At 45.6% G+C, this 101,478-nt stretch overlaps 1 protein-coding gene across 1 annotated transcript; it reads right to left on the reverse strand.

The window, feature by feature from the left end:
• Window positions 1-2,741: 2,741 nt before the first annotated feature.
• On the reverse strand, window positions 2,742-75,530 carry RIPOR2 (RHO family interacting cell polarization regulator 2). The gene is given in 24 exon segments (XM_054816540.1): window positions 2,742-4,329; window positions 4,331-4,365; window positions 5,811-5,901; window positions 7,877-7,960; window positions 9,444-9,646; window positions 10,698-10,856; window positions 11,868-12,029; window positions 12,966-13,101; window positions 14,573-14,741; window positions 16,592-16,776; window positions 19,423-20,115; window positions 22,173-22,302; window positions 23,340-23,488; window positions 25,325-25,450; window positions 26,830-26,873; window positions 31,218-31,281; window positions 32,258-32,407; window positions 35,163-35,216; window positions 35,647-35,670; window positions 35,878-35,956; window positions 36,607-36,762; window positions 37,869-37,995; window positions 72,081-72,355; window positions 75,305-75,530. Coding segments are annotated over 23 exon segments (3,384 nt in total). The 5' UTR covers window positions 72,142-72,355; window positions 75,305-75,530; the 3' UTR covers window positions 2,742-4,026.
• Between the last annotated feature and the right edge of the window lie 25,948 nt (window positions 75,531-101,478).

Consider the following 101,478-nt stretch of genomic DNA (forward strand, 5'->3'; position numbering starts at 1 on the left):
AGACAATGCGTGGAGGAGAAGCTGGGTGACTGAAATCACTCGCTGTTTGGCATTGTATTGCTTATGTAAGGGCCTGCAGCATTGTCATGTGTTGCAGTTTGTGTTGCAGCCTGTGCGTAAGTAACGAAGCTGGTCGTTGACTTTTGCAAGGAAGCACGTTGTGTATTCATTTACTTTTCCTTAAGGGCCATCTCGGGTTGTTTGCAGAACTGGATTTGAGTAGAAGGTTTGCAAATCTGCGAAGGTCGCATGTTTCCAGTGTTCTTGAGACTGAATTGCATTGTTATCATCAACAATTTCTTCACAGGAAATGTTTATTGTGCATTGTTAATTTCTCTTTCCATTCTTGTAATAACATGAAGTAGTTCACAAATGATAATGGTGTTCTGAGAAACTTTAATTTGCCGTGGCTTTGTCAATCTGCCAACAACTGCCTGTAATGAAATGTGATCGGCTCTGTTCAAGGTCAAACCCTGGGGTATGACGACACCTTTGTCGTACTTTTGGGGCACCACAGCCATTTCAAGGGGGGTGCTGTGGATCCTATCATCAGGAAAATTCCATTGCCCATCAGCAAAGCAGGGGTCCACGCTTAAGACAAAGTCTGGCAGTCCTATTGACTCCTAATTCTGAATGCTTAAAGACAGCAGTAATCAGTATAGAGCAGACTGCAGCATAGAGTAAAGCTATAGTAGATAGCTTTTTCTGAAGGTACGCCGGGTACAGGGGAGTCTTACCGATAGCAGCGTGAAACTCTGGGCAGCCTAACGTGCTGCTGCTGTAGCTAGAGCAGTATAGAGGCACTACAGGTTTATTTCTACCCGGCAGAACTCGGAGAGACGTTAATAGCATGGCAGGAGTAGTGAAAACCACCGTAGTTCACAAAAAGCACAAAACCACCAGGAAAGCCCTTTCCCGAGCGCAGTTCTCCTGCAGAGCTCCCTATCTCTTCAGTCTCCACTGCTGCCAAGTTATTTTGGTACAGGAACTTTTTCCTAATGTACTTTTCTGGGGTGGCCCAAACCTTTAAATTTGTCAACCTGCTGCAGCCTTAAGAAAGAGGTTTTATAATTATTGCCTGCTGGTTCCTTTGCTAGTCAGTAAGCGTCCATCACTCACCTCTATGCATCTGTTTTTTCCTGATCCACAAAGGAGAGCTTGCATTAATGTGGTAGGAAAGGTTGTCAGCTCTGCGAGCATAAAAATGTGTAAGTTATGAGACAAATATATGGTTTGTTCCTTTTTATTTGCCTTCTGGTTTTGGGAGCTTTAAGGTTTGTTGACTTTTTCAAAGGTTTGTTACTTACAGAATTTTGTTTGGTTTCGTTCTTAAGAGTGTGATTTTTTCATATGTGGTCACGAATCATGTTAGGACATGACTCTATTTTTGTAAAAGAGTGCTCAAAGTGAAATTTGGCCTCTATACATCTATATGCCCGGTTCAAGCTTGCCAGTCTCTGATACCACAACAGGAAGTAAATCTGGTCTAACCATTCCCACTAAAATTCCTGTGGATCTCCTCACTGACTTTACTGAGAGCAGGATTTGTTCCTTTCTTGTTTGTATGAGCTGTATACGTTAATGGTTATAATGGTGTAGGAGATCAACTTTAGGTTAGTAAACTTCTCAAAGGGTGGATTTAAACTACAATGAGATGAGAGTAGGTATAGGTAGATATAGGCTGCATGCGACATGGTGCCTGTATATGCGAGCAGCCCTGTGTTCTCCGCTCGATAGGCAGTTCTGCATTCCCCGGGTCTATGCCATAAGCCTGAATGTTTTTAAGAGGAAAAAGAGTGTCTCCTGTCTGAGCCAAGTCATTCTTCACAAAGGGGAAGAAGTAATCAGCAAAAGTTTGGTAACAGCCCTGGAGCTTCTGCAGCGTATTTTCTGCTAGTCCTTGTGGAGCTTTTCCCGAGAAGTATCTTGAATGATACGCAAAGCTGGTTTGCTCTGAACGTAAACTAGGAGTAGCTAGAAACGTAGGGTACTAGTGCTTGCCTGAAAGTAAACTCATCTCACCGGTTCCTAAGCAACATTTCAGCATGTAGCACCCACAACCAGATGACTCCATAGCTTTTGCTTTAACAGAATCGTGTTCCACACTGTGATACGCAAACTACAAGCAAGCGTTTCACAGATGGTATGTATTACAGGTAGGAGCTTTTGACAGATACGGCAATATAAGAATATTCTCATCTTCTTTTGAATAGTGTATCAGCCTCTTGCTGATGCTGTGGGATGGGAGCAAGGGCCTGCATAGACATACTGGAGCAATCGCATAAGGAACACCCTCCCCTTGCTTCCAAAAGAGCATTTTAGTTTAAAACTGGCTTTTTAAAAATTGTCTTTGGCTCTCCTCACAGAGGTACAACTAAGACCAGTCGTTTTCACTATAGTTTCATCCCTTCTCTACTTTTCCTACTTGTTGTGCATATTAAAACACAAGCAAGTATTGCACCATTTCTCCCACTGCACAAGAAGTTGCAGTTCTCTGTCTGCCCTCAGGCAGTAGTCCTTGCTATGTGTATTGTCTCCTTGCTCTAATTTAGATGTTTGTGTAAGATCTTAAAGTAATGTTCTTCTAAGTCTTAACAAGGTTGATGTAGTACTAAAAACAAATTATTTCTATGCTGTAAGAAATCCGAGCAGGTGACTTCCATGATGTTTGAAGGTTGTATGAGCCACCTGCTGATAGAAAGAGAGATTATACATATGGACCGATGTGCTTAGTAATTAAAAAATAATCTTTATTATAACTTAAATGTGATAGGAAATATGGTAAGTACAAATGCCACAAAACTAAAAGCAACCAAAAAAAATAATAAAAAAAAGAAGCAGAAGTCAGTACAAAAGGACACCTTGGAAGAATTCAGCTGATGGAATAGGCATGGTATAAAAACCATAATGTGGTGGCTTCACCTTCTGCAAAAAGAGTCTATATCCCTCAGTAAACAAGTGAGCATTTTGAACTGTACAAAATGTACTTTTTTAATGAAAGGAAGAATATATATATTTATAAATATACAGATATGTACATTGTTGTAACATTCACAGTAACAACCCCAAAACAACATGACCCCTGCCTGTCCATGTCTTTGGCGCAGGAGGCTTCCTTTTGATGTGAATTGTTTGCAATCTTTTCTATGTAGTCAATGCAAATTTGGATACTTTAATTGACATCTAAAAAGCATTTCATGCATAATGAACACAGTACAGGAACACTCTTCTGTTAAATTCTATTCACCTCCCCTGTTAACTTAAGGCTCGTAATCAACAGCTTGGAGCACTCACTGTCTTTCATCCTTGCAGTGAGGGGGGAACGCATTCACTCCACCCTCTATTACTGCCTCCCAGGTCCACTTTAGTTTGTTCTAGTTCTTTATATTGAAATCACTCTATAGAAGCTATGATCCACTAATTAGAGTGCAAGAAATCCAATCCTGCCTGCAACTTAGAGGACCAAATGGCTTTGGGGACTCATGCAATTAGCTGTATTCACTCCTTCTTCTCGAAATAAATAAATGCACATTACCTTTTCATTTACTTTTTGGAAACCTACATGATTGTTTGATTTCCCCCTCACAAATCTCTGGATTAATGATGGTTTGTTGCTGGAGGGCAAGAGAAAGGAAATAAAAGACCAGTGGAGGCATTTAGAATGAGTCACCGAAGTGACACCTCCCAGGGTTTTACATCATGCTGTTTCTGGAGGCAAAAAATCTTGAAGAAACTTGCTCTATATTTCATTACTGAGACAAAACTGGGAAAGCCGAGTGGTGTTCCCTGCTGCTGGAGACTTTGCATGGCAGCAAATGCTCAGCTGGGGGTTGAAGAGAAAGCTTCTTTGCAGTCCTGCTCAGGTGGCCTCCTACTTGTCCTTGTTAGATACAGTATCACATGTCTCAAGCTTTCACGACAACTTCAAGGAAGTAAATGCAATACTTGGTAAAACATATGAAGATGCCAAATTCTAAAACCTCACAGAAGTTTGTTGAGGTTGAATAACTGCAACTACATTATTTGTTACAAATCAAAGTATTGTTCCTCAGCATCCGACTGTTCCATCATGAGCTGCAAAGAGGCGCCGATAGGAACTCTTGAGCTGGATTTTAGATTTTGCTTTTCCTTAAGAAGTCTGTAAATTGCTACATTTTGGGACATTCTCATAGAATTCTTCAGAAGTCTTCCTTCTGCTCCCCTCCCTGAAGTGCAGCTCCATCCTACTTTAATGACCGTTAAATGTAGGCAGGTTCTTTTCCACCTAAAAAGCTGTCGCAGCTTCAGTTCCACGGCGGCTTCCAACTTTAACAAATTCCCGGGGAAATTTGTCCAGCTGTTCGTATGCCAGTCTCCCATCTTCACCTGAGTACAAAATGTTAAAGCATAATAATGTGTTATATCACTGCCCTACAACATTAAAAATGCTGGATTCTCTGCTCTTTGAAAGTACTGATCTGCCAGTAACTTCTTTCCCTTCTTAAAATTTCTTATGTTGTTGAAGGCAAATTCAGAAATTACTTGGAAAAATTAAGCATGCTGTGAATGTTCACCTTTTTTTTTTAATTTTCTCTTGTAATTTGCTGGTTTTATCTGGAGCAAAACAGAAGCAGACATGGCTTGTATGATTAGATGACAGTATCTGTACACTTGTCTTAATGACCTATGGTGCTTGTCGAGGTCTCGGCTGCAGCTGTGATACACTCGAGGCAGATGAAGTTTATCCACTTCTACTTTGGACAATAGAAAGTTTACCCACTTCTTACCTCCTGGCATTTTAAAGATGTGAGTCTAGCCACATCTTTACTTACATACCGCTGAAAAAGAGGAAGCAGTATGTTTGCTGAATTTAACTATTTGTGTCTCTGAAACCCTTTTCTCTTAGGTAGTCATCTATACGCACCTGAGTATACCTAGTGTGTTGAATTGACCATTAGGAATCAAAAGGTTCTCTGTATGTCATCTAGAAGAGTGGCAGTGCAATCTCCCGGAGTTTACAAAATTGTCCCTGGGCTAATTGTTTTATAACCTGAGCAGTAACACGTCCAGCAGCAGAGTGAATTCCTGCTGAACTGGTGAATGAAAGAGTATGTTTGAAGAATTTGCCTAACTACAATTACAGATGAACGCATACTCATAGAGTAGAAATTTGTGCTTAGCCTAAAGGCCAGGTAAATACAATTTTTCTGTGTCACTGAATTATTGGGACCCTGAAACTGTGCAGCCACACTTGCAGTCACTCACTGCTAGGCAGCCGGATTACAGGTTAATGAACAGGGTATCTGTTGTCTCAAGGACAAACGAAGGTCAATACAAGGTGCCTGAGGCACCATGTGAAGGAGGACTTGCAGGCTAGGATCTGTCCAAATAAGCATGTAAAGATAATTCAGGTCCAGAACACTTGGCAGTGCTAATGGCACTTGAAGTGTGATAGTAGCACTACAAGGGTGATCAGAGGGGATCCCCAAGAGGAGGGTGTAAGATATGCAGCAGGCAGTGTGCCAGTCCTGCCTCCTCAAGGCTCCTTGGTCTTCAGAGTCATTATGAATTATTTTTGTTTGTCATTTTCTCCTTTGCTATCTTCCCTTTTCTACTTCCCCCTCCAGACTCATGCAATTTCATTTCTCTTTGGTCCATTTTCATCATTTTCAAAACGAATGATTTCTAAGAACATGTATTTTCTAATGTGTTTGAGTCTCTAGGTATAAAGTTTTGTTTCAGTTGAGTCTCACGTTTGTATAACTCAGGTGAATAACATGCTGCTCTGTTAAAAAAGAAAATGAAATACTGCTCTAAAATGGGCAACTCACCAAATGAGAGCAGGGTTTCAGACGCCACTTTTCTGATTTCTTCATTGTCAGACTGGCAGAGTGTGACCAGCATTTTAATGCTCTCAGCAGCCTGGGAAGTGCAAAAAGAACCGCATTAGCACCGCACAGGGCACTGTGGTTTTATTTCACAACCTTGCATGGAAATTGTGACCGCGTCCTCTGTGTTGCCCTTCCTGCTCCAAAGAGAGGGCCTTGGTGGGGACACGGGGAAGGGGCTTTCCCTGAGGGGGAGCATCTAAGAGGAGGCATATTCTCTGCTGTCAGTATGGACCCTTTCTGATTTCCCTACCCAATGTGCTACATGCATAAGTCTGGCCGACCAGCTATGTCTGCCTCTTCTGACTGTAGGCTGGGTGATGGGCCATGGGACAAGGCCACAAATGTGCCAAGGCACGGACGGGTACGGCAGGGAGAAGGACAGGAGACAGGCGGCAAGGGAACGAGTTTCACCATAGCATGTCCAACCGGCACCCAACATGTCCACACTTCTGCCTCGCCTCTCCTATTTTGGGAAGAAAGCAAGGAATAATCCCATTCTGCTCTGCTACAAAAACATTGGGCCTGAGCTGTCACAGTGTCTCTGGCAGGCTATTTAACACAACAAGAAGAGAGGAAGGAAAGGAAGGGCAGGTCGTGCACCAGCATGCAACATGGAAGAAGCTCTGAGCCACAGAGTCAGGATTTGTATGAGCCCAGTCGATCTGAAGGGCACAGAGGTCTGGTCTACGACGCTCTGAATCAGGGCTTAGCTACCACAGCCATTAAATCTCAGCACCCCATTTTGAACTTGGTCGCTTGTGCTTGACTCAGGGCAGCCTGCACTGGCTGCCTACTGGTGACTACAGCTCAAACACTGACGTGAGTGATGGGGCCACAGCAACACAGATGCAGAGCGGGGCCTGGTGTGGCCGATGTGGTTTGATGTGGATGAGACTGACATTGGGTTAGCTCATCCACAGTCACCTATCAGTTGGAGCATTCCCATCCTTGAAATAATATCTGCCAGAAAGGCTTCAGCATTTTATTTGAAGATCCCAAATGATGGAGGTCCGTTCCCTCAGTAGTTTTTTTTCCCAGCAATTGCCATTCTTACTGTTCAAGATGCATCGGAGCCACGCTGCTCAAATTAAATGTGTCTAGCATCGGTTCCCACCACTGGTTCCTAGTCTGCCTTTTCCTGAGAGATCAAAACCCCCACTGTGCCCTGCATGCAGCAGAGGTGTAGTGTCCCTCACCGCTGCCCCTCAGAGACTCCTGCCAGCATCTCAGTCAGGGAAAAACAGTTTTTCTGTATTTAAACAATATTGGATTATATTGGATGGTATCAGTTCTGGTTGGGATTGTTACATACTAAAGCTGTCTTCTCCAAGGGATAGTTCTGAGGGAGAAATAGTCTGTCTGCAGTGGGTCTGTCTGATGGAATATGGTTTTTTGGCCCGGTGTCCTGTCTGTACCAGTCAGGCTCAGGCGGCTGCTGTTCCCCATGGCTCTGTACAGCCAAAACAAAAGCAGCATTTTTCCTTCCTGTCATGGGAGTGCAGAAATGGTACCAGACACTAGCTGAAGCTGTACCAACCAGATGTACCAGCTGTTTGTCCGTATGGTTTGTACTTGCTGCTTACAGCCGCTCTGCGTGCTGTCACAAAATGAGCCGGGACCTGTCTCTACCTTTCTCTTCTCCCACTGCAACCCACGTGCATTACAGCTAGTGTTATCCTGGGAGAGGATGACTTTTTCCTCTCTCAGTCAGTACTCTGCAGATGAATAGTTTTTTCTCTGTGATGTGGAAGTAAGTCTCCTAAAAGCAATATGAGAGGGAGGAAAAGATAAATTTCTTCATCGTCGCAGAGCCTGGCTTTTTTTGAAATGAAGCTTCTAAAATGTTCCCAAACAGCACGGTATCTGTAAAAGGATGCAGTGCAGCAATGCAAAACAAAAGCGCTGCTGCTGCTGCTATTGCAATTCCTATTTTGTCATTTGTACCTTTCAGATGTCCTTTCTTAAAAGTAAAGCCAAGTGCCACAACTGAATTTCTTGTCTCTTACCTTGAGGTATCTTAGAGCCAAGCAAGCTGCTTTCTGCAGCTGGAGGTTGGGCTGGGTTAGTGCTTCACAGTAATAAATCAAGGCCTGAAAACAGATAAAGAAGAGTAGCAATGAAAATGTCTGTGCCTGTGTGGAGCAGAAGGGTGAGCATGGAGGCATTGCTACTCTACTAAAGAGAGAGGGAGCGCAGCCCACCTCCCTGACAGCGAAGGCGTGGGACAGAGAGGCACAGCCCCAGCCACAGTTAATGTGGTGGGATAATTCCCTACCACAGATCCAGCCCAGGCCACTAGTTACAGCTCGGTGGGAGTCTGTAGTCTCATAGCCTGAGCTTTTGGTGAGGAAAAGTTGATGTTAAAGTGAGAAGCACAATCTGGCACCCTATGGGCCTTTCTGCATAAATCGCCAAAGAGCTTTAAATGGGCCTCGGAGTCTAAATAGCTCAAGGGTTGACCCTTGAGATGGTCTCTCTAATGTAGCAATAGTAAGGAACAGGCTCGGATGGACCCCGGGGGACTGCAAATAACTATTACAAGGTTAGCATGAGCTGCTAGACCGGTTTACTGCTTGGTCCTAGAAATTAGTAGCTATTGCTGAGCAAACAAAACCAGCGTGAGCAGCAAATCTCAGTGGCAGTTTGCTGCGCAATGAACTCCTTGCAGCGTAAGGCTGCATATTGCCCTTATGCAAGGCACCTTGTGGTCCTTCCTGCAGGCAGTGAACTAGGTATCAGCTACATATACCTTTTCCAGGAGAAGGTTATGTTTTCCCTGAGATCCAGGGGGAAGGATGGTATGAGATACTAAGAGGCTGCAAAAATGGAAGATGAAGCAAGAGGGCAAACAAAGAGGGGACTGGATCGACAAAGAACAGCAAAGAGTGAGCTCCTTTTTCTCCTCCCTCTGCCTCCCTTCCACCACTCTTCCAACTGCATTTTCTTTCATTCCCTCTTGACAGGGAACAAGAAAGATAGTAGGGAAGGGTCTGCCATGAAAGGGTAGAAGCCAACCCCTAATTTCTTTTTATTCCTCTTCGCCCTCCTCTAATTCCTCTGTTGAATCTGGCCCTGCTTGTTGCCTTTGGTATCTGTGATTGACTCAAATCTTAGATCTCACAGCTAGGCTGTGTTCGTCCAAGGCAGTTCATCCCCTCCAGAAATGCTGGGAGGTCCCACAGATGCCAGCCTCTTTTGGGAAAAAAATAAAAACCTCAGACCCATGTCTTTGCATGTTGATGATGCTGGGGACTGTCGTCTTGAAGCCTTGGACTGAACCCAAGTCTGAAATGCTGAAGTGTGGAAGATAGCTGGAGAGCACAGCACTCAGTAAGTATTTTTAGAGTTTTGGTTAGTACCTGTTTAGTGTAATGACAGGTAGAAGCAGACTGGCATAACAACAGAAAGAGACTTGCATATTTGCAGAAATATTAGACAGGAAATCCCTCCGCATCAGTTTAAATCAAGATTGGAGCAATTATTTTATATGCATAGACATTTGAGACACACAGGCAGAAAAAATGTCATGATGATACAGGTCTCTTAAGTGATAGGTGATTTTCTGCCACTTACCTTCTCCCTGAAGTGCCTGTTTTCTGCGGTAGCTGTCAGAAGTGATGCCACAGTCTCACTGACTTCATTTTTATTTTCATTGAGAAGTAAAGCCAAAGCTCTCAAAACTTCTTGCTGTGGTGGGAGGTTATTGGCGTTTATTTTGGCCACATTTTGCTGCAGTTTTCCATCTTTCACTGACTGCAGCACCTGAACCACAGAGGCTAGAAGTGCAAGAGGAACATCCTTGTTACTTATTGTATCCCCTCAATATTTCAGATTGCTCCTTTCCCTGCTAGCAATACTCATTTTTTACTATACACAAAGGACATGAAAAACCCCCATCTGAGAAATTGCTATGGATCCATATTGTGGTGTGTCTGCATGGGGAATTGTCTGCTTTAAGTTGGGCCAGTTTCTCAGATGTTCTACCAAAGGAGGAGATGAATAGATGGGCTGGGTGGGACACTGTGACACTTACGCCTACCCAGAGTTAAGGGCCTACCTATCAAAACTTCACTTTCTTCTGGAAAATGTAAATCCTCCCTATAACAAGTGAAATCCAATACTGTCAGTGTATTGCCTTCCAGGGCATCTTTGTGAGAGGTTTTCCTAGGCAGACTGATGTCTTTCACCAAGAGCCAGGGCTAGTGTGTTTCAGAGGTGGGCTGAAATGCCTTCTTTCCAGGTTTTTGAGCAAAAGCTCCCCAGTTTGCCCAAATAAAAATGAAAACTAGGCAAGGTTCCTCAAACTCCTTTTCAAATAGAGAAGAAGAAAACTTGGGTTGCCAAGGACTGCAATCTAGCACGCTCTGTGGAGTGTCTGTTTCTCTCTCTAGCTTGTTGGCAGAGCCTGCCAGCCACTGAGGTGCTATGATCCCTTGGCTCATGAGAAGAGCTCAGTGCTTCAGAAGATCTCTCCGTAAAGGGTGGTAAAAGACTGGAATGTCATCCAAGCTGTGGGCACAGAAAACTTCCCAGACCTTGGGCCCAGCCCACCACCATCAGCCATTTCCTAAAAACTAACTCTTTCAACATATTTTTTTCCCCATTTGAATATGGAAATAGAAACATCTGAGGGTCTATCTGCATTGGCTCCTTTCCCTTGATAGGTACAACTGTTCAGGTGCATTGAGACTCAGCATTCAAGGCACTTCTTTGTCTCATTTCCCCCCTTCTTTTGTAAAACCAGCCTCAGGGCTGAACTGTTTTGTGCTGAGCTCAGAAAGACATCGATGTACTCTCCCATTAGCCACCAGAATTTATATACCCTACCTTCTTTTGCGAGCTGCAGCAAATAGCTTCCAAGGTCATTAACACTGTGGCTGGCAAAATAGTTGTAATACTGAAAGACGGTGATGATCTCGGAGGACATGCTGGAGTAGAGGACGGGCTCCGTCCGGTCCAGGATCTGAGACACCAGGATCCTGAAGACTGCAGGAAGCCACAGACAAAGGGACGTGTTAGTGAGAGCAAAAGCTGCTGGCAAAATGCTGCAGTCCACTTCAAAGTCAGAAAGAAAGAACCGTATTTGCAAAGCCAGATACTTCCCAATGTTTCCAACCTCAGCTGTGGTTAGGTTAGAAGCTAGACTGTCTACCTCTCATCACCAAAGGGTATCTTCGTAAGGGTGAACCTCTGCCAGTCTACAGATGGCTAGTGCAGCTTTCTACCTGATCAATACAGCTTCCTTTCTACCCAAATGATATCCTGAATCGCTAAACACATATCCACATGCACTGCCAGTTACATTTCCGCTATGCCACTGAAGTAGGGGAGATGCACACAGAGGCAGGATTTGGCTTTGCTTGTTTTTGTGTTCCTGTGTGAGCATGTGGCATGCAGAAAGCTAGTCTGAGGCACTGTCTTTGAGAGCTGTAGCATGGAGCAGGAAGAAAAACACTGCCCTGGGTAGGCATCTGCAGTGCAGGTGCCCACACCTGAGCAAGTCACCCTACATGCCCGTAATGTCCCAGGGAGAGCTAGTCAGTATAGCTGGAGTTTGAGATGTGGTACATCCCACTCCAAACAGGAGCCTATGTTCAGATTGACTCACTTGAGTATGTATGAATTTCATCCCAGTGCACCGTGATGGGGCATGGACATTATACAAACACATAAAATTAAGTGAGAGGACTCCTACTTCACTGAATCACTTATAAACCTGTATTTGGGAATAGACTTACTTTCCGATTAGCTCATAAACCATAAACCAGTATTTTCTTTTCTGCTGACCTCGCCTTTTTCTCCTATGCTGACCTGATTATTTTGGGCCAAAACTGTTTCAAGAGTTGCAGTATTAATTTTCAAATGAGATCTTGGAGCCATGGCCAAACAGACCTCCAAGGGGTTGGAAAACAAAGCAACGAAGGTTGAGTAAAGCCCAGTACACAACTGTTCTCCATTTTGATGACCAACACCATTTTTTTTTGCCGCAGTTGGTACCTGTTTCTGCAAGTCCTGGGCACTCCTCATTCACAGTGGTGGCAAAATTGATATCCAGCTGCTTCATCATCTTGTCTGCAGATGTGTGATACACTCCTGAAGGGCCAGTACACTTTGTCCAGAATGCCAGCAGCGACAGCTTCTTGTGGAACTCTGGAATTGCTGGTGGAGAAGACAAAATGAGTGACGAAACAAAGCCATGCTGGAAACATTGACTTCCAGAAGACAAAAGATGGTAGGAGTGGAGGAAATCTCACCCCAGCCCACTGATGGACAGTAACTGTTTGGTGGGTTGCCCTGTGCCACTACCTTCGTAGAGTGTGATCATGTGCTAACCCCAAGTTTGTAATGTGTTTTTTCCATTTCCCATGGTAGGATGTGAGAAAATTTGCTCCTGATCCAGTTGTGGGCACTGATGTCTCATCCTTTTAAATACCATGAAATACTAGGGGAATACCACAAATTGTCTGCACAAGACTGATCCCTGTCCTAGCACTGCTCTGTGGCCTTGGGTAAGTCACTCAATTTTGCCTCAGTTTTCTGATAAACAAAGTAAATGCACCATGGTGTATTTACCTATCCTACCAGAGTGTTCACAAGGGTGAATAACTAAGTGTTTGTCAAACTCTTTCAAGGTATTAAAATAGATGCAACAGCAAGAAAAATAACTAAATAATTCTCCATAGAGATGACTAAAACCAAAATGGATAAAATGTTCAAGAAGTTGTATTATGCCTCTGATAGTATAAGGCAGATCCTGCCCTTCCTCAGGAAAGAGAGGTGGAGGAAGAATTTGGCTTTTCAGAGGTGTCAGCATCCCCACTCCACCACAGCAATGATCTCTGTCCATCTTCTGCACATCAAGAAGGATAAGAAGTCCCTTCTCTTCTCACCTGCTTATTTCTGGACACCAGCACTGAAGATAGAAGGCCCCTGACCTGCTGTGGTGACTGCTACATCTGCTGGTAACTGTGAGTTGGCCCTTACTATGGTGGCATCTCCTGCAGTGATGGCGAGCTCTGCACAGTGATTATTTCAGCAGGCACGCATGCTCAAGCAAACCCTTTTCAGAAGGAAACCCCCTGATTTGTCTCTTACCATCAGTAAGGGAGGTGATGTTTCCCAAGTTCTCAGTGCTGATCTCTGCAATATTCTCCATCACAACAATCTGCCTGGATAGCTTATCCAGAAGGTCTCTTGCCACGAATGGTGTTTTACTGGAGAACACAATTTGCTGGTGAAGACAAATGGGAAAAACAGGAAAAGGAGTCATTGAACGAAAATAAAACCACAGAAGAAAGCAAAAAACTCCGAAACACCTGGCACCTGAAGAAATGCAATGGCAAATTCATTGTCTGGAATCATGGAATCTCCTTAACTTCCAAAGCTTTTTGTCTCTGGGGTATTTTATGGTCCTGGTCGATATGCATTGTTGCTTATATCTTTAACATCTACATCCAGATCCAGACACTTGAGTATCCAAGCATCCATTTGCATAAGTAATTTGTGATTTACACATTCTGCAAAGCTAAAGGAATTCATCATCACAAGCCTTAAAGCCAGAAGAGAATATTAGCCTGACTTTCACATATCATAGGCTCTGGACTTTCAGGACATACCTGCCTGGAGGTAGACCACAGGTCATTCTTTCTCCACTCTGTTTCAGCTCTGATCAACTACTCAGGTGCCTTTATTAATTTGATACTTTTTCCTTGCTAATGCTCCCTGCTGCTGACATCTGTATTTTCTTCAGCAGTCCACATAAACATTGTTCACATCAAATCTGCTCCGTGTGCGGACATAGTTCGAGCTCACCTCCCCCAGGTGCATATTTACTGTCTACTCTTGTATTTAAACCACAAACCTCCCTTTTTCTCATACTTGTGAGTCAGCAGAGTGCCCAGCTCAGCACTAAGGGTGCTGGAATCAGGCTTGCTCTCTATTGCTTCAGTGGACCTTTGGGAAAATGAAGCTAATTGTATCTAAGATGGAAGAGTCAAATAATTGTAAAGAGGTAGTTGCAGTATGTTTTGATTCACAGGAAACCCCTGATGACCTCACTTGCTGGAGTGGCTTGCTGCAGGTTTAAAATCACATTTGCTGTGCTTGGGCTCTGAAAAAAACCCAACTCTAAAAGATTGTGCTAGTTAATTGTGAGCACGAGCAGACAATTTTGATGTCCCGGGGCGCTGTCATGTGCTGCCTTCACTGTGTGTATTGCAGATGATCTCTCTACCTCACACACAGAAATTATTTTCTGCTCTTGAACATCGCAGCCCTGTCTGGGGCTCAGTTAAACAGTGGGGCCATGGGCTCCTGTTTTACCTCTGAAGACATGGGCTGCCTTAACAGGGGACCGATCTCATTGAGGACCTCCTGACGAAGCCAGTGGAGGTTTGTAACCCAGAGGAGGGGCTGCCCCTGTCATCTGCCGTGCTGCTCACCAGTCCTGCTGGGTGGCACCTGCAAAGTGCCCCGTAGTTTGCTCGTCAGGTCTGCTCCGAGACAGGCCAGGACGGAAACAATGGAGGCTTGTCCAGTGTCACCTTCACCCCAGCATGGCAGCTGTCCCAGCCCTGCGCTCCCAACTGCCTCCCATGAGCAGCACTGACCTTGCCAGCCTGCTCGTACCCCACGTTGCGGGCACACTGCTGCCTGCAGGGAAGATTTTAAAATATACGCCCTAAACGAGCTGGGCCTGGTACCTGAATGAGCTGCGTGCAATACTGGAAGTGCTTAACTATGGTTATATCGAGGCTGTCGTTCCCCGTGGTCAGGGGCAGAGGGCTGCCGGCCACACTGGTGCCCACACCCGTGTCCTCGGTGAGAGCTTCGCTCAGGTGGCCTCTGGCTTCTGGGTGCTCCGTCCTGTAACTGGGGAGGGATGAGGGAAGGGACGTCAGTGCAGGGCCGACCGCCGCCATGGCAGACACACACACACACACACACACACACACACGTGCGCTCACTCAGGGTGATGAGCAACGAGCACGGCAAAAGAGCTGAAAGCAGCCAGAAACTTTACGATGAACACATCATATCACAAAGGAGCAGTGCTGCCCTGGCCGGGCACGGACAGCTGTCTGTCCCCTGACTGGTTTGCCTCGGGAGATGTGACGCCCTCACCAGCAAGCCTTTTTAATCCCCAGTTACTGGCGCTTGGTGGTGACAGTTTTCTTCCATCTCTTGGTGAATCATCTCCCCAGTCACTCTGGATCAAACACCATAACAATTTGTGCCATCCCAAGCACCGAGCTGCTAAGAACTGCTCTGCGCTTTTGATGTCCTCTCAGTACCAAATTTAATGCTCATTGCAGAAGGAAAAGAAAACCACTGCTGGAGTAAGAGACATGATGTTTTCATATGCTGTTTTAGGCACAATATGTACATCTCACTTTGCCAATTGTTTCTGTAAGAGCGTAAAGCTAGTCTCACTGTGTTTTAAATCATTATTTCCAACATTGTCTTGTACAAACGGTCCTTCCTGCGTTTAAATGCAAAGCCCAGGGTCAGTCCCCGGATGGCAAGTGTATTTGGCTGCAAGTTCAGAAGGTTCAACACTTGCAGTCTTTACACTGAGTTACACAATCACACATCTGAAAATGGAAGCGGGAATCTACAATGTCCAGGGATGAGCCAGAGGGGAAAAAAGGGAATTTTTAACTTCTACTTTAACGTAAAAGATTTTAGTTGATTTCTGAGTTAGCTTATAACTAACTTAATTTTTGCTGCTAAGGTAAATTGATGCTAAAGTGCCTGGTTAAAGCCAGATCCTTAAATCAATGCAGACTGAACTGAGGTCAGAGTGCCAGTTTAGCAAGCAACGCATTTTTCCAAACTTTTCTTCTCACCAAATTTTATTCTGGAAAGAGGATATGGAGTGATATTATGGGAACTGAATGATCGTCGCTTGTTTGTTTCAAAATTGTTTCAAACAAGCCACGATAAGCTGCGAGAAGTACAGCTCCCTGGTTGGAAAGCGCGGGGTCCTAGGGAACCATGTTCTTTTCTTTTTTCCCAGCTCTAGTGCCACTTATGTGCCTGCTGGGCATCATGTTGGCTCTGGGGATGCAAACATGCTTTTAGGATGTAATGATTGAAACACAGCATCTTAAGGTCACACGACAATGGCAGACCACAGCACGAACATCACAGCCTTTTTTTTTTTTTTGGCTTTTTTTTTTTTTTCTTCTCTTTTTTCTCAGAAAGACCAAAAGTGATGAAAGAAGGGCAGGTAACACGCAGGGCCATGAACAGAGTACCAGTCATCACTCTTACATTCCAAAGGAAACCTACACCATGCTGCTTAAATCTGGCCCTGTGTTACTGTTACTGACAAGCTTAATCCACTGCAAAGACTCATTCGGCTAGAGAGAAAAGACAAAGGGAGGGGGGAAAAACCACAGAGGAATTAGTAATTACATCCGAGGAAAGCCAGGTCCAAACCTATGTCAAGGAAGAGGCTCTGCCAATATTGATATCAGCTTAATTTAAGTTACCCTTCTCCTTTGGAGGACAGATTGCGTATATTTGAACAGGAAAAAAATGATTCTGGAAGCTAAAGATTTTGTAAGCAGCAGCCACGGGGAACCCTCTGACCCTATAAACTCAGCAAGGATTAGTCAGTCTTCCTTGAATAACGTGTGCACCGGGATCCCCTGTCAGCAACAAAAGCTAGGGTATCAGTTCGGCGTAAGCGTAGCTGGCAGTTACTACAAACTTACCTATTCTTCTCAATCTCAGTATCTGAAAATACTGAGTCTGCACCTCCTCCACCATTACAAACCTCCACACCACCACCATCCTCATCATCAAAGTCAGAGGTGTTCAGGAAATCAAAGCTTTCTAAAGCACTTTCAACTGTTAGACTTAAACTGGAGGACCTGCTTCGGCTTACTGCTGGCTTGCACTGCAAAGGCAGAACAAACCAATGAAAACCCCAGATATAAGCTACTACTGAAAGAAAAGAAAAAAAAAAGCATAAAGCTTAAAACTTTCAAATTCTTCATTTTATTTTTAAAAGTTCATTTTATTGGGTGTTTCATTTCAAACCTTCATATTCATAGCACATACAAGCAAAGCCTGAGAACTGGAAAACACTTCCCTTCCTCCTCCCCTCCCCATCTCACCCCTTCTCTTTCCCAAAAGAAAACCCTCAAAGGCAAAATTTGGTGTGTTTTATAGAAACAAGAAGTACATATTGAATCCAAGTGACGCAGCTTTCGGCGTCTTCCAAAAGGAGATATGGCAATTAACGCACTGGAAGTTCAAAGGGGAAGGCACTTTCAATAACCACTGTTCTTAGCTACGGAAGCCAAGTTATATGTACCCAATGGCACTATCAGATTTATTCCAGATGTAACTCCAACAGAGCTTAGCCAGAGATGAATTTGGTGCCATATCTGCGGATTTATAATGGGGTGAGAGGACTTTTGTGGCCTTTGAAGCCACACGGCTTATCAAGGAAAAGCCAATCATGTGTTGTATTCCTAGCTGACAGAGAAAGGCAGTACTGTAACTCAGGAATTAACAGCGCTAGAGAGAGGGGAAGCCATCCCATCTCCCTGCTGGGAAGAAATGTGACAGAAGCCTTGCTGTTGCTGTAGAAAGTATCAAAGGCCTTGGTCCCATGTGGAGATTCATCAAGACGTGCCCACAGAGTTGCTTCCAGGGTCACTTTGCAGGATCAGATGTAACTCGAGGAATCACCTCTGCCAGTTTGTGCAATGACTTCACCACCTTTAGCACTATGTGATTATTTGATCAGAAACAGCCAGGAGCCACAGGTGCCATTCCGCAAGCCATATCTTCCAGGCCCAGGCAGAAGCCAGGACTTTGTCTCAGCTTGTAGAACGAAATGCATTGGGCTCTGAGTTCAGACTCAGCACCAGCTCCTCTAGAGCCAAGGAGGCTTGGACTTTTGTTTCCAATTTGTTTGCACACAATATTAAGGTTATAATGGTCATCCGTTAGCACTTAATGATGCTTGACACCTTAAGCTGACCATACAGTCATTAGCTGATCAACCACCGTTCCCAACACCTCTGTGACACAGCTGGGTGCTGTATCCCGCTTCCTCTGCAGCACCAATGGGTTTAACTACCATTTCTTTCAGGACTGGTAGTGCAGCTTCTTCAGGCAAAAGCAAGAGCAACGTGTGGGCTTCTCCTCTTCTCTGCCCATCTGATATGGCCAAGAAAGATTTCTTCACCTGCAGCTGGATTCCAGCTCAACCTTTTTTGCACGGGGAGCCCAGTACGGCTGCTGGTGATGCTGAGTGTTGGTCTGTGAGCTGATCAATAGGCAGCACGCAGACATAAAGCAGATCTGAAAAAGGCGTCCTTCTCCTGTGTGCAGGAATCCTGTCTGCACACGTCTGTCCTCTCTCTTCCCTCCCATCCCATGTCTGTCCCTTTGTAACTTCTGATAAAAGCAGTGTAAATCAAGTCTCCATCGTGCCTCTGCTGTTTGCATAGTTGACCTCTTTGTACAAGCTGCAGAGCAGCCACTAAGTTAAAAACTAATAGTAATGGTAGCTTTGCCTGCTCGAACCTCCTTGGGAAATAGCGCAAGAAACAGGGGCTGCAGGCTGTCAAAAAAGCACTGAATTTGGGAAAGTACCATGCAGCTGCAAACACCAACGGAAACAAAGACGTTAACAAAATTTCTTTGTAAAAAGATAATGCTGAAGGACAAATGCTTCCCTCCTTCCTCCTCAGCTGTGTTTTTTAAATGATGAGGCTTAAATGACTAGCACACCAGCTTGCATATGAATATGAAGCACTTGAAATGATTATTTCCCATATAATACTCTTTGCACAGTAATGCGTCATGAGTTATTATTCACGGGGGAGATACAAGTCACAGTGATCGGCAGTAAACATATTAACAACACACATGCAGAACCCTTCTATTCTTCCTAATTTTCAACATGTTCTGTCCATCCTGGTGTAATGACAGGATGCCTTTCATTTTAAAAATGGGTGGGGAAAAAGGAAAAGGCTTGGAAAAAGCCTTGGTGATGTGGGGACGGCAGCCTTCAGTGAGACTTGTGCTTTCAAATCCCTTTGGCAATTTAGGAAATTCAGGCTACAAGGCCTGATCTTCAGCTGGTGTAGTTTTACACAGCCTTATTGAGTTCAGAGGTAGTATCCTCAAATACACCCACCAAGGATGTGACCCATAAGATTTTAAGGGCAGATGGCTGGCTGTAATCTGATCTCCAGCATGGCACAAGCAACAGGTTCACTAGTGGTTTCTTCAGAGAAGGCTTTAATTTAATGACCTCTCTGCCATTGCACCTTTTTCTCTCTCCCGCACGTTTCGAGTAGATTAAAAGATTCATTGCTTGAGGATACAAGGCTATGGTAAATACATTGCAGTAAATTTTAAAAATGCAACACTGTGAAAGGATGCTCCAAGCAGGAGCAAATCTACTGCTACTGAGGAATTTTACTGATCTCCAAAAACTCTACTTTGATGTCTGCGAGGAAGGGGACTTGATTCTACCCGCTCAGATTTTCTTTAGGGTAGTATTTTCCGAAAACGTACTCACTTTTAGGATGTCATCCAGATGCATTACTTCTTGGTCCAGGTCCTGAAACTCTTTATACTGCTCTTTATGGGGCTCAAGAGCTAAGAGAAGCCCTTGCAAGGCTTCTTCAATGCTTCCATCAAGATAAGACTTATATCCTTCTGACTCCCCACTAATCGATCCCTCACACGGCAGCCTCTCTGGGGTCATGGGTGTGTCTGCTGACGTAAGCCTTTTTACCAGCTGCTTTGTGATGTTGCCCTCATAGGTATCCAGCTCCACAGGCTTGAGCTCTGAACCTTCATCCGTGTCCTGCAGGAGAGACACCGGGACGCTTGTCTCTATAAAGACACAATCACTCCCAGCGTCGGAGGTTTTTTGGCAAACTTCAGGAGCTGCCCTTGGGGGGACCTTGTTCTCAGCCACTGCTCCCTCTCCCTGGAATGATGGCAGGTCCTTCGTCTCAGCGACAGAGTCTCTGCGGGAGTCACTGCTGCTACAGTCCAGGCTTGAGCTCTTGGAGGACTTGAGAGCTCGGTGTTGGGTGGGGGTCGCAGTGATGTCAGGGCTGGAGCTGACGTGAGCAGAAGAGGATTCTGCTGCATTGGCAGGGGACATGCGGTCTTCATAAGGCAAGTCGCCAAAAGTGAAAGAAAGAGGTCGCTTCTCGGTGGTTGCTGTTCCATTTTCAAAGACATCATCTGGCAAATTCGACTGAAAAGATAATAGAGAAAGAGAGAAAATGTTTTTCATGTAGCACTGGAAAAAGGAAAAAAAATACAGTATGTGCCCAGGAAAGAAAAAATGCAAGGAAAAAGATTAAAGAAGTATTCAAGACTCGAGAGGTGGGGAAAATATTTCAAATCCTGTTTCTCTTTCATCTGGCATGGCTCCTGATATCAGCAGGAAAACTGCTGGAAAACTTGGGCTCAGCATCTCTCTGGTAAGCAGAGAGCTCTAGAAAGCGAGTCCCAGAACAGAGACCCAAATTCTGCTCGTCCTACCAGATTCCCTCAGACAGCATTTCCACTGCACTGCTCTGGTTCCTGCAGCAGATCTCTTTTTAATGGGATTGTACTTAAGCCACTTTGGCTGCATTTTTATACCCATTATAGATTTCTGTTGCATTTATTTTCTGTCTTCTCAAATAGAAATCCCTAAAATTTAACACAGTGTGCTCCAAAAGTTTCTCTAGTGTCATGGCATTTCAATGGTGATATTACTATGCTATTTCTTTTCTGTTGAAAGTATGTTCTGCATGTGGCATGGATATCTCTAATAATTGTACAACATGAGTTACACAGGAGTCCTGTTCAACATGAGTTTCTGCCGGAATGAAACAGAAAAATTTGTGGTGATGGTGTATTGACCAGGACATCGACCATTTAGGAAGCAAAACCAGCATAGACAGACCCAAAAATGATCACAGCATATGCATATGTTCATCTCTCTGACTGACCTATAGGGAAAAATCAGTATAGGAGTCGCAACCTGCCTATCTGATCTACAAATCTTGCTTTGTTATGTGACCAGCTCACAAAAATGTACAGCACAGATGAAAGGCAACTACCATTTTGCTGACAATTTGCTGGAAAGAATTGTAGGCATTCATGTGTTGGTAAGGTGCACAAGATTAAAGTGTCCAAAACTTGCATCTTTTTTTCCCCAGTACTATTAGCAGCTTTTTTCCCTAATCATAACTATACTGAAAGGCTCATTTCTTCTTTCCCCTGACATGCGTATGCTTTTAGCATCTGAAAGTCATGTTACTAGGCAAATGTATAACATCAGTCAGTGTAGCAAGCCATTTTTAAGAATACCATGTTGGCTTGTATTCCTGCCCTGCTCTCCGCCCACAGATAGTTGGCTTCTGATCATTATCCCTGTAGAAACCAAGAGGAACTTTGATTTAATGCGAGCAGCATGGGCTCTCAGAGTCATGTTCTCCCCTCTAATCAGTCAGCAAAATGAGTGAGTTGCAACAGACAGCAACACATGCAGCATGCATGGGAGTGGAGATGCCACACAGGGACTGAAAAAATCCTTCACCAAACAAAAACCAGGACTCACATATAGCTCTAGCCCTGCTTTTGGGCTTAGCCTGAGCGATGGCAGGTCACTAAAAGAGCGACTGCGACGAAGCTTGTCAAAGAAAGTGTCTTGCAGAGCATCTAAGATTGTCAACTTTGGCCTGTCTTGCAGGGGATGCAGCCATTTCTTCAACAGTTAAAGCAAACAGGGTGTGAGGAAGTGCAAGTCAAAGGAATGCTTTGTAGCAGAGTTCTAAATTACAGGCATGGGATGCAGCACTTGTAAAATTCATATCTGTACAGATGGCATATTCAGCTTAATTCACAGTCCTGATTAAGCATTCAGAATTTGATTCATGCAAAAATGTAACAGCACCCTGTGAATACCTTCGGTACAGGGACAAATTTGACCATGGGATGCATTAAAAATACTAGTGCTATAATGGTTGTTACTGTTACAAAATGAACATTTTTAAATTTAAAGATTATTCAAGTATTATAGCAGTCAGGCATGAAGAATAGGTATGCAATAATTGGCATACATTGTTTCAAAGATGCCACGACCACAGTCACATTTTAGGATTAGCAGCTAGGAATGCACTTGCTCTATAAGTATTTGTAAGGGTAACCTGCTGGAACTGGGGAAAAAAGGCCTAGACGTGTAAAGCAACGAAGCGTTTGCAGTGTTTGAACTGCTCTAGGGCTTTTCATTATATAAACATGAAGCCAAACAGAGCTTACAAAGAATGAGTGGTCCTTGAAGGTTGGCGTTTCTGGAGTGCCTTGGCTGTACATGGACATTCTCCTCTGGAGAGCAGATGCCTTGCTCACGTTTCCTGTGGATGGGGTCAAGTCTTCAACATCGAAGGGGCTACAGACACACAGGCAGGAAAAAAAAACTTTGTTAGACTGAGTGAGAAGGAATTTCAGGTCCACGGGAAAGATTTTTGAAAAGGTGGTTTATTAGCATATCAGACCCCAGAGGTAGCAAGTTTTTTAACAGAAGTGTTTAAAAGAAAATGTTGTTAATTAGACAGCAGGCTCAGAAGGGTGGTTTTCAGTTCTGATAAAAGTGTTCTACTCTCGGAAATCATTTACGTAGTGTAGTTTGACGTTTTTCTTCTCACATGACAAGTATTCTTGGATTTGAGTTGCCAAGTGTCACACATACTAATGAGAAAGGTGCTCCACTATTGATAGAGCTGTTGCATTATAAAAGAAACCAGTAGCTGTTATTGCTGGCTTCGTGTTTGTTGCATTACAAGAAACAGCATACGTGACTGCAGAAGTTAAATGCATCAATGCTTCTTCAGAAATTACATTTATCCACTTCATTAAAATGCAGTGAGAATTGGGTTGGAATCCTACCACCATCAGCTTACCTATGCTGACCAATGCAGACAGACAATGCTAGGAGATTCCCCACCACCCTCATGGTGTATGAAGCCCTGAAAAGCTAGCTTTTAAAGATGGGCCAACTTCTGAACTTGGCTAGCATAAATCCAGGGCAACTCTACTGAACTTTATGCTAATATTAACAAAAATTAATGAATATATAAGGACTCACTTATGTTCCTTTCTTGAGCTTGGGGAAGAACTATACACATCAGTCAATTCTATGATCTCTCATCACTATATTTCATGTGTCTTGTAATGTCAGTACTCACCACGCCTATTGGAACAGCTGAAATAGGCACAACTAAGAAACTAGGCACAACCTCATTTGCCACAAGTAATATAGGAGTACTCTGGCTGACCATGAAGTATTTCTCATCTCCCAACCTTGGGCCACAATTCCTTCCCCCATCTGCCTCAGCAGGGAGCAAAAAGAAAAGAAGGGAGCACATGGACCTTTTCTCTTTGGTTGACTTTTTACAACTGCGTGAGCAACCAACCAGCTCTACTTACTACCAGGTGATTTCAAGGTTCAGCTTTATTGTGCCGAGGTCGTTAATGTCCACTGCAACCACCTGAGGCCGAGCTGCAAATAGGTCTTTTGTCTCACAGGTAACACTTCCCACAAGGATGTGTGTCGCAAGTCCTTTAACTTCAGTGACCTGTAAGAGACAACAACATGATATCTAGGACCACATAAGACATTGCAATCCTTAATTACATGGCAATGGTTTTGATTTTCTGGCCTGGACCCCTTCCTAAAAGGCTTCTAAAATATGACTATACTTGTGACATCTTCATAACTTACAGGAAAATTCAGATTTATTATTTTTTAATAAATGCATAGGTGCATATGATCATGCTTCTGTGTTTTCTTTATGCTTTTATGGGTGTCAGAGAGAGAACAACCACACTGGCTCAGACCAAGTGGCTATCAGACCAAGTGGCTATCAGACCTTGTATTTGGTCTTTTGCAGTGACCATAAGCAGAGCCCAAGGGAAAAGTAGGAACAGAGAGAGCATATTGGATATTTTCTTGTCTAATATTCTCTCAGCAATTAACAATTTTCATGTCAGGCAATCTCCTGATGTAGATGGCCTAGTTAGTAATTCCCAAGGGAGCCCTATTCTATGTATTTGTCTCCTGTAACTCTGGGGAAACGATGGGATGGAGCAGTGATGGAAAGACTCCAGTTTAGGAGGAAAAGTCACTGCTGATTGATAGCAGTTGTAAAAATTGTTCTTTCCCTGGGGGACAGGGCATGGAGTCAGAGGAGCTTTCATTAAGAAATTTTGGGAACTGCTATGCTCTAGGAAGCTGCCAAAAAGTCAGAGTGGTTTTCCTACGCACCCCCATCTCACCATGAGCAGAAACCTCACAGCATTGCTACCTCACAGTGCAGCACTGCAGTTCTGCACAGGGTGGTGAGACTGGACCTCAGGACGGTTCTTGCTTATGCCCAGCTGGCCTTTGTGTGTGTTCAGATGAGAACCCTGTGTATTTCTCCAGATCAGAAGATGCTGCTCTGTTATCTGAGCAGTACTGAAAAACTCATTAGTAGTGGGATTTTTTGGTTTGGGGTTTTTCACTGCTGTTGTTTTCCTGAATACTGTTAGCAAACATGTTTCTAGTGTTCCCTTGTGTCCTGGTTTTGGCTGGGATAGAGTTAATTTTCTTCCTAGTAGCTGGTATAGTGCTGTGGTTTGGATTTAGGATGAGAATAATGTTGATAACACACTGATGTGTTTAGTTGTTGCTAAGTACTGCTTAAACTAAATCAAGGACTTTCCAGCTTCCCATGCTCTGCCAGTGAGGAGGTGCATAAGAAGCCAGGAGAGAACACAGCCAGGACAGCTGACCCAAACTGGCCAAAGGTATGTTCTGTACCATATGACGTCATGCTCAGTATATAAACTGGGAGAGTTGGCTGGGGGGTGGTGATCACTGCTCGGGAATGGGCTGGGCATATCGGTCAGTGGGTGGTGAGCAATTGCATTGTGCATCTCTTGTTTTGTATGTTATTAGTATTATTTTCTCTTCCTTAGCTGTCCTATTAAACGGTTTTTATCTCAACCCACTAATTTTACCTTTCTTTCCTGATTCTCTCCCCCATCCCACTGAGGCAGGGAGGGAAGTGAGCGAGCAGCTGCGTGGGATTTGGCTGCCTGCTGGGAGAAACCATGACACCTTGCTTTGGTGCGAATAATTCGAGCTGCTGGAGAACAATGTGAGGCAATGTGTTAGTATGGCTATGACACCAGTCTGGGCAGAGTTAGGACAACCTCTCCTACAGGACTCCCAAACTGATTACAGTCTTGTAGCAGCTACATTGGCAATACTATAGCACTTCATTCTAGTAGGTGTGTTGGAAATACTAATGATGACTCATTTCCATAGAGTTTTATGATCTGCTGTTGCATTTCTGCCCATGGTGCACGAGAAGGCAGCCTCCTGACTCCTGCCTTACTTGCAGGCAAAGGAGTTTTAGCACACGTACCTTAATGGAGATCAGTCCAACAATGAGAGGGAGGAAAACCATTTCTTCTCCATCCCAGCTTTGCTTGCCATTCACTTCTATTTTGCCTTTCAGTTTCCATCGCTGGCGACCATAACGCATGAAAATCTGAAAAAGAAAAATCCTCTTATTTTCTTGAGAAATCTGTTTTCTTGATGCACAAATATCAGAATTGGGGAAAGGGCCTGAAGTAGGTTGGAAGAGTTAGTGGTGTAGGTGTTGCCCTTCTGCTTCCCATTGAGCCAGAAGGAAAAGGTCTATCCTGCAGGATCTCTGCCTCTCAGCTCTCGTAATCTCTCATTTTGGTAAGGCACCCCTCACCCCCAGCTTTCACCTTCAAATAACTAGATGATTGATATCAAAGAAGCTGCAGGAGTTTTAACTCTATTTACAGGGACAGTAGCGGGGGTAGGGGGGAGAAGGGGAAGATTTGGGAGGGCAGAATGAAAGCCCCCATGACCTTTCCTAACACCTACAGCTTGCTGGATCTGCTGCCTTCGCAGGCAGGGCAGAGGGTAGGTGAGCTTTTGGCCATCCCCCATCAGAGACCTCCCCAGTTGCAAGACTGGCTGGCTGGTGATGGAAATGAATGAGACCCACAGTGCAGTCACACAATTTGAAGCAGTAAGAGCAGCAAGCCCATTTTGGGCTGCGGGACCAGCTGGGAGAGACCTGCACCAACTAACCGGCCCCGCAGAGGAAGCACACACTGCTTGCAGGTGTGAGAGCGGCAGAAGAGATTTGTTACAGGGAAAGAGACCGGGAACAAATGAATCGATGATCATGACAGCCGGGAAGTACAAGCTGGGGGGATCTGTTATCGAGCCGCTGCAAATTTCTTGCAGGGTTAGCTCTGTTCTGGATTGAGCTGGAGCCTTTATTTTAATCCATCTCCAATTAACCCACTCTTGATGTTCACTGGCACACTTCAGTGACTGGAGATCCTGACACAGCCTCACAGCAGGTAACATCTGGGTCTCAAGAAATGGTTATTCTGCATCTTTCTGCTATTGTGCCTTATGATGAAGTAAAATCTAAACATTCAGTAAAGGATGCTTGCAAGGACTTGTTCAATTTGCTCTGCGTGCATGGGATGGGGCATATGCTTTTTTCCAGAGGAATTAGAAATGTTTATCATGAATAGGACAGTGAGAAGCATGCCCTCATTCTGGGAGACACTTAAAAAATAAGGGGGGTTTGTTTCTGGTTTTTTTTTTTTTAATTATGATTTAAATTATTAAAATAATAATAAAAAAAAGCTTGTAGTTCTTCAAATAGTTATCATACAGTGGTCTGAATATAATTTTCAGGTTTTCTGACATATGCCCTGACATAGGCAGATATAAAGAGAACTGCGAGGTTTTTCAGAGCATATACAGGAAAAATGATAGCTATTTCTTGGGGTGCTTTATTCACTGCAATGTAGAAATCTGCCTTCTTTTGGATTCTTTTGCTATTAAACAAACCATAAAACAATCCAGACGTACCTCGTATTGATCTCCCGGGCAGAGCCGAGCGAAGCCAGCCAGACCTGGGAAAGAAAGAGAAGGAGGGGCTGTGGGAGGGCCTGGGCAGTGCCGCTCTGCCAGGAGGTGTTTGTAACCCCCCTCTTACTGATGCCTTAGCACCCCCCAAAGCAAGAGTAACTCCCCACCCCCATTTATTTTCTTTTTCTTTTCTTTTTCCTTTCCTTTCTTTTTTTTTTTTTTTGGTATACAATTCATTGGGTTATGGTTTCTTGCATATCGAAGATTTGCACTTTCTGACTTTTTTTCGTACGAGAGCTCAAAAGTTTACTTTTGTATTACAATTATAGAAAAAGAAGAAAGAGCTTCTTGATGTCATCTGGCTTCAGAAACTGAGCTTAGCACCCTTACTATCATGATACGTGGGCGAGCTGCTGATTACCACGTAGTGCTTGCTGCTTAACACTAACCAGACTGAGCTATACATTTTAACACAGATTCCTTTTTAGTACATCTTAATAGAACCACAAGAGGGACTTCCTCTGTTTGGCATTTCCATAACATTATCATTTCCATACGATCCAAGTATCTTTCAATAGTAAGTACATCAAGAAACATGACTGACACCTGTAACAGGAGATGTATCCCATCTTTCCCCAGAAGGGGAGTAGTGCAGCAAAACACTTGTGGTATATGCTTGCTTGCTTTTTTATTTTTATTTTTTTAAAGGCAGGGCATGATGGTGCTATTTTTATATTGGCACTGCGCATATGAAATGGAAAGTTTCCTGAGGCTTGTGACCATCCTGAAATCCCAAGGACGTTACCAGTCCCTCTCCTGGCCTTGTGACCTATACTTCTACCGGATGCAACTAGTTGGTTTCCATTAATGTAATCCTCTGCCTCCACAGAGAGAACCTCTGCTTTCTCACAGATCTCCTCAGTAGGTGGCTACTGCACTTGTTTTGTATAAAAATTTACCCAGCTTTGCCGGGTAAGCCTAAAACTATGCCTCTAGTGTTGGAACGCCCAAAGAAACCGGTTTGAGGACAAATACAAAGCCTGTGGCAGAAAAAGGAACGAGAACAAACTTTCTGGGGTCTTTGGGCTGCAGTTATCCTAAAATGCCACGGCTGAACGTATATGAGTGTGTTAAAATCAAGGCAAGTAAGGTGAATGCTAATGTTGGCTTTATTTACCGGGCTGAATTAGTCCTGCTAGCTGGACTGTAGGACCAACTAGGCCCCTGCATGCAGTCATGGCCTGTTCCTGTGGTCTGCGGATCCTCCTCTTCCATTTCTTTGACCAGAAAACAGTTTTCTTCACTCATCTTACTGTTTAGCAGAACAGATAGGCCCTTGTGCAGAGCTCATATTACCAATTCCTTTCTAATTTATTTACTGTTTATAAATAATTTAAGCTTACTAGCACTCCACTGCTGCTTCTCTCTCCCCAGGCATGCTTTTATAAGTGAATTTGATCTCTGCTGGGACGTCACTGAAAGTATCTGAGGAAAATAAAAGGTCCTTTCTTTGCTCAGTGGATGGGGTGGGAGGGTGAGTGGGGAAACACAGCTTAAAACTCCATATGGACATTGTGGAGGCAGTGGCTTGGGCAGAGAGACACAGCAGGAAGGGGCAGGAGAGGAGAACCTGGAACTGAGCTCCTGCAGTGGTCAGCGCTGGTCGAGTCTCTTCATCCTGATGAAGAGGGGGCTAAACACTGATGTGATTACAGGGGATATAGGTACTTTTTGGTAACTGAGTGGCATTTAGGGACTAAATGTATGGTAGGACCTGATGGCTCTATTGTACCATTTCAAATGTCAAGCCTTTGTAAAAGCACTGTCCTGGGCTTGTAATGCAGATGGGTGCAAACTGGAACACAGGAAGTTCCATCTGAACATGAGAAAAAACTTCACTGTGAGGGTGACCAAGCACTGGAACAGGCTGCCCAGAGAGGCTGTGGAGTCTCCTTCTGTGGAGATACCAAAAACCCACCTGGACGCGATCTTGTGCAACCTGCTCTAGGTGATGCTGCTTTAGCAAGGGGTTTGGACTAGATGATCTCCAGAGGTCCCTTCCAACCCCTGCCATTCTGTGATTCTGTGAAACTATGAGATGGGAGGTAGCTCCTGGGGCTTCAGCATAAGCAATTAGGAGATACGGCCATTATGTGGCTGTGGCAAGGTGGCAGGGCCACCTGAAGGCATCAGTTCATGCAGCACATACAGCTCTGCTCATGTGCAGCATGCTGGATGCATGGACTTTGGTGCTGGGCTCAGTGTTGCAGAGCCCCTGGTGCGTTAGGCCAGCGTATCGCTCTCCCTGTGTGAAACAGCTGGGCATTTCACTTCCTGCTGTCCTGGCACTTCCAACATGTATAGGGGCACTTCCCTATACAGCATAACAGGACATGCAGATTCCATACAGGGACTTCTAAATGTTCACACTGGGTTTTCCTGTTTAATTTCAACAGCTGATTACTCCTGAACAGTAATCAAAGCCTGCTGGCAAGTTTATTATCTTTATTTTGAAAAATGATGATGCTTTTTTTTTTTTTTTAAATATCAGTCATAAAAACACAGTGTGGGTCTCCTGCTTCCTGTCAGCACTGTGTACATTGGCTTACTTTCAGTGTAAGTGACAGAGGGCACAAAATAAAAATAACTTTCACTGGAATGGCTATGAACAGATATGCTTTGGGGAGAGGAATGCTTTGATTTTAAATTAGATCCTAAAGTTAGCTGGATGTGCTGCAGTGTAACATAAGGGGGAAGCTTGCTGCATGATCTGTAAGCTTTTGTGCTAGAGCTGTTGTGAGCTTTAGCAATAGCAATGGCTGGATTGTCCTATTGGATTCCTATTCCTAGAGAAAACTATCTAGATAGATATCTTAGATGCCCTAATTAGAGAATACTTAATGATACGACATTTTTCTTTGCTATTTTCCAATTTGGGCTTCTTTACGTTACGAGAACTGTATTCAAAAGTAGCTGTTGTTTGTGGTTTGTGCTCTGCTCCTGCATGTGAGCGCAGCACCTGGCTTCTCAAGAGCTCTTGAGCTTTGCTGGAGGATTTGGGCATTCAAAAGAGAAGGGACCAGTCATTTGCAATGCCATGACGCCTTCTGCAACATGTCCTGCTGTCAGGAACTGTACATCGCACTACATTTACAGCAAGTAAGGAAACGCTCTGAGGGACCTGGCCTGATGCAATTCCCTGCATGACCTCATGTTTCCTTCAGCACGTCCACGCTGCAGTTCTGCTGTGGGTTTTTGTATAGAAATATCTGGCTCAGGCTCTGTGTGTCCATCTTGTAACTTTCCATCTATCCATCTTTGATTGCCTTTCCAGTACCTAAGAGTGGGGGCTTTTAAACCTGAGGTTTGGTGCTGTGGGATGGAGCTAAGAGAACTAAAATAGCTGCTGCACTCGTTTTCTCTAGTATGGAAGCATGGAGTAACTATTTTAACTTGATCTAAGCTGGATCATGTCTCATGCACTGCAACCCTGGGACACAACTAACTCACAACAGTGACAAGGCATGCAGAATCAAAACCCTGTATGAGATTTGTGAGTTCTAAAAACTCCATCAGCAATACTGTGATATTTTAAATGGCAAGATTTCAAGTGAAGAATTAAAAGTGCGTGAATATTTAGATGCTGATTTTGGTTTATAGAACTATTTTCAAGGCAGTGATTGAAGATCCAAAAAAGATCCCCCCACAATCTGTTCTTTAAGACATTGAGTGTTAAAGGGATAACAGAATTAGCAATACCTGGTGATTCACTGAGGCTTCAGATAAAACCGATTCCATTGTATTCAAACCCATAAAGTCCCCTGTCATAAAGACAGTGAATAAACTGAAAGGTGAATACCACCACTGAGTTATCTAGGTGTTTAAATGGTAAACTACCCCCAGGTCTTTGCTTTTTTACATTTGCTCCAAAATAGTAGTACTCAGAATCAGCAAAAGTAAAGGACTTTTAGAAACAGCTGATGTCAAATTAGGAAAGTATTTCGAACTTCAGCTCCATGGGCATTCACATAATTTCCCAGTCACCTTCTTAAAGGATTATGGAAATAGAGGCAAAAGGTACAGCAGCCTTCAAAATTGAATTGCTTTGGCTGTTGCAAGGAGTATTTGAGGGAAGTAATTAGCCTTGAAGATAAGAAGCAGCATCTCAGAAAGTGTCTCTGTAAGCTTTGATGTTCCTGGCTCTGTGATCCTTTCTACCAGGCAGGGGTGTAAGTTGGGGGTATGAAGGTTCAGCAGAGGGTGCAGTGGGGGAAAACCACACCTACCGTAAATACACGTCATGCTAGCATGTCATGATGCCCTCACTAATGTGCAAAGAGACCGCTACCATTCAGGGAGAAAGAAGGAAAAGGTGAAAAGACAATTACCTTTCATCTTGATGGAGAACTCCCCCAATAGGTTTTCCAGCTCTGCTTCTATGGTACACATGTTCTGTGTTGGAAAACAGAACAGGGAGGTCAGACAAACCCTCTTTCTTTTCTTTTTTTTTTTATTTTCTTCTTTTTTTTAAGGTCTATTTGGAAGGAAAGATTCTGTTATGCAGATGAAAGATATTTTGCAATAAAATCAATCTACCAGAGCCATCCTCGCTCTTTAGCTAGGTCTGGCCCTAAAAATGGCAGTCGAGCTATGCCTGCTCGCACCAAAGCTGAATGTAACCCCATGCTCTTCTTCTTTGTGCTCTAATCCTCCTGCTGGCAGAGGGCGGTTGTGGATCTTGAAGCGTAACCTGGTCACTGTCCCAGTCCTCTCCAGCCAGGACATGTGCCAGCAGCAGCTCCATGCCAAAATGGCTCCCAGCATGTTTTTAATCTCTCGAGAAATGTGGACTATGTTAAGTAAAAAAAAAGACTGCGGGGGACAGGTAACAGACCCTCACTGGTTCTTCCTTCAGATTTCGGAAGGCTGTCACAGCTTGTGTGCTGGGATGTTTGCAACACTATTGGACCTTTCTTCATCTACTGCCTGTTTAATAACACTGATGCTGAGCACAGCAAGTAAAACTGGATGGGATGCAGCAGACATCTGTATACACATGGGTTCCAGCCAACCTGCCATCCCAAAGTCCATGGGGTGGGAAAGACATATATATGTATATACATATGTAGAATATATGTAGGTTTGGGGCAGATTCATGCTTTTTTTCATGTGCAGCAATTCCTGGGTATAATCCTGCTCTTCTCAAACATAAACATTATTATTTCAAGGAACCCTTTGGGCCCATGGAACCTGTCTTTGTAAGTCATCAGATATTCACCTGAAGACAAACAAATAAATAATAATTCTTCTTTGCTGCATTTGCTTTTAATTCTTTTATCTGAATGAAATTCTCAGTGAAAATCAGTGGCAAAGTTCCCATGGCCTTCAAACAGCGTGAGAGCAAAAGACTAAACTGATGAGGACATACCTCTGTGTACTCCTTGTAACTCCTGTTGATTTCAGTTAAACTCTCTCGAGCTGCTTTGCTGGCAGGAGACATTGCAAAGGCTTGCTTCATTTTGCTGGCACCATCACAGAGACGTCTTTGGATACAATAGGCTTCATAAAGCTCATCCACCTAGTGGGAACAATGAGGGTGCATTGAAAAAAAACCTGAGAAAACCCAACAAAATAAAACCAACAAACAATGAAGTCATTTGCATTACAAGAAAACTAAGCCAAGCTGTTAGATCCATTGGAAGGGGTGAGCAAACGAAGCTGTGATACTGTTACAGTCTGTGAAAAAGAATCACAAGATAAAAATAGCTTCCACTGTCAAAATCTCGTTACAGCAACACCAGATGCTGCCAGCAATTCACCTGCCTGCCCTGCGTGCCTTTAACCATTGCTACTCCCTTCTTTCCCTGTCTGGGCTACGTACTATCGTAATGGTAGGGCAGGCATGCAGCGAGCTTCTCAAATTCATCGGTGTGGAAGAGCTCTTTCAAAGGCAACTCCAACACCCACACTGCCAAAGGGGACTGGACACATTAAAAGGTACATTTAACAGGGCTGGCACGGTCTCCCGTGTTGCTAACAGCAGCTGTGGATCAAGGCTGTTGCAATATTTGACTAATAGGTAAAATTGGAAGCAGGGAGTGATTTTTTTTTTTTTTTTTAATTCTCACCGCCTATCCTCCAGAAACTGCGAGTCACAATCAGAATCAACGCAAGTAAAGGACTTAGAAACAGTTGATGTCAAATTAATGAAGTTTTGAACTTCAGCTCCACAAGCATTCACATAATTGCCTAGTCATCTTCTCAAAGTCCTTTGGCATGACTTAGGCACCCAACATTTTGTAAGCACTCTGGCAGTTTTGCAAAACCTACTCACACAGTTTAAAGTCTCACCTGAATCCAGCTTCAGAGTGCAATGGATTTACGTGTGTCTCATGCTTTGATTTCTCTTTTCCCTCTGATCCCTGCACTGATTGTATACATTTACTCCATCTGAGCTGTTCAGTGGGAGTCTACAGTGGTATAGCTGGTGCGTGTATATATATATATATATATACACGCACCAGCTATATGTAGTGGTATTTATTTATATAAACTTAATCTGCCAGAAACAGGAGATGTAGGTTTTCTAATCTGACTTTATCAGGGTGAGGAGAAGGAAAGGAATAGAGGAAGCTGTATCTTCTTTCTGCTTCTACTGTCCCTGCTAAGATAGGACAATACTTGTTTTTTACCTAGAATAACTTTTTTTCCTTTGTTATCTCTGACATCAAGCAATCACTCTGTGCCCCATAGTGCTTGATGCTCAACAGTGGGTTTTTTGTAGCGGGACTGGTCTTCCTGACAGCTTCAAAGTGTTAGGTCAACTTTTACAAGGCTAGCTGGGATTCCCAATGGCCGAAGCCTCTGACTTGAGTGACCTCTAACCAAAACAGAGACTGCTTAGCAAAGTGAAAGGGTTCAGCAAAGGATAACGGAGGCACAGGTAGCATTTTGCCATTTCAACGTTACAAAAAAAGCTTCTTGGAGTCATATCTACTCCTATTTCTCTTGTGAATCAGCAAGCTAAAGACAGCTACTATAAATAGCTGTCACTTGGTATTTACTTCTGCCATCAGGGTGGAGAGTTAGCCCGGGGCTGATGTCCTGCCCCTGCCCATGCGAGCGCGGCCAGGACATGCTCATCCGCCCCCCTAAATACGTGGGGTCTGTTGCTGCGCATCCTGTTTTCCTTGCTTTTCCTCCTGTACAGAGTGGCGGTGGGTAGACGGCAGAACGCATTGCCGTGGCCTTGATTCGGTACAGCTGAAAAAGACCTTCTCTGCCATCAGAAACAAAGATGTTTCTTTACCTGCCCAAGCCTGTAAGCTTTAGCGCAGCACGACTTGGTTCCTTTTGTCTCTGTTGCTGTGGGTTACGGAAAGTGAACTGATGTACGTGGCAAGCTTGAGTAATACTGACCAGTGTTACCTCTTGTTTGGTGCTTTTCAGTCCTATTATAAGCCCAGAAACCATTAGCTCTGAGCAGGCTGGAGTGGGAAGGACTTGAATGGAAATGTTCTTTAAGCACTAATTTTGCCATTCATGTCGCCAGCAAGAGAGAAGGTTGTTTGTGGAACAAAATTTCAGTCTATCACCTGATGATTTTTATTTTTTTTTTTGGCTCCAAGAGTAAAAGAAGACTGAAATTAAAAGGTTTGGATGGGTTGTCATAATTGGAGCACTTCAAGCTGCGCAAATGCTTTTCAAATGACTCTCAAAAGACATTTCATCCGTCAAAAATAATTCATTCTTTTGTCAGGCTCAGAAAAGCAACTAATTGCTAGCAGATATGTTTATAAGTAAGAGAATACATGCCATGGATTTTGTCCAGCTCTAAAATGTATTAGTATAAATCACAAGTACCTCTACTGAATATTCTCACCAATGTAGTTAAGTGGATGTGGGCCCCAAACCACGCCGCAGAAGTGTTAGCAGTGAAATCCAGGAATAAATCCAATCTAGCTGCTGCGTACAGTAGAGACAACTGCTGAATTAAATTACTTTCAGATGCAACTCTCTTTCTACCTACAGTTTAACAATAAGCATGCAGTGAAATAGATTTTTCCCAGCAAGTGTCTGACCCTATGTTCTCTCTGTACCTAAAAGTGGGCAGGAGTGTCTTGGGGCATGGCTGGACCTCAGGGGCTACAAACCACGTGGAAACCCTTTCTTTGGCTCCGACCACCAGCCCATCACTGTAAAAATAACGAATCTGGGAGAGGCTTCATCAAGGCAGCCTCCCCAGAGCAGAGGGGCAGCAGAAGGCCAAGGGTTTGTTTTCCTAATAAACGTAGGAGCAGATGCAGAAGAAAGATGATAGGAGCACTCATTACCTTGCTAATGTGGAACTCCAGCCTTCTCATGTATCTTTCGACCGCTTTGATTTGCTGACGGAAAGGAAGAGGCAGAGGGTGAGGCATATTCAAATAAATCAATAAGACACTGCTACCCTAGCTTTGCTAGTCCCTATGAATCTGAGAAACTCCTCCTTAAAACACACAAGGTTTCGTTGCCCAGGAATCTGGCCTCAGCTGTCCCACCTCACTACCATTAATCTGCTGCTGGCAATGGAGCTCACTGACTTCTGTACCTACTATATTTTTAAACAAAAAAGACTTTTTCTTTGATAGGATTTCCCTAGTTTTTTGAATTCTTAAAAAAGCAAAAAAGAAAAGATCAAATTGTCTGGTAACCTCTCCCTCGATGGTATTGGCCTGGCTAGTAGATCTAGCTGAGAGAGGTTTCCCATGCCAGCTATGTACATCATATGGATAATAATGCTTCCTTGCAAAACCAGCGTCAAAGAGGGTAACATACCTTATCTAAATCGTACAGGACTCCCTGCAACAGAGAAAATGAAACTGTGATTAATTTTGCAACGTAACAGCACCACGAGAAAGTAATGTTTGTCAGTCAATAAAAATCACAAACAAGACCGAGGCTATTGCATCAATGCAAATTCCCTATATCCCGCTCCCACTCCCTGGCTGCTCCAGCACCTCAAGAAGGTTACTGTGCATCTGCATGATGAAAAAGTGTGACACGTACCAGGCGTGAGTTTCTTTTCATGTCTTTTAACTGAGTAGTCAACTTATCCAGCTCTGTCTGGTGAACTTCCAGATACTCGCTGTAAACACAAACCAGAGAAGGGATGCATGAGCTCTGCAGCACATACCAAGCTGGCTGCTGACCATCCTAAAAGAAAATCTGCACCACAAATGGCTTTCCTCATTCGATCTGTGTTCTGACAAAAACTCATTACGATCATCTGTCCTAAAAGCAGCTCCCTGCTGCCTTTTTGGGAATAAATAGGAGTCACTTATTTAGCTGTGTGTAAGAACTTGGTGTTCTCCTTACGCTGAATGACCAGTTTCAAGTAAGCTAATCTGCTGCTTAGTTTATGGGCTGGTGGCTTCCAGTCACTGCTCTTGTATCTGGCTGGTAAAAGCCCCATTATCGTCTGGGACTTTGTCTTAAGGGTGATATGAGCCTCTGATAGGACTCTAGGAAATTCTGAGGAAAAAAAAAATCTAATGTTGAAATCCCAGCCTTTGGGAGCTTTCCTAGCAATTTGAGTGGAAATGGGATTCTGCCCCCTGTATTCCTGCTTCCTGTACAAATATTTCAGATCTTAAGTAAGTGTTAAAATCCAGGCTCCAAGAGGTGTACGATCCTCTCCTATGATTAAGGATCCCTTCCCTGTTCCTGTGATATATTTCTCTAGGCTCTAAAATGTCATAGAAACCTTCAATCAACAAGCAGGATAAGGGCTCTTACTTCACGCCATTCTTCAGGGCTCGATAGACCTCTTCCATCCTTTTAGGCTGGGGCTCTTTGGGTGTGGTGCTGTTCTTATGGCCCAAATTATGCATCTTCTTCACCTTTGCTTGGGGCTTCTTGAGTGCAGAGGAATTTTCAATAAAGGAGTTACACCTGCAAAATGAACATCAAAGAGGAGGAAAGCCCTATAAATCATGATCTCAAAGGAGCGTAGCTTCAAGAAATCTTCTGATATTATCTCTGCTAGCAGAAACGAATCTGCTTCTGTGCCTGCCATATAAAGGCCTGCCTTTGTTTACAGGTTAAGCCTGGGACACGTGCTGTCAGCTTTTGATGTGCCAGTTGCCTTGCCGAGATACGAATGCCGGTCTGGAAATGCCAGGCTGAGTCTGAGGCTCATCAGACGTTTCTCTGTCTTATACCATGCCTGTCCTGCCTCATATTGCTCAGCCACAGCCATAAAAAGGGCTGAGCTACATCCAGGTGCTAGAAACAAAGGGGAACCCAGATAATCTCAGGCATAAAGCCTGGGGGCTCCTAAGAAAGATTGGGGCACGGTTAAGAGTGTGTCTGGAGGACAGCATCACACCACTGCTCTTGCCTTTGGACGAGGACCTTTTGCCTGCCATTCCTCCTCAATTGCTAACTGGTGGTCTGGCACTCAGAGTCTTCACACAAGTTAAAACTGATTGTAAAGTAGCCTCTGGGGGTAGCAGGGACTGGATGACTTGGTAAGTGCCTGACTCAAAGCCCTAAGTACTGCCTAGCTAAGGGGCGGTGCAAGGAAAGGCTCTGCAGCCCAGCTCTGCCCTGTTTCCAGCAGGACACGAAGGCAGCCCTGCAAGGGAAACGGAGTTGCTTTGAATTCATAGCAGCATGGCAATGAGAAAACTGTCTTTCAGGTAGCAACCGTCTTAAACTGGGGGCGGTGGGAAGTGTATCATGTTCCTGCACATTTCACACGTTGAAAAGATCACTGCATAAGTTAGTAAATTAAAATGATTCTCTGAAATTCTCTCACAGCTCTGAGGCATGTGAGGAAGCCCTGCATTAATGGGGGAGAGGCAACCAGGCACTTGGTAGCTAAGGCAGAGGGCAACAGCTTAGTTATACAAACAATATATTGAGAGATTTTAGCCTAGAAGGCTTTCTTTGGCAAGTCAGAGAGAAGGAAGTCCTCTCTCACCTCTTTTCCACCTTCACCCCCTAAACCCCAGGGGCCCGATTTGGAAATTCCCCTTAGAGAGCACTGCACTTGCCTGGAGCGTCTCTCCTGAAGCCCGCTGAAGCCAGCAAAGGACTGGCTTCTAATAATCCCATTAGGACCTCCTGGAGAGAATGAATGTGATCCTATTGACATGATTTCAGGGAGCCTGGAAGATATTCCTGAAAAACAACAGAAAGCAGGTCAGTGACGATGGAGGGTAGCAGGCAGGCAGTAAGCCAGGACTGCCTGGTGTCCATCAGTCATGGTAGGGGGTAACTGAACCCCATGAGGGGCCGTGAGCCAGGGCACGAATCTGTTCGCGTTGTCAAATTGTCCTGCCTCAAAAATAAAATGGTCCTATTTTCACTTCTGACTTGTAGCCCAGGGTCTACTGAAAATGTGCCAGAGACACAAAGAGGGTCTGGATGTGGGACTGGAAACTAGATGCCACAGCATGATAATCCCAACGCCATCCCTGATTTCTGCCATGCTTGGCATGCTTCGCTCCCAGCCCTGGTGTCCCCATCTGCTAAATCAAGGTGTCCTGGAGATTATTTTGGGAGTGTGCAGAGCTCTTAAGGGGCACTCACCAACACCACAAAGTGTTATTACATATAATAAAATAAAAAAAGAGGGTTCATTCAGCATGAATCAAGTCCTGCAGCTCGCCTTTGATCCTTGCTCATTTTCCCCGTGGCTGTTCCCTCCTGGCTGCTGAGAAGGTAGACGCAGTGGGTGTACGTGCCGTGATGAGAGAAGCATGCTCTCCACCAAAACAGAGGCAAGTAAACAAGCTCCAGGCACCGTATGCTCTGCATTTCATGTGTCCAGGGGGGCCTCAGCACCCAGTGAGGAAACTCTTGCTCTGTGTGTGTGCCCATTTTCAATGCCCAGCTTGGCATCTACACCAAACTAAGGTGATTTCAAACCCACCCACAAAGTGCCGTGGTTCACAACAGCTCCATCAGGTTGCTACTGCCACGAGGGGTAAGGGGGATGCTTCCCTCTTCCTTTCCTCCTTGATCTGCTGTTTTCCTTGTCTCAACCCTGGGTGCTTGCTGCCCTTGACAGACAACGAAGCAGATTTTTTTGCTGCCTTGCTCTTGTGCTGCTCTGGTGAAGTGCATGGCCTCACCGAGCCATCTGAGGAGTATGAGGGCCAGCTGAGGCCAGGCAGCAGGGCAGGGAGCAGGAGGAGAAGGGGGATGCTGGAGAAGGGGGGACTGGTCAGCGGGTGCTGCCAGGGACTGGCTCCCCTGTCCTGCAGGACTCGTCCTCTCACCGCCTCCTTCCTTCCCGGGGTGCCAGCACAGCTACTAGCACCGTTGCACTGAGAAACTAGGCCAGCTTAAAAATAACCTGACAAAAAATGAAAAAAAGAGGGGGGGGTTTAATAATTTTTTTCTCCATTTATTTTAAAAGCTGGACCCAGCCTGCCCCCAGTCCATTTCACTCCAACAGCTGGGCCAAGGGGTGAGTTCGGTGCCGAGGCAGGACGGCACGGCAGGGACTGGAGCTGCTTGCAGGCCACGGAGTTGATGCTCTGTGAAACCGCGACCTACAGCACCGAGAGGGTGAGAGTGAGTCTAAACCACCAACCCATCCCTGTAGACGAGGAGTCATCACAAGCACCCAAAAAAGCAGCCCACTTGTGAAGGCCACAGATTTGTAATGTAAGCCTTCGCAACTGAACGTATTTATTAAAGATAAGCACCAGACCTACGTGGTGCCTGCACGGCAAACACTCACTGCAGAAAGCAAATACATGGGGAAATGTCGTGTGCTGTCCAGTTATGTTTAATTTGTAGCACTAAGCTGGGCAAACACTCTTTGAGGTGACATCAGGCGTCGTGGTGAGCTACTGCTTCTCCGTGGAGAGGACTGCATTGCCCGAGGAGCTGCTTTGTCAGGAATATTTCTGCAAGAGCTCTGCCAGAAATATTTCTTCCAGTCCCAACACTGCCAGTGCTACTGGTAACGTGAAGTTTTCTCTATTGCACAACCAAATCAGCATAAATCTTTCTGTTTCAGAAGCAAGAGCTGCCCCCTGTGACTGGAATGCCATCAGAGATACCACCTGGACAGCAATTAAGGCCAGTTTTCTCCTCCACTGCGTCCAGTAGATAATGGCGCTCCACCGTTCCTCTCCCTGGCCTAGCCTGGAAGCAGCACGTCCAGCTCAGGGCCGTGCCAGTTTATCCACAGTGAGGATAAACCCTTGGGACAGAGAAGTTGCTCTCAGGCAGATCAGTGCCATCAGCACCCGTGCTGGGCAGAAACCCATGGCCAGGAGAGACCAGGGGAAAGGGAGAGGGTGGGAGCAGGAGGGGCTCGGGCACAGCTGCTCCTCGTAGGCTCAGGAGGAACCGCAGTGAGGATGCGCTTTGGCTAATTCACACAGGAGTAAACGTGCTCCACCCACAGCCAGAGATACTTGAGTCTGGTTAATGAGAGCCCAAATTTAGCCCTACACTCATAGAACCATAGAATGGTTTGGGTTGGAAGGGACCTCAAAGACCATCTAGTTCCAACCCCCCTGCCATGGGCAGGGGCATCTTCCACTAGACCAGGTTGCCCAAAGCCCCATCCAACATGGCCAACTCACCCCTAGCTCCTTAAGGCTCTCAGCACACCTCTGCAGGGCTGAGACCCAGCACTTAGCAAAAGCCACTTTGCAGCTTCCAGGATCAAACCTTGCATCCCTGTAGACAGTACAGCGTCTAGCCACATCAGCTGACGTCTAACAGTTCAAACCCCATCAGGAACCACCTCCCAAGAGACAAAGCGGAAACGACCTGCAAATAACCATAAGTCAGTTATGCTGCATGCTGTACGCTACCATTTGCATACAGGATTTGCACTAAAAGTTGGGCCCAGAGTGCCAAGGAGCAGAAAATCCCTTGCAAATGTTCAGCACTGTTTGACAGTATGATTAACACCCCCCAGGACAGCATCTGGAGATCTATGTGGGTAGAAGCTAAACAACACTGACAGAGGAGATTTAACTGCATAAACATCAGCCCTTCCTCAGAAAATAAGGGGAACAAAACCAAACTTGAAGTTGGGTACTAGCCATAACCACACTGGCTATAAAAACTTAATTACTTTAGAATCAAAACACCTCTCAAAATGCTAACATCTCCCACACAATGAGTATCTTCTGTATTAATGTGAATGAAAGATGAATGGGTTTCACTCCAAACAAAATCCTTGTATCCATGTGTGACCACATACACATGCACTGGAAGCGTTTAGGTTTTTCTCTGGCTTTGGGGAAACTGAAAAAAAATTTTGGAAAAGGAATTTATTTATTTATTTTATTTTATTTTATTTTATTTATTTTACTCAAGCACTCATGGCTTTGCAATGCTTTAGTAGCTATGACTTTCCTCAAGATACCAGAAGGAAGTGTGGAAGAAGTGCAATTGAAATGCAAATGGAAGACCTGCCTGGAGCTACTTCTGCTTTGCTTTTGTATAAAATGGTCAGAACTCAGAGCCCAGATAGGCTTGTGCTCTTTCTATATATGATATATAATCTTGGTGATTAATGTATGTTTAATTTCTGTACAGAAGAAAACTGTGATAAAAGGAGGTAACAGAGTCAGAACTGATGAAATCTCCCAGTTCTGTTCAGTTACTTTTCAATTTGTCAGGTTAGAGGTTGACTCTATTGTACAAACACAATCTGTTCTTAAGATTTAAACTTACAGTGCTGACATCTCAGATATTTCCAACTGACCTCACAAAATCACACCGACTCTGCCTAGCAGCAGCAGCCCCTTAGCCCAAATTCACACAGACAGTGGCTGCATACAGGCACCACGTTGATGGATTATTTATGATACCTACATCTAGCAAATACACTTTGAGTGACGAGTATTTGTCACACTGTTGTAATATACTTTGTAGAAGGGGATTTCTTTTCCTGTCCCTTAAGCCATTCACAGACCTCTGTGCTATCGACTAAATAAACCTACCTCTGAATTTAATAATATAGTTGTATTCTGATTATATGCATAGATGTAGTCACTAGTATAATTTCAGTAAGGCTCAGCCAACAAGGACTTATCCAGATCTCTTGCTGACCTGACCAGTATCCCTGTAGATGAACACTACTAAGGGGATTTTGGTGCTACTCCAAGGCAGTGACCAAGTTTCTAAGTCTGCATTTAGTAGTTACCTGATATAATGCCCCTGTCTTCTAGATACAGTACGCATTTTGCTCTCAATATAAAGCATATTGCACATCTGAAGTGGTATTAAATGCTCTTGAGATTCGAGAGATCCACCTCAGCAGTGGACGCAATGAGTACACTTACATTTTTAAATCTATATAGCTAATGAACCACTGATGTTTCATTTTAAAAAGTCATCAGTCTGCTTACTGCTAATATAAGTGTGCGCTGTGTAGGAACATAATTAATATAATTAGTATTGCCCATGCTAAGTGCACGGCAGATGAATGATGAGCCCATAAGCAGAGTCGAGGGATAAGGTGAAATCTCATCAGTACTCTTTCTCCTCCCTAGTCACTGACAGCTTGCAGCAGGGAATGGCAGATAATTGATGATGTCTCTGTCCCCAGGGAAATAAAAGTCCCCTTTCCCAGCTCTCCTTTCAGTCTGGAAACAGGGAAACAGCTGAGCCTGAGCTAATGAGAGGGGAAGGGACCCTCGAGCCCATCACTTGGACAGGGCTGCCCTCTCTTCATCACCCTCAGCATGGACCTCCACCTCCCGTAATGCTGAAATATTTGATAAACAATTTGGACTTCAATCCAAGCTAAGAGAGGAGAAATTCAGTCAGAAACACATTTGCTAAATCTAGACTGACTTTCGCACGGTCCCTTTTTGTTTGCTTTTTCCCCATGACCAATCTGGAGACAATAGTTTTTTGTTCACCATGTGATGAGGGGAAGTTGGTTTTATTACACGTGTGCTAGCAACCACGTAAAGCTGCAATGAATATACCAGTGCTGATGGTGCCCTTGATTCCTCCTGCTCTCTCCTTGTAGCAGCTACAGCTATGTCTTCAAGTCTAGGGTTTGCTGCAGGATGTTAGGGAGCTGTCTGCAGCTGAGGGTTTGTGAACAGAGGCTTCGAGGACGCTTTGGGATTATGTATAATCCTTGATTAAATGGGAACGGGGGGTAGGACTAAGCGAGTGAAGGGACCCTTGATAACCCTTTGTTCCTATCTTATTTTTTTTGTGTGATATGTTTCAAGGCCCATTCAGGATTTAAGGAGCTGAAATCCCTACAGTGAGATGGTTTGTATGTTGTTGCCTTTGCTGATCTGTGGTCTGCAGGCTGTCCGTTAAAACTTGGTGGTAATTATTTAGGTTAAGGTAAGACGTGGTAGTCCACTAAACTGCTGTGAGTGGATTGCTACAGAAGTCAACTGATTCTGTGTTGCATGCTAGGAACATTTCCTACCTGCAAACCTGGGGTATGTCCAACAAATGAACTGGTATCTTCTTGAATAATGAAAGAAATGAGTATGTTCCTCTCTCATCTATGTCAAAGTCTACGTTCTGCTTATCAGACTAGCTGGCCAGCTTACAAAGGTAAAAACTTTCAACTGCAGTAAGATCCCATTTAGGACTGCGCATCTCCAAAAGAATAAATCCAATAACAGAAGAAACCGATTACACCCTAGAAGGCATGTCCTCCTCCCAACCAGCCAAGTCTTTCTGCTTCGCACTCATAAACCCAAAGAGCACAATTCAATTCTAAACTCACTCAGGCTCAGTTCAATGCTAAGCTCATTCAGTACGCCTTCAGCTGGTGTCGCTTGCTTTTGTAGCCTAAAGTCTAGTAATTTTTAATATTCATTTTCAAACTTCTTCCTTCTGACTTAATTGAATCACCCTGGCAGTATGAGGCCAGTGTGGCCAGTAGCCCAGATAACAACCTGGAATTTATGGTTTCCATGTTGCCTAGACTCCTAGAAGGCAGAGAGGTATGCATCTTGGACGATAATGTAGACATTCTTGTGGATGTTTTTTTAATATAAAAATTTGGCAGTAATATATGGGTAAGAGCTCTCAGGAGCATTATAAAAACTTTCACAAGAAATTTAATTCTTTCATACGAGTTTTTACACTTTTAGGACAAAAACTCTTAGGCATTAGTGCACAGGCTCATAATTACTGAATGTGCCAGGAATATTTCCGTGGGATGGGATCTCCTGGAAGCAACTGTAGAAAGCTGTCTTCTGTTGGTCATTGGATTACATGAATTAAGACTTTCATGGCACATTTTAGGCTCCCAGTGATTGGGCTGCTATTTCCTTGTCCAGGGTAGCATTTGCCAGAGTTGTACAGACATACATCTGAAGAACTATTCTTGGTTGCCTGAACAAAATCATGTGCATTTGTTCCATCAAAGTCCAAGGCTATGAGATATTCCTAAATAGCAGCATATGGCTATACTGACAAGCACACTTCCCAAGCCTACATCAGCCGGTGAAAGGCCAGCAGATCTGTGAGCTTCAAACGTTAATTTTAGCATACAGAAAAAGAACCACGTGGGCTTACCAGCGTGGCTGCGGAGAGAAGTATTGCACTGAGAAGGAGCTAAAGTGACATGGCTCCCTCTCTTTCAAATGGGAGATGTGGGAGCACCCGGGTCATGCTTGGGCAGGCATCAAAGCCATTGATAGCCATGTATTCCTGCCCCAGCACAAGGAGGCAAACTTCTGTCCCATCTCTTGCACCAACAAGAACCTTAGTTTAGCCCACGGCAGCTCACGCTGCCCACGCTGGCAGCCTGAGGTGGGTCTCTTCTTCCCCCTGCCACGGACATCCAAGCCTCACCTCCCATGCCACTGACTATCCAGTAGGATTTCTCTGAAGGCTTGTGCGCCCTTCTCACCGACAGCTTTATCCGCATCAGTGATGCCTGCAGTGATTCTATCTTTTCTTAGTTGTATTTCAATACCTGCAGTTTGGGTGGATTTGGTTTTTACAATGCACAAAGAAGCGTTTATGTAACTCGTGTATCTTTTATAGCTCTGCTTAAGTCCATAGCTGGGAGCTCTGCTTTGCCACGCAGAAACCCCTGCAAGTGAGGACGAGGCACCATTACCTGTTTCTAATAAACAAAAATGTTAGGTTTGGGTACTTCGGTACCAAATTTTAGCTTTTGTTTCAAATAATATTTTTCCCAAGACTTGATACTAACAGCAAGACTTGTACTTTATGGTCTCATTTCCGGAAGAACATTTTTTATGTTGTATGTAAGGACATTTTCAACTCAAATCCTACAGTATTTGCTAGGTCCTCACTAGACACCCTGAGCAGAAACACAAGTTGTCTACCATCTGGAATAGCTCATGCTGTTTGTTCTGCTCCTCCTACCCAAACTGGATGAAGTACATAAACCAAAAAGCAATAATAATAGTAAGAAAAAAGCTAACAATCTGGGTCAATAGCAAAATGGTAAAGAATATGTGGCTGTAAATGTATAGGACCTGATACCTGATGCTCCCACCGCAATATAGCTCCATAAATTCAGTAAGCATTGGTCGTCTTTCACACCAGTCTAAGTTCCAAAGTCAGTGTGGGGACTTTTAACTTCATCTTTTATTTTTACTGTAAAACACGCCTTTGGCTCTAACACTCATCACCTCACTAGCACAGAAATAATGAACGGTGGTGGCTCACGTAAAAGCAGCACCCTTCTGTGTCGTACCATGATTAACTTTCTTCCTGCCCTTTTTGTAGCTACTCTTTCACCAGAGCTCTCCGTACGTGCCCCGTTTCCCCGGCCGAGGAGCCGCAAACTGCCCTTTCCTCAGCTTAACCTCCCCCCAGAGAAACCCCGACAGCGCCGCTCCTTACCCCTGGTTTAGCACGTGCCGAAAACATAAGGAGAGGGAAATGCAAATGAGTTATTTTGCTGTAATAAACCCAAGGAAAATAAGTTTGATCTTAAATGGCTCGCGTGCACGACAGATGGTTTCGTGGTAGCTGACCTCGTTTTTTACAGTTCCACCATTTGTTTCGCGCTGGCGGCTGGCGTGAGCGTGCGCACGACCCCCACGTGGGGCCCTCCCTAGTGCCGTTCCCTTAGAGCACTAGGCACACAGAGCAATCATATTCAGCTGGCATTAGCATAGATAAGCAAAATTTGGTCTGTAACAGTACGTATCAGCGTGGCTGAGGGATCAGAGTCCGGCCGTCTAATTAGCTTTGACGTTCATTCATTTCAAACCCACCCTGGTATGCAGAATTATCTTTGATTAGAAGTCAAGTCCAATTCTACTCATCATTGATTATTCTTTATGTCAATTAAAGAATTAATTAAAAACAAAGCCCCCCTGCTGTTCAAGTGCTGGCAAATAATCTAAAGAAAAAGCATTTCTGAAAACCAATCCAGGATGATCATCTCGGGCTTTAAACCCACCGTGCACCGAATCCGTGACGGTGGTCAGCGCGAGTGACCTGCACATGCGACGGATCACGCTGTCATTCTGGCAGCGCTATGTGGGAGTAAACATGGAAAACGTTGTGCTGCTCTGTTATCTATCCCTATATTAGGAGATAAACTACGAGGAGCAATCTTGTGAGATGTAGTAAGACTGTCAGGATGCAAAACGGGCTGTGGGAATTACTCTGTTTAGCAGCAGCCTGGCTACTTCTCTACCTCTTTCGGCATATGCCGCTGAACACTGCCTGGCTGACCACGCGCGTTGAGTGGAATTTCAACTTCTCAGCTCAGATCACAAAAAGTGATCAACCTATTCTGCACTGTCGGGACCATTAGCAGTAGGGGAATCATAGGAAACCAGAGTGGTACTGGTGGTGTCCCTTGTCCCTTACTGACCAACAGTAACATTTGGGCGAGCCCAAGCGAGTAAGATCTGAGAAGAAGTGGGGTAAGTCAGCCCTGATGTTAATAGATGCAACTCTGGTGGGAGTCTTTTGGCAAAATCCACGATGACAGTGAGCAGTGACCTAAATTTGTATGATGTCAAGTGTAAGCAGTAGAGTGGCCTCGCTTTCTCAGATTGTGTAAGCAACGAACATAAAAACCTTCTCACTAGCATGAGAGAAAAGCAATGACCCAGCAGTGTTTAATATAAAATCATCCTAAAGAGTGCTGCTTTCTTTTATTACTTTGCACCAGCAGTTCTGCTGTTTACAACCCTCATTTAATGCAGACAGCAGCAGCGCAGGCAGGGACAGGCAGCCAAGGCTACCACCTCTACTACTACCTCTCTGCATCTGCAGGAAAGTAAACGCATCAAGTAGACACATGTAGGATGGTCTAGGTAACCAGTGGGCTGCTCTAGAGATTATTTGTTTTGCTTTGGCCAAGACAGAGAAACTGTAGCTGTACTTGGTATCCACTCCAGGTACGCTCTAATATAAGCATGAGTGAGCTAAATTAAACAAATAAGATAGGCTTTTCATCCCTGAAAGGAAAGTAAAACATCATTGTTGTCAAATCCTTTCAGTCGTTAATGAGATACAAACGCTTTGCTGCTCCTCTTTAAATACATGGGATTAGGGTGACTTAAAATGCCTTGAATGTTTATATGATTGTTCTATTTCAAGGGGTGTCTTAATGGTGCATCGCTCACTAAAGTATTGTTGAAGATGCATTGCTACATGTTTTAGGACAGAACATCTTTAAAGCTGGATGTTCTTGTCCCAGATATGAATATTGCAGCAACGGATTTATTTAATCTTTTTGACACCTCACAAGTGTGGCCATTGCCAGAGCACTGCCATAAAAGTCCTGTGTTACTTCATTTATATTTGGCTATAGCGTGCGTCTGAAGCTCTCTTGTAGTACATTAAGTGTTTGAACACTGTCCATGCACAGCCAAGAGAGGCTGTGTGCTCTAATGTAACTCTCTTGTCTCTTGGCTTCTGTTCATTTAAATTCAAGACTTGAATCTTGTGCTACAGTAGATCTTACATATATGACTTTTAAAACTTTTATTTAAAGTTATGGCAGAGGTTATTATTCTTCTGCCTAAAATCTTTTCAATTTTAAAAACCCTCAAAGGCATGGGAGACAACAGCGCACATCTAATACCACCAAACAGCCTAAACTTCCCCCAAACCACCACCATCTTCTCTAGCCAGGATCATTAAAGGAGCCGTAAAGAGCAGCTGAAAGAGATGTGATGCAGGATAAAGGGCTGAGGGGGGTCTGCTAGGTAAAGAGTCCCTGTTGGAAATGCCTGTGTTAAAGATGCTGGTACTGGAGAAGAGATCTGACGACCAATGGGGCAGCTGAGCAAAACCAGGAAGGTTATTGCCACGTGCGGCCGGCCGGGAGGCACAGGTATCCCAGCCCCCTGTCCCCACGCTGCTGTTTTACACCTCGCAGTCACGGCCCGCCAGCGCAAAAAGCAGGACGGCTTTATAGACACACAACTGTTTACAGAAACCGCTTGAAAAAAATACGTAGAATTTTATGGAGAACTGCTGTCCTCACTGCTGCTTTCTGAAACCACATTTCATTTCAGTAGCTATCAAGTTTCTCAGTACAGAAAAGCTGTTCCCTCTTGAATCTGCAAGGGCTTTCTGCTCCTTGGGGCAAAGGAGGTTACCCTGTTCCAGCAACCGCTGGCACAGATTTGGCTGGGGCCAGTTAGCGCTCTCCCACACAACTGCTGGGCATGGTTCGGGAAGCGGCACGGGCCAAGGACCATTGCCAAAGCAGTCTTTACGTGTTTCCCTCTTTTGGAAGGCAGGGGAGTTTAATGCCACAGACGCAGGCTGGTCTGTGCCTTAGCACCTGAGAACAATCCCAAATTCCCATAGTTTACTGTCACAGGCACAGTCAATGCAAACCTGATGAAGCCTTTAAATATATGGTAAGTAGATCTAGTCAGGTTAAATTGGTAAATTTAATCTGTAGTGAACATTAAAAAAAGAAATCTTGAGTTTAAAATGTCATACGCTCCAGCCATGCTATAGGATTAGTTACCATTTGAGTCTTTCAGATACAGAGACATTAAGGATAAACCGAGCATGGATTAAACAGATCTGACAGCGTTTATTGTTGCTGAACTACAAGGTAATTATCTTGCGTAACTTTTCGCTGCACAAATTAGGGCTGCATGCATCTCGGAACAGCCCTGCTTTTCCACAGTCTGCCATTTAAAGGAAAAACCAACCGGGGCCATCACAGCCTAACGAACGGCTTATAGGAATGACCCCGCAGTTTGTCCTCCGCTGCCCTCCCACTCGGTTCTCCTTTCCTTCTCTGTTCAGGTTTCTGCATTTTCCAATTCACATAATAGTAATGGACTGCCGTTCTGAGTATAGGAAAAGGAGGATATAATGGTTTTATATGATGATGGAAAACTATTTTGTTCCTTTGCCAATGGAAGCAATTGTCTTCCTCACCTGGTGGCAGCACGACATGCCCACGAGAAATACAGTGACTGGAGAAATCATGCACACAGCGTTCGGTTTATGCTCACATAGGAGCTGTTATGCTGCATCCACTGGTGCCTTGGTCTCTACCAGGAAGAAGGAGGATCATTCTCTTTTTAAGGACAGAGCCAGGAAAGAATGGGGGAAAAGCAACCCCTCGTTGGACAACTGCAGATGAAAAACCATCTAACCTTCAAGGAGCTTCTGCTTTCAGCATACAGCATGGAAATCAAATATATTGCAAGCACATCCAGCCCAGCACCTGCGTGCGTGGAAGCAAGGCTTTGTGGTCCAGCTGCCATCTGGGGAGATGATGGCAACGTCTCCCTCTGATTTCAAAGAAAGTAAAACCTTGGTATATGCAGGCAGAATTTTAAGCTGATTATTCTCCAGCCTCAGCTGAAGCCTTAGCATTTTTGATACGGCTTTGGTTTGGCTTTGTGTAGCACAGATGACTTTGTGAGCATTTCCAGCTCTTGGCTTTATTAATCTGAACATCTAATAAACTAAACATTCATCTCTGTTTACTTTAGCAGACGTCTATTCGTATTAACAGATGTTGTGTATAGCTAAGTAGATGTGGCCTGCGAGTGGTACACTGAATTCAGAAAAAAGCCTCTCTGCGAAAACCTGAGTCCTTCTTTCAAGTAACAAAATGGGATTTTGCGGATATACTGAACGAGACAAGGAAAGGGCAGTCAGTCATGCAGGACTTGACACATTATACCCGTAATTGCGCAGTGGCATTTTTTTCATCATCACCTACAGATGTGCCTGTATGTTTGTGAAAGTGCACAGAGATAGCCGTTGCTACCACAATCCAGCGATGCTTGCAGGGATGAGCAGAGAAGAAACTGTCTCCATACCTGGGGAGACTTCCTGGCCAAAGACTACTTGCAGGGATGTTATCACACAAAGCTGTAACATATGTCCCTACTTCTGTGCCACGTGTACAGTCTTAAACCAAAACATTTTTAAATTAAATACCAACAGAGGATGTCAAGTTGCTTAATTATGAAAAAAGCCCTTTCCCTCATGTTATACGATTAGAAAACACCTGTTTGACTTTGAACACCAAGCTACATCGATCGTCCCACCTGCGTGCCTGAGGCAGTACCACGGACCAGTGCCACCGTCTCAGCCCCAAGCACCAGCCCCGCTCCCCAAGACTTCTGAGGGATCTTCAAGGGCTGTGTTCACTATAAACCATGTTCTTTTCCTCCGTTCTGCCTCTGTCTTCTAGCAGATGCAAGATAAATTTGGCAAAGACAACAGACGCCTCATTAAGGGACAAATCAAGGCTGCTCAGACAGCGAGAAGATAATTTGGGGAAAGAGAAAGGAAGCTGTGGTGCTCAACCTTGCCCCAACTGTTGAAACATGAACCTCCCACGGCTATTTGCAGGTGCTTATTTGCCTGTCTATCTCCAACAGATTTCGTGTGAGTTCCTTCCTTTGGTCAGCGCAAATAGAAAGATTTAAATAGTAATAAATAGGGTCGGTCTATCTTGGTCTTTTGTAGACATGAAGGCACAAGCTAAAACCAGAACCTCAATGACAACTAGACAGATTTACTCTGCTGCAACTCCGTGAGCTTTTTGGAGTTGATGGATGGCTTGAAGTTTTCCTGTCAGCAATGTTTTCAGAACAAAATCAAGTCTGACAAATCTTTGGGTGTTGCAGCTAAATGTTATTTTGGAATTAAAACAAAAACAAACAAACAAAAAGGTTTCTTGCAGAAGGGATTATTTGAAACAGATCTGGTGTCACCGAAGGGTTACCAGCAGGCTGCCTGACCTGGGAAGCTCTAGCTGCTGCAGCTAATCGGGCTGTTTGAGGGCCAGGAGAGAGGGCAGGCTGTGAGCAGTGGGACAGCAGTAATGAGGTGGCTGGCTCGGCCAGCCAAGGTCAGCTTACTGGAGGCATCAGAGACCAGAGAGCTCCTGATGCTTTAAAAGGGCTGGAAGATAAAATGTATTATTGTGACTACTTCATGTATTGCGCTGGTTCCAGGGAACTGTCAGCTTCAATTTGTTCCTCCCATTGAAAAGAAGAAAGATGCTTGCATACTTCTGTGCTAATCTCTCATTTCTTTTGTGCTGGTTGGGGGGTAAAAATTACAGGATATACTTGTAACATAAAAACACAGCAGAAACAGACAACTTTAAAAAAACCCAACCAGTTAGTTCTTGCGTCACGCTTAGAGGGCTCCCTTCTTATTGAGGCCACCGGGTGCAGAGCTTGGATGCAAAGACCAAGGCAAGCTCTGTGCTTGCGGCTGCAAAAAAGCGACTCAAGACCACCAAGGAACCTGCTCTTCTTCATGCCTCCCAGTGAGCAGGGCAGCACGTACCAGGACCTGCTTTTTGATCACGGCTGGGATATAGCCAGTTCCCTGAGCCTCGCTGCCGCTTCCTAATTAACCCAGACCTGGTCAGAGAGGGGGGTCCTCTTTCTTCCCAACAGCAACAAACCCAGCACCAATGATCATTCAAAGCTACAGCTGAAGAGCTAAAACTCAGGGGACTGAATCCAAATCCCTTGCATGCAGACCTGTAGTGATAGAAGGCGTAATGGCTTTAAACTAAAAGAGGGTAGATTCAGACTAGATACAAGGAAGAAATTTTTTACAATGAGGGTGGTGAGGCACTGGAACAGGTTGCCCAGAGAGGTTGCAGGTGCCCCATCCCTGGAAGTGTTCAAGGTCAAGTTGAACAGGGCTCTGAGCAACCTGATCTAGTTGAAAGTGTCCCTGCTCATTGCAGGGGCATTGGACTAGATGACCTTTAAAGATCCCTTCCAACCCAAACTATTATATGATTCTATGAAAGCTGAGATAAAACTGCTGCCCACTTGCAGTAAAACAAGAGCTCAAGGTGCTCCGGGAAGCAAACAAGCAGTGCTCACCCACAGGAGGATGCTCGACCAGGTTTTGGCATGGCAGCTGTCTCTGGGTTGCCAAATGGGGGTAAAACCAGCTCCTGGAGAGGGTTATGCAGTACCCTTTCTTTCCCCTTGAAATACCTGCCTGGAGCCGCAGCCAGAGCACCGGCTTTGCAGGACAGGACAGGACAAGAGCGAGCCAGCCCTAGCCCAGCCACACAGCCCACTCGGGTGCGGATAAGTGAGGGCAAGAGCAGCATTTGCACCAAGGAGCAGAAATAAAGCTGCTGAGCAGCTGTGGCCAGGAAAATAGGCAGTTTCTGCTTTGATTTGGGGTATGCAGGGAAGGATGGTCATGGGGCTCAAAGCGAGCTGGCCGCCCAGCCTTAGCTAAGCCATTCCTGACATTAGGCAGAGATAGATAATATGATCCGGGTTTTTGCATCCAGGGTTGGCTCCTGCTGCTGCTCTCCTCCCAGCCCTCTCACAGGGAGTTGGCAAAGCCCATCCCACCGTTCCTCCTCCGACCCCCTGGCTATTCTGCGCACAGACTGCCCTCCTGCCTTGCTCTGGCAAAACTAATCTGTCTGAAGGACAGCAAGGGAGACAAAGATTTTGGCAGCTTTGCTACAGGGAGGAAATTAAATTCTCATTTACAGTGTTGCACATCCAAAGTGGAGCCACCACGGTTTGTGATGTCCCCTGGAGCTAAATTGCTTCTGCTGTCAAAAGACTTTAAATTTTATTTTAAATTCACAGTGGGCCCAATTCTTTCTCTCTTTCTTCTTAAAGAGCAAGCACGTCTTAGAGTCAGTGACACAATCTGTGCAAATCTGGCGGGGGGGGGGGGAGGTAGTCAGTGTGTGCTCTTCCTCATTATTGTTTCGAAAATCTATTACTGAGAAACCTCTTTAACACCCCCTGCCCCCCACCAGAACAGCAGTAAGTGCTGGAGTTGAGCTAACAAAACAGTGAACTCCAAGCTCCTGCTAAGTGGGTAAATAACCAGGTTTATTAGCATTTTGTTAATAGAGTCATCCAGGAACCACATAGCTTGGAAGTGATGCGACAGGCCCCTACCCGATGAGCCCATGCCAGGAGCGTGGTTCAGGCATCACTCTCCTCACTTCCTTCCCTGTCTGCTTTCAGCTGATGCTCTGTGCTGGTTGAATGGCCACAGACACAAGCCGCCTTTCGCCCCCCTGCTTGCAGCTTAGCTTGGCTGATGAAAACTACCCCACTCAGTGGGCTGTCCGTGAGCAGCTTGTCACTGCCACATGTATATAGCATGAGAAAAAAAAAAAAAAAGTCAGATGAGCCATCCCTTTTTTGGAAAAAGCCAATGCTGCCTTTAGTTCTCGCTCCCACTTCTTCACAGTGGGGAAGCAAGGCGGCTTCCCCCAGAACTGGACCTTTCCCAGCAGCATGCTTTGTCTGGAAGTTAACTTTCTGCTTGCTCGGGTTTAAAAAGATCAAAGAGCAAAAGGTAACCCCACATAGCATGTGAACGTGCTGCTGGGAGTTTTGAGGCCGTGCTTCGTATCGCTCTTACCCTGAGTGTTTGTTCTGTGATACAGGCGAATAAAATGGTCACGTGCCTTGAGACCACAAGGAGGTAAAGCAACCTTCTCCCTTAGGGATGCTCCTTCACAAACCACACACTTCTCCCCTTACACATTCCCAAGTGTTTAAGAAATATTCATTCCGCTATAGAAAAAAACACTAAGATATAACTGTACTGTCATTCTGGAGAGCAGTAGAGATATGGAAAAGTTAATCGCTCTGTTCCTTAGGCAGGATCCTGGAAAGAAATTCAACCTGTTGCTTCTTAAAAAGAAAAACAAACAAGCAAACAAACCAACCCCCCAAAGCCCACACCTTGTCAAGGAAGTACTGCTTAGATGTCAGAAATTAAACCAGCATCAGGTTATGGATGCTGGCCTTTTAAAAGTCCCCATTGAACGCATGCTTATCTGCACTTGCAAGCAGCACAAACACCATCTTAAGTGACTGTCCTAGTGATTTAGTTGCTGGCTGAGAAAATGCTGAATTTACAGAAGAAAAGATAGATTTTGCTGCCTTTAGACTCCCACTGTGTAATATATAACCACCCACACTTACTTAAGTGTGGAGCAATCTGTCATGTTTGCCCATTATGGTTATAAAGCAGGGCTCCTAACCCGTCCCAGTGGATACCTTCCTTGTGTCTGGCCACAATAAACCAAATCACATTATATCTCTTCCCAGCGTGTGAAGATCTCAGGGACGGCCGGGCAGCAAGCACCAAAATCTTCCAGGAAAGCCACCTTCCTCTTGCCTCCTTCCTCAAGCCCCCTGTTTGGGTACGCTCCCACTTTTGTTTGTTCGGAAGGAGAGGGATGCTTGTGAAACCTAATTAGCCGCTGGAGAACATGAAGATAATGTTTCCGTTTGGGAGTGTGTTCTCTGCCCCAGGCTCCAGCTGCTTGACAGCAGCTCAAACACCGTAATTAAGATGAGCGTGGCTGAATGCACGGCCAGATTAATGAATGCAGAAACTACACTGAAAATACATTCAGCTCTTCCCAGGGAGATGTAGGAAAGGGTGCGAAGGCAGAATGGCCACATGCACACAAACGCACGCACACACAGTTTCCAGAAAGCTTTTCGAAACTTTGAATGAGAGACAGCAAAATGCTCAGTAACACAGCAATAGAAAGATCAGTCATAGGATTAGGGTGACCTTTTGTAACCGGGGCATTCAAAGGTAAACTGAAGTGCAATGCCAGTGTGTAATATCTTTGCATCAGTTCTTGGGAATGAGCCAGAGACAGAAAGGAGAACTTAAGAGGGTCTAAGCTTTCCTCCAACCAGTAATACCATAAAAGCGCACTGGAAATAGAAAGACAAGACCTAAGGAAACGCTGAGACTTCGCTGAGACTTTTTTTTTTTTCATGGAAACCAGGCTAAGCACTTCCACGCTCTATGAGAAAACATTAAACCAGTTCCCCCGCACAGCTTTTCATATCCTTCAGCGAACACCCACAACCAAGATTTTCTTTGCATTCTCAGCCTAAAACCACACACCAGAAGCCCCTTTTCCCTCCTCAAAACCCTGTCTCCGCCTAACCCCCGGGCCCGGCGGGGCAGTGGCAGAGGAGAGGGGACGGGAGCCGCTCCCGGGACAGCGGCCCGTCACCCCCGCAGCCCTCGGGCCACGTCCGGCCTCGGAAGCAACAAACCCCCTTCCCTTTCCTTCCCTTCCCTTTCCTTCCCTTCCCTTCCCACGCGGGTTTCTTCCCCCCACCGCCCACCCCCGAGCCCGGCCGGGTACCTGTTGCTGCCGGCGGAGCTGCCCGCGCCCGCCGCGGCTCACAGCCCGCCCCGGGACGCCGCTCGCCCGCCGCCGCCCAGCGCTCCTCGGGCACCGCGGCGCCCCATCCCCGGCGGCAGCGCCCGCAACCGGAAAACTAATAATAGCTAATAATAATAATAATAAAAGATAATTTAAAAAAATTAAAAAAGGAGGAGGAGCGGGGGCAGCCCGTCTCCGATCGCAGCGCACAGCCGCTCTGACAGCGAGCGCAGCTGCTGCCGGCTTTTCCTTGCGGAGCTGCGGGAGGGAGCAGAGGGGGGAGGAGGGGGGGGACGAGGAGGAGGAGGAGGAGGAGGCGCTGCTGCTGCTGCTGTTGCTGCTGCTGCTGCGCGGCCGCGGCCCGCCCCCGCGGGCGGTGCGGAGGGGTGCGGAGCCCCCCGCGGGCGCCCCCTCAGCTCGCCCCGGCGGGATGCGGCGGAGCCGGTGGCTCTACACGGGGTTGGGTTTTTTTTTCCGGAGCGGCGGCGGCTCTTCCCTGGTTTTTTTTTTTTCATTCGACGCTCGTTGCCTCTCGGGCGGTTCGAGCAAAGGATGGGACATCCGCAAAAATACCTCTGATCCTTCCCCCGGGGAGAGGTGCAGGGGACGGGCCGCCGCCGCTCCCCTTCCCCCGGCCGCCGGGCTACTCGCTGTAGCCTCCGTTACCTTCGGTAGTGTGTGCGAAAGCAGGCTCTAAATTTGGATATTGGGAGGGCTGAAGACAGCAGTTAAAGGTGGGTATAAATGAAAGAACATTGCAAGGAGTGGTGCTTACATTTCTGCCTTTGAGCACTCTTGCCTGGGTTACCCCGAGCAAGATAAAAAGGCAGGAAAGCTGTATTTTCCCAGGGATTGTGGGATATTTTCTTCAAATTCAGTCTTCCTTTCAAAATGTATAGCCCCAGTTATTGTAAATACATCTCTCTGTAGAGGTAAGGACTCTGCATGTATTTATTGCTGGCCTCAGGACTTCTCCATTTCTCTTCTGCAGCTTTTTTCGTACTGGACTTTACTTCAGCCATCACCCATGTCGTATTTTCTATATGATTTGCTGTCCCTCTTCCAACACGTAAAGCTCCTTCAATAAGCTCTCCTTTGGGTCTCTTAAACAACTGGAAGTGCTTCTTTTTGGGGGGCAGGGGGAACCCCTGGCAAGTCTATGGGTTTGGTAAATGGACACAATTTTGAAGGTGGCTTGAGGAGGCATTACTGATACCCTCCCTATATGCCTGTATCTTTCCCAGTTTGGGTTAGGATGGGTAGACTCGCCCTTTCAAATGCAAATGTTTTTCACGGAGCACACAGACCTGTCACACATAGGATGATATTGTATGGAGACATTTAGGAAATGACAGCACCGAAAAAGAGTTGGGGTTTCATGGAGCATTGTGCATGGAAAAAACCAAGCCACTAAATAAAAAATCTAAGCTGCCAGTTCCAGCTGACCTATTATCTTAAGAAATTTTCAGCAGTAATAATGAGCATGTGGTATTTATATCGTATGCTGAAAATAAACAGCACCCAGTAGCCTTAAGAAAGAGAAATGAGAGAAACAACTCCAGATTCAGTAAAGGCAGAAAAGGATGCTCTTCACACTGGCATGCAGACCTCTGGGTCCTGCAGGCAGTTTCCAAGGTTTCTGAGTTCAGATGGGCTCTACAGCAATCACAGTGGCGGTTTTTCCAGAGGCACCCACTTCTCCACTGGAAAAAGTGTAGGGGCCACTGCTGGCACAGTGCTGGTGCTGTAGCTGCAAGGGAAAATTTTTAGGGTGACCTTTCTATGTCTGCCTAAATCAACTATGCCCCCATTTCATGTGTTTCACATAGGACGTGAACTCTGAGGCCAAGGCGGAGAAGTTGCTTTCTGGAAAAAGCAGCTGTGCGCTTCGGGCTGTGGAATGCCAGGGGAAGAGGAGAGGGAATATTTGCGGCAATGCTGAAAGCTATAAATGTCTCATCATGCATACTTAATATGCTTTTGAGTCCATTTCAGCCTTTTAGGGGGTGGCAACTCTCACTGTGGAAGCCTGGTTAATTTGTTAAAGCTTTTCAGTGCCATTTACTAATTGCAGCATCTTACTTCAGCCTTGAGCCTCCTACAGTAGTTCTTGGCAATTACTCCGTACACCCCATGTTGCAAATTCCCTCTGGCCCTTTTGGTCTTATCTTGAAGATTTTTTGAACTTAAGGTTGCAGATGCAAATACCTTATTCATTTGCAGCCTCCTCTTTCAAGGAACTGTTCTCTATCCTATGCAAATACATGTGCTAGGGATGTATGAGCTGTTTCTCTTGGTTTCTCAGTACAGTTTTGCATAGCAAACGCAGAAAGCTGATTTCCTTCTCTCCATCACCCCCAACTCCACACACGTTCCCACTTCCTTGCTGCCAGTGCTGCAGCTTGCCGAAACTGCCTGGAGACTGAGTAGGTTTACGGATGCTCTAGATAAAATCTTTGCCCCACTTAGTCCTTCCGAACATGTATTCATCCTGACACACATGCTTTTGAAAGGCTCGGGTCAGTCATTCCACGTGTGTCTTGTTTTGCTAATTCAGTGGAAAATGCCAGAGAGCTCTGTCTCCCTCCATAATTGGGCAGGAACTGAAGCTGCCATTGTATTGTGGCTGTGATCATGCTACTACTCCTATAAATTATTCACTGTATTGCAGTGTAATCTACTGTTATGTTAAAAATAGGTCAGCATGAATGTCCCCAGTGAAATTTCTAAGTGACAACAGCTGATTTGAGCTTTGTCTCCAGAAAAGAGTGACCTCTCCTAACCAGTAATTGCCAGTTATGCTGCACTTCTATCTCCCTGCCAGCTCCAGCGCACCTTCACAAACACTAATTCCCAGCAATGGTAACCCCATATTATACTTCAGACAACTAAGCCAGAGTTCCTGCTGGGCTTCGCCGGAGCACTTTGCTTTCTATTAGCCTTTGCTCCCAGGCCAAAGAGTAAATCAGGATTATCAGAGAAGAGATTATAGTCTGAGAATACCTAAATGCTCTGCTCCTCCCAGGCACCTGGAAGGTTTCTCGCAAGGGCTGAGCAGGATTTTCTGGCTGATATGCATCAGTTACGCATTGCTCTGAGGGGTGAATATAGTGAGAAGTACTTCACTTTTCCCATTGCCCCACAGGCTCCAGCCCACTGCACTCCCCCGGAACCAGCAGAGCAGGAGGACCCCCTGGTTTTCAGGTCTACCGCAGACATGTCTAGAGAAGTCTGGAAAGGGGGAGCAGGACCCTGTAGCCTGAACAGAGGTCTAGGGGAAACCCTCTTTCCCCTGTAAGATACTCTGCAGGAGGACTCTGTGAGGACCCCCATGAAAATGTGGGATATTGCTGCAATTTCCCTGCTTACTGTGGGGATGTATGTCTGTTATGTAGATACAAAGGCTTAGCCCAGACCTGGGTGACTTCATTCACCTGAAAGCGAGGGTTGATGGTGGGTGGCAATGCTCAGCAGACCATGCAGATAGCAATTTGCATGGAGGCCTCTCGTTAGCGTGTTCGGCTCAGCAGGGGCTAAGGAGGTGGGGAGACGGGTGGGCAGACCACGGCTTCGAGCTTTGGATGTCTGAGGTCGATCAGGCCTGCCCTAGCCTTTAAGGAAGACAATTTGTTGTATATGGGCTTTTTCTGTTCTAAGTCCTCTTTGCTGTGATTCTGTGTAACTCCCTTGCTCAGAAGTGGGTGCCTGCAACCACATAGTGTCTTCATATTGCTGACGGATGCCCTACGGGATGTCTCCAGCAGGTATCACAACCAGGCAAGCCTTCTGTGGGAACACAGGTAGCAAATCTGAGTCCTCTTACCTGGGGACCTTGGGCCAAAAATGAATGATCATATTTGAAAGTGGGGAGCATGGCAGGTGCCAGAAACATCACTTGGAAAGGCTTTTAGGGGAGAGATAAAAGACAAGAACCTGACCCCCTGCCATGAGCAATCTGGGCAAGACACGAGCTTTAACTTGCTGACCATATACAAGTTCACCATTACTCTTTCCAGCTAAACATATTAAAGCGTTGCCACAACTCTCCTACTCTCTATACTACACCCTGCCAATGCTGCTCTTTGGATTGACTCCATTCCCATGTTTATACCTTCTCTGTCAGCTGAGCCTGCCCAGTACATCTGGCTTGCACTCATCATCATCCTATAACACTCCTTGCTCTCCTTCTAAAAGAGTTTGATACCTACTTGTTTTTCACTGCTGACATCCTCTAACCACTGTGCAACCATTTCCCCCCTTTTACTTCCCATCACTGTGTTGCTGCTCCACTCTCAAGTTCCTCATTTCTCTTGATGTTGCTTTTGCAAAGCTTTCCACCTGCAGGTCTCAGGGCACTTTGTGGGAAAAAAAAGTTGCTTGAGCTGATCTTCTGCAGTGATTCAGGAACAGATTCAAACTTCTGGGACTTCTGGCCAGATGCTCAGCACAGCTGGATCTTTGGGAATGACCGAAGTGTGAGGCGGTGGTTGTGCCCTGTGGCACGGTGATCAGGACACACTTGGTAAACCAAGGAACAGCTATGGGTGCGGAGGGAGAGGGCAAGGGACAGGAAGAGGAGTTGCCTTTAGCTTATAATGTACTGCAAGACATAACACTTTGCATAGGTAATCCTTCTTCTATCTCTTCTTTGTCCCACCTTGCTGTATTTGTGGTGGTCTGAGATGGCTGCCCTCAGAGCAAGAACACTTCCCACCGATGGCCCTGTCCCTCTGGCAGCGTTTGAAGATGGCAACTTAATTTTGGGAGGCATATGCACAAGCATACACCCTACCTGCCCTCACGTATATAACTTGGGGGAGCAGGATGAAGGAGCCACCAATTGCATTTTTTTCTCCCAGAACCATCCCCATTTCAAAATCAGCCCCAATGCCTCTTCTGGGCAGGTTTTGGGTGACAATGTTTGCGGAGGGTTGGAGGGAGCAGCACATTCCAGTTTCTCAGACTGCTTAGCAACCAGGGCTGGCTGAGCCGCTCTTAAGTGCATGCCAAGTGCGTGGATGGCATGTCTAGTACTGCAGCTCTAGCCTTATTTTTTTCCCCTCCCTTGTTTTTGAAAAGCATTCCTTGTTTTCTAATTAAGGCGCATGAAAAACTGCTGGAAACTTATTTTTGCTTTCCTGGACAGCTGGAAGTCAGCTACACAATGCGATGATCAAAGCTACGGTAGCGATCAGAGATCTGAAGCGACAGGTAAAGGGCTGTTGGCCTGCTTTTTGGGAGCGTGGCTGTCAGACAACCTGTTGTCTGTTGGCGATGGGCTGGCTTCAAGTCCTGCTGCTGGACAGCTTCGAAACCCTCTCTCCCACCTTGCCCGGAGGAGTGCAGAGAGTGGGACGCAGTGCTTCCCACGGGTCTGCAGTATGTGAGATACCCGCTCGGGGCTGCCTTTCCTGGTACGACCAACATGTATAAGATCAAGAAGGCCCTGTTAGACCATCTCCAGGAAAGGATTTGGCTTTGTAGACAGAAAGCCGTTCTGATCCCAGCTTCCTCATTGGGATCCTCTTGAATCTTTAAGTAATCTCTTGGCTCTTTCCTGTTTCCTGGCTCTCAAGTGCCCAGACCTGGCTCCCTGCCACAAAATTCATCTTCCATCATGACATCAGGCTGAGCTCCCCGCTGTATTTGAGGGTCTCTTAGGGATTGATGCCATCTCTACCCACGTTACCAGGCAGTAATGCCTCCTTCTGAAACTTGCTGGCTACATCAGGCCTGCAGTTAACATGTGGCCCCAGCCCATGTTCACTTCTGGACTTCCCTTGCAGCCTCACCTGCACTTCAGAGGCAAATTTTGGGCAAGTTCTGAAGCACAGAGGAGAAGAAAGCCTTTTTTTTTTTTTTTTTTGTACGTGCCCAAGCACACTCTGGTTAGCAGTCCCAAGCATGGCTGGGCCAGCCCCATCCTCATCCACCAGGCAATTGGTCTGGAAGGACCAAAGATCATGAAGGATAGCTATTATATGGGATGAGACACTGTGGGACATGTTAGCAACCACCAAAGTTATCCTAGGTCCATGGTGGAAAGAGCAGGTCGGGAGCTCACAGCAGCAGCGTGGAGACAGCCTCTGCCCTCCTCCTGCTCAGCATGTCCCACAGGTCCTGGCAAGAAGGGGAGGAGCTGCAGGGATGAAGAGCATTGTCTGGGGAAAATGATGGTCAGGTAGGAGAAGGATGCAAAGGCAGGGGTGGAGGGAAAGGAGCAAATAATACCAGACGTGTTTCAAAATCAAGTGCCATGTACAAATCCTGCAGTACTGCATACCCGTATTCCTGCATGTTCCTAACGTGGCAGTTTCGTAATAGAAACCCAGGAAGGGTCCTCTGCAGCAAAGGCTCCAAGCAATTTCCATCCTCAGTTACGCTTGTATAAAACCAGAGTTGCCCTGAAATAATTTCCAGACGGACAGCAGTATGGGTCACCCAGCCGGCTCCTCGGGGCGGCCAGAGACCGGAGCTGACCGCGCTCCTCTTTCCTTCTCCTGGGCCACAGTTCTGCACAGAGGATTGCAGCTTTGAGAAATTATTTTCATTCCCTTCCTGCCTCCAAGATATCACCACGGCCCTCTTTTTCTCATCAGCGCATATTTCTGTGGCTTAAATATAGCAAATATAAAACAAGTGCGGCGCACACGAAATGCCATGCGGGAGAGCGCAAGGAGCATGCTGCCTCTGTAATGTAATGAGCCCCAAGCGCATCTGCCAAATATTTGAAGTGAGATTCCAGAGAAGAGGGGGAGTCCACAGCATGGAGAAGCTCACGACCAAACCCTCAGGCCGGTACCTCTATGCATCTTTTGGGAGGATAGAGGTTGGTTGTTGGTCCGGCCTGCCTTCATGTGGAGGTGTTTAACCACTCACAGCAGTTGTTTCCCCTAGGAAAGGTGAAGAGCAGCTTTTCGTGCCACGTCACTGGGGCTGTGAGTGGATTCAAATTAAAAAATCATAAATAACATGTAATGTAAAGCAAAGAAATAGTGTTTCTTTAGGGGTATGGGCTGGCTTTGTGGCTGAAGTTAAACGACACCAGTTAAACCACGCCAGTTTTTGAACATCTGACTCTGGGTACTATTTTCAGTGCAGTGATTTTTGAAGTGATTAATGACAACAGCTTGGCACTAATCAGTGGCTGGTGTTGCTGATTAAGCTAACTCTTCCTTGGCTCACAACAGGCAGCAGGAATAGCAAGGGCAGGAAAGTCCCCAGAGTGAAGGAAGAGGCAGAGCAGATCAGGACCTCCCGAGCTGCCTGCTTTTCCACGGGAAAAGTAGAAAAAAGCTGTAGCCATGCAACTCCAGAGCTGAGCTCAGCAGTGCTGGAGGGCTCTGCTCCTCCTGTGGCTTTGTTTCACTTTAAGAATATTTTTATACGGACCCTTTTCAACATTCCCACCCCTCTCAATAAAAAAGTGCCTCACTTGTTAAATGTATGCTAGTATTCCTAATCTCGGACTTTTTGTATGTGTTTGTGGGAGGATCGCAGAGATGCTATCTAGCTTCAAATCTATCTACATCTATAAAATTTCCTTTTTCTCCAAGACACTCAAGAGAAGGAAATCTGTTAGTTCATTGTGAAGGCTGTACGTTATGACCCAATCCTTCAGCCCTGCCGTAACCCAAACTCCTCAAATCATTAAATCTATAAATCAGACAGATTCTCCAGAAGCCACCCCAGAACTCAGGGGTTCCCTAGAGGAAGCAGGCTGTGCTCGCTCTGCTCTTTACATCACCACCATTACGAAACTGCAGTGACCTCTGGTCTGCTGGTCATGTTTGAGAGAGAAAAAGCTCTTATTTGCTTGGTGCTACCTCTGTTAGCTCCGTGACATTACCTGGGCCCTGTCCTGTATTTTTCTTCTTCCTTCTCGCGTGAGAAAACGCAGTGAACAGGACTCCAGAACTTACAGGGAGCTCTCAGTTGGCAAACAGCACTTCTACACAGTCACAACTGGCCTGCTGTAATGAACGCGGTGCCTTGTAGGTCGCATCCATGTTCACAGCAGAGGTCTTCCACTGCCCTGAGCTACCATGAAGTGAGAAGGATGTGAACGAAGCTCCGTTTATGCTGTGGAGCCTGAATGCCAGCCAGCCTCATTAGCCACTGGCATCTGAATCACAATCTTTGGAGAGCCGTAGGGGAAAGACGTGAGATTTTATAAGCTCGTCTCCAAGAGGATTCTGTGGGAGTCCTTGAAAACCTAATGTCTACGGTACTGACAATGTTTTCACAGAGCTTTTAGCCATCCCGTCGAGCCCCTCTGAGAGGCTGTCCCTCTCTCTTCTGCCATGGGTGGCTCTGACACACCTCCAGGGAACCTCCCGGATCGCCGCTCGGCCACCGCTGTTCCCGAACCATAGGCACACTCCACGGGGGAGGCCAGGTGCCTTTCCACTCCAGTATTGCACGGTATGAAGAGAGGATCACTTGCACAAAAGCTCGCCACTGCGGGTGACTTCCCCTCGGGCCGGGCGTGGGGTGTGCTGGAAGGCAGAGCTGGTCCAGGGAGCAGGTTGGCATGATGAAAGGGGAGGTGTTGCAAGCCTTTGTGTGCGAGCTACACGTGCCTCAGACAGCTTCCTCTGAGTTTTTGTGGTAGTTTTGAGTTTTGTTTCCCAGGCTCATGCGATGCCATGAGATGGGCGGTAAAGGCCAGGTGTTGTCTTGGCACGGGTCTGGTGAGTGATGGTGCAGGAGCAACGTGGGCGCTGAGCTCCCCCACCACAGTGAAGAGAGCAGCACCAAGGGTAGGCAGTTTTCCCAGCAGTTAGTGGGGCAAAACGAAAAGCACTGCTGTGCCCTGGGGGAACCTGACCCTGGACCTGTGTGGGCAGTACCTGAGCCACTGCCTCCCGCTTAGAGGCAAACTACAAGCAGAGCATCACTTCAATGGTAAGCAGTTGCTGCAGGGCTTCCTAGCTGGGACCCGCTATCACAAAAAATGAGGCTACCTGGCTCCTGCAGTGGATCTGCCTCCCATCGCCCTGCCTGGAGACCAGCCACCCCTATGGACGTGCATGCTGCCATACGGGCACCGGCCACGCTCGTGCCCACTGCTGCCAGGCCAGCAGCAGGTGACTGCCATGGGCAGGGAAAGGGCCAGGCTCTTCCAGCGGGTAATTAAAGAAAGGATCCCCATTTCCATGCTCGGAAGTGGCACCTGGAGCGGCTTCTTGTTTCCATCCCCTGCCCTCCCTCCTTCTCGCGCACACAACACGCACGCTCGCTATTGTCTATAAGGGGAACTTAGGGAAACCAGCTTGAAGAGTCAGGACCATGAATACCTGAGAAGGTTGGAATAGAGGTGATTCAAACTGCCCCAATTTGGGTGCAGCCAGATTGGTGTTTATCCCCTGCCATTCGGTCAGGCAGGGGCTGGGTCACAGCAGAACTTTTCCAAAAATCCCACTTTCTTTTCTCACTCTTTCTCTCTGGCTTCCTCTCTTGCTGCCTCATTTCTTGTCTTTCCACCCTTTTACCAGCTAGTCAAACTCTAGGCATCACTTCCCAGCTCTGGGTCTCTGAACTTCCCAGTTTCCAGACTACTTGCAATTAAACCAGAGTAAACCATCATCAGCCCCTGTAAGTCATGCAGCATTAAGCCCATTGTGCTCAGGATTTCCATAGCGGTTTTGCTTCACCTGTTTTCCAGTTGCCAAAGACACAGGAATATCAATGGCTTTTCAGAGCGTAGATGTTTTCCTGCACCGTCTCCACCCGACCTTTTTTGGGGTGTGCAAATGCACACACACACACACACCCCCCTTGACAGAAGGTCTGTAGGTTGAGCTGTGAATTTCAGCAGGGAGGAAAGGTTGCTTAGGTAGCAGCCACAGTAGGACCCCTCTTCAAACCATTTCCCTGCTCTTAGATGCCAGATCAAGACTTAAAATTCTGTGGGGCCTGACAACACCCCTTACCCACCCCGAGCGATGGTGAGATGTAGAGGAAATCCCACCATGGGGAAATCATCCCACCATCGACTTTTTAGTGCCTCTGTGACACTGTCAAGTGCTCGACTACTCTCCCCCCTCTCTTTAATTCCTGTTCTCAGAGTGTTTTCACTCCTCGCCTGTTAACTCTGCACTTCCTGACCCGGTTGTTTTGTGACTGTCACACCCTGGGCACACCAACCACAAAGCTTTGGTTTTAGCATCCAGGCAGGAGGAAGCTCATTGCAGAGGCAGCTGAGCCGTGCCTTGAATTGTTAAAGGGGTGAAGCTGTTTACGCCACCCGCTCACACTAGCCAAGCCACATTTATTTTGTGACTTTAATAATGGGACTGGACGACAAAAAGCTTGTGTTTCATGGAGCTTTGTAAAGACACTGTCTAAAAACAGGAGGGGGGAAAAGGGTGTGAAAGAAGGCAGTTTTGCTTCAGCCTTTGATGAGGCACTTGTTTTGAAAGCCTAGAAGGTGGCCCGAGCACACCTAATCAGTGGTTTCTCTCTGGCTTGCAGATACCTTCCTCTTTTCTCTGAGGGCTGGTTAAATGCCACTTGTTTATATTTGACCTGTTTTTTCCCCTCGCTGTTGTTATTGTTAGCGATCTAGAAATATTGTCGACAAATACAAACCAAACATGTTGCCTTCAAGACATGGAGAAAGAAAAACCAAAAAGATCAAAGATCTTTAATTAAAAAATAGGGAGACAACAGAGCTGAAAGTGTCTCTCATGTCAATCTTTTTTTAATTTCAGGCCTCATGGACTCAATTGTTTCTGCTTCAACTGTGGAGCACGATGCTCTGTTAAAAATAGCCCTCCAGCTGCCCAGGACAGCTGGAAGCGGCAGGGGGCTGGAGCACTGCGGGTGGGTCGGCGCGGGGGCACCCGGGGTGGGGACGGGCGCCTTGCACTACTCCTCCGACCACAAAAAGCTCTCTCACCTGTCCGCATAACTCTGTATCTGCCCATTGACCACAACCAGAAAGAAGCAGCTGCGAGAAGCTGCGAGCGAAGCACTCAGTGTAAACAGGAATAAGCAAAAATACTCCATAAGAGAGCACCCTCTTTTCCACACCATCCTTCTCCAGCACGCTGAGTGGTCTGCTCATGCTCTTTGAGAAAGGTGCTTCAACGTGAGTTTATAGGCCAAACGTCTCTTACTAAGATCTATCTGGTTGAAGCAGACACTGTTGCCTTGGTGATGAAGTGATGGGAATTTTCTTCCTCTGGGCCGCAGTGAGTATGGCACGTGCATTCTCCATCTCCGGGAATGCGAGATAAGCTGAAAGGACAGGTAGGGCTGGTGGGACCTGTAAATGTTTTCAGGACAATGACCCGTAGTTTCCCAGCAGTCAGGGAGAAGAAGCTCCCATGCTTAATACATTGCAAGGCTGCTCATCTTTACTACGGCCTTTGCAGATATTAGGCACTCGTATGCTGGAAAAAGTAGACATGTCAAACTCTGTTTGGGGTGAAAACATAGAAAAAACAGTATCTCTGTATACCTCTGAGGTACACATCCACTGGAATACCGTACTGATATGTACACGTGACTATCCTTAGAAGGATTAAAGCTGCATCAGTTTGACGCGCTCTGTGGGCAGGGGACATGCCTGAGCTGGCTCTCACCACAGCGGGGCTGGCGGTGGCGGGTGAGTGGCTGGCTGGCTACGGCATGGAAAGATGCCTGGTCCAGTGGGTCACGGACCAGCTGTGGCACTGACCTCCCCGTGTGACTTTTAGACAAGTCGCTGCAGCTGTATGTCCGAGGAAAGCGTAGTGTCTTGTATTACTTTAGGGGAAGAGAAAGGTTGCTTAACCTGAATTGTTGCTGAATAAAGAGCATGTCTCAACTTTAAGTTAACATCCAAGACTTTATCCTCATTTTTCTCTAACGTCAGCAGTGATGTTACAATACACCAGGCGGTGCACATAACCATGAACAGCAGCTACCTTTCATTTCAGCTAAGCCTCAAAGCTGATCCCAAACCCCAGAGCTAAAACTCTTTCTCTCTTAAAAAGGGGAGGCAGGCAGGCTTTACAAGGATGTAAAGGCATCTGGTATATTTTTGAAGCATACTTTAAAAGTTCGATGCAATTACAATTCTGCTGGGAGCCTTGATGGGTGGCAGTGCTGGGCCGTGTCTGTGTGCCCTAGCAGCACATCGGTCCTGGGCAAGGAGAGGGCCCCGGGACTCTGCGCCATGCAGTGCACCATGTAAAGCCAGGTTCTGGCCTACTGAACTGGAGCACACGCTTACTGAATGTTACGAAAAAGACAGCTTTGCTTTTTTTCCCTCATACTTTGGAAAAAAGGATGGGATTTTTTGTCAGCCCTGGTCTGAGAGGCAGGTCGTGGTTAGTGTGGGTACAACCAGAGGGCACGTACAGGAGGTGGGAGGTGGAGATGTGAGGAGAGGCGTGGAGCAGCTGTATGAAAAGATCTGCAATAAATCACAGTCTAATTTCTATTTCTCCTGTGCATTCTCAGTTTGGATTGTTGATCACTGCTAACGAAATGCCTGGACCCATATGCTCGCCATTTTTGCTGAGTGCTTGCAAACTCTGTGCATGGATGTGTCTACATTGATCTATATGAGGCTGTGCTGGGGCATCATGCCTCTGTGTGAGCACTCAGCTCTCCTCCCAGGGGAAACCAAGGTCTGCCAAGAGATCTGACTCCTGCCCAAATCTCCCTCCCTCCCTGGCCTGGGAGCCACAGGAGCCTTCCTGGCTCCTCAGCGTAGGCAGTCCCAAGGAAAACTCACGCCTCTCTGGCTGCAGTGACGAGGGGAAGCCTTGTGCTAATGGAAGTGATTTCTTTCTAATGAAATACAAGTTCAGAATCTCAGGTGCTTAGAGTTACTAAAAATTAAAAAGTGTTTTCCCCAAAGTAGGTGTTTTGACTGTATGTAACACTAACTGAAGTCACTTGCCTTGAATTAACATAGTGAGTAAGGCCATAAAAGAAACGAAACATATCACTGCCCATACTTTCAAATAAAATAGTTCCTTCTCGAAACTTTGCATCCTACAGCTGTGCCCTGTTAAATGATGGTGGTGTTGCAGAGGAGAGGGAGTTGCACTTCACTGAACCTAAGCACAGTCATTCGCAAAGTCTCCGCCGTCCCTTTGAAGGAGATGGCACAATGTAAGTGCAAGGTTGTTATTAGAAAACAAGAAAATTAGCTAACAGGTTTTCTTTGAGGATGAACATTTTCAAGGTTTGAATACCTATTGCAAATGTCAGCCTGATTTGTCATGAAATATGTATACTATAGCTTGTCACACCCAGCTCTGTGACTTGGGTTTTCAATGGACAATAAGGAAAAACAATGCTATTGGAACATGTGTAGATGAAAATGGCGGAATTAGCAATAATACAGAAGTTTTTGATAAATGTTCTTGTTTGCACGTGGGAAAATATCAGTGCCAGCTTATGGCCTATATCAATGGGAAAATATTTTTCCCTTTATCTTTCCCAAAGGAGGATTTTAAACTGTAGCTTTGAAAAGAGCTATCCAAGGAGCTCTTTGTTGATTTTTTTCAGAAAACTTGAAACACTAGAGGATTTCAAGAGAGCTGTGAGTTAATGTTGTGTCACTAACAGTGTGATAGCCTGGCAGTGGTCCTGACCTCGTTACAGAATAGCTGATGTAGGAGTCATATAAGCAAAATTAAAGGAGATGGAATACAATCAGTTGCACTCATTAGTTTTATAGAAAATAGTTGTGTTGGTAGTGTACTTAGACTTTTGTAAGAAATAAGACTTAACACTGCACGAGATATTGACTAAGAAACTTGAAATAGAGTAGATCAATTTGGGACATGCTGAATGGATCCGAAACAAGTCCAAATGACAGATGTAACCCAGCCAAGGTATCATCAGGGATGCCAGTTTCTAGCAAGAACCTGCACAGATTCTTTCCATCCCTATAGGACTTAACTCTTTATTATGTCAGTGACCTGAAAGGGGACTTTAAACAGTGACTGACTGAATATGCAGATGGCATAGCGTCTGGGGAAGTGGTAAATCACTCCGAGAACAGGCTACCTGAGAAAGTGAGCTGATTCTTCTAGTTTTAGTGTGGGCATAGCAAAGAGCAAAGGAGATAAACCATAATTATGGGATAGTGTTGACCCTGTCCTGAGAAATTCTGATGCTGAAAGACCGGAGGATTATAGAAGAAAACCTGATGGAGACTCTCATGTGATGCTGGGACCCAAAAGGACTCAAGTGGTCTTTGTACATATTAGCTGATCCTTGAACTGATCCTGATATATATATCTATATATATTTATAAACTATGCGCGAACAGATTGTGTAACTTCTGGATTTGTCCCTGATGTAAAGGTTTTGGAGTGCTGGGCTCCATGCTGATGTCCACACCTCCAAGGGGATGGTCCCAAAAAGAAACATGAAAATGCTTAAAAGATTAAAACTCACACATTATGAAGAAACAGTCATTGATAACAGTCTGCTTGGCAAAGGGCAAGAGCAGTCTGAATACAGTCCGAGGATAGTCATATGAGACATTAATATGTACAAGCAATAGTGAGTTCTTCACTCCCCTGGACAAGAGGCTCCAAAAAACTAGACAAATCAACACTAGAAGAAATACGATGCAGCTGTCTTTCACTGTGACAGTAGCTAGGCACTGGGACAAGTTAAGAAGGTGGCCGTGAGATCTGCCATCACTGCTTTCCAAACCAAGCCAGATGTGGGGGAAGAAAGAAAAAAAAAAAAAAAAGCCCACACCCTAAGGGCTGTGGTCTGTGCTGAGCTGGGAGCTCGGCACCGGACAAACGCCTCCATCTGGCCTCAAAATCTGCGACTCAAGTTTTGGCTGGCGCCTAGGTCTCTGCAGCGTGAATGGGGTGGGGGCTGCCCTGTGACCAAAACAGGCACTGATCCTCCCCGCTCGGCTCCCACCCAGTCCCGGGGAGCGTGCTGGGTTGTCCAGGGTCAACACTGCTCCAGAAACAGCAGCCAAAAAATTAATGTTTCCCTGCTAACCCATTCAAAAGGGAGAGGAGAGGGGGCTGAAGGGAAAGGCTAGCCCTGTGGCTGTGTTGTTTGGGCTTTCCAGCTGGCAGGGTTGGGAGCCAACAGACCCCCTGGCCCAGAGAGCAGCTGGGGTAGATTTGTTCCCAGTTACACGCAGATGACTTGAAGAGGCTGTCACCAGCTCGTAGGCTCAAACTCAGGTGGGAAGGGACCTCAGGAGGTCATCTAGTCCAACCTCCTGCTCCAAGCTGGGTCATGGAGAGGTTTTTAAAATGTTCCTGCCTTTGAAAAGCCAGCCTCCTCTAGATGTTGCTGGATCAGCCCTGCCAGAAACAACTTAGCTGAGAGGCTGGAAAGGATTTCTTAAGTGCTGTATCTTTCCCTTCAGATAACACAGTATAAATGCCGAATAACCTGCATAACATTCATCTCCTTCCCTCCTACGTTTCTGATGAAGAACACAGGCTAGAGGTTTCAGAAACAGCAATGAAGCCTAAATCCCACTGGGTCTTCAGAGCACTGGAAAATGTCCATATCAAGTCAGAGCACGCAGCAGGGAATGCAAAAGGGTGCTTTCAATGCCAGTTGATTTGCCCGGTGGCATCAGGTCTTCCCTGGACTATCGGGATATTTTCCTGAACCCAAATGCTCTGATCTCTCCTTTCTGCAAATCCATTGCCCTTCTGAGCCCAGACTGGGACACAGGGTGAGGAGTGAGGGCATATATACGTGAGAAATGTATTTGAGTACAGACAGTACATCACTGAAACTGTTTTCTTTTCTGTGTTGATGCTTTTCACTGGGGCTCAGATAACTTGATTTGGCAGTATTCACTGCTAAGTTTTCCATACCAACCGCAGCTGAGCTTTGTTTAAAAGAGGTTTGCTGAAGCTGCGCTGGAAGAGAGTTTAAAGGTTCACAGTCTTTGGAGTGGATCCAGGCAACTCTTTGTGCCTTCAACTCCCTTGGAAACTGCGGAGGGCTGGGGGCCGGGAGAAGATTTGCATGAGCAAGTTCTCCCCCCGGCCCCCGCTCAAGTGCAAAGGGAGGTAGCAAGCAGCAGCAGAAATTAGACACGGTGTGCCAGTTTATTCCTCCTCCTCTGGGTCCTCTTATCTGCATCTCTGCTATTTTGACCCAGTAGCACTCGGTGCACGTGTAAACGGCGGCACAGGAAGCAAGCAGTGAGGAATCAAGCTCTGGCAGAAGCCGTTTTAGGGATAACAAACTATGGCTCCAGCTTCGTGCCTTGGGTTGTGGCAGTCGGAGAGGAGGAGGCTAATTTTGCAAGGATAATTTAAGTAGCAAGTCGCCTTTAGCCCCTGTAAAGAGCCCCTACTACTTTAACGACAGCTGCACCTACGGTGGCGAATGCCCAAGGCGCTACTTTGCATAGTGTGTCCACTGTAGAAAACACACTTGGTGTCCCCCCAGCTTTCTTCTTCTGCAGTAACCTCCTTGCTGAGGAAGCAAGCTGCTGAACCAGTGTGAAAGTTATTTTTATTGTATCTGGGCTGCTTTTGTTCTCCATTCTCTTAGGAGAAAAAGAAAGTCTGGTCACCCTGTGACCTTGGAGCCCATAGACAACTTCAGATTTAACCAAGAAATACCACCCAAGTTAGAAACCGGTCTCTAGTCTGAGTAGAAGGATTAGTTTAATAAAAGATGACTTTACCTTCCCCAAAGGCATCATCATCTTCTTCGGGTGCGGTCAGATCTTCTTGGACGTGCTGCATCGTGGCGAGGACGCGGCTCAGGGAGCAGCCAGAGCCGAGTGCTTGAACTGGTTCTTACGCTACCGCTCGACTATTTCCTTTCACCGGCTTCCTAAACATTTTGGTGGTAACAGCTTCCGCATCTGCACTTATGCAAATGGTCTCATTCATATGAATAACGCTTCTTGTTTTTACAGACAGACTTTGAGATGGGTTTTGAGGTGGAGTGTCCTTACTGCTGGGAGAGAGGTTGATTTTGAGAGCAGAGGCAGGCAGGACGGGCTCAAAATGCACCCTGCCCTGTCGCCACGAATGCCGCTGCGCAGCGGCAGCCCTCTCAGCCCAGGCTGTAGGAATTTTGCATATGAATGTGAATCCTTTCTGGTGGCAGAGGTAAAGCCAGGGAACACCTCGCCTTGCTTGGTCTGCAGAGCTCGCTTTCACCCCACGGACAGTCTGAGCAGAGTAACCCCCTCCGGGCTCTCTCAGTGCCATGTGTTCACGGGATTTTATTTTTTATTTAGCATGGCAGCAGTGACAGCACGTTCTCACCCACGCTGGGGTGACCTACAGCAATGGACATGTGGACAAGCTGGAAAGCTACAGGTGACGCCAGTTGTCCCATGGGCAGATGCACTAGCAGGGATGTGATTCTTGCTGTTAGGCTTTCCCGAGTCACTGTCTTTGGTGTGCTACCAAAACTAGGGACCTTCCTGATGATCAAGTGAACAACAGAAGAACATCAAAATAAAACTTGTTGTCTGCCAATAATAGGTATATTATTTGAGTATCTCTGTCACTACTAATTCTGCATCACACTGGTCCATTCAGTCACTGTTTTTCCTGAACTTTATAAAGCAAGTTGACTCCCTCCTGCTGGGTATCTCAATTTATGAGAGGACCTTGCCTACAAACTAACTTACTCTAAATTTGCAGAAAAATACATCTAGGCTTTAGGTAGTGTCCCAGCCTTGCGTGGTCCTGCTGACTTCATCGGACCACTCAGGGATATTCATGTGCACGTGTGTGCACATATAGGTGTGGGGCCTAACACTGGTAGTCCCTCACATCTCTGCTATCAGAAGTTAGTGTGTAATGACAGTAAATGTGTACCGAGTTTTGATTACTCAGCCTAGTACTTGCATTTGTTGCCACACCCTTGAAAGCAAGACTCCCAGCACAGCAGTGGTGTTTGCTACACCTTCCGGTAGATGAGTCACAAGCAGATATAATGAGCTCCTCTCTAATTATTTTTTAAAGCTCTAGCAGTGGGTTTCTGCAGGGCTGAAAATTGAGACAGCTGGTCTCCTGGGCAGTGTACAACTTGAACTAGTCCAGATGGAGAAGACAAGACAGAACACAGGACAGGTCCACTTGGAGCGCCTGACCTAACCCCAGTCCAGGCCTTAGAGCTGGGGTTCATTAGCTCCTGTAGCAAATCCTGTAGCAGCACTTTGGGCATTGTAGGAAGGTGAAAATCTCCTTCCCAGCCCAAGCACAGCCTTCCCCTGGCGCAGGGTAAGGTGCCTCCCGGTCCCTGGAAGGTGGCTCTGCATCCCACGGAACTCGTGCCTCTCCCGTGCCCGGGAGGCTGCTGCCTTGCTGGGGCTGGGAAGCTGCATTTTCCTAGGTGGATGTGGCCGAAGCCAAGAACCTCCTAGTTCTGGGTTTTGGTGGGGTGGTATGGCTTGGCTGCCTGGTTGTTCCTCTGCCACAGCAGCAAGAATCCTTGAGGAGCTCTGTTCCTAGGAGACCCCTCTCGTGCTTTGCTTTGCTTTGCTTTAAAATTACACTTGTTTAAGTCCCCGCGGAGTAAAGATGACGGTTTGGCCCAAAGGGTAAGAGAGAGGACTTGTTTCTGGCCCTGCTGGACAGGGTTGAGGAAGTCACTTCTCCTTTCTAGTCTTCCCCACCTCACACTTTTTCCTGCCCTGCTTATTTGAAGTGATTTCTTCAGGCAAGGACCATCTCTGATTAGGTGTTAGCCGCACTCTGTTGTGCTCAACGGGAGTGTCCCCCTGCCTCAGTAAGGCTCTCCTGCCATGGTGGTGAGTAGATGAAGACAGTGGTAAAAAGAGAGAAACATCATCGTGAGGTGATGAGGGGAAACAGCAGAAGAGGGTGATCAGTGAGAAAAAGGATGGAGGTGTGAGAAGAGGAATAACAAGATGGAGACGTGAAAGCTGCAGAGGAAAAGCATTGATCTGGAAGGAGGGGATGCCGACGCAGGGGGACGGCACCTCTCTGGGCACTGCCTGCCAGGGTCAGAGCTGGAAACTGCTGAGCTTGCAGAGCCTGGTGGTGTCAACACATGAGAAAGTTGCTGGGGGTGAGGAAAAGGAGAAGTGCTGAAGGAAAGGCAGTCACAGGGTGTACCGTGCCTTAAAACTTCCCGGCAAGAGCCGCTCCAGGCAATGGGCAGCTGCTGCTGTATCGTTTCCTTGAAACGGCAGGAGGTGGATGAGATAAATCTTGAGCCCCTGTAAGGTCAGTGGCTAATCTGCCCCAGGGTGCTGTGGAGCACGTCAGTCTCTGAGGACTACCATGGGCCAGAAGAGGCTTCGCTGTTCCTGCTGAGGAGGTTTTCTGGGCTTGATTTGAATAAGTTGCAAGATGAGCGATGCTACGCATACAGATGTGAATGGCTCAAAACAGACAGAAAGCCTAGCAGGAAGAAACCTGGGGAAAATACCCTGCAACAGAAATGCTAACTTTCCCGTGTTGTCCTGCAATTGGAGTTCATTTGTGAGCATGGGAAGTTTTAGCCATTTACCACTTCCTTCAGAAACACGAAGGAGCAAGCCATGCTGTCCTGGTTATTGTGGCAGCTCCCTTTTGTGCTGCATTTCCCTGGGACTTAAAGTTATTTCCTTACCCACTGTTTTCAGTCAGCCTCTCCGGATGCCTGTTACCTTGACAGTCCTTTTTTCTTTTATTTTCAGGAATTAAAAGGCATCAAAAGCTGTCCTCTCTCCTGAAAACAACTGTCACTAGAATGAACACACCAGCCGGGCTGGTGATGAATGGTAATGACTCAGCCTCCATTGCAGATACACAAAGAGGAGTCGCTTTGATTTGTTCCCGTTTGCCACATCATCCCTTGACGGCAGCCTCACCTACATTGCTCGCAGCATGCAACGTTCCTCCAGAAACCTGTACCCCAGGGGACCGCGGTGCTCTTTACCTCGAGACAGGATGAGTTAACGTGGACTAAACAAGCCCACCGTGCATGGGTGCCCAGGCTCCTCTTCTCCCTGCTCCATCTTTGCATTTGGGGCAGCATAATTTTTGCCCTGCCAGTTTGCGTGCCTGTGTCTCTGCTGTTTACTGACCTCAGCCATCCAGCCTAACGAAGTGGCTTCCTCCCTTTATTTTGTAGCATCTCAACTCTTTTTTTGTCCCTCTGTACCCCCAGGAAGTACTTTTATCTTGTTCTTGTTGAATTGTTCCAAAACACGATAACTTTTCTTTTCACCTGTTGGCTAATGAAGCCCCACTCCACACCAAAAAAAAAAAAATCAATTTTGCTGTCCCTGCAAAGCTCTCACATGTGTGTTTTTCATGTAACCACATCTGATGATGCTCTCAGAAAAGGCCACCGCCCATCCTGTAAGAACCTGTCAACAAAAAGCAGGGGAGATTGGGGAAATCTCAAAAACAAGGGTGGATCAAGCAAGAGGAGGCAGCTTTTAGAAGAGCTCCTTTAAATCACCCCAGCCTTACTCTTCTTCCCCTGCATCTTACTTCATTAGAATTTCTGACCCAGATGAAAAATCAAGTGTTCTGGTGTTTTACCTTCAGATACAGGACTACAAGCCAAGACATTCTTAATGCAAAAGAAGCATAAAAAGCTGTCATTTAGCAGTGTTGGATGGGGTTGTTTTAATTCATCCCTACCTTAAATTACCAACACCTCCACAATCAGCACGAAAGACGAGTTGACCACTTTCCGCCTCGCTGTGCTGGTGCTGAAGGGAGATGTCTTAAACAGCTTCTGCCCTATTCAGGTCTCCTCCTGCTCCAGCACAAGGACGATTCCCAAGATGCAGAAAGTTGTGTATCAGAGGGTTAATTAGTGCCCTGCTTTGTTCTGGGGCTATTTTGGGGATGAAGATTGCATTTGGGGGATTAACCTAGATGGAAAACAAGGAAGAAAAAAAAAACCAGATAAAGGAAGGGCAGATGACCCAAAGCTGGAGACAGTATGAAGGAGGATGTAGGAAAAGGTGGTTAATAGCAGTTACTGGTCAGTCTGGGAAAGGGAGTGTTCACATGGATTAGAAGTACTTGTAAAAGTTTTGCTCTGGATATTGCTGCAGTTTCAGTTCTCCTGGTTAAACATCCTCCTCAGAAACCTGAAGGATGGAGTTACAATAACTCGTATAGTTGTTAACTCATTTGCAAGTTACAGGGACTCCAGGGACGTAGATTATGTTTAGACAGTCTGTGTCAGTGATTGACTGAGTTTAGTATAATTTTTGCTGTGCCAACTTTTGAAATGTTTTGCACTTTTTTCCCCCACAACTAAGCTCATTTTTTGTTTAAATAGGGATACTCAGTTCCAGAGAAAACTCGGGAGAAATTCTCCCTCTTACTGTCCAGGAGGAGAGTCAGCAGGCCAGGACAGTAGAAGACATGACTCACTCCACACAGCTTTACAGACCTTAGGAGCCCTGCACGCAAATCTTCAGGAGGCTGTAAAACACACACCGTATATTTTGGAGAGCTGAAAAAAGGGCAGGGTCCAGGAACTGTTCACCCAGTAGAGAGGACAGTGGTTCCTGAGAACCCCTGTACTGCATTAGATGGTGGAGACGAGCTGGGTGTATGAGCTGGCCTCTGGTAAAACTGCACTCTTGTGCCGAGGAGGTTATGGTGCCAGCATGGGATGTAGCTCAATGCACTTGAGCTATGCAAAAGCCATGGTGGCTGAAGAAATGCAGGCTGTTTCCCCTTGACCAGCTGGTGCCTGTGTCCATCTTGGACACCTCAGTTTGGGGCCTTTGGGAGAGGTCTGCGCACAGCCTTGTACTCAATGCCCCAGCGTACATGCACATCACAGCGAGCAGGAACAATGACGCATATGTTGTTGGTGCCCTACCGTCTCCCTTCATGTTCCCTGCATGTTGTGAGCAGTGAACCCACTGCATGGCCCAGAGGCGAGTTCTATGTGTGTCCACTCAGGCGTGTCACTGCAATCCCCAACACCTAGCACATCCCACCAGGCCCATCGAAGGTGACTTTGGCTTTCTTCTTCTGCTAAGAGAGCCAATTTTCATTCCAGTATCGCTTAGCCTATGAAAGTAAATCATTACCTTCTCACAGCGAAATACTATTTCAGTTCAAAGGGAGGAAGAAAACCATCCTGATGAAACCCCTACAAAATGAATATAATCTTGAAAATTGTATTCAGTAAGTAGTTCCCCATGGTTCATTATCAAAAGGGAAAAAAATGGTCAAGTGTGATTTTGTAGGGCTCAGCCTTGGATCTGCTATTATCCAATATATCCTTTAATATCCTAGATGATGGAATGGATATGATCACACTCGTTACAATTGCAGATACCAGGCTGCCCAGGAGTCTATGTACACTGGAGGACAGAATCAAAATTCAAGCTAATATTGACAAACTGGAGGAGTGGTCTGGAAAAAAATAAATGCAAGATAGTAAACTGTGAAGTACTATGCTCAAGCAAGAATAATCAACCTGATAAATGCAGGCTGAGGGATCGCTGCCCAAGTAGCACATCTTGAGAAAGGACTCTGGAGACAGCCAAACAGGATTCAGCAATGACACCTGAAAACAGCAGACAACTTGCCATCAGGTGTGATCAAAAGCAGAGACACGAAGTAATTTGGTCACTGTGGTTGCGGTTGGCAACAGCTCTGCCAAGGCAGGACACAGCTTTCAGGCATCTCAGTTCAAGGATGATAGAAGCCGTTTGGTGATAGTCCTGAGGGGAGCGACCAGACTGCTCAGGGGGCTAGAAAACAGGAAGTTAAGAAAAAGACAGGAGGAACCAGAACCACTTAATGTGAGGGACAGAAGATGGATACAGAAGATAAGAGCAGTCTTCAAGCCTTCTTCTCCACCTCTATGGTGCACAAGGAGTCACGGACTTAGACTGCAGAATGGAGGAAGCAAATTAGGAAGCAAATTAGGTAGCAAACTAGCAGAAACTAGGAAGAAGTAAGTTAGGAAAAAAAACCTTTACAACAGTCAAGACAGTGAAGCAGCAAAAGCGAGTGCTTGGGTGAGTCAGTGCTGAGTGAATCAGAGCACTGCTTTAACTTACAAAGCATCCGTAAAGCTTTTGAAGAACAGAGTAGACAAGTAGCTATTGGGATTAATAAAAGAATAGTTGATTCTGCCTTAGGGAAGGGCAGTGGGAGTAGGGGATCTCTTGAGGTTAGGCTCAATGCTATTTTGCTAGAGCAGCTATTGAGTAATGTTGGATTTCTACTTGTTAGATTTATTTCTCAGTGACACTTAGCTGAGTGCCAAGTCATCCCACTGCTTGAGGGGTCCAGCACATTCCAGTGGCTCTTGACTGGGATGGAAATATCTTTGCTGTTTCAGCCAATTGAAGTATCCCTACTGTCTTTCTCCTTCTGTAAGAAGTCTTCATGTCTGGTTGCTTTTGCCTTCATTCTTTCTTCTTAGCTATTTTCACACCTATTCCTCTGTGATCCAGTGAGGTCATTGTCATCAGCAAAGAAGAGATGATGGATTATTCATCCTTTGATGATTAAATCCCATGGGTTTCTCTCAGAAGTATTTCAGATTGTTTCCATAAATTGTTAAAGAGCAGTCTGCATACCATAATAACATGCAAAGTAGCTGATGCTATTCCCAGCATAACCAACAAATATACTCAATCCTGCTAAGCATCAAAACCTTATGTCTTACTACAGGTTACACATCAATTATATAATCTTTTTACCAACTTGAACAAATTCTAAAATGGACCAAAGAGGTCTATATGGTATTCTAATGCCTATGCCAAAGCCACAAGACCTTCCCAATTTTCTCTACCATAGCATTTGTTAATCAAACATTTTTCCCCCATAGTAATTTTCTTGGGTGTTGGAGGAAATGCAGAGAAGAAATTAATTTCATTGTTCAGCTGTATGTCTTCCATCCCAGGCAAAGTATATTGCAAGTTGATTCACAGCAATATTTCAGTAATATTTCCATGAAGATATGAGTTCCCTTTCTTTCCCTTTAGGTAGACTATTAGAAATGGAGTGAAAGCCCTGGGTCATTTATTTTAGACTCCTAGGTCACACTGTCAAACAAATGGTGCCTGTAGATGAATGATTCTGCTTCACATTACATTAATTCTACTGATAGACTATTCAGTTTTGGGGCCTTTACTGCTCTTGATTGTGTACACCATGTTTCCAGTTTCTCCAGCCACTGGAAGGAGTTTAGGAGTTGGCCTTCTCCCTTAGTCTTCTCTGCTTCTTCCAGCTCCAACCAGCACAGTGTTCACTTTGCTGCTGTGAGATGGCTCTTGACAGCATTGACCCCAGACATTCTGCAAGACAGTGTGGGGGTTTTTCTCTGACAAAGGGATTTTTGAAGACATTCTCCCATATTCCTGCAAACTGTGGGTAAGATGGGCAGTGTCAGTCGTGAGATGGCTCAGACCCTGCCTGGGGCAGCTGCCAAAGGAGCAGGCGTGCATTTCTCTAAGGCAGTCTGATTTAGCCACTTCCATCAGCAGGAAACTGTCAAGTCTCAGCATTTCCCCCTCGCCCACAATGCCTTCTTTTCATCAGTCCCTAAAATGCTATAAATTGCTGTTTAGCACAATTCTGCAGCTCTCTTGCGGAGCACCACTTAGTAGGGGCTGGTGGACATAAGAAATTGCTGCTGCAAAAAATGTTCCAGGCAGAAGTATGAAATTCAGGCCATGCCTTTGCTTCCAAACTGTGTTACAGAGAAGGTTCAAACACCATGGGTCCTCTCTGGCAGGGATTTCTCTGCAAGGCTCTATATTTGCAAGAGCTGGAACAGCCCTAAACCTTGAACCTCCTCTGTTTTGTAGGAAGGCATCACTTCAGTCTAGCTCACACCGGTAACTGCAAAGCTGGTGTGACACCAGCTTCACCACAAGCTGCTGACACCAGTGAGGTGGTTTGGTTCCTAGCCCAGTCTGGTTTCTGTGAAAGCTTTGCTGATACTGGTCCTGACTTAGGTGCTCTCTCCCAGGCCATGTGTCACTCACACCTGGTACCAAGGTCTCAGGGAATCTGAGCATTTAAGCCCAAACTTAGCAGCAATGCCAACACTCAAGCTTTTGATCCTTCCCCAGTTGCTTGTTCCAACCCATGCACTGCAGGTGACCATGGCACAGTTAGTAGTGGGATTGTATTAAAACCGGAGCACCTTGGTTTTAGAAAAACAAACAAACAGTTGGCTCCAAAGGATGGAAAAGCTCTCTTATAGTGCCTGTTTTGCATGGACAGCAGAGGACAACTTTTTGGTTAGGGACAAAAAGGTTGTTAGGTTGAGATGGGCCTATTCTGTTCTGGCTTTCAGATAGCTTTTTGAGAAATTTTTCTGAAAAGTGTTCCCGCTTTGTATTTGCAACCTCTTGGTACATCGGTGCCACTCTGGGATCGAGTTCTCTGAATAATTGCAACAGCAGGATTTACTTCTCCTTTTTCTGAAGCCCTAGAATAAAAGCATAGCTGAGAACGGAACCTGCGGTAAAGGAAATCTCACCGCAAGGGATCCCCGCCCTGCTTGCCTTCCTCCTTGAGCAAGCAGTACAAGGCATGCGTGGGGGCTGGATATGTACAGGGCTGGTAATAGCTCTCCTGGAGGGATTGCTTCATTTTTACTCCTACAAAGTAGGGCAGAAAAGAGGATTAATTAATTATTTTTAAAATTTTTTTTTAGCACAGTGTCTTTTTGCAATTTGTTGAAGTGATTAGCAGCTCAGAAACAGTGTAATGACCACAGCAGACCAATTTGGCATTTGTAGTTTTGGTTGCTTTTAAGTGAAGAGTAAAATTTCTCCCTCCCCTGCAAAGCCCAGAGGGTCAAAAGAAAGGACGTGGATTTGGTGCCCATCACAAGTAAGAAGTGAAGAGTCACATCCATATCATTCAGGAAGAAATTCTAGCAGCTAGGTGGACAAACAATGATAATATTTGTAGAGTATCTTAGAATGAGGAAATCCCTGCAAATATTTGCATTCATCTGCAATTCCCTACCCCACAAAGGCACGGTAGCTTAAGATGGGCAGTAAAGAGCAGCTTTTCCACCTTCGAATGATGAATGTACATAAACTGGCTGCTGTTGACCATGGTATCCTGAACAAATTTCAGTCATAAAATGTACCTAAATCCTTCCACTGGCTGTACACGGCGAGGATTTTTGTTCCCTCCTGCTGCATTGCTGCACTAATACTTAGCTGGCTCAGGAACAGATCACCACCCACTGCATCAGTGTTTCTTCAGCAGCCTTGATTTTGTTAATCAGCCTGTCTTTCATCCTGGCCTTGTTTGCTGAGAGCGCTACTTCAGAGAAAGCCGTACAACACAGAAAAGTAAAAATAGCTACAAGAGTTTCAGCAAAATGTGGCACTCCATGCAATTACTTCTTTTCCTGTTTGCATCTCCTGAATTTTCTTTTTCTAGCAAGTTTAACTCTTGTGTAGAGACTATCCCACACACACACGTATTCAGGCTAGTGAGAGGCTCTCCTAAACAGTGGTGGCCATGGAGTTATCTTCTCAAAGTCAACAAAAAATGGCTCAGTCTGAAGTATAAGTACTAATGAGTTTTAGTATTTTACACAGCATGCAGTTCAGAAATAATATTCATGGCTGATGATAGAAAATAACATAAGCTGGCCAAAAGGAAAACCAGAAACAAACTAGCGTATCCCCATGGGCAGACTCTTTGTTCTAGTACAGAACGGTGCTGTGGTTGATCTAACAGCCTCGGTACAGGCTTCACTATTGCAGAAGAGACAAGAAATTGGTGATAGCAAAGTAGCCATCTACAGCGAGCAACAAAGCAGCTGTTGTGGAAGACACGCTTGCATGCCCTACTTCATGCTCTCTGCATGGAGAGTGCTACAGCCTGTAAAAAAGTTTAGGGGGAGGAGGGGAGGAAGAGTATATTCTATCTCAATTTGACTTCATGCTCGCCACCCAGTTCTGGAGATAGGCAGAGAGATGCTACTGCTCAGGGAGGGCGGCAGGGATGGAGGATCCTGGGCATGGGCTGGCTTGGTGGGCAGCCGCAGGCGCTGCCCAGCACACGGCAGCTCATCTTGTGCGACCAGCAGGTCGAGGGAGGTGATTCTCCCCCTCTACTCAGCTCTTATGAGACCCCACCTGGAGTACTGCATCCAGCTCTGGGGCCCCAACATAAGAAAGACATGGAGCTGCTGGAGTGAGTCCAGAGGAGGCCACGAAGATGGTGAGAGGGCTGGGGCACCTCTCCTGTGAAGACAGGCTGAGAGAGTTGGGGTTGTTCAGCCTGGAGAGAAGGCTCCAGGGAGACCTTATAGCAGCCTTCCAGTACCTGAAGGGGCCTACAGGAAAGCTGGAGAGGGACTGTTTACAAGGGCATGGAGTGATAGAACAAGAGGTAATGGGTTTAAACTGAAAGAGGGCAGATTTAGATTAGATGTTAGGAAGAAATTCTTTACTGTGAGGGTGGTGAGGCACTGGAACAGGTTGCCCAGAGAAGCTGTGGCTACCCCCTGCCTGGAAGTGTTCAAGGCCAGGTTGGATGGGGCTGTGGGCAATGTGGTCTAGTGGAGGGTGTCCCTGCCAGTGGCAGGGGGGTTGGAACTAGATGATCTTTAAGGTCCTTTCCAACCCAAACCATTCCATGGTTCTATGATCTTTGCCATCGCTGCAGTGTGAGGCAGAGCCCCAGGGAGCTCTCCGCTCTCCTCGCACCATGTGGCTGCCCCCTGCCACAGCACCCTGCTCTCCTGCTGGACCCCGGGCTGGTGGGGAACAAAGATGGTACCCCTCCTCCCTGCTCCTCTGCAGAGGCTGGCCAGGATAGGGATAAAATACAAAGTCAAAAGCAAAAAGGTTAATTTTTTTTTTTTCATCATGCATCTTAGCAACAGCACCTACATGAAGATCTAAGTATAAGACCTTTTACCCCCCACCTTTCAAAGCAATTAGCATGCTGAAATACAAGCAAGAAACAGGATGGCGATGTCAAAACTGACACGTAGGAAGACCATTTCCTTTTCACAAGGGTTTCACTGTGTAGACCAAGCTGGCTGAGAACTATTTCTGAACCTTTCTCCTCCCCGTGGAGAATTGCCTCCGCAGCAGCTTTGGTAACTGTCCAAAACTGCCTGCTTTTGGTGACTGGCGCTCTCCTGGTAGTTGATGCCCAGAAGGTCTCACATTTTCAAAGTAAGAAAACCCCAACCCCCATGGACTGCTCTCCAGTGAAACTAGGTTGCTCAAAAACATCTGAGAAAGGTGGAAAGCGAAGGCTGCCCGTTTGAAGTAGATAGACTGTCTTTTGGAGCAGAGCAGAAGAAAGGCAGCTGGTGACATATTCAGTGCAGCGCTGGCTCTGTCTGAGCCTTCTTTCGTCGGCCAAATTTTAAATTAATCTCAATCTGGTCTCTGAATCTTGCTGGCAAGTTTTCCAGTAAATTTAAGACTTAGAAGAGGCTAAAGACGCTAGGCAGACAAATTTATGTTAGGGTTTCCAGGTGTGGCCAGCAGCGCTTAGGAAGCTGTTTGCAAAACTGGAGGCTGCTGTGGGAAACGTGGGGTGATCTTCTCCAATGCTGCACGCTTCCTGTGTGCAGGGTGAGCAGGCAAAGCCCCCCAGCTGAAACACAACCAGGCCTATGCAGCTGGCCATGAACCAAACCTGGTTACCCTCATGAGCTCGTAGTCAGGGCTTGCATCTTGAGTAAAGAATCGAGTGAATCCAAGCCCTTTGCTTTTGCTGTGTTTTCCTTTCTAAGAGTAAACGATGATGTTGTTTTTCTCTGAGCATCCAAGCAATGTTATTTCCACCCAAAAAGTTTGGTGTTCCAACCCACAGCTGCTGAACAGAGCAGACAAGCATCGCTGTGCAGGGAGGATGTCGTTGGGGGCGGCAGGGAAGCTGGAGGTGGGAAGGAAACACCTGTGAGCCTCCTTACACAAGGGCTTAGGAAACTGAAATCTCTGTGGAGTTTTTCTCTTCATTTCTTCACATTTATTGAGATTTGCCCTCCGAGTGCCTTGTGTGACTGACAGCCTGACTCTTTTTCTTCTCTCCTTGCTTCATAAGGCTGGGACACTGCTGGGACAACTTCAACTCATCCAAACACCTCTTCCCACAGAGCCCACTTGTCCCTTCACTGAATCTGGGGACTTGTGATTGATTAAAGCAAGGCAAACGGTCTTGTCTTGAAGGTTTTAATGAAATCCCATCTATGCTCAGTTACTTTATCAGTTAGGTCAGCAATCCATCGCTGCTGCGCTTGCATGCCTAGCTCTGTAAGTGTGCCTCAGTAAGGCAGTTTCCATTTTCAGGGCCACAACTAAACTTTTGAGGCAGGCAATAAGCGTGCAATTAAGCCTTTGGAGTAGATTGCGTTTTAGAAGATGCAATAAGTTGTGGAATGAATCACCAAATTTGAAGTTGCCAGATTTTAATTTTTTTTTCCTTAGTGGTCAAGGTTAAGTATAAGAAGAAAGTAACTCAGCGTAGGAGGATCACAAAATATGTTAACAGCATAACAGCAACAGAAGGATTGACCCAGCCCTGTGAATTTGCGGGTTTTACTTTCTTAATTGCTTTTCTCTCTCTCGGGAGCTACCAGAACAGCAATACACTGAGCTTTTAGCCCATGTTCTCCTGTTTCTTCAGCTCAGTCTCACCCTCAGCCACAGCCAAGTGACTCTGCCTGGCCTTAGTGAGCTTGAGCAAGAGTGAGCAACCCTTGCTTGCTCAAGCCCCTTTTTCTGAGAACAGGGAAGGCAGAGCAAAGCTGTGCTGTGCAGGACAGCCTTTGCCTTTCAGACCTGACTGCGAGTGAGCTCTCACCCCTCCGTTGCTTGCTCTACAGCTCAACGAGTGGAGCAAAATCATCCAAGACAGAGATGCATGTTGCTCAGTGGCTGGGCCATGCTGGTGGAGAGGACTACTGCAAGAGCTGGAGAACTTCCTTGACCCAGTCACCAGCCCAAACTGCTTTTCATTAGCTGGCCTTTCCTAACACACGCGCAGCAGTATAATTACGTTCATTAAAAAAACCCTCACAAGCCAGAAGCAAACAGGTCACCAAAACAAAACACTCCACTGCACATCCTTGTCCCTTTGGGGACAAGAAAAGAAAATAAGAGAGCTATGGCAGGTGCCAGCCACATTGCCTGGCACACCCTTGGAAGGGTGCACTTGCCCTGGGCATGAGCCCAGCCATGAACCTTGGCAGAAAATGGAATACAGCTCCTTGCAGGCTTGCATAGTGCTCACTTAACCTGGATTTGAGAAAAGCCCTTTGAGCAAAGCCCTTTGTGTAAGAGTAGCAGCCCATCCTGAACATGAGGGTTATCTTCTGTTTCACAGCCAATGCTCAGAAGGTTTGGTAATGGGCATATTAGCACTGTCTGTGGAGAGCATCACCTCCTGAACTTTTTGCAGGAAAGGCATCACAAAGTAGAGCTGGGCACTTCTCTTGCCTGAGCTATGCTTAAGATGATGCTTTCTGTGCTCTAAAAGAGAGAGGTTCCTAAGAGCAAATAAATATATTACAAAGCAGCAGAATGCTCAATAATTAATTTTCAGCAAGGAGAAGATTTTATTTTAACCAGAACGACATAAAAAGCCTTTTGGATTCTAACAGTCTATAAGCAAAAAGCTGAGATGATTCAGTCCAAAGACTGTTGTGAAAGGGGCTCAGCAAACACGATCTGATCCCCATGCAGTGGCATCCTTACTCCATTTGGGAGCAAATGCAATTTTCTGTGCTATTTCTCAGTAACAGATGTACAGGCTCCACCAAGCAGTAGATCTCTTTTCAGTCCTTTCCTCTTATTTTGCGATTAGAAATGGTCTTCCAAGTGCCAAAATTGCAGCAGCCCAGAGGATCATCCCACTCATTTCCACGAGCAGTGAGCTCTTTGCTCATTTGTGGTGTCGCTCCCTTCTCATATACAGCCACCTAATAGTTAGGAAATTGAGTATTTAAAGTGTGTTAAGGCAGGAAGGGTTGATGTATTATATTGTTGCTACTTTGCATGTATTATGAACAGCTAAATAATTCCTTTGATGAATTAGTGAAATACAAATAGAAGCTCATGAAGGACTCGGTCTTGGGACAAGTAACTCCAGTAACTCTAGCTGGGGACAAAAAACCCTTTTCACGAGCACTTTGGGTGGCAGACAGCAGCAAGGCAGCTAAGCTTGTGTCAGGAAGATGCTTATATGGCATAGCTAGTTTAAGAGCAGAACCAACAAAAGAGGAAAGATTTGCTGAAGACACATAACCTTCGTGAACAAGAAAAGTGCTACAAAGCTAGTTACTTTGAGTACTTTTCTGCATACAAAGGTATATAGGATACTGACTGAATGACTTACAAACCACCTGTACTAAATTTTACTCTGCATTTATTGTCTTTATTAACTTCACTGCTCAAAACGCAACAGCAGATAAACGACTAACCCTAAGCAGTGCATTACTGTAGTTTTCTTTGCAACTGGCTTTTATAATACGTCCCCTCTGTTACTTTGTTTGTCATCCCTAGCAATCCCTGCCAAGCAGCGGGCTGACATGGGCAGCCCACGCGGCAGCCCTTCCTCTGCGCAGGCAGCATCTCCTTGCACTAGCCTTCCTCCGCTCTGCCCCACCAGACCAGCCCCCAGCAGTATGTTCAAGGGCCAGACCCACTTGTCATCTAAGGGGCTGAGAAAGGCAAAAGAAAGCTGCAACGGCTGCGTAGCCCCCAAGCCACAACCTAAAAATACCAATAAAAGCCAGGCGCACTGGCTCCAGGTGCCACCGTTGAGGCTAAAGCCGGAAAGATTTCACATAAGGTTGGCATCCCCTCACCACTTTATCCAGAGGGTGTGGAAATTAGAGACAGGGAGGTTCTCCTTTGCTGAGAATGCTGTAATTAAAATGTAGTAATGAAGGCCTAACTACTGCGTGACTGAGGGCCAGCAGCCAGGTTGCTTCCCAGCAGCAAGGACTGAAGCGGCTGCGGGAACAGGGTGAACTCGTACCCATCGCCCAGCGAATCCACCGGGAGTGGAGCAGCAGCCGAGGTGCTCTCGCAGTACCGGCTGGCTCTTACTCCTGCTGTTTCTGTGATGATAGTTAAAATAACTTTTTTTTTTCCACATAGCTAATAGCCTGGTGATGTTTCTGGTGGGAAAAAGCCATCTCTATTTCATACCAGCCTTCTGTGAATTTTTATGGCAGCTATTTTAGAACTCATTTCAGTGAGTTTCTTCAGATTTCCCCAGTCAATGCTATGTGTTCCTGTAATAAGGATGCCACTCATAGCTAGGAGGCTTTTTTCATACATTACTTATTCATTATTCTATGTGATGAATGTGGGAGGTGTTATGAATCTGTGGTAGGAGATCTGGAGGTAGACTCATTTGCTTTTAGTACTATGTGATTAAACTCTCTGCTTGCGTAGGCAATGAAGGTATTGAATTTCTCTTATCACCGAGATGGTGAAAAACTTGATTTCTTTCATTTCCTCCATCCAGGAAGCAATGACTGCCAGCACAAGCATACAGTATGATCTGTTCAGAAGATACACAGTTGCTAGACTAGATCTGTTCTCATCACTTGCAAAACGAAGAGCCATGAAGTATGCATTTAAGGGATAAAATGAAATATTTAGGAGATAAAATCTGCACAGAGTGTAAAATGAAAGATTTAATCTGAGACTTACCTTCAAGACCTGGTTTGTTTTCCTGTCTATTATCTGCTGCCCAAATCCAAGTGAAATATTAGAAGACATTACATTTGGGTATAGGCAATGTAGAGTTCAAAATTGCCTGGTTCAGGAATGGTCTCTCTCAGGGTTTTCTTTCTGCCTGTTACAGAAGTACAGACCTTAATGACCAGGTGACGTGGTCAGAGGTTTAATTCAGGTTTAAAAGGAGACAAGTGTACGTCCTTTTGGTTTCTTTATAGTCCTACAGTTTCACCTTGTCCTTAGTACAAAAGACCCCAAACCAAAAAACCACAAGCCCCAGCCACTTGAAAAAACAGCCAGCCCTTACTGAAGGCCAGCATGCAGGTGGCATTCAGGAACCGCAGGGGGGAAGACATATCGTAATAATGGCACTGGCATTCCTCAGCAAGGAGGGTATAGGTACCTGCAGCCAGTACAGAGAATTTGGTCTGGATGTGGAATAAAGAATGAAAAAGATGGTGACGCTCAGAGCACCACCAGGACCTGCACAGTAGCTCAAAGACACAAAGATGGGAGGAGCAGTCAGATGGGCATGACCCAAAAAGCCAGGAGATGGAAACTCTCTTAGGCAGAAGACAGTCCTGCAGATGGCTGATGCATTCATGGTGATCCAGTATCAGTTGCAGTGGCCCCGGAGACACTGGAGGTGTTACACACCATCTGGATGTACTGCTGGAAGCATGGCTAGAAAACACCCAGGCCTGGGCTCTCCCTCTGCTCCGCATCCCTCTCTGCCCAGATCCCACAGCCCCACCATCACCTGCCCCAGGCAGAAACGCATTCCCAGGGCCAAGGACTCAATGGTAGGTTTTTTTGCCTAGAGCTTTCCTCTGCTTCGCTTGCACGGTTTCACTTCTGATCATGTTCATAATGTTCCCTTTAATGAATTGTTGTACTTTGTTTCTTAAAATATTACTTTCACAGCTATTGTGCTGAGTATCTTAGTGCTGAGGAAAGGGCTGGTACAGGAGTATAACATGTGCTTTATTCAGTTGTCCCCTGGAGGCTAGGGACCTTCCAAGGGGGGCATCCCAAGCTGCACAGAAAGACCTGCTTTTAATGGCCTAATGCACCAAAAATCAGTGCTGGCTACTGGGGTTAGGGGCTCTCCTGTGCTCCCAAGCTGTGGACAGGCCAAGGAACCATCAGACACAAAGCACTGCAGACCAAAACTGAGGCTCGAGCAAACGCTAGTCCCACCAACAGTAACGCACCATGCACACAGTTGTCAGCATTTTGTTTTTGTGCTAGCCTCCTGGGTTTTTCTGAGGGTGAGGAAGCAGTCCTGGTCTCCCATCCTTAGCTTTTGCCCCAAGCCCATCCTGGTGCTTGCAGACACTGTGTAGAGTGCAGCTGTCAAATCCCTCGACCTGAGGCTTTAGACAAGGTCCCAGTGACATTCTTCAGGACAGTCCAGCAGTGGCGACAGCCATGACAGCTGTCGTGTGAAGCCTCACAGCCCAGGGTAGTGAGGAGCAGGAGAGGCTGCCAAAGGTTGAGCAAGGATGATGGCTCCATTGATCTCAGCCACTTCCAGAGTAGCTCGTGGAAAGCCACAGCATCACACCCTAAACTGGAGCATCTACAACTACCAGGTTGGAAACAGCCTCGTGGTCAGCAACAGACTGAAGGTGGATGGAGGAATAGCTTTTCCCATTATGGCTCTCGTTATGGTGGGAATGGAGGAAGGAAAGCACAAACAGCTGGGATATGTGTAGCTTTAATCAACCCAGAGTAATTGGGAAATGAAGCCTGGGGATCAGCCCTATTAAAAGCCGTGAATGTTCAAACTATGTGAGAAATAAAAATATATTGCTATAGGTTTCTCAGCACGTCTTTACTGGTACAAATTCCCTCTCCTGCTATTCAAACAGTGGGAGTTGTTTTTTGACTTTGGTGGCATGAATTGGGCTCCAAAGACAAATTTTCTATTGCTATGCTTTAAGAGGATGCCAACAAACAATAACAAAAAAAGGACCTCCAAAATGCCCATGGTGGAAATACAGAGCTGTACATCTTTTTGGTATACAGTTAATACTCTTATCTAGGCATACAAAACAGAAATTTTCTTTTAAAAAAAAAAGTCAGGTAACTAATACAAATCCACTATACTGGAGAGCAAATACAAATCCCATGAAATCACTGTGCCCTGCTCTCATGGTTGGGAGTTTGTCAGAGCTTTGCTAATGCCCTGGCTATGACGCCCTATGAGCGACGGCACCTCGGATGGGGGCTGTGAGCGCTGCTGACAGCTCTGGCAGGTGCGTGGGCAAGTGGAGCATCCCAGCAGAGGAAAACTGTGAGTGCAGCTTCTTACGTTAGTGCACTCTCATTAGCCAAACACCAGCTTGTACTGGCTATGCAATCACTTGGTCTAATTATGGGCTGGAAATATGGCTGTCAAGAAGACAATTTATAATTTGTAGATAAGTGGTGGAGTTACAGGACTACACAAGGAGAGTGGGGAAGACCCATGGCTACCCCAACTAAGCCATGGGTACATCTGTGCTGTATTTTCCCCAAAGGAAAGGAAAAGGGGACAAGGAAGGAAGGAATTTGGAGAACTAGTCATGTAGCATCAGCTAAATAAAAAGACCCTTGCCCAGCTGAGAGCCAGCAGCTGGGTAGGAGACCTCAGAGAGCCAGTTCTTGCCAGAAAGAGATGAAATCCTAAATGAAAGTTAAAGTTCACCTGAAGTTGAAAATCTCTTTCTCGGAGAAGATCCCTGGTAACTTTCTGATAGGAAATTTTGTATCTTGCAAAACCATCTCAGTGAAGTTAATCAGCTTCTGGTACAGGCAGAAATGACCATCAGGTAAAATTTCCACGCAATCTGAAAACTGTGGTCATGTGTGGAGTTGGTTGGGCCCATTTGACCAGCAAATACTCAGCAGCCACGTAAGTCTCATGAATGTTTGAGAGGTGAGAAAACTTGGACACAGACCAGGAAAATGTTTAATCAAAGTCATCAGACAAATCCGTGGCAGTGAATGGAAGAGAAAGATTTCTTGCTGAAGCTACTTGGCAAAATGTCCTTTCAGCACAGAGCCTGACTGTGGCTGAGCGTCATCTCTGGTAACGCAATTGCCAGGAGGTCCCTGTCTGACAACACGTCCTCTGCCTCATGGAAAACACTTTATCCCTCCTGACAATAAGTCAGTCTTTAAAGAGCAGGAAAAATGTTGAAAGATGACACAATAAAATAATTACAAATTATTGCAGCATGTGCTCAGTCGCCTCATGCAAATCCCAGGGTGTGTTCTACATCATGTGCCCTCTCGTCACAAAATAAACCCTCAGCTCTTTTCCTTGTCAGCGGATTTTTGGCAGCCAAAGAAAATAAAGTGCCACTAAAAGCTGGCCATCTTATTCATGGAATAACTTAAAAGGAGAACAGTTTGGTATTTGTGTTCATGTTTTAGCATAAAAAATACCTGATTATAAAAGCAGCCCAGCCAGGCGGTGAAGGCACCGCTCGGTGCTGGCTGGGATAAGCTCCCAGCCTGAGATGCGTGGTGCAGAGCAGCCACATCTCCCCAGCAAGAGATGGTGATTCTGCACCCACCTCCCCCCTCAGCACCAGGCTGGGAGCTGTTGGTGGCTGCCCCCCAACACCGACCGGGGGGACATCAGTTAAGAACAGAGGTACAGAGGAAAAATCTAGAAGCGTAGACAATTAAAATAGGGCTGGAAGAGACCTGCAGAAGTTCATTCTCCTGCCCCAAGGCAAGACCACTTCAGGCAGATGCTGGCTAAATTGTTCCCTAAGACCTCGGGTGATGGGGCTGTGAGCCTTTCCCAGCAGCCTGTACCACTGCTCCACGGTCTCTACCCTTAAAAAAGGTTGCCTAAAGTCTAACCCAGCATTCTCCTGCTGCCATTTAAGACCAAGCATCAATGCAACATTTACCTCTTAGCAAATATATTGAATTTATGTACATTTTAAATGAAATAAATTGATTAGGGATTTTTTCCTTTTCTTGAGCAAGATATTTAGGAAGCCTTTATTAACTGTAATCTCAAGCCTTTCCCCTGAATTCCTTGTTGACAGTCACTTGTTGAAGGGATAGCACATAAGCAAAGATTGATTCAGGAAACAAAAATATTCACATGTCAAAAAAGAGTTATGGTTTTAAGTCTAACATCCCCTTTCTGAAGTGAAATGAATGCTGCGGTTTCATATATATCCTCAACTTTACAATAGCGATGGAGCAGAAACAGCTGGACTCGTGGATGTGATGGGCTGGCTGCTGGGCTCGCTGTGGGGTGACTGGATCTGGGACCCCAGTTGGGTGGGCAGGAGGATGATTCCTGTGGGTGAGCAGACCTCTTGCTGAAATCAAGGCACGGCTGCTCCCGGTCCCCCAGCCCAGCACTGCCTGGCACCCCGCGAGCACCTCTCCCCATCCCCAGCGCCTCTCCGTGTCCTGCCAGGGGCTCCTCCCACACTGTCCTGCCCTGACATCACTGCTGGGTTTGCAGGAGAAAAACGAATCACACCTGATACTCGTTGCTGCCAGGAGGGGAGGTTTTGGATGCTGAAGTGTTGCCACAGCCCTTGTGCTTGGCACCCATTTAGCTCTGCTTGTCGCTGGCCACTCATGCTAGCGAGCATCTGATACCGCACTGTGAATGAGGTATAGCAGGGACACAAGCTGCTGGGAGGTGCAGGGCAAGGTGGAGAGCATCAGTGTTAGGGTGAAGCAGTTTTGAGTTGGTCTTGGTGGGAAAGCTCTTTTTGTACATGACAAAGAGGGGCAAAACATGTGTTACTTGTAGTGAGGAATGAATGAGTTGATTCAGCTGAATTGCATCATGCATCATCTGTTGCTGGTAGTTTTCACAAGCAAAGGAAATACTTTACATAAGTAAAGGCTTATTAAAACCAGTAATAAAGAAAATGAAGGGCAGAGAGGTTCATATCTAAGTCAGCACACATTCAGGAACATGCAGCGCCCAGCTGCAAGTGCTGGGGCACTCCAACTAACAGTGCAAATAGATGATGCTATGTGGTATTGCTTTCATTAATTGCTGCTTAGAAATGTCTCACTGAGAAAATCAAGGAAAGTCATAAAATAGCAGCAAGATATTTATTTGCATGACTGTCCCAGCAGGAGAATGCTGTTTTGCACGAGGTTTCAAATCCCAGGGAGGACAGGGTACAAACAAGGGAACACTCACCCAAGATTGCAAAGTATGGTCCAGCAACCCCAGCAGCCCCCAGGAGAGAAAAACTCTTCTAAGTGAACACTTTGCTTGATTCCTCAGTGTCACAGGGAGGTTTTGAAACAAACAGAGTCTTTCTGTGTATTATCAAGATCACGGCTGAAGTAAAATGTTTGTTAAGGCTTTTAGAAAGCCATTCCTGGATGGCAATAAGAGGCAGGACTTGGAATGACTATTTGGATGTTTCTGCTGCTGCTTGCTTCACAAGGGTGTGATGCCCAGTTTTTGTGGGAGATGTGAATAGTTTTTCCTTGCTAGTGTGTGGTAGGGTGGAGCTACAGATGTCCTGCTGTGTATGAGTATTTTCTTTAGCCTCTCCTTACATGTTTGGCTGAGCATGTGGTGCTCACCTTACCATGGCCAAGTGTTGTCAGGTCTCTGGAGCAGCAAGCTCAAGTGCTTCCAAGGTAGGTAAACGAAGGCCTCTGCTCTTACTGTGTGCTTTTGTCAGGGACTTTAGCACCTCACATTCCTGCCTGCTCCATGGGATGGTCAGAAGTGCCAAAGCTCTTCTAAACCCATTTTTCTGTAGGTTTCTCGGTTATACTCTCTGCCTCCATCTACCTCAACACATCTACACAAGTGCACTTTGTGCATAATACATCATTTTGGTGTGTGAAGTGTTTCATTGAGCCAAGATATGCTACGGATGTTTATAAACAGCCATACTAGAAGGTATCTTTCCTATCAAGTATGCCACTCCCTGAATTTAACACAGGCTGTGAAAATAAGTCTCTGAGTATGTGAGTGCAAATGAATCCCCAGGTTGCACCACTCAAGTCTCACCAGGATGAATGTGCTGGGAGAGCCTGGATGTCCAAGAAAGAGGTCAGAACAGCAGGTGGTTCAGGAAACATGTTTAAAAAATAAATCATCAAATATGAACTCAAAGTTCATTCCTATTAAGGAAGAACAGCCCCAGGATCAGCATAAAGATTTGGGGTGTTACATGCTGTTCTCTGGCTCTGAATTAATCTGTGTGCGAGGAGCAAAGGCAGCGCAGCCGTGGCAGAGCCACTGCTGGTGTTTCCAAGCCGAGCGGCTGGGAGGCTCCAACGGGACCGTCGTTAGCAGCGCAGCTGACGACTGACGGGCAAGTTTGCATGAAGGGAGCTCAAACCATCAACGCCCTCGCTACGCACGGCAGGCATTTCAGCAACTGCCAAAAAGCAGCTGCCGGGGGAATTCCCTCAGGACAGCCTACCTCTACAGAAAGCTTTTCGGAATCAGGAAGGGACATTTCTTACCTATCTGTGTTACTGTATCCTTTAGGGACACTAGTCACAACTCAAAACTTTTTCATTTTTTCATGTCAGCATGGATCTATTGGCAGAACTTTGCAGCTTTTAGACTAGAAAATTCTAGCAATCTTTAGTATGATTTTTACTCCAAACTAGTTAAGTTAGAGGGGTCACCTAGATGTCTAACACGTGGTCTGTTAAAATTAGGTGAGCCAAATTCCAGCAGTTCAAAGTGAAGCTAGAAAGTCTGTGCCTCTCCTCAAACCGAGTTACTGGAGCAGCCCAGGTAATTTTTAGTGCCGTCTTCATTAAACGTGGGAGCTCCAGAATGCATGGCCTGTGTTCGCAGAGCCTGAGTGTAATTGTATATAATTTTTTACTGTGATAAAGAATCCTTAACGATAAAATACACCAGTGAAACACAATGGAGATAAGATCAAAATAACTTGAAATTGGAACACTTGAAAATTTGGCAGAGAATTTGCTTAGGAAGTTTGCATGGCAGGGAGGACTGTGATCCCCCAAATGCTGGGGATTATGTTTCCAATATTACAGCAGAGATATGCAATAACAACTCCATAATATTTTGATTAGGAAGGAAGTAAATAACATACTGCAGGATGCTGCTGCCATAGCACACCCCTTTTCAACACCCTCTTAGAAAAAAAGAAAAAAAAGGAAAAAAAAGGGGGGAAAGGGGGGGAAAAAGGAAATCTTCCCATTGCTTAAAGATACATAGGGTAGAAGTCAATGCTTGGAGAAGGCATTTGCAGGCATTTCTTCCCTTACCACCATTTCCTCCCAGAACTCATCAAACAATCTGTTTACAGAAACCCAGTTGTAGCCAAGTAGAAAAACTTCTCTTCAAGACCATCACAGACAGTGACAGTTTCTTTGGGATCTAACTAGTCTAGCAGGCTTTTCTCCCTTGTTTTCATGTAAATTCTCAATATTCTTGATTCCTGGTCAATCCTGTTAACTTAGCACTCACCTTTCACTGGCTCTAGGCTCTCAGACAGTGACATGCAGTGGTCTCTTCAAGTTTGGAGAGAACAACTTGGTTTTAAAGATCCACTTCTGACAGTTTTGGGGTTGAGGACATTTGAGGTTTAAGACGCAGCTATAGCAGGAACTATTCTTGCTTTGCAGGCTGGCTTGTTCTTGAAACCAGGTTGCTGGGTGTTAAGTAGCACTATCAGTTCCTCTCTGAGTGCCCACCACATCACCTAAAATAGAGAAGTGTCCCAAAGGCTGTGTGTCTGCCCAGGGCATGGAAGGAAGATGGTGTGTTATTCTTTCCAACACTGCAATGTCAGCACTCTCCGCATCTGAGTTCTGCTTTCATCCTGCAGGGACTTTCTTGCTGCATGTCGTGACATACCCTAAGCCTAAAAAACTAAGGTGGGCCCATAAAGTATTTCTAAAGATGAGACTGGGAAGTAAAATTCATAACTCTACCAATATTAAAAAATAATAACTGCAACAGAGAAATTGATTTCATAGCACACAATAATTCTCCCATGTCTTATCCCAGCTAATGCCTTAATGTGATAGCTACCTCTCTCGTTGTCTGTATGACAGAGGCTAATGACTTCATCACCCTTTTTCTGTGTAGCATTCCCCATTACTCCACAGTTACAAGTCACCTGTTTCTCTGGAGGTGTCTAAATGATTTAGTATTGTTAGGATAAACTGAGTAGTTTTCTGAAGCTATTACTTAACTCCCAGTACACGTGACTCAGAGTTAAAGTCTGCTGCTTCCAACCTGAAGAAGAGGTTCTGTGCCCAAAAGCATGCCTTTGGATTTTCAGTTCTATCTCTAGGTTGAACAAGAGAAGGTCCCCTTTGGTCTTGTCTCACTGCAACTATTAATTTGTTACTTTTTCTCACCAACGTCAGAGGTTTTCAAACCTGTTGACTAGCATCACTGCTAGCTCTGATCAGTTTTAATGTGGAAACCAGTGAGTGAGTGTGTGCCCTTGTCTCCTGTGAGGAGTCTTACTTCAGACAGAGCAACTACCTCACAGTTAGAGAACAGACTTGGAAGATGCTGAAATTCAGAAGGGCTAGCTTATATTCCTTACCCCTCCATTATACAGTTTATATAATTAGATATAATGACAAAGTTAGCACTTCATATCTGGCATCCAGTCCTCCCACAGACTCCAGTAACGTACTACAGCTTCATAGCTTTTCCAGGTTCTCCTCCCTAAGCATGCTTATTGCTAAATATTAAATGTCAGCAGTTAGAAAGTAAAACCACTCATATATAAATGATATTCCATCAGGTTGCCTTCCAATCCAAAACAAACCTTTGGTCTTATTCTTGACACCTTAAAACTGTCTTTTATCAATAACTAATCTACTTAGAGTAGGTCACTAGAAAACACACAGGTTACCAGTTGTACTATCTTCATATCATCCTCCAAAGAGAAGGAGGCTCCAAAGTTAATTTTACCAATCCTGAATCCCTCATGACTATTGTTGCAATGCTAATGAAGTTGCAGAGGGAATTAAGAGGAAGGATCATCTTTTCCAGAGTTACAGGAGTTGCTCCAAACATAAATTTAGACACATAAAAAGACAGTGAGTGAAGCGCAGTGGAAACCTATCACAAAGATCTCAGAAAGTGTTGTGAAACCAGAATTTCACCTGCCTTCTTGTGTGGTCCTGTGTGCTTGTGCATAATAGACTGGCTGAAAAAAACCAATCCCAAACCCAAACAAAAAAGAACAAAGCATGTTTGCACCCACAGTGCAACTTTGGTGGAACTGGGCCTCCTCAGTCCACCAGCGGCGCTGAGACTCAGACTAGCCAAAGCTCCTCAAAGATCATAGGCATTAAGATTTTCACCAGTAAGCACACACCCCCAAAAGTTTCACTGCTGACTCCCAGACAGGCTACCAAGTATCTCAGTGCCTCTCAGACCTGAGACCATTTTTGGTGCAGCAGCCCCATGTCCCCAGGCAGCAGGAGGAGGCTCCCTCACAGGATAAAGCCATTTATGTGGGCCTTGTGGTGGTCCCATCCACTCTACTGTTGGCGCCAGCACGCATCTACTCCCACCACGAGCCCTTTAATGGAGCTTGGTCAGGAAAACCTAACCTACAAAAAAATTCCCCTGAGCGGCTGGGTCTCCTGGGGGTGCTTGTGGTACTCCTAAAATACACACCAGTGTGTGGTTTGGCACAGCACAAAGCCACTGTGTCGCTTTGTTACTCAACGTTTACGATCATCAGGGATGCTGGCCACACCTTAATCCTCTTGTAGCTCTGGGCTTTAATTAGCAACATGTTCAAAATATTTTCGGTGCTTCTAACCAATAGCTATAGGTGCCTGCATACAATGCTGGATGGTGCTGGCAGCCCCATCTGTAAAGGGAAATGTTGCTGGGTGTTAATGAGTGTAACCGGTACTTAGCATCACTCAACCAAGCTAAAGAATTAATTTCTATTAACATCTCTATTCAAAGCACCTCTGAATATTTAACAAAGGAACAACAGTGGTAAGTTACTAACAAAAAAAGACAGGAAAAGGAGGTGCTTAGACCATTTAAAACTTGTGTGAAACTACTGTGGCTAATTAGCATGAAATCAGGAACTGAAGGTAATGAGACCAAAGTCAGCTTCCTCCAGATCATGCCAAACCTTGACCACAGTAACAAGGAGGCACAAACTGGACAAAAGCGGAGGAGCACTAATGCGAATAACCCTCCAGCCGCATACCTCACGCACTTAGTTTCCACCTTTGCAGAAAGCTCTTCCCTGTGCAGGATCAGGCCAGTGCAAACAGAACAGTGACCCTTCCCCGGTACCCAGTGCTGTTCACTGCTCCAAGCAATCTGCTTTGCTGCCCTCATGCCTTTTCTGCTTTTCTGCCTTCTGAAAATGGGTACTGCTGGGACGTGAGCAGTCCCTGGGCGGTGGGTAGCTGCCTGGCTGCCTCCACGGGTACAGGGCCAGGACCGAGCATCCACGCTGCAGCTACCAGCAGTAGCCGTGCTTCTGCTCAGGCAGGGAGCTGTTATCTTATAAAAATCACAGCTCTCAGAAAAACACCTCACACAAGATGAGAAATGCCTTCCTTACAGGCTGCCACATTATCTGAATAAAAATGTATTCATTTATCTTATCTTGCATTTTAATTCTATGAGCTGCAGCATCCCAGCATGGCTTTTTCAGCTTCAGTTGATAATTGTGTTAATTTTTCCATCTAAATTAAGCCACATTTGCTTAGGAGCAAAAAGCAGTCGCACTATGATGTGTATTACAGAAATGTTGAATAAATACTCTGAGGAAACCCTTTTGTGATGATGGTCAGCTGCCTTTCTTGTCGCAAGAAAATATAGAGGTGTTGGGAATATGGCAGGACTTTTTTCTCTGCAGAATCAGGAAATTTGGTGGAGGGAGCTGGAGTCGATCTGCCTGAGCAGAGTAGCTCAGAGGCTCATTTTTGGTAAGGCTGCTGATGGTCTGTCCTTTTGTTTTCCCCAAACCTGTTGCTTTAGATTCCGATGTAATGGCTCATCTAAACCAAGGAGGAGAGAATCACACCGCTCTTCCTCAGCTTTACAGGGTGGGTGGTTTGTTTGGGTTTGTTTCACTTTCAAGGACATAAATGCCTGACAAATTGTACCTAATTCTGCATAGTTTGGGGGCAGCTGAGCATGGGAGGTATCACACTGAAAGCCCCAGCCTCCAGGGTACCTTCTTCTCTGCAGGACATCTAGAGAAAAACTTTCCCTTGGGAGATTTTAGGACTTTGTGCTTCATCTTTGATGAACTGATTGCAAGTCTGTCGGTGGTCCTCACTCCCAGCACCCAGGAGAGGAGACTTGGGCCCTGAATAGGGGGTTGCATTGCTGCAGGGTGGGCAGGACAGGCTGCAGACATTTGCCCTGCACTCCTTCCCAGGGAAAGTAAGCAGTCACAGTCCCAAGTGGGACCCATGGGGTCTGGAAGAAAAAGGAGGCAGGTTTATCTCACAGGGCAGGGGGCATGGACCACTCAATCCCCTGTTAAAGTGTTTGTTGTATCAAAAATGTGCCAGCAAAGAGCTGTAACCACTGGAGTTGCTCTATATTGTGTTAGTAAAGCAATTGGATTTAGCAGCACATATAGATTTATCAAGCACGCAATTTATTTGCATTTATTGAGCCTTATCCTGCCTCCAACTGGATATTTGCAATACTAACCTGAATATTTCTGTTCAGACATACTTTGTTTCTGTGTGACTGAACAATCTTCACAAAATAACAGACAAAAAAAATGGCCACTTATTTTTGGCACTTTCTGTGGAAAGCTTGATTAGAAAGGTCTGGCATAACCAGCTCAGCATCTCTGCCCCAGCCACACTGTAAGGTTAGCATGTAAATGAAATCATAATGTGGACGCACATTTTTGCCTTCAAGGAATAAATGTCCCCCAAATGCCATCTGCCACCACAGCAAAGGGTATTAGGCTTCTGCTTTTCAACGACAGCAAGAGCAAAACCCTCAGAAGAATGAAAAATCAGAGCAAAAGCCTTCCACAGGTGCATACATTGCAGGATGGGCCATTTTACGCAGTAGAGAGCAATTTCAAGAGAGGGGCTCTTCAGGGCTGTGCAAAAGGGCAGCTCTCCCATTCCTCTCCTGTGGGGGTACAGCACCCTCCCAGACCACCCTGCCCCACAGACGCACCCGCCAGAGCACCCTGCCAGCCCCCCCGGCACACACAGCACCTGCTGCCAGCATGTCCAGCTCGCTCACGTTGCTGTCACGCGTACACACCAAGCCCATGCTCGAAGAAAACTTAAACTTAGAAGATACATGAAATCTGTTGTTGCCACTGCTTGGGCTTTTTTTTTTTTTTCTTTTAAAGTAAATTACACTTAATAAAATACCTGAGACATAAAGTACCTTGTTTTCATTGTAATTAGCAATTATGGTTGCTAATTAAAGCAATACCAAAATAATTGTGTGATAGTACAGAAGTAATGCACATGTTTCTCTGTGCCAGAAAAATAAGATTATGACCTCCAGTCATAGTTCCAGAAGAGATCATGTTTTACCAATATTTTCACAGCACTTAATTCAACATGCATATGAGAGAGAAGAACTGCATAGCTTCTGATGTAGGGTGCAGGACACCATGTCACATAAAGATGCAGAGGGATCGCAACAGCCCCTTTTATTAGAGTTGCAACACAATTAGCCAAAGAATCAGCTTCAAGTGATCTCACATTCCTCAATTTCTTTTGTTTTTCAAATCTTCTTTGTATTTTTAAAATATAGTCTGTAATTCTGTTGGTATGGACTTTCTTTGCCTGGTGCCTTCATATAGATAGATCTTTGATCATTTACTCAGGGAAGCACTCATTGGACAAGACTGATTTCCTGCAACCAACTAATCAGTCTTTTTTTAAGAATAAAATCTTAAAAGTCACATCCTCCACAAAAGCTAATTCATGCAGCATGAGTCTTTGAATATATGGTCCAGCAATACACAAGTGTTGCAAGTGGCACAAAAGATCCTTGAAAACACTTCTAATTGATTAATTCAGCAGGGTAGCACAGTGGAAATGATTGATTTTAGTCTACCAGACCTCCCTCTGACCTCTTCAGAGACTGTTGATCGGTACTTGAGTGGACAAATTTGAATACAAATGGCAATATGACAATAGCACCCAAATTCTTTAAAGCGAAGTTTTCCCATCATTTTCATGTATCAATTTGACTGCAACAGGTTCAAGATACCCCAAAGACCAGAGCATTTTTTGAAAAATGTATCTTTCAAATACTGACAACATTAATGTCAGTAGTAATGACTGATCTCAAAAGACTGATCTGATTGACAAATAATAGGTGACTGTGCTCTCCTTAGACAATGATGAAGCATAACAATCCCGTTGATAAGCACTATTAGAAAGGGTAGATAAAACCACAATAGCAGATTTTTTTAAGGTTAGTTTCCTG

The sequence above is a fragment of the Grus americana genome, chromosome 2 (genome assembly GCF_028858705.1).
Source record: "Grus americana isolate bGruAme1 chromosome 2, bGruAme1.mat, whole genome shotgun sequence".
Taxonomy (NCBI): Eukaryota; Metazoa; Chordata; class Aves; order Gruiformes; family Gruidae; genus Grus; species Grus americana.